Source organism: Gavia stellata, chromosome 3 (genome assembly GCF_030936135.1).
Source record: "Gavia stellata isolate bGavSte3 chromosome 3, bGavSte3.hap2, whole genome shotgun sequence".
Lineage (NCBI taxonomy): Eukaryota > Metazoa > Chordata > Aves > Gaviiformes > Gaviidae > Gavia > Gavia stellata.
In genome coordinates, this window is record NC_082596.1 from 42,192,652 (window position 1) to 42,336,830 (window position 144,179).

A 144,179-nucleotide genomic window follows, 5' to 3' on the forward strand; every position below is an offset into this window, starting at 1 on the left:
GCTATTAAGTTTCAACTCAAAATTCAATTGTAGCCCTATGATAAGAACTGACCTTTTTAAATCTTGTCTTCTGCAGAGGCATTTTTTTCTGATGAAAACTATTCTGTAATGCTTTTAAGCCATCCAGAGGCAGACAAGAAAGCAAGGGAAAGGCTTTCCTCCTGATCTGACTGAAAGCTCTACTTAAACTTTGCAGTGTGATACCTTCTGAGCTTGCAGAGACACACCATGGTCCATCTCCATTTAAAACCCCAACACAACTTCTACCCTGTGAAAATCTCTTAGATATTATACAGATACGGATGGGACTCTGCTAAATCTTCTAAGCACTAATGCAGTTCTGTCATCCTCTGAACACCTCAGCAAATTAATACTACCCTAGCGTCTTACAAGTGAAACATGGTTCTCCCCACTTTAGACATAAAGCACGTAAACGGCTTTACATGCCTAAAATAATGTCCGCAACACATGTGGACTTTGAACCCAAACTGATAGTGTCCCAGATAAGAGTCTCTCCCTGGGCCAACACACTGGTTGAGTGAAAGAGTGCCCGAAAGCCGCATCCTGCACCTGCTGCTGGGCGCTGTGCCATTAACTACAGTACAGCAGCTCGGGCTCCTCACAGGGATGGCAAGGATTGCTGCAGCAGGTGAAAGTAATCCTCTCCTGGAGCTCAGAACAACTGGAGTAATACCTATTATTCGCTACACTAGAGTTGTTAAAGAGTAAAGGACCCAGAGGCCAAACCCATTAAAAACTTGGAAAAAGGACAACAAAGACCAGGGAAGTGCCATTTGCATTCATACTAAATGTCATCAAGGAGTCTGAGATTCTTGGATTTTATACATGCTAAAGAAACTTTGCAGATCTTGCACCCCCTTCCCCTTAGCAGAAGCACAATTTAAAAATACAATTGAAAGATTAAAAAGACCTCACCTTGCACTTTTTCATATATCTGTGTTAGGCACTGAGTAACTTAACCTCTCTCTTAACAAGTATCCTCTTTCCTCCAGCTGATCAGAGGCTTTCTGTGAGCACGTTTGACTGACGGAATGATGCTATTTCTCAAGAACTGAAACTTTTCACAGCAGGGTGCTGGGTTCTGTGTGAAGCCTTTCAAGAAGGTTCACATCTCTGCTATGGCACTTCTGCTTTGAGAGGTTTATGGTAGATAGCCTGGCCTCATTTTACAGCAACCCAGTAGGTTTGGTACCCGTGCTCAAGGCTGACCTCTCTGGGTTTAAGCTGCGACCCATGACTGTTTCAGCTGGCATTGACTGGGGGCCATAGCCACTTGAACATTGTCTGGGAATAAGGCACTATCTATCTTCTGTGTTTTCCTCTCTCAAATAACTTTTTGGGAAAGAAGGACCCATCTACCCTGGGCTTCTTTGGGAATACTAAGGGAGCCGAAGTGCTGATGCTGCTGCATTTCAGCTGCTGCTTTATGTAATCTGCGGTGACCTGAAGGTACCCAATTCCTGGGGTCAGCCGGCAAGTTCTCTCAGTGTGTTTCTTCTTCCATTACCTCTTTTCTTTCCCAAGACAGCTTAGGAGTTTTCTTAGGGCCCAGTTAGGAGTGAGAAGCAGGTAAGGGAATTGGAAGAGGACAGAGCCGTGTCGAGCAGAGCTTAGCAGGGGATGCAGGGCAGAGCACTACGATCTCTCAGTGCGCCTTCTACCCTACTGTCTTCGCAGCAGATTTGGGAAACTTTTCTGGAGGAGGTCAGAAAGTTTCTGCAGGAGAAAAAGAAATGAAAATATTTAGAAATTTTGCTTCAGTCAGATGTACGTTCTTTCTCTTCCTCTCCCTCTCTTTTCTTAATGGAATCTGTTGCCTAAACATTTCCGTGCTTTTGTCTCCAGTTCTATTCTGCTCTTATTGAAGGCAACAATTTCGCTCAAGAGATTCATAGCAATGGAAAATAGAAGACAAAAGTCTCATTGATTATTTCAGACAACAAAGGAAAAACTGAACAAGAAGGTAGTTAAAGTAAAATCCTGAAAGCTCTTCATTCTACAAGGTAAAAAAAAGTGTCTCTAAATCCCAGTTTAATTTTTCTTGTCATGTTGACTATCCAGCTCCAATGAATAGACAAAATGTTCTAGTGTATCATCTCCCTTTGTGTACATATTTTTAATTCTTTTTCCTGCACTTACTTACATTACAAAAGCTTGAGAAGCTGGAAGCGGTTTTGTGCACAAAGGAAGGGTATTTGCTCTGCAGTCTGATGCCTATTAGGTTTTAAACCTGTTTGAAATAATGAATTGCAATCTATTGTCATTAAATATAAACCATTAATTAACTGAGTATTATTAGCAAAGCAAGCCAAGAACAGTTTGTAAAATTTATATTTCCTTTTACAGAAATTTCCCTACATATGAAAACACTGTCTTCTAACCCTTAGTTAAAGACTCCAAGCCAATCAAAAAAGGCATTTTTCAGTTTCAGTTGTGAGAATTGCATTCCTTTATGCAATGTAATATTATATTATTTGAAGTATAGAATCATTGTATTAAAAGCTTATGCAAGAATTCTACCAGTAAAAACCATATTTGTCTCATTGCAGGTATTTTTCTACACATCAGTTCCAGCAGGAAGATGCATAAAAGCAGTACATTGAATTACTGGAATACACAGAACATATTTCACTTGATAATCTGAGTCTGAAAAGCCACACCAGAGACTATAATCTCGAGCACTCTAGCACCAAGACAATTCTTTCTTACAGCAAAATTTCCAGCCAGGAGGCAGCAGTTTAATTTATTAAATGTTTCTTAGATTTTACTACTTAAGAGTTAATTGATTCTGTCCCACATGGCACTTTGAAAGGCAGTTGATGAAATTTCTTTTGGGTCAGAAGGTACTTGTCTCTGGGAGACCTTAATGAACCTAAAGGCTTCTTCAGTTTGGAGAGGCACAACATTGCCCAGGATAGTTATACGGTAGCAGATGATTACCAAGGCAAAACAACGTCTTTGGCTGCATGCCGTTGTGCACCACCTGTTCCCTTCTTTACTATGCCCCTGTTACATGGAACCTGCTCACTGTAACATATCACTGAGCTACAGGATGTGCCTGCCAGGATCCACCAGCCAAGGATGCAAACCCAGGTACAGTTGCGCTTTCCTCTTGCACTCAGACTAAGGGCAGCCAGTTTCCCAGTGCCCCAAAGCAAATACAATAATCCCTTAAAACTCAGTAACTGCTGGGCTTTTGAAAGGAAAAATCTGTGAAGGAAAAGTGTTTGCTTCTAGGCTCTGAGTGGAGCGAGAAGGAACAATGGCTCTGCTGTAAAATGAGGATTTGCCTTGCAGCAGTATCCAAATGCCAGTATTTCACCAGCAATGCAAATATTTTCTGCACCTTGTGTCAAGCCAGAGATTAATTGTTAAAGTAGATATTTGTATGAGGACACATGAGAGCACACCCTACAGAAGTATGTAGCCACCATAGCCTCCACCTTGCTCAGAGGGCAGCATCAGCAGTACTCTACTAAGCTGTACCCAGAATTATGTCATTTACTCCCTCCTAAGGAGGGTTTTTACAGGTTTTCCTCCCTGTGTTAGTGCTATTTCTTCAACATGGATCAGGAATAAAGCCAAAGCTCAGCAATCCCTTTAGCCCATTGCCTCCAAACTTCTCCTGAGCCACTGTCAGGAAAAGATAGATAGGTTTGGGTTTACGTCTTTAGCTCCCCCTCATCCTTAGTGGAGGAGAGTGTTTGCATGGGTTTTGCGTAGCTATCCTTAACCAAACCCCAGTGTTCAACCTGGTTAATCCTCATACTTTGTGCACACATAATCCGAACAGCCGTCTTTCCCAATATCTTACTGTCTTCTGTTTGCATAACCCCTGTGAGGCTTGCAGGCTGCATCTAGTTCCCTCAGGGAGGTGGCAAAATCACAGCAAATCAGGCTCTTTGCTCTGTAATTTCCCAAAGATCAAAGTTTAGTTATCATTAGAATGTAAATGTCACAATATTATGAAACTGGTGCATCAGGACAGAACACATCTTCCTCTTTGAAAGTGTTTCTGTGTGATGTGACATTTTGGTAACATTTCAGGGAGGACTTTTTTTTTCCTCTTTCATGATCTTTCTCAGCTCTTTTGGGCAGTATAAGTATGCTACTCCTATGTGCTAAAATATCATTTAAAACAAAGTATTTTACAAAGTCTTTTTCTTTTACAAACTGGGTCCAACATCCACCTTGTTATTTTATTTAATCTGCTTCTCAGGGCAAGAAAAAAGGGGTTGACTTAATGAATATTAAGAAAGCATGGCTCCTAATTGGTTTAGAAGTATTCTCAAATTGCCAATATATCACAGCAAGAGTTGGGTTGCTGGAGTGTATGGGAACAGGGGATCCACTTGAGAAAAACAAGAAGATAAAATCCAATAAAATAATTATTCCTTTGAACAATAAAATTATGTATCTTAAACTTGCCCCTGTGAATCCACTACAAGTACAGAAATGACAGTCCCTAAAGTATCTCAGCTTGTCCAAGGACACAAACAGCTGGTGATCCTGAAACAGTAGAATTTCTTGGGCTTTGCTTCTGAACTCAGCCCTGGATCACATCAGAAGTTACCATTTTCTAAAGCCCCTCTATAAACAAATTGCCATATATTGTTACAAAATGTAGTGTCAGAGAAGAGCAGCTTGCAATCTGAACTATCATCAAACAAATTTTACCAAAGCTACAATCCCCAGCAAGCGTTCTCAATGTCAGGATTGTTCGCATTTTTCCAAGCCCATCAGGGCAGTGTAGTTCAGCTGAGATGTTTCAGGAGACAACAGAAGGCAGTTTTCACTAATTTAAGCACAAGGGTGGTTTAGTGGGAATTCGTTCCCAGAAATGGCCAGAGCAGAAATGGAAATGTTTCAAAGTGGTCTTCACTTGTCTGCTTCCCTTGCGTTGGTATAATTCACTGAGTGTTTCAAACTCTCTACTAACCAAAATCCCATCTGAAGCACAGAGTGAGGCATGTGTGCCAATGTCGGTTGTCTCTGAAGTCCCACATGGAGGAAAAAGCCCAAGGAAATGTGACAAATGTAAACAGCCAAAAAAAATCCAAGCCCCAAAAAAGAAAAACCAAAGGAGGATATTCTGAAAGATGTTACAGACAATAAAGAGATGGAGGTGAGGGGGAAGAAAACTACTCTTTAGGTTTATTCTTTCTCCATTTGAAAGAAAAGAAAGAATACTGTTTTTGTGAGATGCTTGAATCCTCACCCGCATACACCATCTCCAGTGTGAGATGTAGCACACGTTATCAGCTCATGTTAGTCTGTTTATTCTCCAATAAGTCAATTAAACCAACAGGACCGAGGTTTCCAAAGATGTATTACATAAAGTGCTGACTGCAGGAACCATGTAGTGATTATACCAGGTATTGCCAGTATATTGGACTATTACTTAAATCCAGCAGCCTAGAAACATTCATCCCCTCATCAGCCCAGTTTAATAAATGATTAACGGAGCTAGTCAGTTCAGCCTGAGGTACATGTTTATCTGGGGCCCCGGGGAGGTTGGACAGCCAGTGCTGGGCAGAGGCTGGGCTGCAAACTGGTGTCCTGCCTGCCAGCCCCTTCGTGGTGTCATGGGTGAGCCTCCAAAGCACAGCTAGCTACCTCTCATTTAGTATGGCCTTTGTGTGGCCAGGGAGAGGCAGGAGCAGCTCCTACTGCTTCCTAGCATCCCCAGACAGACATGACCCGGTGATCTTTTAAAAGGTATAGATCTATGTTTAAGTGTGTGTGTGTAGTACTGGCAATTGTACTTAATGGGAGAACATCAGCCCAAGAGGACTGTCAAGGAACACATTAATACCTCTGAAATTAAGTATTTTAAAACTATAAATGATCCCTGTAACCAAGTGATGCTCTTCATTATCAGCCAGGAAAAAGGTGGCATACAAAGTATGCATCTTCTGACAATTGGAAAAAAAAAGAAAAAAAAACCCAAGCAAGAAGTCCCCACATCAGTAAGTTTCACTAAAACCTTCCACGCTCACAAATATCTCTTTTCCAAGAAAGCAGGATCATGCTTGGGATGGAGAAGTATTCCAAACACCTTTGCAATTCATTAAATCCATGTTAAACATTTTCAGCTAGTGCACTTTTCCAGCCATAATAAATATGAAGGCAAAGATGGAGATGGTCAGTGCAGGAAAATAACCTTAGGTGTCAGGAATTTCTAGCTGGAGGTCTTTTTCCATAAGCATTAAAAAAACACCTGTATTTTAAATTATACCTTTTTGAAAATCAAAATTTGCAAGACTGCTGAATCTTGGCCTGGAGATTTTGGTGGCGATATTCCTGCAGGGTCCAGATTCAGGACAAAACTGAAAAGCAACAGCATTTTTTTTAAACATTACCACTTAGAGACTCCTGCAATATTCTGTAGCTGTGAAAACAAAGCATCTGGAAGCTGATAAAAATTAGCAGAGGATGAGGTGCTTATGGGTCATCCTCTCCACGTATAGTGTCTGGGATTGCATGCATAGTAATCAGAGTATTGCTGTAGCCGTGTTAGTCTGGGCATATAGGAGAGACCAGTTTTGTAGAGACTGGTAATAACTTTTCTTAGATCAACATTTTAGCCACTTGTCAGACATCATGAGGGGAAAGTTTTCTCTTCTCCAGTCATGCCACCTGATCTAGCACCTACATGCTAGGGAGAAGGTAAATAATGCAAAAATTACATAGTAAGTGTTACAACATTATAAAATAACATAAGAAGAGTTTTCCCTGCACCTCTGTTGACTATATTACTCCCAACAAACATTTTCTAGACATGCATGAGGTGTGAGTATGGTCCACAAAGGGCAGAGCCTAAGGACATTTGAGAGGGAGAACCTAGGGCAGGGAGACAAGTTACACAGCCGGGTATAAAAATCAACAAGTTAGCAACAAAAAGCAACGCACTGGCTGTAAGATCACTGAAAACTTAAAATTGACAGAGAAATCCCAACTCCACTGAAATGAGTAGCATAATGTCACTGACTTCAGAAGAACCAGTATGTTCCTTGGGATGAGTGAAGGCACCTCGCTGAACTCAGGCTGGTCAAACCGTATTTGAAAGACCCTGCATTTCGTTGTATTTACTGCCACTTAGAAACAGGCATCATGTTGCTCTACAGTGCAAGCTCCCTATAGCAAATGCAATTAGAAGGTCACTGAGGGAAATTTCAAGGCATTGCATGTTGGTAAATTCTACCCTGTTTTAATACTGAAATCTTTAGTCAGAGTGTTAGTGGCCATTAAAGAGAAATTTATTACAGAGAGGTTCTTGTTACAAAGAAAACAAGTCTAGAATGTATTTTTTGCACATTTTGGCTTGGACATCTGCATGGGGTTTGCGTGGCAAGGTTTTGGTAGCAGGGGGGCTACAGGGGTGGCTTCTGTGAGAAGCTGCTAGAAGCTTCCCCTATGTCCAATAGAGCCAATGCCAGCCGGCTCCAAGATGGATCTGCCACTGGCCAAGGCTGAGCTAATCAGAGACAGTGGTAGCACCTCTGGGATAACATACGTAAGAAGGGAAGAAACAACTGCACAATGGCAACTGGAGAAGAGAGGAGTGAGAATATGTGAGAGAAACAACTCTGCAGACACCAAGGTCAGTGAAGAAGGAGGAGGAGGAGGTGCTCCAGGCGCCGGAGCAGAGATTCCCCTGCGGCCTGTGATGAAGACCATGGTGAGGCAGGCTGTCCCCCTGCAGCCCATGGAGGTCCACAGTGGAGCAGATATCCACCTGCAGCCTGTGGAGGACCCCACGCTGGAGCAGGTGGATGCCCAAAGTAGGCTGTGACCCCATGGGAAGCCCGCACTGGAGCAGGTTTGGTGGCAGGACTTGTGACCCCACGGGGGACCCACGCTGGAGCAGTCTGTTCCTGAAGGACTGCACCCCGTGGAAAGGACCCATGCTGGAGCAGTTCGTGAAGAACTGTAGCCCGTGGGAAGGACCCACATTGGAGCAGTTCATGGAGAATTGTCTCCCGTGGGAGGGACCCCACGCTGGAGCAGGGGAAGAGTGTGAAGAGGAAGGAGCGGCAGAAATAACGTGTGATGAACTGACCGCAACCCCCATTCCCCGTCCCCCTGCGCCGCTCAGGGGGAGGAGGTAGAGAAAATCGGGAGTGAAGTTGAGTCTGGGAAGAAGGGAGGGGTGGGGGGAAGGTGTTTTTTAAGATTTAGTTTTTATTTCTCGTTACCCTACTCTGATTCTGATTTGTAATAAATTAAAACTAATTTCCCCAAGTCGAGTCTGTTTTGCCCATGACAGTAATTGCTGAGTGATGTCCCTGTCCTTATCTTGACCCACGAGCCTTTTGTTATATGTTCTCTTCCCCATCCAGCTGAGGAAGGGGAGTGATAGAGTGGCTTTCGTGGGCACCTGGTGTCCAGCCAGGGTCAACCCACTACAGCATCTTAAGGAATAGTTGCAGTCTTAACTAGCTAAGGGGTTGGGTTTTTTGTCCATTATAGTGCAGCCAGAATTATACCCTGTAACAACTCTGATAAGATTTGGAAAGGAAACAAAACTTCAACTGCAGTTTTAACTTGGTTTGCTTTTTTGTTTGTTTGGTTTTTTTTACAAACCATTTTTCAGATTTTGCTCACATTTCTGATTTTTTTTCCTATGTGGATAAATGCTATCAACTTACACCATCATATCATTGTTACCGTGCAGCAGGCAACTTAAGTGAAGTCTGGTTTTCAGCCTCTGTTATTATAAACAAAATTCTGTTTTAATATGACTAAATTGGTATGGAAAGGTAGGAATATTGCCTGTTATTGCAATGCTGTAATACATTGCGTATGGAAAACCTAAGTGATAAAGAGCTTAATTAACTGTGATTTATATTGATCTATATGATCATAAAATCACCAGACTTTGGAATAACCTAATTTGTTTTTAATAAGTGTTGCCTGAAATACTAGTAATTACAGTCATAAACCAATTACTGAATTAAACCATAGTAAATTTAAAAACAAAAGCAGTCACAAGATATTTAATTAGGAATCCCACTAAGTCAAAACAAAGGTTAATTTACATTTATATGACACTGAAACTGCAGTAGCACCTGTGACAGGTGAATTTTCAAGTCTTTTCTCACTCTAAACTCACATTCTTGAGACTTCCAGAAACATTTATGTTTGGTTTAACAGTTGTACGCACGGTCCCAAAGCTGTCTTATTGATTTAAGTGGACAATGTCAGTATTATTTCTGTGCTGTGGGGGGGTGAGTAATCCTGAGCGGACTCAAAAGTTGGTAGGTTATGGTGAGTCCACAGATGAAGAACTCTGGAGAGCAAGTTTGTGAGTTAACAGAGCCAGAATTGTTCTTGGCAAAGTCGACAGCTGTTAACTGATATACGAGCTAGACAGGTAAGAGGAAAAAAAATTAATTCCACTCTTTCAAGTCAAATAAAGTTCAGCAGGAAAAAGCCGACCTGCAGAGGCCAGGCTGTCTGAGAGATGATGGCATCCACAGTAGCTGGACACTGGTACACGTATAACACTAGGTTTTGTCTCCCTTATGCTTTAAATAACTTTTTTTCTTAACATATTCCTAGGGAACCTTGGAGGAAGGGGATGGCAAAAAGACAGTGAAGGCACAACTGTGTTAACATTTCCACTACGACAACACTTTGTGGTGTACTGGAGAGCACCTAACCTCTCCTAAAAGCTTGTGCTCCAGGCACCATGACATTAGGGCTCTCTTTCTCACAGAATTGAAAAGAGAGCTATCAGGAGAAAGTAACTATTCCACTTGGTGAATGAAAAATGTTGAATCCTAGCTTTCTTTAAGTGGTCTCTGAAGACAACATTGGGGGTTACAGATGCAACAGTTCCCACAAACGTACACTAGGGTCCCCCACAAAAATTTGTAAAGGACTTATAAAATAACTCACTGAAAGAGAAACTTGTAAAAAGTTATTAGTAACAGATCATGAATCTTAAGAATGGCAATTGCTCAAGAACTTTGAAGAACCATTTGGGTTTTTTAACAGAGAAAAAAATTAACAAAATCTGAAGATGGAACAAAAATATTTCGGTTCCTCAAGAGCAAGCATAGAGCCTGACAAATGCCACAGACTCTAACACAGCAAGCTGTGTGGGCAGAATGATGTCCGGTGAGATTAACTGTCAACGGATCCAAGGCCGTGCATATTTCAGGGAGGCCTTGAGTAACACGCAGTTAGGTACTCAGTCAGGTGTAAATATTCAGGAAAAAGTGGTTGCTACTAAGGACTGTTCAATGGAAACGTGCTCAACACATAGTCCTCGACAAAGCAAAGAGTAGTTTTGGCTGAGCTTGAATACCATGTCTTGACTACAGGTGACCCACTGTAGCTGCTCACATCACCGCTCTCCAACCCCATTCTGTCATCATGATCTAGATTAGCCTTAACACTCCGAACAATGTGTTGCTGGTTTTCTGTTGTTTTGTGGGTTGTTGTTTTTTTAACGTGGATCACTGCAACTGAAGTGGGTTAGAGTCAGTGTGCTGACAGATCTGGTGACACTCTGCTTCGCGAATGGTGGGAAGGGGCAAGAAGCTGTGGGAAGGCTGCCAGGGGTGACTTTACAGAATCATGGAATCACTACGGTTGGAAAAGACCTATAAGATCATCAGGTCCAACCATCAACCAACACCACCATGCCCATTAAACCATGTCCCACAATGCCGCGTCCACACATTCCTTGAACACCTTGACTTGCTTCAGACATGTCCTGTAAGGCTCGACCATTGCTCCAGCATGTGCAAAGACTGTACAAGGACAAGAAAATATCATTAGTGCTACATCAATGGCGTACGCATGGATAACGGACCTTCTCATTTTGACTATGCTAATCAGTTCTGCTAGGACTCCTTGGATCAGGTAGGATGAAAAACTGTTCATCTGAGGGCTCTTTAGTTTGCCCAAGAAAAAGTTAAGGGCAGTCACAATCATGGTCTCTGCACCTACACAGTGAGCAAAACTGTGGTAGTGGGCTCTTCAGCCTAGCAAACAAATGTACAGCAGTACCTCAGGGCTGCTGTTTGAAGCCGGACAAATTCAGACTGGAAAGGAGATTACAATTTATCTAAGCAGGGGGTTATTAACCACTGAAATGATTGAGTAAATGTTGTTGTGGGTTCTCCATCACTGCCTTTGTTCAAATCAAAATAGGATTTCTCAACTGAAATACAGTTTGTAATTCAAAGGGGAATTAATTCATGCCTGGTTATAATTGATGTAATGGAGAAAGTCAGACAAAACAATTACAGTGATCTCATCTGGCCTAAAAATCGATGAGTCTATTTAAAAGGAAAAAAAAGCCCAACACAACAAAACTCACTCAGGCGGAATTAATTTCTGATGATTGCATTTCACAATGGCATATCACTTTCCACAAATGCAAATTTGTACCTGGGGTGATAGTGCTGCATTTCTCAAAACCACTACTTAAGGAGGAAAACGACTCTTTAATGGAAGTAGTTCTTGTAATTCTTGGGTGAAATCAGAGCCTTGGTGGCAGAAACGACAGGAGTTTCACTTCGACTGGGGCTCAGAACTTTATCTGCTTTTCCCTCTTTTCACAGCTATAAGCATGTCTCATTCTGCAGGATTTTACAGAAGGATACAGGGGATTTTCTGCTCTGCAAGTTGTGGTATTTCTTTTGGAAATGAAAAAAACCCAGCATACACTGGCTGAGTGGTTGGCTTTGATCTGATGATTTCTCGAAGTCGGCGATTAGATGAACAGAGAATTGTCACTGATATTTTTCAGCTACAGAGGGTTGCAGTTAGATCAATGTGGCATCCTCAGCAATAATGATTTGGTGTTTTTTATAGCCTATCACTGAGAAGGACTCAAAATCAAAGTGAAAATACAGAGTACGTGCAAAGTATCACTGCTACCAGTCCAGAAATATAGCTACTAATGGAAAGGAATATGATGAGTTTTTAATACAATGAAAGAAAATAGATTAAGTGAAAAAGACAATGGATAGAGTTTCCAAAGCAAAGGAAAGACAAAAATCCACTTTATAGCAAGGTTGCACTGTGCTTACTGTGCAGAAGTGGTCAGAAAAATATTGGGACCTCAGCAACACAAAGCCTGCTGCATTTTGGTACATTGATATGTCATCTCAGTGCACATACTGAATTGTCAAAGACATTTCGCTCAATATTCAAGCACTCCAAGGAAGTCTCCTGTTCAAATCCTGACCAGGGCTGACTGCCAAGCTGAAATGCAGCATTTCGATGCTCACGTTCACATTTCAAGGTAGCGCATCGTTTGAGAAGGCAGTCAATCCAGTCCCACCCCTCAGCAGTTGCCAACATGCAGTGAGCTGTTCTGCAATCCAAAACCTAATCTGTAAAAAGAAAAATCAGTAGCCTCCCTTTATTTAGACTTTTCAGTGTTTTACATGTGACAAACACGTACATATTTTACAATATTTGGTATAAGCATACACCTTTTTTTTTTTTAGTGTGAGCACTCCTGGAGAGCCAGAGAAAAGGAGAGGGCAAATAGTTACATTTCCTGATTATTATCTGGAGTCTTTATTCCTACATTTTACTATGGAGAACACATCTCTAGGTTTTGCAGATTTTTCTTGGAAAGAACTGAAAAAAGGAGGGGTTGTAACTGCTGTAAATGCCTGCTTGAGCTTACAGATTAGCCTGAAATAACAGCTGGCAGCTGTGCCGACAAAAGCAACACTGTCTCAGGAAAAAAATCCCCTCCAGAATAGATTGAGATCTCAAAATTCAGTTTCCAAAGAATTTTGAAAGCTCCTCCAGAATAGATTGAGATCTCAAAATTCAGTTTCCAAAGAATTTTGAAAGCTCCCACAGAACAGAAAACACCCGCATTTGTGGTGCTGAAGAGCAGGGCCTCGGAGCACAGCGTTTTCCACAAAGGCAACCTAACCATGGGACATGTTGATTTTGATGACCAAGAATTCTCCAGGCTCCAAAGATCTGCCCATTTTAGGCACAAGCCACATCCTTCATGGTAGATGTGAACTGGTACATCACGGGCTACCAGCTGCTTCACCGTCCATCACCGACTGTGACATCTTATTGTGATACGACACCTTCATGCTTTGCAAAGTGTATGCTCTCACCACAGGCCATGTAAGCAATTCATCGTGGTGCAAGGGTTGCCAAGACAGAGTTGCCTAAAGATGACAGGACATAACCACACACCGTGGCGCCAGGAGAGACAACCATGCAACGGCTGCAGTTGCTCATGTTTTCTGAAGGAGAATCGTCTTTTGGAAGCAGGACAAAGAGAACTTGGTAAAGCAGCAGCCTTCTTACAGCAGCAACTTGGACAAAAGCCAAGATGGAGCTAACTTTGCTTGTGAGCAGCAACCCCTGAGTGGTGGGCTGGGACAGCAGTGGGGTGGGCTGGGACAGCAGTGGGGTGGGCTGCAGGCAGGGGCAGGGCCCTTCTGCCCTGGGTTCCTTAGAAACCACAAGCCTCTGGCAGCACTGATTTACTGCTCTTTCACGATGCACTTGTCAATCAAATTCTTTGCTGGAAATAATGCAAAAGTGTTTCAACCGAACTATTTGTTTTGGGGTTCCGCTAACTTGAAAGTGGCTTTTTTTATTTCCCCATTCCACAGAAAATTTTCTCAACGCCAGTTCTATTATGCACTTTTGAAAAATAAACAGGGCTCAAAATGAGTTATTTCTTATGGGAAACCGGTCTGTTGGGAACACATTACACATTCCATTTACTAATCAGAATCTTCTGATAATTTTTACTGTGCATTGCAAATGCAGGCAGCCCGCGTTACATCTGCAGTGCTCAGATAGACTGGAACTTCTCCAAACTGCTTCTCAAAAATTTATTTCTAAAATTTCTCATACATTTATTGTTCCTTCATCCTGGTCACTAATGCATATGTATTCAATGGACTAACTACATGCATATCAATAGTTTAGTAGAGTTACATGTACCAGAGTGTTAACAAATAATAGACTGTCTTTCAAAGTACCTAGAAACTGTTGCCTAAAGAAATAAATCCTTCAACCTGAGGAAACTCAAAGACTAAAAATATCAAGGAAGAATGATAAATGGCCTCAGCTTACAGTAAAAAAAAGCAACAAGAAAACTGAAATTTTAGTGATATGCTTCATGAAACAGCTTCTTATGGCTGGTCATAAATAAAGTGGAGACCCAGGCTGTTGTCAGAAAAATTTCAAGGATGAGCCAAAGTGGCAAACAGCTGCAGCTCATCAGAATGATGAGGTCCAGGAGAAAGGATCTTTGGCTCCTGAGTAGCTGACATGAAAACACGGGTCTGGGAAAGAAACAGCAGTGACCACAGAGGAAATGCAGAGGCAAGAAGCATTGCTCTGCAGAAGTGTACCTTCCTGCAGCACGGTGGGAAGAGACACATGAGGACATGGCTCAGCCAAGGAGCTCCCCACACCTACCAGATCGCTATAGAAATGCTGCTTATTTGCAGCAGCAAAAATGTTTGAGGTGCCATGCAGGGCAGGACTGAAAAAAATGGCAATTTGTTTTCAGCAGAAGCTCTGAGGGAGCCTGGGATTAGCATCTCGTTCAAAGAGGCTGGTAATTCCTTTCCAAAATGTTTAAAGGAGGCAACTCCCACCTCCGCTATTGCACATCAGTGCCTCCCCCAAAGGGGGTGGTTTCTGAAGGGAACAGGCTGAAGACAATTTCCTGCACTCCTGGACCTTTCGTATCGCTCTCATCTCTGCTGTGTTTTGCTGCCGAGAGTACAGAGACCTCCAGTATTCTTATCTTGGCATTGCCCCCTTACAGAGAGAGGCATTACAAATGAGTCTGTAGGGATGTATCGTTGAGAGCAGCAATACAAACTAAGAAGCTGGCACTGGGGGCCACGGCCAGTCAGATCTTTTGGGAGCACTGAGCAGTAAAAATGTTCAACATCTGTGCTCTGAAAAGCTTGTTCATTTAAACACAGCGACTAGCTCTGCTCCTGCAGACAGACTGTTCCTGAGGAAGACCTCATGGTCAGACCATCATGGCTAATGTTATTTTCAGATCACATTTTTGCTCCCCCTTCTGTTCCCCTGCAGAGCATGTACTAAAGCAGCAGTCTGTCCCCTTGCCGTCCCCCCCTCATCACACAGGACATGAGCAGGATATGCTAACATCAAAGTTGCTCTAAAAAAATCATGCTTTCTCTCCTGCTTCCTTGTTTAATGATTTCAAAGACAGCAAGTCTATCACTTATTTTTGGAGCCTAACAATTTACTTGTAGCTGTTGAGAAAGACAAATGTGCCATAGTCAGCATCAGTCAGGAAAAGCTTCTGTATGTTTTGTTTTAATCATTTTTTTTTCTGAAGAGGTTCAACTTATTCATAACCCGGCTAACAACTCCATATTTTTATCTACATGATCTGCTATCAGCTGGCACAGGGAAAAAAAGTGCCAGCTGTCGATAGCAGCCAGGTGTTCATATTGAACTATTTCTCTGGCTTAAAATAACATTAAACAAGTAAAACAAACTGCCACCACTCGCAAACACATTAAGCCAATGGATTAGATTTCCTGTGTATAAATACAAGGCTATAAATGATTCTTAAAAAATGCTGAATTAAAAATATAATTAATCGCCTAGGCTTGCCTGGTGGCATGGCTTTATAGTTAGTCCCTCCTTCCAGTGCACCCAGCCTTCCCCACACCAGGCATGTCGGGCTGCATCCCGGAAAGGGCTAATGGAGCTGCAGGACTTTATTACTCCTTAGGTCACACAGGCTCTCTGCTTCAGTCAGCCCGTCAGACCACTGACTTCTGCCCAGTATCTACTGAATCCCAGTGCTCTGCCATGACTTCAACCATGTGAAATGCCATTTTTTGTTCAATAAACATGTGGCCAGGAAAACCATTTCCATATGCTTTCAAAACATTCCACAATTTCATGGCATTACATATCTGTTCACTCAGCAGCCCCCTGAAAACCCAGCATGACCCCGAGCATCAGCTCTGTACGGTACCTGCATGGGCAGTACTAAGCCCATTAGAAAAATCTTTAACTCCACACTACAGCTGCCTTTGCATATTAAACCATACATGTCCCCGAGCCTCGACAGTGCAGGAGTGTCCTGCCCACGGTGGGGGATTTGCCAGGACAGGGCCCCAAAGTGCTACCCTTGCTCCCTCTTCCATAGCAGGGCTGGAAGGAGGACAACCATGGGAGAAGCGTACGCCTTTGAATGGTGACCTCCAAGGAGCAGGGCCTGCCCCGAACATTTCAGAAATGATGCCTTGAATAAACAACCTCCCATAAAGATTTTTGATATCATAGCTGACTACTTTGCAGTTTATTACTTAAATAGCTTGTGGTAGGACGAGTTTGTTTTAGAATAGCACCAGTCGTACATTGCTCCTGAAACACCCCCTTGGCGTTCCGAGATGAGCGGAAGGGGCACCCCTGAGGCTTGATACAAACGTTCATGATGGCTCATTAGTTCCCAGTTTTTCCATAAGCCCGTCATTAGCAGTCCAGCAAAAATTTAGAGAACATATTATAACATGTGCTACCTATGTGTAAAGAGACACACACTGTCCTGGGAAAGTAGGTCCTGACCTTCTCCTGATACCAGCACTAGTATTTTGTGCTTCACCAAACCTCTTCTTTGCCTCATCTCACAGATTTACATCCTGTAGAAAAAATATTTTTCATTAAGACAGTTCAGTGCAGAACATTATACAATTCTTCTGCGGGTAAAACCAGCAAAAGTAATTGAAAAATTAGTGATAACTAATGACCCAGATGGTCCTCGTCAGGGGCCTGAACGGTACCACTGCGGAGGAGTACAGTACAGGGACAAATTTCTTGGCCCAGTGAGCAGAAGGAGCTGTAGATGGGGAATTTCAACACACCTAGCTAGACCCAGGGTGATTTCTCCTTCCACGCCAAAGGATAAGACGGTGATCTTACAGCTGCTTCCTTGTGTTTAGATCAGCGCCCTATCCTCTGGCACCCATATCAGCTGCATATCAAGGGCCTGAAACAGCCTCTTTGGGTGACTAATTTTACTAGACACCATTTTGGCACCAGTGGGTGCTCCAGCCATGCTGCTGTGGGTCTGTCTGAAAGCAAGGAGGGATCTCTGAACACCGGCGGGAGGTTTCACTGCTCCCAGGGCTCCTACCTGCTGTGCCTGGAGGGATTTCCCCTTGTGCTGCTTGGGGAGACAGAAGAATAGGTGAGGAAATGGTGGAAAACTAATGCACAAGATCTACAATAGGGGGAAAAAACCCACCCCCAAATAGGACAAAATATTAAGCTCTGACAGCTGGTGAAATCCACTTAAAATCAGTGGTAAAATTCCCATTGATTTCAATGGGGCCAGAATTTGGGTATCAGTTTTTTCATGGTCTTCCCAGATGAAGTACTCAGCCATGTTTTAGTTTCCTTATGCCACCATGGGGAAACCCTGTAAAGCGTTATTAGCTTCTTTGGCTCTCTTTCACTGTATGGCATTTCGGGGGGACAAAACCCCAACCCTGCAATTTCATTAGGAAACAACAGCAAAAAAATAATTTTACAATATAACTTCTTGCCTGCTCTCTACCTCCTGAATTCAACACCAGAGCGTATACCAGCATAAAGCTCCTATTTTCGCTCGGTCTGTAGGAGAGGTTTTGAAAGGCCTCGTTTGTCGAACACGGGAAATTGAAAGCACTGACAGCTCTTTGTTCAGAGTTCTTCAACACAAAAGAAAATTCAGCAGATGGACTCAAACCCATAAGCTCACAGAAAGCGTTTTCAGATGCGATGAGTTAGTTTGGTGCCAGATATGTGTAAGCTGATATGCTCCGAGATATGCAAAATATGGATAAAGAAAATCAAGCCTTTGCCAAAACCTAATACTGTAATTTTCATGCAGTCAGACACATTATCTGAACCTGTGCTTCCAACTCTTATTTGCAGGCCAACATTAATAAATAAGACTATGTTAATTTTCTGCTGTCCCCCCAATCTATTTAAAATAAAGAACAAAACCACTATCCCCAAAAACTTTAGTAAAATAGAGTTCACATTCAGCTAAGCACCCTTTTATCCTGCTCCTTAAGCCACTTCAAATCACTGTCAGTGCATTTCTGAATGCTATGTGCTGAGAATAGCAAAGCTTTTACAGTTCAGAATGGCAAGACCGACTATCTGTTGAGGACATGGCAGCTCAACTGCAGCCACAGTTACTCTCTTGGAAACAGGCTGCCATGAATATGGGGGCTGTAAAAGACAGGACTAGTTGTGGAAAAGTTGCTTTGGGATTTTGGGGTCTTAACATAACTGAAGGATGAGACTGGTTAAGAAGAGGCGAGGCAAGAAGATGATGACCTTAGTCATACATTTCAGAGAAGATGAAAACGCCAGACAAGGGACATGCAGAAAGGAAGAAGGGAAGCTGGGAAAACTCAGAAAAGGCAAGACACCGAGATGGTGGAGAAGACTTGCAGTGCCAAAAGCAGGAAACAATAATAGCACAGATACTAGCACTCTCTTACTCTTGTCATAAGACCATCATGAAAATGACTTTAAATTTAGAAGAATGACATTTAAGAGACTACAGTTTTTGTTATATAATTGATTGTTTTTCATGAAAACTTAAAAAAAAAAGTCACCACTTACTGAGTTTTGATGGGCAGCCACAACCAAATTCTTCAGTGATCACATAAAAAATACGCTTGAAGGCTGTTCATACCTACCAGGGCAAGACAGATGGTGTGGTGTAGGTGTCTCCACTTGATTGCGCTGTGCCCCAAATGGGCAACATCTGAGTATTTGACATACCAACTGTAACAAACACTAGGACAAAGGTATTGATCACCGCTTGAGCTTCCAGGGAGAAAAATGAAAGGTGTTCATGGGTTAATACTTTTGACTGAAAATTGCTTATTTGTAGCTTCACTTAAAGGATGCCATCATTAGGAGATAAAGTCCTTGCACTGAACAGACAATTTTAATGGCCTTTCCCATTAAGCTATGGGTGACATATTTCAAAGGGCAGACTATTGGGGTCTTTCTGCTGACAGCAAGGAATGTCACATTAATTCAGGATATCAGTGAACATCTTAGCCTTGGTAACAAGGATTTTAATACAGAGTTGTATTACAATTCAGGACAAAACACCTTGACCAATTTATTCTCTTGTACAGCACAAAGGGACCTTACACTATATCTGCATTTATATTCATTGCCAAAATAGGCAATGGACCCTTACTGTTCATAGGAACAAAGCTCCAGATGCTCTTACATTCTAAGCCTAATGTGCTCAGCTACTGGTGTGGCAACATTAATCACATAAAACATGAGTTTTATAGCCATGGAAAACTGGCACCTCACAGGTTTATTGGTTTGACTGCTCTGCTTAATAAGAAGTTTCTTATGAACAAGTGAGGTCTGAATATAATGTATGAAACATTATCATCCCATAATCGATAGGTATCAGGAAGACTCTTTTTAAGGTTTAGCTCCTTCCCAGTTCTCCTGCAGACTGAAATTATTCAGCTCTATACTGCAGAGCTCCATTAAGCACTTTGTTTTTCATTGAATGACTGGAATCAAACACGCATGGCCTCCATTGATGGATAAACTGCTGTAAAAAGAAGTAAGTCAGCAATGCTGATTGGCTCTGTTGTCTGAGCATGTCTTTTGATTTTTGAATTTCTGCCAAAAGCATCATCATTCTGTGTTTACCCTTCAAAAGCCCTCGGTCACTCAGATGCTGCATACGCTCGCAGCACAGCGATCTCCCTTGCAGAAAGAGAATTCATAAAAAAGAAAATTTCAGTACTTGTATTTGTTGAATGTAAGTTTGTGGCACAGATTCTGTACATCTCATCTTTCACGACATTGTTACTATATAACATGAAGTGATTAAAAGAGCAGTTTCACTTTGCTGCCCATCTCTTTCACTCAGAGAAATGGTTTATCTCTGCACAAAGCTGTACATAGATTTCAAAGTGTACTTTGTCACATCATTTTCCTCTTCCTTTCCCTCCCCAGCAAGCCAAAATAACAGAACCACCATAAACCTCTGTGGTGGTTTCTTTTGCGTGTGTGAGAATTTACACCAACTACTGAAAACATACTGCGTTTTTCTTCACTTCTGGGGCAAGGACCGTCAGCGCTGGGCTCAGTACTGGCTTCCACAGGATGCCACAGACTTGCATCTCCCTCAAGAGCTGCTGCTGCAACAAGAGCTGTTGTTCAACCATGGACGCTTGCTGTGCGCTTTGTACCTGAGTAAGAGCCTGCTGGAGGCAGCAGAAACAAGACCAGAATGGGTCCCCGATGAGGTGTTTTGAGTTGGTTACAACTCTCTGCAAATTCAACGTTCGGCACTCAGGAATCTCCCAAGGCAGAGACAAACAATGGACCCTCTTGACACGTCTGCAATGGCAAAATGGTTATTCCCATTTGAAAACGAAAACAGATCTGACACCAATGATGTGGCTTTTATGCAAACATACAGGTAATAGCAAGATGATAAATAAATAAATCGTATCTGCATAAACTGTAATAAAGTGACAAATGAAGGCAATTGTTACCTGCTTGTGCAAAGCCTCGTGGACATTTTACGATCTTGTGATTTCTATTACTGCAACCTCAGCAGAGTTGCAAGTTCAGCTGACTGTGAAGGTCTGGGTCCCGTAAAATCTTATCCATGTGAATATTGTAAGAAGCAGGGATAGTGGAGTCAGAGCCTGTGTAGTGTCAAAGGTGCTGCTTAAGATCTCGGGTGAGGAAATGCTCTCTTACAGATAGCTCACAAGCCTAAACCTCCTGTGGCATTAAAAGGAAATGAATTTGATTTCTCAAGAGCCTATGACTTCCTAACAAACCCTGGGAAACAAGTTCAGAATACTAGCATATGCTCGAATCCATTTTCTAGTTATAAAGGCTGCTTTATTACTGGTTTTGGCTGACAACAGTTGAGATAGCATGTTTATCATCATTCTTAAAACACTTGAGAGAGAACAATGTGAGTGCATTTTTATTTCTGTTTTAACTTCTTTATTTCATTGCTATACAGCTGCATTACACTTGGCTTTAATCCCTTAAGCATTATTTTCCTTGGCAAAATAGTCACTGAACTGAGTAGAACTTACTATTGGAAAAATATGCTTGAAAAACCAGTCCGATGTCAATGCCAACTGAAACCCATGGAGCTTAAAATGTCACAAATGTGCCTGTAGCTGAAATACACAGCTCCTCATTTTTTTGACCGAACTAGGAATGTTGTAAGTCTTAGGCTGTGAAGCCAACTGTAAAAACCATAGAGTAGTCTCCTGAAACTGAACATGTGCTTTCCCCCGCCCCCCATAAACAATCATTTGGAAAACAATGACATAAAACTTGATGTAGGATAATTCCATAGGCAACAAATGACTGCGTGGCTCCGCTTCTAGGCTTGCCTGCATTAACTGTGGCTATCGGCAAGAAGTTGGGCTACAGACTTCTTAGAGAAAAGATAGAACCCGACTTTGTAAAACACCTTTAATATTCAAATATATAAATAAGCGCTACTGAAGAATAATTCAGAAGACTGTGGTGATTCATTATGAACAGATGCTATAAACAGGAACAGTAACATTGCTAGGTAAGGAAGAAGCAAGCTATTTTAGGAGTCTTGAAAAATCTCTTCTAGTTCTTCGGACAGATCATGCTGCTATAGTTACTTTATAAAAAATTATATTCTGGAAAGCACTTTAGTAAAATAAACCTTTTACTGGAACTATTATTTAACCAAGACCTTCTACAGCACTAAAACACACTGCAATTGAGTTCCTGATATAGTTTTAAGAATGGGAGGGTTAAAAAAAAAGAACAAAAAACCTACCACACCTGCACCAGGAGCTATTTATTAGCATAACACTCTTCCTTTTAAAGATTTCGTAACAACTGAAGTATATACAAAGTCTTACAGCATTTACACAATAAAAAAGTTTCCTATTAGCTGATGAAGTATAAGGTAGTGCTGCAATTTTCTTCAAAGCATGTATACAATAATAGTGAAGCAGACCACTGTACTTTCAACTTCTCTGCTATTACACCACCACTGTCAGTTGAAATGACAGTTAATTAAACCACTGGGAAGACACAGATTGTCAAAAGATTTGTAACAGGTTGACCTGCAGCACTAACCACCATAAAGAGAAAAAAAAAAAAAAAAGAAAAAAAAGGCTACATACTGTCATGTTTCTACACTTTCCTAGAGCTGTAACAAATTTTCACAGCCTTAGATATAACATATGCAAGACAACATAGTCACAATTTTTCAGATATAGTTCAGCTACTGAGTGTATTTACTTCTGAATAGGAGGCGTTATATTGATATGGCTGTGTGTTTCCATTTTTGTTCATTAACTGTTGAAATAGATCTACAAAAAAAAAAAAATAGACAGCATGGAGTTTGTAGTCATGATGTGTTTGACTAATAAAGGCATTCAGTATCAGCTATAGGATCTAGTCACTCCCGTCAAAAGTTTAAGACCAGGAATCTTTGAGCAAAAAAACAAACCTGCAAAATCCTGCACCTACAACATTTCCATCTGTTGACTCCAATCTTGATTAAGCTTTTCCAACAGTATAACACAAAACCATTAAAATGCTTATACCAACCCAAATGCAAGACTCATTTAGTTTATGAGAGGTCAAGCAGATTCATCAGACTACTTCTGCTGTAAAACTGAGGGAGCTTACCTAGAAAAAAGAAACCTTTACTGAACAGTCCCTTACTACAAGCAGGGATATATAGTTTAACAACGATACATAATTTAAGAAGGTAACATTCTTTGCCTTTTAGAAACAGTTTCACATGTGCCAATAATGCACTTTCTACAAGAGATAAGGCTGCTTTGCCTGTCGTCGTATGCCTAAACCTCTTATTTTGGCCAATTTTGCTCTTCTTCCCTCCAAAGGGATTCTGTTTCAACTTAGAAGCTAGTAACGTCAGTTGACAATATCTGTATTAAGACAAAAAGTGACATATAAAATCCACAAGGAACCACATAAATACCAAAGAAGTCATATAACCTTTCCATGTAAACACTTTGATTATACTGAAGCCCTAATTAGATTCTCGTCTTAAACTTTTGGCAGATAATGTGTATGCTCAGCCAGGCTTTGCAGTTAGTTATTGTTCAAGTGGAAGCCAGGGCAGCTCACATGTTGACAAGCATGCAACTTGGAAACATTGCACAACAAGCAACACAAAGAGATTTGAGAAGTGTACAAGACTTCAAGTAGACTTCACAACCCTTCACGACTTAATATTCACAGACAAAGATACAGTCCTTGCTTTTTCTACGGTGGATTTCCTCTCACACATGGGACACTTTCTGTGACTCTCTAGCTTGCTTGATGCTATATAACCACTTGATGATTCTGGCATTCCTTTCAATGGCAGAAATGCCGTATGGCACACGGTCATTGGCACTGTCATCGTTTCTAAGGTCACTGTTGCTGTCCTGAGACTGTTCACAGTCTGAGCTAATCATGCTTGCACTGCGAAAGTTGAGGGATATAATATCAGAGTTAGCCCTTGCAAAGTTTTCCATCCCGAGGTTTTCAAGCTCTTCAGGATCCAGTCCGCAGTAGTTAAAGAACCGCTCAACATCTGCGTCGACACGAAAGTATCTGTCGCTTAAGTCTGATTTTGATCGCTGTAGGGAGGGTCTTCTACTAACTCCACATCCAGACTCGACTGCCTCAATCTCTGGGGATTTCAGGGTGGCGATGGCAGCGATTTTGGGCTTTGGAGGCAGAGGTGGGGCTGAACTACTGCAGGGTATTGCTTTTAAGGGCTTTGCACTAGTTACTTTCCTAATGTCTGAGGAGCTGTGAGAGACATGTAAGAAAGTCTCTGCCGACTGATCTAGGAGCCTTCTGCTGACGTTGGAGCTGCTCTCCTGCGGGCTGCTACGGCCCTGCGTGGGGTAAACCTTCAAAGATTCGGCAAACGAGTGTCGGTTCAACTCCGTTGAATCGGCCCTGTGGGGTGGCCAGTTTCGGGGACCGTGCTTATAACCTGAACCGGAGCTGGAGCCTTCGGAGCTGTTGATAATGTTCTTCAAAATCTCAAGTTTCAGATTTTCTCTCTGGACACCGCTCTCGGTCTTCGCGTTGTTGCTGAAGACCTTCAAGGTGGGGCTTCCCAGTGCTCGCTTGGCCGCGGGACAGACGGGCGGCTTTGCCAGCACTGCTGGCTTCACAGGCTCCTGCTTGGCGTTGATGACCTCCTGGCTCTTGACGTATTTTGCCTTGTCGGCTTCTAGCCTCTCCACTGCGCTCAGTCTTTTTGGATTAGGCTCCGCCTGCCTGCGAAAATAGTCAGGTCCTTTGTTCAGGATGCGGAGAGGAACGGCAGACGTGAAAGTCACGGCAGGGCTGACCGGCTTCACCATGCTACCTGTCGGTAGTGTTTCTGTAGGCATGTTTGGTGGTCTTTCCCCCGCAGCCGTTTTGGATTCTTCTCTGGGATCTCCTAAATGCACGGTGCAGAAACATGTACATTAAGCACAATGAATAGCTGATGAATCCTGGGATCTGAGCGTTAGCAGCAGCGCCTCATCTCACAGCTCATTAAATAATGCTGCGTTTCTCTTTTAAAGGCAGCCTTTGTAGGGCAAGGCCACCCGACACAAGTCCGTATTAGTCTGCTCCGCCGACTCCTTTCTTCTCGCTGAAAGATGCAGGAGTCTCGCCGTTCCCTTTGTGCTCTGCTACCGGCAGCAATCTGAAACGCAGAATAACCAACCACACGTTAGCGAGAGCGCCTGACATCAGAGCGATAGCAACAGCCGCCTCCCGGTCCTCCTCTCCCACTGCCGGACGGGATGCAGCCGCCGGCGCAGGGGAGGCGGTGCTCGGGGCGCCCATGCCCCCCTCTCGCTCTGCACCCCTGGGCATCTCGCAAGAAACATGTTGCTCGTTGCTTACAGTCTAAGCTTGAATTTAACAAAATTACACTGTAAAATAAAAAAATAAAATAAAAAAAATGAAACCCCACCACAACACAGCCATGTATTGCTGGAGGGAAAAAGGGAAGCAAAATGTGTCAATTCAGAGACTTACACCCATCTATCTCCTGAAGATCAATGAAAGAGCACTTTCAAACTAGTATCTTTGGCTTTGATTAGTTCATTTGTGCACACAATTTATCTCTAAAGCCCAAACGTTCTTCTCCTTATACGTAACATACTCTGTAAATCTAAGAAATTAAGCGTATTTTCCTTTTTTATTAAATGCTCCAGAAAACATGGTCTAAAAAGCAGAGACACGTAGCTTTTTTTTTAAGTGCAATGCACACATTTCATTGTTAACCTAATAAAAAAGCAACAATTAAAAAGTAGAAGATCTTGCTAAAGCCACCTATTCCAGTTCAAAATCTGTTTGAACATTAGTCCAGCAGTAAAATAAGGATTTCCAAGTTCTCACGATCACCTTACAGGCTTAACAGAACAAAAAAAGGCTTTGTTTCTTGATGAAAGATTTTGGGAGCATGCAAAAACGTTCTGACTGGGTTTGAAAGAAAAGAACTTGTCTTCACATTTGGATATAATCGTTCAAGTTTTCTACCAAGCGCTAAGTGCAAATGAAGTTTACCTTAATCTAAATTATTTTAAGATCCTATCACTTAGGATTGTCACAACAGTCTGAAATCCAACACCATGGATGATGTTACAAGTGCTGTAACAATTTTTCCCACATGAGGCACTGAAGGGCACTTATCATGGAATCTACTTTTCAAGCAGTGATTTAGCTAATGGGTCTCATTTGTTTTACTACTGCCCCATTAATCTATGCTGCCCTTTTTAATATCCCATTTCTGTTATCGCTGTGTTCTTCAGGGAGAGAAAGTAAAGCAGCTGCTACTTCTTCACTTGTCCTAAGGAACACAGAGCAGCATTCTTCCCAGGGATGACCCGCTTTTGTGCGTACTGCTATGTTGTGCATGCTTATCCATCAATAGCCAACTTACTAATATAGGGCATGCCATCAGTATGTTGTTTAGACCAAAAAATCCCACAAAAATTTAAATTCCAGCTAAAGATACATAAACAGTAAAAAGAAAACAACCTCAAGTACTGATTCCCAGAAATACATGATATATACGTTGAATATTCTCTCTAAATCATCCAAGGTCAAAGCAAGTAAATAAAATATATAAATGCTATAATGAGATTCTAAGAAAAAGCTGAGCTTTCTCCTGAAGGCTCACTGTCACAAGCATTCTTCAAATACAGACTAACATATTTAGGTGGGTGATAAACCAGACATGCATTCAGTGCAATTGAAAGGGGAGTGAAATGTTAATTAAGCTTCCCTTTCAATGTTGTTTTATAAATCCTAGCACTAACTCCTCAGCAGTTTGACTTCCTGAATTTTAACTAAGTCTTTCTGAAAGAGAAAAAGCTCACTTTCCTCATTTGAATCAACATATTTATTGGTACTATTTTGAAATTAAGTCTCAAATTTCCAGATGTTTTGAAGGAAATTCCAACACGCATCTGCACGCACACATTTCTCTTCCGTTCACACAGATCAAATCTTTCCATGTCGCCAGCTCAGAGCTTGATGGCTAAGTGCTTGTAAAAACACCCCATTGGTGTGTGTATTTGATACTTGCGTGCAGAAATCAAATCTATGCGAGAGCAGGGGTCTTGTCAGGAGGAAGAAAATCCCCAAAACAACTAAAACCCCAATTCTCTGTACTAAACAACACTGCCACCCAACTGAGTTAATACCACTTGAATAGGCAAGACCACAACTCTCCATTTCCTCCTCGGTGGCTGTCATTAAAGGCCACCATGGTCCTGCCTCAGAGGACAGCTGCCAACTCCATTCTCCTCCTGGCAAGCGGCTCCGTGCACCACTATGGGTCGGAGCTGTGGGAACCAAGGCATCAAACTCGAGGCTGCTTTTGGAAGTCTTTCCTCAGCACTTAACAGCTTCCTCACTCAGGACAGCCCTGATCAATGCCAGCAAGCATTGCTTAGGAGGCTATGCATCCATGTTGGCTTCAAAACCACACTTAGAAGGTAAAAAGGAGGAGGAGGGGAAAAAAATAAATCCCAGTGTGCATGCATGTTCATCCGAGAGAACAAGAGTGCTTGTTTGCAAGCACATACAGGGCCAAGTGCCCTGAAATCAATGGAACTATGCTGTGACTGGCAATGAGCTTCAGGCATGCCTAGAAAGAAAAGCAAAGTCCTGGTGAAGAGCCAGGGCAGAAATGTCCACCCAGGCCAGCACAGGGAGCCAGAGGACTAACAGCCAGGTGGTTACGTGGCCAGACACAGAGGCTTTGTACCTGTGGGGCTGCTGGCATAAATTATGGTACATGCCGCTACAAAAAAGGATCAACTGAGGCTTTGTGTGTTGTTTAAATTACCCCATTTCACCAAGGTACTGCATTTAAATATCACAGGAAAGTTTATTCAGTACTCTTATCTCAGAGAGCTAAAAATTATTAACCAGACACTGTTAGAAAGGAAAGTGGGATGAAAGAGAGGTGGATGAATGTAAAGTGCTAATGAAATAACTTCTGCCTGTTTTGGTGATGGCTGCAGCCTAATTCTGCTGCTAGCAGGGAAAGTGAGTGCAATTCCTACCAGCGTCTCTGCTGTCCACGGGCACCTGAAACAAAGCAGTGACACTAGAGAGCCTTGCAACTTATTAATTTCATCAGTAATGAAAAAGGCTGAGAGGCAGCAGTACAGCGTAGTCTTGGGAAGACAAAATTATGCCACTTAGTTTCCAATTGTGAAAATCATCGTTGCAGCAACAGGGGTATAGAAATGGCTTTCTTCTGGCTTAAACTCCAAAGAAACCCACTGCTTAGGCATCTGAATTTCCTGTTGTGTACAGCTCTGGTACTGGTTTTGCACTGCAGAAATCCAAAGGCAAATAGGTTTTCTTCACCCACTCCCAGAGCAAATGTGTGAAATATACTTAGGGACCTAAGAAATGTTCCTTTTACTCTGTTTACATCCAAATGCCTACTCCGTAGGTGTAATTCTTCCACGGACTGAATTGTGTTTTTCAGGATTCACTCCAGATTTCCATTATTGCTCTTCCTTATAAAAACTGCTAGACTTAAGAGATTATTTAAAGAAAGACAAAGCTAAAAACTTACGCACAAATTCAAACATAGTTCATTTTAATACTATGCATGCATTAATAAAACCTCTCTTAAAGTTCTTGCTAACTGAGCTCCTCTAACATCCAGCGACTGTTGCAGACCTGCTGAATAGAATACCAAATGTACCAAGAGGTAGAGGGGTTTTGGTTTTTTAAAGCTGTATTTTCAGCCAGACACTTTGATTCAGGATTCCTTTGTGACAGAGGCAGAGATCCAAAGCACTTAGTCATTCTAGGCATTGTGCTCTAATCACTCTTAGGTCTGTAATATGTTTGTCAGATATTCACAATTAAATAACAGAAGCACTATCTGCATGATTTAGGGGAACACAATACAGCCTAGAGCAGCAATAGCTATACAACTAACATTAACTACAAATAAATCCTGTATAAAATATTCTCTCCTTGATTTAAAGCCAAGGCAGTAGGAGGAGATAAACTACGCAGAAACTTTGGAATTACAGTTCCATATATTCTAAATATGCTGTGTTTTGAAATTTAAAAGAAATTTATGAACTGGCCCCACTGGCAAGTATTTATTTCTAGCAGTATTATTAATACAATGTTATTGTACAATACTCAAGTTTATTTTTTCTCTCATACCTAAAGCTATATTCTAAACACAGACTGAATGATGCTAACTGGTTCTGTGTTGCCCTGTAGCTCCTACACCTTGGCCAAGTTTCAGCCAGCCCTTGCCTAAAAGTATCCACAGAAGAGCATTGCATATTTTAACAGTATTCAAGTTGCAACAAAGCAGCAAAAAACAACAATGAAAATGTGGCCCAAATGAAATTAGTGGAATTTCTGCTCTTGATTTCGGCAAGGACAGAGCTTCACCAGACAAAGCTACAATGAAGCTCATGCTCTTAATTCATCCCCCTGGGACAGCAGACGAAGGGATTGTACAGGAGGTAGGATGAAACACAGTGGATAAATATAACGAAGGCCGACAGCCTTTACTCTGCTTTCCTTGATTTTTAAAAGCCCGTGTCAATCTTATTTTCCAGATGACAAAATATAATTACCACAACCTCAAGATGCACCATAAACATCACATAAATTTCAGCCTAAGTAATCAACAAGTGATCTCAATAGGACTCAAAGAGACCACAAAACAAAATTTGCATAGGAACACAGGACACAGATGGATAATGTCATGCTCTGCTAACGACTAGGTGCACTTTAGAACTGCAGGTTCGATTATGAAGATGCTACTTTGCTAACAGTCCCTGAAAAGCCTATAAATGAGGACTTCACTGAGAATGACTTGCTGCAGAACTATGCATTAAGTTATACTAACATGTATGTCTAAAACTGATATAAGTTCTTCTATGGATAATTGTCGTTTTAAAGCTCACATATTTATATTACTAGGTTTAAAAATACAGGCTAAGCCTAAATAAAACAGGCATAAATTGACATAAGATAACACTCATCCAGAATGGCAGCAGTATTTAATTTTTGAAACCAATTTTAGATAAACATATGTATGGGTGTAGACTTGGTCTCAATATTAACTGTCAAGATAAAGCATGAGGAGATGGAATAATCTTTCAGATCTACCATGCCTCAAAGTACTGATGAAAGTGCTGATTTTCAACTCTGCTCCCCCCTAAAATGTGAAACATGAATAGTAAATGAAGAGCAGTATCTGTTCAAGTAGATGTTTAAGCCTTCAAAAGGCCATAGAAATGTGAACTACAGTGACCTAAAACCAAGAGTCGCAGAATTATGTAGACGTGGGAAATCTTCACCAAGTGGGAAGATAACAACTGTGGCAAAGGCGGCCACTTTTCACTGCTGAGGTATTACTTCCAACCAAAAAACCCAAACCACAACTAGCATTCATTTTGTAATAACTTGCATAGATGAATGTACAATGGGCTGATATATTTACGCTAATTCTGCTTTGCTCTTACATCACACTCAAAGACTTTTAAGATAAAACTCTCCATAAACAAAACACTGCCACCACTTAGCACTCTTTCTATTTCACTGTACAGTTGAAAAGATGGTGTTTAAAGCATAATGCTGCCATAACCAGAAATGCTAACACTGTTAGGGGGAAATAGCTTCTGGAAAACCCATGGAGGTACAAATGCCTGGAAAGCAGGAAAGCAACTTAGCAGATATACTTACATACTGCCCCTGTAATGTATGCTTAGTGCTCACTGGAAGCTGGATAGAGATGCCTCTTCAAAAGAAAACCTTCAGAAAGTATTTTGCTTCTTTTTAGTTCTGAAATCCAGCACTGTTACATTTCCTACCCAGTAGCAATAATCCACTCTCAGCGATACTTGCTTCTGGGTGAATACTGCCCTATAGATGCCTCCCAAACATGAAAACTCTATTTTCTTTCAAAAGGCACAGACAGCTGCACAAATACACAAGAAAGCTCAGAAATGAAAGTTCCCTTTCTTCCAACTATATAGTACAACAAAATATAAGTCATCTTATTATTTAGTGATATTACATGCTGTGTTTGTAAAAGCTGTAACGGAAATCAATTCTGTTTTCTTTGGACCCCTGTGTTGCTTACACCATACTGCACCCTTTGGAATAATTTCAGCCTCTCATTAAAAAAATAAAATAAAAAAAAAATCAGGAAAAGGCCTAAAAAGTATAATAAGGAATGTAACTTTTTATTACATTTGTAGCTCTAGCTTTATGCGAATACTTCTATTTCAGTGTGCATTTTATGAGAATGATTCTCTAAACACTTTTCAAAGCTTTAGGAAACACCTTTACTGCTCATTCATCAGCCAGTGTCAATGATCCCAAGTCCAAACCACTTTTATCCTTTTATCCTGCATCTCTCCATAACCATCACGTTCAAATTTACAGCCTCCTCCCTACAACAAGATCACAATTCCCAATTTATCCTGTGGTCTCCTGGGCCTACACAATTTCCACAGGATCCTCTCTGCACTTTTAGAAATCAACACAACCCCCTTCTTCAATACAGGGTACTTGGCCCTGGTGCTCTGTCACATTTCAGAGGTTCATCAGACCCTGAGACAGGTCCCTGCTGCACCAGGTCCCAGCTGTTTGGTCCCTCTTCTCCAGAAAAAGGGGGATTCTTATTTCTCTGCTCCTTCGCCACCTCCTCTTCAAACCGTTTCCTCATTGCCCCATCCCATTTTTGCAAGACACAGTAACTCCTGCTCTGCTGTGGTTGAAGGAGCAGTGCTATCTGGACTGCACTTTTCCTTTCTTCTCCTCTACTGACAGGAAAAGCTAGCACCTCATCTCCTTGCTCCTGGCGGCTGTCCTTCACAGCCATGCTTGGGTTCGGCATCCTGGAAAAGCACTTTTTTCCCTAGTGGTGACATTTTCAATGTGTAAAAAAAAATAATTAATTGGGGGGTCATTGCTGCAGACTGGGAGAAAACAGAGGGAGGCAGAACAACAAAATGGTTTTAATTATGAAGCTCAGCTTAATAACATAATGAACATAATTATGTTTTGAATGCAACACTATTCATTTTAGTTCACATCTCAAATCCGTGGTAATTCTTAACAAGTCCATTTTAAGACTGAGACGTATTTTAAGTTACCCAAATCTTTATGGTAATAAGTTCAGTAGAAATCATATCCACTAGTGAAGAAGGAAATCAAAATCTTCTATTGCAAAAACGCAGAGATACACCTACAAAGCACCCTCCTTCTAGTATTACCACACAGATACGCCGCCTCACTAGTAGGATTTGCAGACTCCACACATCAGTCACCCGCGAGGTCCCTGGCCACAGCAAAGTCTCATCCTCTGCCCCGCAGACAACAACAGAAGCACAAGCGTAATCAGTAATTAGGCAGCTGGGAAACAGCTCAGTAACTTCTGTCGCATCCCTCACCAAAAAATTCATTATCGTTAACTCAGCCATGGAACATACATTGTGGTAGCAGTATTTTCAAAATGCCAATTCTGGGCCATTGACATCCTGAGATAAATTAAACATAGTCCTAAATCCTGTAAATGTTTGAAAACTTGTACGAATGTTAAAGCATTCTACTGCAGCATACTTGTCATCACCAGTGCAACTATGGGATCAGACTTGGTCTTAACTTACACTATGGAGTGAGCCCTAAAACATAAATCACCTTGGATTAGAAGAACTACTTCTGCATGTAAACTTGGAAATACTAATAAATCAAGCCAGATTTAAATTGATAAGTGAATGTGCAGTGTGTCTACCAACACGGCCCTGGTAGTCAAAGACTTGAGGACCTACGACCAGGTGACTTCAGTAGGTTCACCTCCTTTGTAGCTACTGCATTGTCGTGGTTTAACCCCAGCCAGCAACTAAGCACGACACAGCTGCTTGCTCACTCCCCACTCCGCCCCAGTGGGATGGGGGAGAGAATCGGAAAAGTAAAAGTGAGAAAGCTCGTGGGTTGAGATAAGAACAGTTTAATAAATGAAGTAAAATAAAATGATAATAATAAATTGTAATGAAAAGGAAAATAACAAAAAAAAAAAAAAAAGAAATAAAAGCCAAGACAGACAAGTGTTGCAAATGAAAACAATAGCTCATTACCCTCCAACCGATGGCCAGCCTGTCCCCAAGCAGCGGTCTCCCAGCCAGCTTTTCCCCTAGTTTATATGCTGAGTGTGACATGATATGGTATGGAATAACCCTTTGGTCAGTTGTGGTCAGCTGTCCCAGCTGTGTCCCCTCCCAACTTCTTCTGCACCCCCAACCTACTCGCTGGTGGGGCGGTGTGAGAAGCAGAAAAGGCCTTGACTCTGTGTAAGCACTACTCAGCAATTATGAAAACATTTCTGTATGATCAATGCTATTTTCAGCACAAATCCAAAACACAGCCCCATGCTAGCTACTATGAAGAAAATTAACTCTATCACAGCCAAAACCAGCACATTCAGCACGGCAACATGGCTTCCCTTTGAGATATGGCATCTCACTTCAATGCAAACCTATAAAAGCAACCTCAAGCTGAGCAGTCAAAACTAATGAAGACTGAAACACACACACCTCAATTGGCAGATTCTGTAGGGAAACAGAGTCTCTATGTTCACCATTTAAGTGACAGCAGTGTTCATAAAATCTTGGGTAGCTGATGTTAAGGTTTATATCTCGCCTTGAAGCACATGTTCCTCTGCCAGTACTTTTTTGCTTAAACTAATAAATTGAGAATCACTTCTGAACTCTTCTGTCGTGGGTACAACACCCCAGCTATGTCCTGAACACCAAACCAGGTCAAAACCTGGACGCCTTCCCCATATCTCATATTTGACTTCCATGGAAAGGAACTGTGAGAAATCTGGAAGGAACATGAGCATGTAGGACAGGAGGGATGTTCAGAGGAAAAGGCCCATGGGTATACCCTGCACACCCATGCCAACCAGCATAGGTGCAGCCCTGTTGTTTCTACTAACAGGCTTGCACACAACTAAGGCTGATGGCTAATTCCCAAGCTGTAGAGGAACCAGGGATTTCTTTGCCCATCTTGCTTGTTCACACCACCTTATCTAGCAGGTACCTGCTGGCCCTAAAAATGCAGTCAGGGATGACGAAGATGACAAAGAAAACACCTTTTCCTCTGCTTGACTTGGAGTGCAGACTGGAAGCAGCCCTTCAGGGCTGATGCTCACGGTACTAGGCTATACCATATGTAGAGACAGAACCATCTCCAGCACTTCTTTTCAAAGGTTTCCACTTTTAAAAAATAAGTATCTGCAAGTTTTCTTTAAATTAAGGCAAGAGTAAAAAAGCCCATATACTTGGCAAGAAAATCCGGTTACTAACCCTGCTCCAGTGCAATTAAGTAATTTCTAGCAAGTAGGACATTCAGCTGAAATAGAAAGACCCACTCAACATTCTGCCAACCAGGTTCTTCCTCAGGAGGTGGGAAACTTGCCCCAGTTCAGGGACTGCGATTTGATCCTGTCTCCCATTTCTCAGAACAGTGCAGCAACCTCTGATCTCATGGACATAAATGGATACCTGCTGCCGCTGCCAGCTCGTTTTTGTGGGAAAGGAAAAAAGTTACCAGAATCTGTCATAAGAGGCCAAAAGCCCTGAAATCTCAAGTTGCCATGTTTAGACTCTTATTTATTGAGAAAAGTTTTCTAAAACTGTTTACAATGAGAAACATATTAAAGGAACATAGTATCATAGCTATAAACATATTTTATTTGTGAAATAACAATAAACACACAATGAAAATAGCTGCAGTTAGACATTCCCTTGCAGTTACTAACCCTGCAAAACTCCAGAAATGTTCAAATACACAAAGACCCAAAGTAAACAAATATGGCCCAGAAAAGAGAAATAATCCCAACGATTTATGCTGTGAAAAGAACAGAAACCATAAAGAGCTATTATAAATGGAAAAAAAATATATCATACTTAAAATTTCCTTTCCTTTAGTCCGGGATTTAATTAGCAAGAGAAACTTTTTAAAGTATGTATTTTCAAAGTTTCAAAACAAAGCTTAATAGCATCTTTATGAAGTTTCTTACCCTTTCAGAAAATATATTTGAAAAAAAAAGTGCAGAAGTATATGGAATATTTCTTATAATACTTACCAAATTTTTACAAGCAAGAAACCAGAATGCCACATAGATTACATATATTTAACTCTTTTCTCTCTTAGTTTAACAGCTTACTCTTATCTTGTTACATGGAAAATTCTTTTTAATAAACTCTATACATAAACACAACCCTTTCGTCTTTGGAAATAGATATTAAAATACAGCCAATGAATGTCTTTTACTGATATTAAGAACTTACGAGACCACCTTTAATAGGCAGTACAGTAGACACAATTAAAACCAGAGTATGCTAAAACCAGTACCATTAGAAAACTGATCATGCTCAGCCAATGGAGTACAATAGAGTGGCCTAATTCTGACAACTGAGGACTTTGAGCTACTCTTCTGATTAGCTGTGGGGTCTTGGTTGTCAAAACTCCTGGTATTAAACAGCCTTTTCTGTAACATGAGCTATTACTGCAGTAAGGTCAGCATGGCTATTTATTTCTTTCTACACCATAACTGCCCTGAGTTAACCATTTCTAAGCATTGGAACTTTACATATGTGAAATATTGCCCATTTAATTTTTTCTTAAATAAATGCACTATAAAAGTTGTGACTATGTAAAAACAAATCAGTTCTCTTTTAAACAATAATTAAAAAAAACCAAACCAACAAAAACAAACCACACATGATTTACAGCAGTGTTCCAGGGCATTGCAACCTTCAGAGCAACTCCATGAATGGTGTCTTTTATTTTTGACTGGTACAGCTATGGTTTTCTCTAGATAAGAGGACATTTTCCCATACCACAGGAGAGTTCATTCCCCTTTTCTCCAGCCTCAAGTCTAAAGATACATCGTGTTAGAAGTCAAGAAAGAAAATGAAAGGAGTGCATAACACTATGTCTTGAAGACATGTATGTATATTTAAGACTTCTTCAAGCAGATGGTTAAAAATACTAATTTTGGCACTGGAACACAACGCAATTTAGGTCTTCAGTGTTATTATGATGTTGCAATCAATGATATAGCTGTATGGCCCAACACAAGTACTACACTGTATGTGCATGGCTTGATTACACATTTGCATGTGTAACTCCTTAGACTATACCGGATATATTTACTGGAGCTGTTGAGTGTTAGCTGTTAGAATACATGGAGTGTATTTTCTTCTTAATTGCTGTATTGGAAATACGTGCCCACAGAATCCACATGTTAAAACTATAGATCTTCAGAAACTGTTCACAACCTATTTAACTGAAGATGAATATCCAGTTAGCTACTTGTTAATGAGCATCCAAACTTTTGTTTAATATCCAAGTTTGATGCTCAAAGTGTGTTCTCCTATTACTGAAATTTAAAGTAACTACTCTTCACTAAAACAACATTTGTAGAAAGATGCTTCTAAGAAGTCAGACTGTCCAGAGTCTGTGCACTGAATGGTTTTTGCATATCATGCATATCTGATGAAGTTATGATGATGATGGTAATTCTTCCTGGGCACAACTTTTAAGAAACCATAAAAACCTCACCGCTTTAAAGAAAACAAAAGCTGTATCGAGTTGCGACCAGGGTATTTAATCAAGTGGAGAGGGAGGCAGTGCAGGGAGGGTTGAGGCATCCCAGCTCAAAGAAAGAAAAAAAACCCAGACCTGTGGGGGAGTGTGGGGACAGACACAAGAAGAGTGAGAAATGGCAAGACACAGAGAGGTAGAGGAGAAATGCAGTTACCAGGAAAAGGACAGAGAGGAAAAGGTGTTGGGAACAGAGAAGGGGGCACTGAACAGTGGGTTGGGAAGCAAAAATAGAGTACAAGGACAGACAAGGGATTAGAGGAAAAAGGAAGGACACTTCAAGTGCTCTTCCTCATCACCTCCCTCGCAGCTCCTACATCAGAAGAATACCAGCTTTGGAGCCCTGCACGTTTTCAAGCGGAAAACGAACAATGGAGGAAATCCAGTCAACCAGAAACACCGGCCAGTCAATCGAACAAGTGCCAAGGTTTGCTGTAGCCTCATCAGTAAATCCAGTTCTTCCTTTTGGCATGGCTTCAGCTCACTTTCATATGCTGTTTGCGCGCAGAGACGTGCAATAGGCTTGCCCCTGGGGAGTCCTGAACTGGGAATGCTCTCGACCCCGTCCTCACAAGTGCGTCAGACTATTGCTTAGAAAGATTGCTTAAATTGTTTCTCTATTCCTATCCCCCCTTATAGTATCAGACTACCTCACCATTGCTACGTATCTGTTCTCCTCTCAGATCTGTGATACACAGACACATTAATAGGTCCTCCCTCTCCTGTAAACAAAGCAAGATCTCCAAACAGGGAATTAAATACAGGATTGAGTATGATTGCCCAAAGGAACAAAGGAAATTTCTTCCAAACTCAGAAATTAGATACAAGTATCCCAAGCTGGTAGCTACGGCTTTATGCCAATAAATTGTTACTTCTTCAGAGATGACTATCAGCCAACTTTTTACATAGGTGGATCTAGAGAAACTGAACTTGAACATCACAGGGCCAGGCTGCCTAAGCTAGACAAATCATGAGATGCCGGAAACAAGGCGCCGAGCCTCAAGTGAGGGCATATGGTGTCTGTTTTCTCATCCGCCCGTGCCTGCTGTGTAAAGGTAACCTCCCCCAGCCAGCCGCCCTGCCAGCACACCATCCCTGTCATTGCTGGGGAAATGAGTGCCTCCAGTGAAGGAGATGTCCCTCACCCACCAGCACCAGCTCATCACTGATCTGGACTGGTTTCAAGACATTATCTAAAAGCCAATAACGAGGGAAGGCTGGCTGTGTCACTGCAGCCAGGGCCAAATGCTGCTTTCATCATAAATCACAGACCCAATCTTTTCTGTTTGTAAAATGAGCAACATATCTCCAGCAACAAACTACAGACCTCCTAGAGCATCTGTACAAACGCCAAACATTGAATTCCCTTTTTAAGAAGGCAGAAATAAATCCCATACAGTATGACATCAGGAAGGTAAAAATATGAAACGTGACTGTGAAATTAGTGTAGGTTAACTTGTGACCACAAAAACTAACACAGATCACTTACAAGGCTTTGAATGCTGCTGGTGTCAGTCCTTAGCACAGCCAAGACAGTTTTGCTGCCTTTAATTTCATACCACAATGTATCTGGAATTTCAAGCTCCCAATTTCCTCAGCTGACAAAAATGGCTTCTGAGATGACTTCTACATTCTGGGAACAGATTTTGACCCTTAAAGTAGCTATGGATACTCTCAGATTTAACATTTTTGTCTTGAAATAAAACAGCAGCAATAATTGTTAATTTAAGACTCCACATGATGCAAATTTGCATTCTGGAGCCAAATATGGTGATTGGAAACAGATGAACATGAAATGCCTTCTACTGAGCGGAATTAAAACTAAATATTAGTGAAACGTGTTGCTGATTTGATACATGATGCATCAGACATTGATTACTGATCTTTGCTACAGTGAAAAACCAGAAGTGCCCTACTAGTCTTTCAAGAATTGTACAAGCACTAGTACAAAGTGCCCCATGTACAGCTCCTGTCCCCTCCTGCCCTCTTGGGTTTCAGCCGGTTTCCTTGTACTCACCGAGGATGAAGCTACTCGATATATGACATTCTTTCCATTATTCCTGACACTGGATTTCCCCCTTTTGTTTAGGAGCCTTAACAATGAATAAAAGATTTTAAACTTTAATGCTCATCTCCTGCTCAGACCTTGAAATCAGGCTCAGAGTGCTGTGGAGAGACTCAGAGATGTTTAAGCTTTTTTCTGGTTTTGAGCGCATTAGTAATAACCAGATAAATCACAGAAAGCTCTGGAAGACTAAGGCTAGAAGCGCTCACTTGCACTGAAGGTCTCTGTTCTAAAAAGTTAACGCAATCTACTGAATGGAAAGACTACAACTAAAGTACAGACTGGGAATAAAGGATGGGGGAAAAAGCCTGAAACTACTGGACTATTTCCAAAAAGGATTCTGCCACGTTGACACATACATCGCTACGTGATTGAGGTCAGCAAAAGCAAGCCTCAATCTTTCTTAAACAGTACTGAAGTACACATTTGCAACTAATGAATCTGCCAACCCAATCAATTAGAAAGGTCAAGGAAGAGAAATTCATTTCCAGAACATAATTCCGAGGACAGCAGAAGAGGACATGGTAAAGGCCTTCAGGAATTGCCCTCCTTTTATCAAACCCTGGAAAAAAATGTGCATTTTAGTTCAAAAAGGTACCTGTAAAAGCGCAATGCCAAACTCTTGTCCACGCTCTGAACAGGTGAATGTAATGCTCCAGGGGTTTCTGAAAAAAAAGAAGAAAAAATATGAAAAAAGTCATTAAAAAACCACAACAGAGCAGTAATACAGCGGGTGCATAGACGTCAGTGCAGCTGTGACGTTGGAGGTCGTGGAAACCAGACGCCAAGGCTGGCCCATGCCATGAGAAGGGAGGGAAAGAAACGCAAGGCAGCCACAAGAGCAACCACGACTATTTCACATGAAAGACGAGATAAGTGATGAAATCAACATGGCTGCACACTGGAAAAGCTAGGTGCTATGTAATAATAACAACTAATTATAAAGTCATTTGGGAAGCCTCAGAACACAAGCTCACATATGCTGCAGTATCTGAGGTGCGAGACAAGATGCAGCCATGCTGTGGATCAATGTATAATTGCAAACAGGGCCAAATTTCAGAATGAAGTTTTTACTTCGCTGATGAAGGACAACACAAAATTGTGCATTTTAAGTTCTTGTTATAGATAAACAATCCATTTTGTTTTGTTTTGGGCTATTTCCAGATGAAGAAGAGAGAAAATACTGTAAAAAAAAAAAAAAACAAAAAATCAGAAAAACACTATTTCCATGATACAGGTTTAGCAGGGCGTGGAATCAGTGTTAGCTATTTTGCAAGTAACTGAGGAAAAATATCAACATGTAACTGTTAGTATTACTTCAGGGCAGCTGCTAGTTGATTTTGACATGAAAATATGTGATCTACAGTGATGATGTGTATTTAAGTGACCTCCCATATTCAGACTTAAGGTCAAAGAGCAAAAAGTTTGTGTGCTTAAAATCCCCCCCACACCTCCCTGCTGGGAACTAGAGAGAGCCAACAGGGTATTTTTCAAACTAACAACTACTGCATCAAAAAATTACTACTGAATTTTTATATGTCTATTAGGAATTAGTTATCTACTTCTCAACACCTATTTCAAGTGATTATTCATGGAAGGACTATAATGTTCAACTGGTGGCAAAAATTACTAAAAAAGTACGAATTTTGCTTTTTTTTTTTATAAGCCTCTTCCCCTTTTCTAAGGCACTTATTTTAGACAATGCTTTTTTAAACTACAGGGGTATTTACAAAACACTACTCCTGTCTAGCCATCACTGGAGGTGTTCAAGGAACATGTGGACGTGGCATTGTGGGACATGGTTTAATGGGCATGGTGGTGTTGGTTGATGGTTGGACTTGATGATCTTACAGGTCTTTTCCAATCGTAGTGATTCTGTGATACATCTTTCATTTCATATGCAATATCTTCTCCTTTTTGTCTCCAAAATCATTAGGTACTTCTTGGGGCTTTAGACCAGTTATTAAAATCCATACAGAAAAAAATCCAAACCTTTGCATTTTATGTCACCTGATAAAAATATTTTTAAATATCTTCACAATACAATAGGCTGACAGAGAACCATAGAATTTTAAAATTTTGAGTTTATATTCCTGTAATTAAGTACTTGCATATATAATAATTAAGGGAAAAATAAATAGGTGTTTTCATTTAGGAGGGAAACAGCTCTATTGCAGGACGCAGCCCACCTCCGCACACTTTTATGTGCAGGAGGGCACTGATGCAGGAAGGGAAGAAGCAGTTTTCCTAACCCTGTGAGGAGGCTGGTGACGCCCAGCTGAAGGGTAGAAATGCCAAGCTAAGGAAGACTCTCCAGCACAAGTTTTTTTTTTTTTTAAGAGAGCTCCAAAACACAGACACCATGTTAAGGGCATGCACCAAAAAGTTTCCTTCTTCCCATATCAATGTGTATACACTTTTATTTTTTTATTGATACAAGTATATAGACATAAAAAGTCACATATATATGGTTTACTCCAATACTAGTAATTCAAATGGACTTGAAAACTATTCATGAGGTAGTAGCTATACACAAAAATAAATACCTTCAAAATTTTGGCAAGACTAGAAAAGTTTCTATCATTTCCTCAAAATATATAATGCTTATTTTAGATCGTTATTTCAAACAGCAACGGGGATTAACACATTTATGATGTGACTGTCAGTGTGAACTATATAGTAGAATATGTTCTTGTTTAGTGAACAGCAGTGTATACTATTTAAAAACTGTGTAGCCTATTGCATCTTCTAGGTGCTAGAAAGAGGTCACAGTAATTAAAATTGCAAGTATTAATACTGGAGTAGCTCTCATACAGTGGGTTGCCATAATCCTCTGGTTCCACAACAAACATACTGCTCCAGGTCTCAAGGGTTTCTCAAGAGGGTATGCATTAAACTGTGAAATAACTAGGAAGGCGCACACCACATGGGCTTCACTGAGCTTGGATCTGGACCCAGGACAGCAATGACCAAGGAAGATATACAAACAAAACCCAAGCAGATTCATGTTCTGCAGAGCTTTTAAGCACGTGACTGGTTTCAACATTCATGCTAGCAAACAAAATGCCAACAACTCTATTTAGCACCCACAAAAGGAGCGTGCAGTGACTAAAACTATTAATGGATAAGGCTGATCGAGTAATATGGAGTCAGACCAAGTACTATGTTAAGTTCTTCAACATGACAGCACAATATTCTCCAGTCTGTGCATCTCATACATAGATGGGACCAACCATGAAGCACCAGAGCAGACTGTGAGGGCTTAGGTGCCTCCAGCAGCAGGAGAGCAAATCCTCAGGCAGCCAGCACTGAATTTTGTAGGTGCAGAATGAACAGCCCAAGGCAGAACCAGACATTAATTGCACTGTCTTAAGTGGATGAACTGTTCTGGTAACAGATCTCCACTAGCACTTTATCAGTCCAACATAGTGCCCCTCAGTGACACACTTCAGACAAACTTCTTAATTAACACAACACCGTTAACACAGTTGAGAGGGACCAGATACACCACAATGAATATTTTTAAACATAAATATGCAACTGCAACAAAAAGTAAAGGAAAACGTAGAATATAGTGTAAATCTCAGTGGAAAACATGAGTGAGGACTTGTCAGGACAGCTAAAGGCACCAAATCCTCCTTTCCCAATTAATTATACTGACTTAGCGTAAGAGGTGTCGTATGAATATTTCTCAAGTTCTAATTGCTCATGCAGATAGAATTCTAATGTCTTTAGAAAACCTCATCCCTTCTGCACGCACTATGCCAGATCTCTGTCACAAACTTTTGGTTCCTCCATCTATCTACCTATTCTAAAGAAAGGAATGCTTTAAATTTTTGTACTGTGCTGAAAATTCTTTTCCCCCGGGTTTATAAAACATTAATTTGTATTTTTTATTTTACTGTTGTTTTTTAAATTTTAAATCAATAAATAATCTCCAACGCAGAGCAACCCAGAAAGGCCACCACTGAATAACATGCACTTGTCTTCTCCATGAGGCAGAAGGAAGGTGGTGAGGAAACAACTGCTCTTGTCCCACACCCTCTGGGGAATTTGTAGTACAATACGTGGATAGCCTTGGCTTGAAAGAGCCCATGTGCTTGTGACTAAACCACTACACCAAATGCCTGGCCTCCAAGGCAGCAACAGAACTTATGGCTGGCAACTAATATAGTTGACTCTTTCTTGGATTTCTTCCTGGACCTGGAGGTCCAGGATTTCATTTCTCTTGCGGATGTATGATTCAGATGAAAATACAGCTAGGCATATTGCCATACAGTTTCACATCAGACGATCAATAGAGTTTGAAAACGTTTGCTAGCACGTACGACTACCGAGAGGTCAGTGCTTCTTTCTGGTGATGCACAGACCTGCTCCCTGCAGGCAGGGTACAGCAGGGCACCCTCGTCAGCATGGCTGCCACAGCACGCACTGTCAGCTTTGCACAGTTACCACTCCATTTATTTCTCATTGCCGCTCTTTCTTAGTCGTCCCCCCCCCCCCCCCCCCCCTTTAAGTAACCTAACAAGGCCAATGATAGCAGATTGCTATCATCGCAACAGGGAAGACTGGTCTCCACAATACTTTGATTCAGGAACAGTAAGTGATCCCATACTACTTCTCTTAAAATTCAATAACAGATATGCTGATATAGTGCCAAAGACACAGTAGCTGAGATCTGTGCAAAGAACTGATCGCTCACTGGCTCTTCCTAGACAGGTGCATGGGATTTAGTTGAACTCTGGCCTCAACGTGAATCATTAAAGCAACTGTCCTTATCTTTCCAATTCTCTTTTAAAAAAAAAGCGAGAAAAAAAGACAGACATATAAAAATGAAAAAAAAAAGAAATTTTCAAACATCTCAGATCTGAAACAGCTCATGTCAGACTTCTCAAAATCACAAAAATCCATGAAACGGAGCCAAGTACACAAGCCAGTTTACCTCCTGAGCATCAGCTGGAGAATTTAACCTCCTTTGTTAGGGCAGAAAATGCCTAACACCTAGACAGGAAGCGCCGAAACCAAGATAAGAAACTGTGGACTAGAATCAGACTGTAAAAAAATATTAATTTCTTCAATATTTTTCAAATCAACCAATTATATGGGTATGAACTATCACATTCTCCTCTGAACAGATGTTTCTCTATAGCTTTGTTGTCTACAAAATCCCACAGCCTCATTCAAATTTATCTCAAAAAAACCCTTTTGGAATGCCTAATAAAAAACCACTCCACAATGGCTGGGCAGCTGGCATACCACAGTTGCTTGTTACCCTAATTTCAACAATCTCTCTCATCTGCTGGTGAAACGAAGGTCAAGTGAAAAACATTCACAATCACTATAAGGAGATCTGGGGATCTTAAAACTAAATTTGTAGCTAGATAAATTCTAAACATTTCTACCATTTTCAGATATGTATTATTTTGATCATTTGGCAAGCAAAGGATATGCAAACAGTTCAGGAAGGAGTGATGCTCCTTTCCAGGACTGACTAACTTGAGAACATCCACACCCAGGCTGGGTGCCAGCAGGACCAAAGCTCTCCCTCCACCTGTAGTGCTAGGACATTCTAGTAACACACCGTGTTTAGAAGACTTATTAAATAATATATAACTTCGTAATGGGGTTGAGACCTTTAGGACTAAGTGTCATTGAAATGCAAAAGTAACATATGAAAATAAGCATTTTCTTCTCCTTCTGGCTAGCATCCCTACTTCTTTCTGTGGGTCAGCCTTATCTCTAAAGGTACCTGATCCTTCTGAGGTCATGTACACTTCCAGTCAGAGGGGCCATAAAACTCCACTTTGTCCCACCAGTGGTCCCTTTAGTTGGCTGCTTGTCAGCTCAGCATCCTTACAATAAAAAGCACTATGCTATGAGCAAAAACACTGTGGGGCCCAGATCATCAAGTATTCTGACTGATATTGTATACTTGAAATTTCAAAATCTCAAAGGAAGGAATGGCCAATGTCTGCCACGCAAGCGAGATCCCAGTGAAGGTTTTAAAAGGGAGAAAGAGGCCAGCCTAACATCTGGATTACTTATTTGAGATACCTCTGAAGAATGAGAGACATCTGGCCCTGGATACTATCAGCGGAGGGACGTGGCTCATAACCAATTCTCCAAGGACATATCTTCTTCAGCAGCTCTTAACTGAAAAGCATGGTGATCTCTGTGCCTGGGGTAAGCAAACAAGGCACCGTGGTGAGAATTCAGGGAGTGTACCTGATTCTCCCCATTTTTACTTGCTAGAAACCAGGAGTTTGTTTCCCGAGCCAGAACATGGCTTTTCCTTAGATATCCACAACCTGAGAATTGCCAAAACTTATCTCAGTTTAGGCGCAGAGATCTGAATCTTAAAGAAGAACAATTAAAACAAATAAAAGGACTGTTTCCCCTTGCTGATGAAACTGAAGTGAAAGAAAAATGGAATGAAATTACTATAAAACAAGTTTCAGGTATTTTCTTAGGCAACACCATGCCAACTAAAAGCATCTTACTGTTTGCATTCTGTCTTCTTATGAAAAGCTGAAATATTTATACCTAAACATACTTTCCATAGCTGTTCTGCTTTTTGCCTTCATCCAGGCTCAGTGAAGTCTTGACCCCGAACATTAAAACCACAGAAATACCACAAAAGGAAAAGTGAAAACCACACATGCAACTTTATTTGAATTACCTGGATGACAATTGTTAATCAGGATACTACACACTAACGTGCAGACACACAGAGAGGAACGCTGTGTGTCCAGGCTGGCCAACCTGTAAATGAATGGAGAGGGAGCTCAAAGCCGCAGCCCATGCTCCGCTGAGGAGCACATGGTGCATGTAATGCAACACAGAATCACTAAGGTTGGAAAAGACCTGTAAGATCATCAAGTCCAACCATTAGAAAAAAACAAACACCACCTCCACCCCCGCCCCAAAAAAAAAAAAACCAAAAAACCCCCCGCAAACAACCACCCACACCACACAACACCATGCCCATCAAGCCACGTCCCACAATGCCACGTCCACACGCTCCTTGAATACCTCCAGGTGGTTGGAAAGTGCTTGCACAAGTTGCATGACGTAACAGCTTACTTACAACATGTTTCCCATGATTGAAAACAAAAGATGGAAATTGTGTTAAATACCTCCCAACCACCTTTGTAAAAATTTTAATCTCAATGCTTTTTTTGAAAAAATTATCATAACAGCGGGAAACAAAAAGAAAAAACATGAGACGGTTCCAGAGCCACAGAAGCTAAATGGAGAATTTTAAGAGAATGAAATTCAAGTCATCACTGACCTTTGCCTGCATGAATCATGGAGAAACTTTGCTGGCTTTGGTACTGCCAGCAAAAGGTGACTTAAAAAGTTTGATGGTTTATGTGAAATACATCTGGATGTGCCACTTGTTTAATCTCACTCAAAAAGTATACCTGGTGTTTTCCACGATGGAATCCTCCATTTCTCCACTTGCATAGCTGTGTTGGGTTTTAATTACCAAAAAAAAAAAAAAGTCTCATAATAATTATGATTAACAAAAAATTGCAAGTAACCTCTCGTTCTGAGAGTTAACATTGAACAGATGTTTCAGCACATCTAATTGTACTCAGTTTTGCCTAATCTACCACAAAAGAAAATCAATTTTTGAAATTAATTATAGTTGGAGCAGTATAATTGGAGCACATCTGAATCATATTATCTTTCCCAACAGTTACCGTATACGATATAGATATAAAAACATTTTTATAAACAGATACATTTTTGCATAATTTCTACAAAAAGGTAAATTCAGGTACTGAAAAGGTTAGGCCTGTATTTTTCATGGAAATGGTTAATTAAGCCTAATTTAGGAGACTTTATGCATACTTTCAAGAGGTACTTAGCATTTGCAAGTCAAACTCTGATCATGAAGAAGTAGGTGCTTGGTGCCTCTGAAAACCAAGTGTAGCAATACAAACCGGAGCACACAAAATTAAAGTCTACCTTTTGAAAAGTCAGACCTCACGCACCTTTGCTACATGAAGAAGGCACCATGCAATATGTAAGGAATACAGTTCATTCCTCCTAATATCCCTGGTCCATCACCCTTGGCAGCAGATCATACACATCTGGTACTAACACCTCTTTGTGAAGAGGCGGAGATGAAAATAGGACGCAGCTACATATGCGGTCTAGTACCAAAAGGGGATTCTTGCTTCCTCTCTACAAAAAAAACCCCTTTGATTTTTATGCAGTTACCTAATTAAATTTCACTATGCATATTAAGTTTTCTGATGTCTAGCTGTTTTATGTTCAGTCCAAAATCAAAAGAGCACAAACTCATAAATGCCCCTTTCATTAACAGAAACCAATCTGAAAATTAAGGCAAGGTTTGTCGTATGTAAAGATATTCCCTGCTCTACTTTATTTGTTTCCTCAGTTCAACCAAGGAGAAGACATCATGCACATAACTCCTAACTAGGTCACAAACTCTACCTTTCTAATGTTTTATTCAAGTACCTTGTAAAGGGATACACATTATGTCAAGTTCCAAAAGGAACATCATGCTATGAGCAACAGCTCTTCAAGAATGGATCAATATTGTGTTGGTATTACTCTATTTTAGGCAGGGAGAGACAGGTCCAATTTCTTCAGTCAGTGAGAAATAACAACATAAAATCAAGTTGTCAATCTCTTGACATACTATTTGTTTTAACCTACAGTCAACAGTTCCTTGATGAGCCTGTGGATTATTCCAAAGGAATTCTCAAAAATACCTGTAAGAAGAATACGTATTGTCCAAAGTCTAAATTAGCCATATAAAATTCATACATACATTAGACAACATTTAATGGTCAGCACATCAAGAAAAAGTTGAAACCTACTGGTTCATATTCTGTACTCTGAAAACCATAATGTTTTTAGACTATATACCCAGAACAACTGTGTGTGAATTTTCAGCTGGGAGGTAACGGATATCTTAAAAAAATTAGATGAGAATTCATCAGGTGCTGTAGCTCTCAGCTCATTTACTGGATGTTTACAACGTGCCTGATCCTGTTTCTTAGGATCTTCAGAAACTGACACCTTCTTTCAGGCCAGTACTCATAACACGTGATTCATCAAAATTTAGAAATTCTATCTTGAAATTTTCTTTTCTTCTCCCCTGGCTAGAAAATGTTGGATATCTACACCACACTCAGCACTGCTAAGAAAGAGAAGGGCCTTTGCAGAGTTTAAAAGCAGACTCTGGGCACTAAGCCAGTCTCCAACTGTGCTTTGCTCTGCTAAACTGTGTTTGGATTTGCCGCGAGAGTATACAGTATCTGTATAAAGGCTCTTGAAATACCAGGGGCAACTTAATCTAAAAAAAAAAAAAAAAACAACCATATGGAAGCAGCAGAAGACACTATTTAAGCACCATTTTTCCTCTTCAGTCACTAACAGAATATGATTTACACCCGGATCCTGGATCTGGAGTAGCATCGACCTTTTTGGGTTGGATGTTTGTGTCTGACTGCAGAATATTTAATTTTATACTAGCCAACATGTTTTAAGTTCTTAAAGAAAAAAAATCAGGATCAAGACTTGCTGGATGGAGACAGTTGTAAGTATGGACATTGCGAGAGATAAAAATAACTGAGCTAAGAAATAACAGTTGCTTTTTTCTTTACTATTACCATACATAGAATTTGGTGTGACATCATAGTACATGCAGCCATCTGAAAATGTTACTTTTTTGGAGATGTTGCACAAAAAGGTAGAAAAAAAAGGAGAGCTTAAGACCAGTTGATATGAAAAAAGGAACCAGTCTCTGGAATACATTTGGGATGCAGCACAGGAAAAAGAGAGCTTGTCCTGTAGACAAGCTGCCTGAAGCAGTGCTGGCTGCCTGGCGCCAGACCTATGTCAACCCACCGGAGCGAGTTGCGGGGCAGGAGCATAGGAAGAGAGGGCGAGAGCACTGCATTTGTTTAGCCCTGAAAAGAGAGGGCTACAGGGGGACCTACCCACTGTCTGCAACTGCCTGACAGGAGGGGACACAGACTGTCCTCAAAGGTGCACAGAGAGGGAGGGGAGGGAGGGGAGGGAAGGCAGGCATCGGCCAGAGCTGCAACATGGGAAATTCTGGTTCTATACAGGGGAAAAAACCTCTTTTTACTGTCAGGGAGGTGAAACACTGGAACAGGAGCCCAGAAGGTCCGCTGGACCTCCACCCTTGGAGATACTGAAAACTGTCCTGTGCATGGCCCTGAGCAACCTGATTCAATGGCATCCGATTCGGACAGCAGGATGGACCTGGTGACCTCCAGAGGCCCCCTCCAACCTACATGATTCTCTCATCTCATCTTGTTACCTCTGTTTCAGTGGTACTAAAAATCGGTGTCTCTTTGCTTCACCCTATCCTCAGCAGCAAGTAATCCAAACATGGCAGAGACAGTAATAAATATTACAATGTACATGTTAAAATTCATCACCATAGGTATCCATTTCTTTCCATTGCTCCTTTTTTGCATTCTTGAAAGACTAAGATATTTGCTCCTCAGTATGCACTGGGCATTTCCTCTGCTCTTCTGCTTTTTGCCTGTCTCAGTGATTTAGTCGTCAACAGCACACAAAACAGAATCACTTGAGGAAATCAAGAAAATGTGAGGAGGCAGAATAAGAACTACCTAGAAAGAAAAAAAGTATGATCTCTCCTTTTTAGCAGCGGGCACCTGTAACGTATTCAGCAAGGCAATTAGTTAACACACAGTGCTGTGCAGGACTTCTTTGTGTACAGCATTTAGGAATCAGTTCAGTGAAGGGCTGAGAAGGACAAGAAGCTGCTGACGTCAGTGTTTAACTGTCAGTAGAGGCTAAACAGGAGGCTGAGGGGCTGTGCCATTCTGTGCAAGCCTGGCTGGCATGTCGAAATATTCACTATGCTACTGGAGCCCCACATAGACTGTACTGGTGATACAGATATGCAGGAACACGCAGGGTATGTTGGGACAGAACTAAGTGGCGGGTATAACAAATATGGCTATTTAGAAACTGTCTAATCAAAGGAGATTTTCTGATGCTACAGAACACATACTAGGCAGAGAAATCACCGAGGGCCCCACGCAACATTCTGTGGTACGTATCACATCGAGTGAACTAGCCAGCTGATAATAATGATGTGATCTGCTCCTTGCAGCTCATGGAAGATCACGTTTAGGCAGAACCGTGCATTGATTTTGTCAAAAGCAAAGAGAAGATATACGAACAATCTTGAGTTAGGCTAATTGTTCGGCTCTCCCCAATGCTTCTGCCCACAGTATAGTCAGGAACATACAAATATTTGTAGTGATACAACTCTGAGGCAGTATTCCTAGCAGGCCTCGAGGAACAGAGATCACCAAACTGATTTTTTTCTGTTTAGTGGAAATAAATAATAGCATTATTAGAAACTGACAGAGAACAAACAAACTAAAGCAACTCAGCAAACCCACACAGAAACTGGCTAATTAAACAAACTCCCATTTTTCACAGCAAGGATGCCTGGAATCTCAAGACTGTAAAACATGCAACTCTCTCTTCCCCCATTTCATTTTCCTTAAATCGGCTCTTTTTCTTCAGTATCCCAATCAAACACAAACTACATTTTAAAAACATCCATCTTAAGACATGAGCACAACTTAATAATGAAGCTACTGGAAACAAAGCTCAACCCTCTGGTAGTTTGTCGCATGGCTCCTGAGAAACACTGCTGGGAGAAGGGAGCCATTTAAGCAGCAAGTCCTGCTCAGTGGCTGCGCATCTTAAAGATGTTCAGTGCAAGATCTCAGGGTCTGGACTCATGGCTATCTTATTTGCTGATTACTAACGCATATGAAGCGAACTTTGCAATGGTAATATCAACATGCTCATTAATGAACCTCCAAATGGCTTTACGCTGCAGATGTTGTCCACACTATATGTAAGCCACGGTATCACAAACGTGGTTTAAGGCCAGCAAGGTTTCCAACCAGTGTCTCTTCACTGCCAACAATCTCTTCTCCAGTTTATTTTCTCATCATGTTGTCTATGCTGTCATTATCCAATGTGATTATTACAACAGTATACCAGGAATCCACCAAAAAGGACTACTTATGAGGGAGTAACTGGTTTAGCTTTAGTATTTTCTATGAAAGAATAAGTGTATATGGCTCCCACCACTGCATCTTTGTTCTCATGTTCCAAGCATTATTACCAAGTCTTTTGATAAAGAAGTCATTATTATGTTTACACAACAAGAGGTGATGCTAAGGATTAATAACATACATGTAATGTTTATTAATTTCATACTGACAACTTATTTGTATTTATAAGGTACACCTCAGTTACAAAGACAGTGCAGCTGCCCTCCACTAGTCACTGCAGCCACATTGCTTTCATCCTACAGTCCCTCCACTAAAGCTCATGGTAAAAACTAAGCACCACTTAGGTAAAATGCTTCTCTTCTGAATTGCTGTTTTACAAGTTACGGGAATGCTATAGCATCTACAATGTATTCATTGCAAAGCACTAACCTAACTACTGAGTTCTCCTTCAGCAAACTGCATACCTGGTGGGGCCAGCAGCAATAGGTAAGGGGCAGGCAGAAGCAGTGCATGCCCTCCCAGACGTTTCGGCTGGCCGGGATGGGTTGGCAGGTGCACGATGCTGGTGGACGGCTCACCTGTTAGATGAAAGCAGCTTAGGGTAGGATCGCCCCGGGAGGGGGCTGTGTTACGACAGCTCGCAGCACAGCCGAACGCTGGAGCGCTTGCTTTGAGAAGGCGCTCGCTGCTGTGACAAACCCTGGTGCAGCTCCTGGAAAGTGGAAGCAGAGAGAGGCAGGGCAGCACAGCCCAGCCCAGCCGAAACGAAGGCACTGCTTGTGCTGCAGGTCAGCTCCTGTTCCCCTGTCTGACAATGGCAAATCTCTTAGTCACTTCGCAGTTCTGGGAATGGAATATCGTCTTGTGAAACTACAATGCCGTTTTAATGCTACCATTATTAGCATTGTCTTCAGACAATAAAATGTTCTGTCACAGTTGCTGTGGGATGACAGCAGTGAATACACACTGAGTCACCCCACATTAATTTAAATAGCACAACTGTGTGAACACATGTTCTTTAGTTAAATCCACACACACACTCAAAAGTAAAAATAAGCAGATCTCCAAGGAAGAACTCACTTTCTACACAATGCAAAACCAACCCTCATTGCTGTGCTTCTACAGCCTGAAACAAGCATGTGGCAAAGGGCTTAGTAAGACTACGCCTATTTCTGACCTGGTAGTAGACAAGTACACAAAGCCACCCCCAAAGGGTTATGTCATTAAAAATGTATGTGCCTAAACCTGGCTTTATTCGATGACCTCCACAACCCAAGTGGAGACGGTACCCGCAAGCAGGCACTCAGCATCACGATGTTGACACAGAGAAGTTTCAGGTCCCCTCCTCCCCTTTCAAATCTGAACAGTACCTCTCAAGAAGAAAAATCACTCAGATGTTTTCTCACTATATGTAATAACATAACCCCCAGTTATGTTCAATCCCATTCAGAGCAGGAGATATCCAGAAGATTTCAAGTTGGAGCACGGGAAGGGTCTACTGCTCAGACATTCATCCTTATCATAGGACTTGCTGTGCTGCCAATTCACCACGTACCGTTGATATCAATGAACATTAAAAACAAAACAAACAACTGCTCTGTGTTCAAACTGGTCTGTGGTTTCTGCCCCTTAACTAAACTGTCACCAGGAATAGAAACTGGATAAAGTACAACTTCCGTATTTTGAAATCCAACTACAGAAGGCACAGAGGGTTAAAACAAGCATGCATTCTTTCATATTATACCTGTGAAACCATCCTCCACAGTCTTCCTCACACCAAAGCTGCAGAGCTGCCTGAAAGCAGATTACTTTACGCTTCCTAAAACAAAACGTCCTACATCTAATGCTTCTAACATGCAACCAGATACACTCCAACCAGGTATTGTCATTATGAAAGGATTTTGCTATCATGCACGCTCCCGATATTGGACACTTGAACAACTACCCTGCCTGATAGAGCATGACTTCAGTACAACATGGATTCAAAGCACGTAAATTGAAGCCAGTAGAATATTAATCCCACCAAACTTAAGATACCTTAATTCCCTTCCTCTAGAAGGAGCCCTGATGTGCCTACCTTGAGCTCCTGTCCTTGCCTTGCTTCTTGGGGGAACTCTTCCTCTCCAGTAATTTCTCATGGACAAGAGCTAGGGAAACAAGTCCCCAGCTGCCTGGTAGTTCTAAGCTCAAGTTAGACAACATGAGTAAACAATACAGCATGCAAAAGGGTTCAAGGGTAGATCTGGCTACAGTAAAAATAATACTAATAAAAAGCCTTGTTTTCTTCCACAGAGGATATCTGAAGGGGACTAAATTTCACAGGCAAATCCCTCCCTCTCTTGAAACAAGCGTCTAATGGAAAGAAAAGGTATTTTCTTGCCTAACTGAGAAAAACTGTGGACCATAGCTTCTTAAATATCCAGAATGTAGGCAATACCTAAAAATCTGAAAAAACCCCGAATTCCCCCCCCCCATTTGGATCCTTACACAAGTTTCTGCAATTGCCTACACAGAACAACATTAGACGAACAGCCAGCGCATCTTAAACCACGCTTAAGGCTGTGTGGGAGCTGGACAGGAAGAGCTGGCAGTTGGCCACCTCGCCAGGGTCCAAGGTGACAGGACACGCTATCCTTAGGAGTTGCTTTCATCCTACGCTAATTTCCCCTTCTTCTCCTGGGAGATCTCTTGTGCACCTGTGCAACGCAAGCCTAGTTATCTCTGCTGGCTCAAATAAGCACAGCACAGCACACAGTGTCCCTCCCGGCGGCGGAGTTACATACAAACTCAAAATAATGGTGTGCCACTGTCCAAAACGTACTTTGCGTGCCACAGATTTCATGACTGCTGGGGCTCCCTCGGGTCCACACGCTGTGGTTCGCGTGACAGGCAGAGACAACAGCTTCCCCAATTCTCTCTTCTTTGCCCTACAGCAACCAAATGCCAGGCAACGTGCCCTGTGCATGGAAATGGCCAGGAACAGCTCTGTCAGAGATGCTCGTGAAACCCCAACCTGGTAAAGAAGGATAGCGTGCTACTGTCACCAATCCCTTGCCCTCTGAAAGCTTATTACACCTCTCTAAGGATATTAACGCGACTTCAAGCCCACGGAAACAGGGAAAGGAGCATGGCAGAGAGAAATTTGTAAGTCTTTGCTCCAGGGTCCCTCTCACCCTTATATTTATTGCTCTTAACTTTATTTCCTTCCCCCAGAGAAAGCCATTGAAAGCCCTGCTGGCAGGTCACAGGTGGGCTGGCTGTCACCCTTGCACGTGGCACCCCACTCTTTTCAGATTAGACAACTGAGCCAGAAACAACTATTCTAGCAGTGAACAAGACTAGTGTAAATTACAAAGGGAAGCAGCATGGGGATCGAGGGCAATTTTAATACGGTCTTCCTGAGCCAAACTTTTAACTGGTCTTGCATCACCACTACAAAGTGAAGGGAACAAAGTTTCTGAGAAGGGTGTTACAGCAGCCCTGCACAGCCTCACATCAAAATCACTCAAGCGGCAAAGTGCAGCACGCTGACGAATGGCTAACTTGAGTGCTACTCACTCCTGCTTATGTGTAGTCAAGATGTATATTTTTAATCACATTGCCTAACTGTTTGCATTTTCGTTTTATGTTGCTAAGCAGGTGAATCCTTCAAACAATACTATGCAAAAACTACGTGACAACTCAAAATTTCAGGTCAGACCACTTCCTCTCCTGGTTAACCTGACTTTTCAAACAAGGAGAGACATGCAGTGCAGAAAGGCAGTCCTCCAGAAAAACTAACTTTCAGGGACTTACAGCTTATCCTTTGTAGCTCATAGGGAGGCTTGTGCTCTAACCATGTGAAAAAATTATTAGTCATTATTACAATATGTTTCATGCTAAATATTTATGTCCTTTACTCCTGTGCCAAAAGCTCATGTTGATACTTTAAGCTTTACTGTGCAGTTGTGAACTTTGAATTTCTAGGTTGTCTTTTTTTTTCTTCTCTTTTTTCCTCCTCTTCCCTCAGACATGAATGTAAGCCTTAATATTTATTCCAAAATCAACAAACAATGAAATTTTGGTGAAAAAACATCTAAGATGACAAAATGCCCTAAGCATTAAAATATATTAAAAACACCGAATTTTTTATTTCACACATTCAATCCTAGAGTGATTTTTAGTAGGCTGTAGGCTACTAAACATTAAACATTAAAGCCTCGTAAAATCAGATTTACAACAGAACTTGAAACAGCCCCATCTATAGCCTATGAAGTGCTGTTATAATACAAACTTTAAAAGTGTCAAACTACAGTGAATTATGAAACTCAGCACTTCCCCTCTTTTTTAGCTGTAATTTTATATGGAAAGCAGGTATCACAAAAACTACCTGCCCTTGTGCTGTAAACATTATTTTATTTATTTATCTTACAGCTGTTATGAAATTGAAAGTGACAAACCATGCACTAAAAATCACTGATTCTGTGAGCTTTTTTTAAAAGCCTGAATATCATTATGAGTTCTGGATTAAAATATGCGGATAAAAACAAAAGGGACAAGATAAAACAGGAATAAGCAGGTATATCAAAAAATCAGGTTTATAAGTTGCATATTTTAAAATGTATGGGAGGCAAAAGACAGAACAAGAAAAATCTGGCAATAACAGAAATTTAGGCAGTAATGATATAAAACTTAAAATTGAACAAATGTTTACTGTTTTTTATTCCTTCTTCCTGGTTTCTCTTAGGTTTCTGTACTTGCTACAGGACTTCAGCAAAAACACATAGTATTCTGGTTTTTTGGGCATGGTCTTTGGGTAAATCTGTTCATTTTCTCAGTGGATTAAAATAAAATGTAACAAGTATTAATTTATATCTATTTTCCACGGTGCACAAAAGTGAACAACTGCTGGTATTTCTGAAGAAATTCATGTCAGTAGATGTGCAAGACCTAAAAACATATGTGCATTTCTCTAAGTATACAGAAGCACAATAACTTGGCGGGGGAAAACACCAAACTGCTAAATAAATCTGTATGTACTACATTTTCACAGTGAAGGGCGAAATTACAATGTAGCATACACCACCCACCTTTTTTATGTGACACTATGCATGCACTGGAGTGAAAATTTCTCTAAAAGGTCTTAAATTTTTTTTATAGTATCATACTATTCCTTACCAAATAGCTTTTTTTCCTGCACTTGAATTCATTTATCTTCTTTCATTCATCATCAGTAGCTACAGCAGAAAATGAATAATTGAAATGTCAAATGTTGCCATTAATTTCAGTATTGTGTGAGAAAAGTAACTTAAATTGGAAATACAAACTTTTTTTATATTACATATTTTTATATATCTATATAAAATGCATTTACAGTATTTATTGATATATTTTACCCTGAACTCCAGAAAAATCACTGCTTTCCTCCCCAGCATACTTTCCAATTCCTGCAAAGGAGGATGAAGGTCCTAAGTAAAATGTCAATGTTTATGATGTAAAACATTTTATAAAGAGTAAACAGAATTTACCTGATGGCAGTGGAAGATAAGTGAGAAATGTCAGAAATGCTGCCAGAGTTAGAAAGTGAACCCATTTATTAAAGAAGTTATTTAGCTCCTAGATTAAGATACCAAAGAATAAAATTAAGAGAGGACCAGCATCCCCACAGATTACTAGGACTTGAAGAGAGTGGAACAAAACACTTCTAGACTGACTAAAACTATAAGATATCCAATGTGGCCATCAAATTTTGTGAAATCTTTCAATTTTTCCTCTGTGATGCAAATCAAATCTCCTTTCCCCCAAAAACCCCTTCTCTTTCAAGGCCGTTTCTGGATCTGCTCCCAGGGAAGGGAGAAGTGCAGATAAGCTAAAACAAGTAACTCAACTTATTAAACCCACTGCAAGACCGGATACATATGGAAATGAAATCTCTATTCCAAAGCAGATAGACTAGATATGTCAGTATGTTTTTGCCATCTCTGATATAAAAATAGGTGTCAGCAAAACCCAGTATAAATTCTTGCAAGCCCCTGCAGGAATGCTGCTGTTTTCCTCTAGACTGTTCAACCAGCACAACCACCCAGAAACTTCTTATAATCAAGGAAAAGAGGAAGGGGGGAACAACCCACCCCAAACCCTCACTCGTGTTGTGTTCAAAACGCCTACCAAAACAACCAAAACAATTTTTCTTATTGGTTAGACAGACATTACAAAAAATATTCCTGGGTCACCACTGCTGGCCCAAGGTTTGTCCCTTGTCGAGGGAATGACAGGATCCCTTCCCTGAGATACTGGTACCATCCCTGGGGGTCAGGAAAGAAGTCAGGAGCATTTGTGGCCTGGAAGTAAACCAAAACATACCTGCTTTTAACAGCAAAAGCAAAACGAGGCGTGCTTCTACAAGCTGCATCTTACTATTCCTAAGGAAAACCTCCCTGGCTTTTTCTGTTCTGTATTTTTCTGTGAGCAGGCATCACAACCGGCATGTGCGGGGGCTGTTGCCAAGTGCTCCTAAAACTTGTACTCCTACACCTCGTACGTGTGTGCCCGTGCTCATGCATGCATAAAAAACAGCGACAAACTGTGGCAGCCGTGACCTGGAAGAAGCACCAAGCACAGCTGGCCACCCGCTGAATCAATTAATGCAGACTGCAAAGGTGCTTTCCATTATCAGTGTGGGCAACAGCAAAATATACAATAAAAAATGAGCTCTTTCAAAAAAAAAAAAAAGTTTTGCCTTCAGGCAGCTCTTGGTTTCTCCTCCCACCCAAAAAAACTAATGTGTTGCATTTGGAACCCATTATTATCGTCCATATACACAAATACAGTGATTTCATGCCTGTTCTAGAAAGTGAACAAATTGAACTGCCGAAACACACCCCAGCATATGACCAAAATGCAAGCTCTTGTGCTTCGGTCAAACTTCTCAAGTAGAGCTTCTCTTTTTTTCGCATTTCTTTCTCTTGCTTTCTCTAGTTCCCTCCGTTTTGTTCCAGATTTCCAATGTCCAAATTTCAGTAGGTTAAACTGGCAGAGATCTGGCTCCTCAGTAAAAGCACTTCTCAGTCTGCAACTGCAGCAGACGGACAGGCTCAGCCCGAGGACACTGGATCAGCCAAAGAGTACAGAGCATTTCAAATTTAGGTCACTTGTACCGCTCCAATCCCAGGGAATGGCAATGGTGTGTTTTTCCACACTTGGCTGTTTTCCTGCTGACCTGCGTCTCAAATGAGACAACAGTCCCAATGCAATTTAAAGAACAAAGTCAGCACAGAAGATGTTTAATGCTGAAGATGTCAGGAAAGGGCTGAGATGATCAGGAAGAAGAATTAACTTTCCCAAATTTTGCAGCTGGAGGCTGAAGGCGCAAACGCTAAGACTGCATGAACACGCATCCTTCGGCTGGGTTCACTGCCTGCACAACTGGGATGCAACGGGGGGACCGATGGCAGGCAGAAATTGTTACCATGTGAGGAAAAGCAGAGCTGAACCAGCAGCACACACGATAAGAGTTATCTCTGCTGGAGGCTGCTCGCTGCCGCGCCAGCACCTCGGCTCAGCACTGACAAACGCCGGGGGGGAGCCGGCGCAGAGGCCGGACCTCGTTAATGATATATACCATGCTTCAGACATTGAGGCTGTCAAACTGGCAGCCTACTCACATTTCAGCAAATAAGCCAACCCAGCCACGTTTGAGAGAGTAAAACTCCTTGAGAAAGTAACTGCTTGCTGCAGGAAGGTGAGAAACGTAGCCAGGTCCCGTGCTAGTAGAAGGTGAAAGGGGGAAAACCCCAACCCTCTTCCCTTGGCGATTCCCCAGAGGGCTGGAGGTGGAGCAGTCCCCAGCACCCAGCCTCCTGCGACAGCTGAAGCCATCCCAGGACAGTGTGGCAGGGCAAGCTCCGATGGCTCCTCCGCACCCACGCCTACTCAAACTGCTTTCTAGTTGTTGGATTCAACATGTGGGTTTTTTCCCCCCTGTAGTTCTGTAAAATAAAAAAATATAAAAAAAAAGGATTATATGCTCAGCACAACACAGCAACTAGCATGTTTTTACAGAAGAACAGTTCCTACACGACTGCAGTGTTCAACTACACATGAATCCAGAGGGGAAAAGCTTAATGGATAGCGATACAAGGTATTTTAGCTCGCCCTGTAATTCTTATCCTACAGGTTCAAAGCTGCGTTGCTCCCCTGTGGGCATTCCCAAGCACAGGCGGCACGGGCAATACAAGGGAAGATGGCTTGCAAGGATTTATGCCCACTGGCTGTAGGCTTAGCCAAAGGTTAACAGAGGAATCACCGGAGAAGCTACACCTACTGAATATTCACTAGCAACTAAAGCAGCTGAGGTTGTCATTGGAGACTGCAAACGATTCACAAATGGGAAAAACAATTTGGATGGGTCATAGTATGAGAAGAAACTTTATTTTAAGGAGTTTGGGATAAATCCACAGATTAGTACACGTTTTATCCGGAGAATGATTTTCAATTTTAGAAAAGATAGTAAGGAGATGTATCAGAAAAGATCCAACTTGGGGGGAAAAAAACCCACTCTATGTAAATGGAGATAGGTTACATGAAAGAGCTGAGAATGAAACTAGAAATGGAAGAAAACTCAGTACCATCTCTATATCATGACAACAGAAACCAGACCTGTCATAGTAAGTAGAGTTCATATCATTTAATTTAGTTAATAGGTTTTTAGAGAAACAGCAAAGTTCATTCATGGGATACATTTTTTTTCTCTGATGAGAGATTTGCAGGAGAATCAGTGTGACAGGCAGTCTTATTATAACTTTCACACATATAAAAGGCTAATAAGCAATTAGGAATTACAGACATTAGGAAAAAGAGCTGATCCCTTCTCCAGTCCATTACCCTGCCAACTGAAGATTCTCTACCATCTCTTAGCTAATGAATTGCTAGGTCTAGTACTAGAGACCACAAGCGCTAGAGCCTCTTCCCAGTTTCTGTAGAAGACCATTCCCTGGGTTTACGCCCCTACACAATGAATATTAAAGAAATTTTGTTTATATTTTTCTCTGTTAATCCCTGATTCTTGTTACAATCACCTATGTTGAAAATGTCTTTTGCACTTCAAGTTTATTTCTTTTGTTTGTGCTCTTCTTTCCTGATATCTTTCCAGTATTGTTGATTTCCTCCAAGGGATAAAGCATCTGCAACTGACTGCCCATTCGAGCTGTCCACACAAGAGAAACACAGAGCTTGTTGCGATGCCAACCAACATCAATAGGGATCCTCCACCAACTTCAGTGGGGTCAGGATCAGGCCTTCAGAGCTGCTACTCCCCCTGCAGCACGCTCAGTTGGGCATCTTTATATAGCCAATAGCTGTAATATCCCCCCCATTATGTTTCAGACCCTTGCTGGTATTATTCCCAAGTTTTTTCCAGCATTAGCCTTTTTGAAGTTGCTCCATTACTTGCCATAGTTTTATTTGGGATTATCTTTTGTAAAGTTAATTACAGTTTTGCATTTTGTTTTATGTTCCTGACCTCTTTAGATTCTTTTGAACTTTAAATATTTGTCCAGACTTGTATTTTCAGCTCTTCCTAATTTGAATGTCGTTCATAGAGCATCTGAATTCCCTCCATATCATCAGTTTAGTTTAGAAAGGACAAAACTAAAGTCTTTTGGCAAGGCAAAGCAGGACAAAGCTTTTGAAGAAAGGTGCAACAGTTAAATCATGTTTTACCACACGTTACTTTTGCTGAAGCAATTTTGACTTAAAGTCCTAAAATACTGTCACAAATTAAATATAACCTATTTTGAAGAAAAAAACCCCAACAACCCAGAATTGAAGTTATATAAGCTTAGACTGACTTCTTTAATAAAGCAATAGGAAGCAGCACACTGAGGAGAAACAAGAGAAAACATCAGCAATGGGCCCATGAATCAGAAATTTGAGAAAAATAGACACTTCAAGCAATGCCAACCTACTGGGAATACTAAACAACATTGCAGCTTAAAATGTAAGAAGTAGTAGAAAATAATTCTTTATAGAGTTACAGTTAGGTTATCTTTAGCACCTGAGGAGTCATTTTTTTATGTGCCAGTCTAAAAACAACACGGCCTCGCACGCAATATGCAGGAACCTGGGGAAGAAAGAGAAACAATTTGCACTGAAGACTTGAATTTGGATATAAAAGACGTTTTCCCATAATTTTTCCACAGTAAACAATGATGCAAGACAAAGGTGATGTAGACACCATATGGTATGTTAATTCCAGTCCTGACAACAGCTCTGTTCTCTGTCTATTCCTTCGTTAGATTGCGATAAAACATGCAACTTGTGTCACTGACACCAACGGCAAAACCCAGCCTCATCAAGCACAGCAAATGTTAATGTGTAGGTAAATAAAAGCTTGGGACACCAGGAACAAATATTGTGAACGAGCAGCCCTGCAAGCCATCTCTCTCCCGATGAGGAGCATTGCTGGGAGGATGAAGTACCACAGTAACTCTTCTTAGGCATTCAGGGAAGCTAGGATAAACCAGACACAAATACACCCTGGAGAAAGGAGGGTGCATGCTGCCTTTACAGAAAAACATACAACAAAAAACCTATCCAAATAACATGCTTGGAAAAGGAGCTGGGGTCATTTTTCTATAAATCCAACCAGCCTGTACTGCACCAGTGCATAAAACCAAACCTTAAGTGCTGAACAGGTCAGTGACACAGGGGCTGTGGGTAAGAGCACCCCACCTTTGTGGGAAAGGACAACCCCAACACCCCGGTGGTGATGCACCCAAATCTTCCTTCCAGATTAAGGGATGGGGAAAGGACAGGGCTGAGCTGCCTGTATCGGCAGCTCACAAACTGGCCCACAAACAGCCTTCAGCAGGAGGGCTGAAGGAGGCCGTGAGCAGGCATTTGGATTTGGGGTGTGGAAAGAAACAAAACAGCCTCTGCTTTCACATTCTGCGCTGCAGCGAGCGGTTGCTTCTGTCGGAGGCCAGCCTCGGCTTTTTCTTTATGCATCAGTCTCTTTAACTGGCAGGCATGCAAACAGTACACTTAAAGAAAATAAAACCACAAAAACAAAATTAAAAAAGGAAAAAAAATCCCCCAAAACCCTCTGAAATCAATTAGACTAGGGTACCTGCTCCCAGCATCACCCTCATACCATTTCAAGCTCAGACCTCAAAAAAATTACAATTAGTAGCAAAGGGAGGTGGAACTGGGAAAACTAAGCAGGGTGCTCAGGTAGGACTTCAACTAAAATGTATTCTGACAACATTGATTTCAGTAGGTAAAACCAGATAGCAATTACTATTTTCTTTTCTCTCCAGATAATGCCAAAATGCCATTGCTGCTGTTACTGAATTATAAGGAGCAGAGCATGTGGAAATATGAAATTTTTCTTGCTAGATAATGTAATTCCAACTCTAAATATTTATTTACTTTTGCAGGGGGAAGGGAGCAGTGGGCAGCTGAAACACAGCTGGGATGGCTCAGCAGCATTTGTCACCATGTGCTCCCCTGCACCACAGTGTCCGTCTGGGATGGCACGCTGGAGGGAAAGGGGGTGCGGAGCCAAACTGGAAAACACAACAGCTGCGGTCCCAGCAGCTTTTGCCACCAAGCACGGAAACACAGCCATTAAAACATGGTCCGCATTTCACCCATACTGATGAGATGAGGCTGGGCTCCTACCTGCTCCATCCCTGTCCCCACCAGTGCTTCCCTCTGCACTACTTCCAGCATCAAAGTGCCCCTGGAAGTGGCCCATGGGTGTGCGCCCCAACCTCACCCTGAGATCTGGTTGGAGCCCATCCCATTCTGAGACCAGCTTCCATAGGTACTGTTCTGGCACTGATTCGTTACCTCTCTGACCTAAAATGAGGCCGTTTTGGCCCAGCAGCACATCACCATGACATTGTAGATCAAGCGGCTGGGCAGGGTCAGGCTGCCAAGAGAAGAGGCACGGTGATGAGGACAGGTCGCTGCAGGCACCCTCTGCACTTGAATAAGGCTGCGGGGAGCTGTACTCCAGTGGGAACATGGCTTTGCGTGCCTCCCATGTGGCAGTGAGACCTTTCTCTCTCCTCCAAAACATCCCTCGGGTTACACTGCTGCAACTGCTTGTAGGGGCGTAGCAAAATGAGGATAGAGAATTGATCCAGGATAAAAATAATGTCCTCCCCCCAAAAGGAGTGGGGGAGGACAAGGAAAAGAAGCACCATTTATAGCCTGGCTCAGAATCACAGAATCACAGAATCATTAAGGTTGGAAAAGACCTTTAAGATCATCAAGTGGATGCTTTCCTGTAGGTTTGTTCAGTTTTTCTTTAAAAATCTTAATGTTAACTACTTTATTTAATATAAGTATCTGCATCTGACATGATGTGCTCACAGCACTGGCTTCTCCTTATAAATTCATACCTGCATAGCATGGTTATGAGAAAGCTTGAAATTCTGGCATGAACGTGGCATCGTGCTGTTTTGGTTTAGGGTTTTTTCCCCCCTCAACCTGCAGAGGAGCGCTGCACACAGGCACACTCGCCGCACGTTCAGATGAGAAGATACAGCAGCCTTCAGACACAGGCTGCAGTTGTTCTGCTTCAGAGTCAACACTCTCTAAGGCTGGTACGGTAGATGAAACATCTCTGAGCTCTGCGTAGTACACAGACATGTGACGACATGACTGCTTCAGCTGCATTTTGCTCACAGGTTTAACAGTAATCTTCATGACCAAAAGAGCTGGAAATGCCTTTATCTTTCTTTTTTTAACAAAAGCTCAGAATCTAGAACAGCCTAGATTTTGGCCAAGCTGGTGTTGCAATCTAATCCTAGCTGTTGACTTCCAGATCTATCAATTTGGTACCACTTAAAAAAAATAAGATTAAAACCTACCTCTGCCCCCAAAAAAGGATTTAAGAAATTATCATGAAACAAGAAGCAGACCACATCACTACAAAGCAGATTTGGTTAAATATACTTCTGCAAAGGAGGTTACTGTTCAGTCAACTCTGTTTTAACTGTATTTCTTGATATTCCAATCTTCTTGTCACTTCGTTTCTGGCAAAAGTCTTCTTTAGTTAGACTGCAGAATCAGTTCAACTGAGATCTAATAAATACTGCTTATTTCCCATGCTACGATTGGCTTTGCATGCCACTGCAACCATAACTGAGTTAGGTAAAGAAGTGACAAATCCAGTTGTGTGCACATACATTGATATGCAACAGAAAACCATATGGTATTTTCTACTGTGAGTGAAGAAACATTGCCAAAAATCCCCCATGATGAGATCTGGTGAAAAGGCCATAACTTACCAGCACCCCAGGCATGCACACATCTTGCTAGTCCCACACAACCACAGTTCTCGCCCACCTCAGCAAGAAATAAGGGCTCACAGCAGCCTTAGAGGGTGTTATGAGAACAGGTTCAAGGAGCTGAGCCTACCAACTACTCCACTGTACAGGAAGCTACCCATGACAGGGAGTATAACAGGTGATTTTGTTTGTTTATTTTTTTTTTTTTTAACAGTAAGATAATGGAAATGATCGACATAGTAAGAAAAAGTGACACTGACATATCGCATGGAAACAGGCTCTTGCACTCCCAGAGAATATTAGCATTTCATCCTCCCTATTGCTGGCAATTTTAATTAATATTTTTTTGCTTTATTAATTGAGAATAAGTATAATACTAGTTGTGTAGCATTTCAGTAGGACATTTGAATCACTAGTTTTGGGATTTTTTTTTTTTTCAAATATGCAGTAAATAAATGGTAGTAAAACTCCCCAATATAAGTACAGTGATATAAATCAATACTGTTGGGAAAAACCTGTGATCACATGCCAATAAGATGACGCAGAACCTGTTAATATCCAGGACTTGGAGGGTGATATACAGTCCACATATTGGGAGCAGGAAGCATGTACCCCTAATAACAGCCCCCTGTAGTCAGGGGGCTAAGCAGTCACATCTACCGTGGCTCCCATAATGGGACCCCAAAGCTCCAATTCCAAGAAGGAAATAAAACAAATTAATAAGAAAAACAGTGCAACCATTAAGATAAATTAATATGAATTTGTTTCTGATCACAGGTCTTTTTATAATATAAACTATGTGATAGAAACTAATAGAAATTGGGGGGGGGGAAGTCCACATGTATCTACAGGGCTCGTCCTAAACATTTAGCAGTTACTTTGACAGTAAGTCTTTTCATGTTTTGGTATAATAGTGCAATGTTAGTGTTCTCAAAACTAGCCTGAAGGGTTTCTAAATTAGTAAGTCAATGTTACCATGGTAACATAATGTTCTACCAAAATGGACCACTTTGTATACATCCACTATAATCAAGTTAGTGACCAAGCAAGTTATAAAAATTCTTGCTTTTCCAGTTTTGGGGTTTGGGTTTTTGTTGGTTTTTTTTCTAACTATTTCTACAGCTTTTTTTAAATTATTATTAAGATACACACAGAATTTGTTTTGTTTATCATGCAGGAATAGATCCTGTGTAAGCAAAAAAAGAATCACCATCACCAAAAAAGCAGTTCTTAGGACTTGCTAAGGGCCCCTGTAGTTTCAGTTCCCAGGCATACAGGTTTTAACATCTCATCTCTGGTTTTACTTTTACAGACTGCTCGCAAGCAGAAGACGCTCTTTCCTTGTCACTATACTATTTAAAATACATTGACACCTCACTCTCAGAGCTTCTTATACACTAGGATCCTGCCCACCATGCTGTCTCAGATACCCCAGGGCACGTTAAAGAGCACTAGATGCCCTAAAAGTCAGCCTGCCATCCTTGATCAGACAATCTTCAAACTGAGAATATTCAAGTTAAAAACATTCTCATATAAAGTTCAATGTTCAAAAGACATCATCTTCATGGTCATCACATCCATACATACCAGAGTATCTGCCCTACATTCATGCAAATTCGATAAAAATATGAGTTTCTTTGTATCTAAAAAAAAAATAAAAATCATCACCCTGAGAATAAATGCTCTCAGTACAGCCAACCCTCACCAACAAGCTACACCACGTAGCACACACCTTCGTACAAGGGCTACCACAGGATCCCGTGAGGACAAGGAGCCCTGCCCTGTCAATCCCAGCAAGTTTTCACGCAATGGTCTTCATTCAAATAGCATCAAGTATTTGAACTAAAATCTCGAAGACTTGTATTTGGATATTTTCTATTAGAAGATAGCATCTCATTGTATATAGATATTTTTTTGTCATAAGCTCACTGTAACAATCTCCTTGGGGTATTCCTGTGGTTTTATCATTCATAAAAATCTTTGGAAAAATACTGAAATTATATGAACCTTTTCTGACTCTTGCTGTGTTGAAATAAAAGAGAAACAACTCATTGGTTTATGGTTTTGTCAATAAGAGCTAGATGAATTGGTTTATAATATTGCTTGCCAAGAGCACTAACATTCTAAGCTGATCACTGAGTTCAATGATTTGTGAAATTAGAGGGGGTTTTATTATGAAAATTAATAGGAATTTTTGCTCGCTTTTATTAGTGGGACAATATGTCAAATATTCAACTTCTCTACTTTTGACCTGGCTGACTAGTTTTTATTCTTTTAGATGATGCTATCATTTATAGTTGAAAGGTAATGCCAAAGCATTTTTGATTAATTTACTAAAACAACTGGCTATAATTTATATTCCTTTCAGAAAGCTGGAGGGAAAGGAGGAAACAGTGTCCAAAAGCACTATGCAAATCCCTCCAGAAAGACTTATAAGAGCACAGGATTGCTCCTTGCCTTCCTTTGCCACACAAAGCAGCAGTAAGTGAGCCAGGAACCTGGGATCCCTGTCCCACTCCACCCCTAGCTTTCCAAAAATCACATCCAGAAGATATAAAGGAGAAGCTGCTCTCCTGTTCAAACAATCTTCCACTTGGGAAAATACATCAGTCAAAATATTCTATATATATTTGTAGTGGCATATATATGTACAGACACACACACACACTCACTCACTCTCCCTATATATGTATATATGGCACTAGAGTTTAACTCCTGTGATTTCCAATGTGGAGGCACTTATCTAGGTATGAGTGACTTTCTACTGTATGGGTGGAGTTTGGGGAAAGAGTACCTGATACTCTTTTCAAAATGCATATGCATGAATGGTCCAAAGTGAAATCACACGTAAAGCTCAAATCTAGCACTGACCATCTTCAGCCTGCTCGACTTCCTAACTTTAAATAGCTTTAAATTAGCATAGTTGTACACTCTGCAATACACTGCAATGATTCCCTGTGTGTGGCTTTCTCTCCTGCTGCTTACCGTTTATAGGCTATAACTTCAAAAAAAAAAAAAGCGGCCCAAGGATTTTTCACATACAGCATTGAACACATACCTGAAGAAAAAAAAAGTTAAAAACTCCACAAACTTATCTGTTCACCAAAACATAAAAGTGCCCTGTATCGGCGAGCGCTCCAAATGTCACAAGAAAACTGTAAGTTCAAAGGTATTAGCAAATGTACATTCCCCTATTATGTCATAAAAGATGCAGTGTGAAAAATCCTTTAGCATAATCTTCTCCAAATCATTAATTCTCTTCCATTTACATGAGAAAAGAAACACCAGATCTTTTTACGCAGATTGTCACAAAAATCACAGCCTGGGGTACTTCCCAGTAAACTTTGAGGTCTCACAACCTGGTCTTTTCCTGGCTGTTTTAAAGGACAGATCCTTACTTTAGGATTATTCCATTTACATCATTATGTAAAATAATCCCCCCGGACTCCCAAAGTCCCAACAGCTGCATCTTAATTAGAAAGAACAACTGATAAGGATGAGAACCAACAGTTGTTACTGCAAACTAATGGCTCCGGATCATCAAACCCCATGCAGCTGCCTTTCTGCCAAACAACAATACATGAGTTGTAGAACTGAGGTGCTTGAAAATAAATCAAACGCCAAAACTAAATTACTGCCGAGGACATAGTATTTTAATCATAAAAAATGCACAAAGCACCATCCAATTTCAAGCTGCACTAATTTGAACATAATCCTTACATGTAAATCATAATTTATGGAAAATAAGATATAAATTCTACTGTCAGTATTTCAAATTATTAATAGCTGGCATGCCAACTGCTAAAATAATTCACACACCTGGCTGTTTTTATACTGTGTGAACTGCTGGGGTAGTGCAAAAATGAAAGTTATTTTCATTGATGCGCACGCCAAAAGCACATCCGTCCTCCAAGGGCAAAGAGCACCAGCGGGTCAGCAGCAGCAGAGCTCTCATTTTACGTCCCTTTGCTGCACGTCTGATCGCCTGCCTTAAAATACTAAAGCTTTACTGGAGAATTTCACTCCTTGTCAGAGGAACGTTTAAAATACAGCGTCTTCCCTTGTCAAGGGTAATATTTATGCACATGAAAAAAAGAAATTGCTGTGACACTGTAAGAGAGTTGTGAATTTGCGAGGGGAGCGTAGTGCGAGTCTGGGCGCTTCTCCATCACCTTGGCAGCGACGCGTGGAAGGAAGGACAGCGGCTGCTGGGCAGCCACCCCACCACGCCGTCCCACCGTGCTCCTCACTCCCCCTCTCCTGTCCCTGCTGAAAGGACAGTCCCAGGGTAAGGAAGAAAAATACCGTTTTGAAGTGGTTTGCAGTTGCTTAGCAACTGCTACAAAAACCCATGAAATTCAGTCAATAAACTGGCACATACACCTCTAAGCATGTCAACGGTGCCATGAGGAGTGCCACCACGTTGTCAGACATCTCAGCCCCAACACCAGCATGTCCCTCCTCACCTTTCAAACCTGCTTCCAGCCTCCGCTTCTCATCCACCCCAAAACTCCCAGAACCACAGAGAGGCACAGCAAAGCACCTGTGTGCTGGTAATGAGATTATTTTTAATCGCAAAGAGGCCAGCTACACCCTTCCCTTGGTTACCACACACCTACAAACCACGAATGCTTTAAAAAGCAATTGAGATTGAAAAGCTGCTCCTGAACTAGCCCTTCTGTGGTAGAGACTGGTTTTCTTCCCAAGCCATGCAATGTATAGGCAGTGACCATTACCGGCAATTCCCATGCCTGTTACCAGTTTCAGTGGGAAGCAGTGGCCAAACTGCATAAAATTTTCAGCCTCCATGATCACACACCATTGTCAAGCCAAGTGTTTTCAGATTTTCAAACCCGATATATATGTGTATGCACAGATTTTGACAGGGAACAAAGACTCTTTTGCCACTCCTCCGTAAACTGCCACTAGGTCCACATAATTTATATAAACTTGAAGAGATGACACAAGGAAGCTACGCTTGAAAACATCTTTTCTGTTTTACAGATGCTTCACTCCACAGAAGAGTACATAATGGGGGGGGGGGGGGGCGACCACATCACAGTGCAACAAGTTTTAAGTTATCAGTATAGAATATTATGCTAAGGAAATGTAAAAATTTACGCTGGAAATTAAACTGTTTCTAACCACTGCAGCAGTTAGGTTCATAAACAGCTTTCCAAGAGCAGCAACATGGCCAAGAAACTGCAGCCACATCTGAGCCCGTCTTATCTGCTCTAAGTTATCACCAGTGAGTTTTATTTATGACAGTGTTGTGATACCAAGTAGACCTCTGTGACAGTGTTTCACAAACATCTCACTTGGCACCTCCAAGGGACCCATTACATTCTTTATCATCGTAATTCTTACTATACTGAAAAGAAACAATACAAATTCTTGAGAAAGCTACCGTTTGCAGATCTCTTCTAAATATCTAATACCAGCTAATGTTCAGAAGTTTTTTGTTTCTTTTAACACTGTCCTAATGATTTTAATAGCCATGCACTCTCAAGTGTTTTTACGTGAACACTGGAAATATAGATAAAGCCCTCAGTAAATAAGTTTCATGTTGTTTGGTTTTTTGGCGTTTTTTGTTTTTTAATGAAGTGACCACACAGTAGCATTGCCAACTGCCTTCAGTGGGAGCTAGTGAATGTAGCACAGTTTTGAATAATCTGGCAAACAAAACTGGACTTAAGACTTTCAGGCATCTGTTAAAAAAAACCCCTTGGCTTTCCAGAATGGTATTAAACAGAGTTCCTAATGCTTGGACCTACAATGTGGGTTGGACTGCGTCACTCCTGTTTCATACATGAAGAAAAGCACTTGGTCAGTAGAAGAGAAGTGCAATTCTTATTGCAATTCCTGGCTCCTGAAGGAAGGCTGCTTCCCCTCTGCAAGGCCACAACTCAATGCTTCAAGTCTTCCAAAATGACACAGCTACCTTTGCTCCCACAGCCACTGCACCTGTACAAATTATTTTGTGAAGCACCAGAAAATACATACCGAGTTTGTTTAGGACCTTCAATATCAAATAGCACTGTAAGAAGTTTTACTTCATTTCAGCATTCTTTAAGCTGTCCTTTATCTTGTATTAACATTATTCTTTATCTTCTTTCACAGGACAATTTGCTTTTCCAACTGATCGTAATTCTCATTGCATACAAATCCACTCATCTAGAAATGCCACTGGACTAGACTTGTTCTCTGCAATCAGTGAAGACTTCGCAGCAAGTTTCTGTTGTGTTACAAGCTTTTGCCTACCATTTGCACAGAAAAGTCTTCCCAGCAGATACGATTCTCCAGATGCACTGTTGTAAGTACAAATGCAGGTCCTTCTGAAAAGACCTTTTTCCTAGGTCTTCATTGAAAAGTTACTAATATTCTTTTTGCAAGACTGCGTGATGATCCAAGGTAAATTAAAAGAAGACCGTAACACAGTGGAGCACACTGAATTGATTTAACAGTATTAGCTCTTCCCAGGTGGAAAGGATGTAAAACAAAGCAAAAAGATAACTGTTTGAAAGCATAATGACAAGGTGACTTAGGATGGCATTATGGAGACAGGAAACGAACATTGTGATAATAAATGAGAGATGATAGATAATGCTAGGATATCTTATCAAGAGTTTCAGTACTGGGTACAACAGGGAAGAAGGACCCAACAGAAAGAAGTAAAGAGGGGTGATATGATCAAAGCCACACGCTTGGGAAATGCTCTTTCAAGCAATATTCAGAAATGATATAAGTGGGACAAGGCTGCTTTCATCCAGGCTAGAAAAGCAACGCCGCAGTACTTCAGTAGTAGGATGAGTGACAGGGATGGAAGATTTCACAGTGCAGGCAGACAGGGAAGGCTGCATCTTAGACTTGCTACACTGGGAAAAACTTCAAGATACGGGCTTCCCCTGTTTGTGAGGACCTTGGGAGAAATAAAGCGAGGATAGGAAGGACTGGTCAGTTTTTATTCCACTGATACTGTATTTGATGACTGCCTTTTTTATGTGTCCATTTTTCCTTATTATTTTAAAAGATTAACAGGTTTAAGGCAGGAAGAGAAAGATATTTTCTGATTCAAGTGGACTGCAGAATTTTTACCTTAGGGAGAAATTATGAAACTGGTATAAGTGCTACTTTGTCTGGAAAGATCATCATAAAGGCTCCTTAAGACATAAGGTTCTCAGTAGGCTAACTTAATAGCAATTGCACTAGCTACACAAGAAAGTGACCTTTATTGATAAGAAATATTGGGACACTTCAGGGGTTTAAAAGACCCTGAAAGCAAATTCAAGATTCCAGCTGAGCAGAGGACAACTTACAGGAGAGACTAACATTAACCCTGTTTTTTAAGTACTTAAAAATTATACAGACAAAAATCACATGTATACAGAAATAAAGGTTGTAATGTAACCGTATCAGAGGCAACTCAAGCATTCAAAACTTATGCAGACTATTTAAGGACTTACTTTCAAGGGAGAGTACATTTTAAGAAGCACAAATCACCTCAGGTGACAGCTTATGTGAAATAGGGATGTTAAGGAAATCCCCCTGGATGCCAAAACTATGCTAAAATCATGCTAGATATAATGGGGACTGAAACAGAATTACACCTAGTACGGTTTTGCTCTTTGAGAGAGAAAAAAAATCAATTATTTTTTGGAGGCTGTATCAGTTCTGCATTCATAACTGGGCCATCTGACTTCCCCCCCAAGCGCAAAAAATTGAAATGAACCAGTAGTAAAAATTAACCTCATCAGCCTGTTTCTCAGTATTAGCAACTTATTTTCTAAATGTGATAAACAACTCCATTTTGAAGACAAAACTGCAAATGGAGTCCCCATAAGCATCACTGTAGCTGGGTTTCTGTTCTCTCTATAAAAATGCACAGAGCTTCCAAATTTTTCCATAGCAGAGCAAGAGCGCTGTCGTAGTGGCACAAGGTACAGGGTTGTGCTTTGGTTGGTACTTCTGGCTGAAAGAAACTAAATGTGGTAATCATCTCAAGCTGTTATAACAATCTCAAGAAGTCACACCTCTGTCCCAGTGTTCTTCTCAAAAGGACCTGGTCCGGATCTGCCTTTGTGCAACTTGCAATTGTTGTTCCAACACTACTGGGCTTGGTGTTATGGGATCCCTCCAACTGGCAGGTTTCAGAAGAAAACATCCTACACAAAAGGAGCCCATCCAACACCTTCATGCTTAATGAAAGCTCCTTTCCAGCTGTGAGGAAAAGCAAGAAACTCGCACCCTGGTATACGTTGCTTCCAGGAGCAGCAAATTGCTAAAACAATTTTGAAGATCTGACATCAAGTCTCTACAAGTAGTAAATTCTTCCTTGGGGAGCACCATATAAACACTACAAGTAGCTGAACAGGAACTCCTGCCACTTTTGTTTCCTCATCCCTGTGGAGTTTGGAAGGACAGGACCATGCGACAAAGCGACAGTCACAACGGTAGCAACCGACCACTTGCTGCTGGCAGTGCCAAGCCCGTCTCAGACTTGTGGAGCAGCTTGATTTACAGGCAGGTCCCACTTCTACTGAAGAATTTCATATCAAACGTTTGCAATGTTTCCAGATATATCATAAAAAGGAAATGAAAAGCAAGTTTTACACTTTAAAATATGGAACAGGCCTTTTTCTTCTTGCTTCAGAGAGCCAAACAGTCCTTGACATTGAAATTCACAGCACATGTGAGCATTATAGACTTGGGAAGAAAAGGGGCTGGAGGACAGAGGAAGAGACACTTTAAAAACACACATGCAGGAAGGGAAAGAAGAGCAGGGAAGGGAGACTCAAGCCATCAGTACAAACCCATTCCTTCTTCACGCATGTTTGTGATACCCGACAAGACAACTTCTCCACTACTACAGGTTACCTCTAAAGGATTTTCAGAAGACGTTTGCACGGACTAAAGAAAGTAATCTATTCAAGTATAAAAGGCCTAACTGCTAAACTAAAATGAAACAAACAGGGAAAAAAATGGTACAGTTCATAAGGATTAAAGGATTTATCCGATTAATTTTTGAAAATTCAACAACCAAAAAAAAGTTCAAAACTTCCTAGTGGCTGTGATTGAAACTGATGTGTTAAGCATGGAACTAAGCAAGCTCTCATAAATAGAGACTGGTTTCTTTCATCTTCAAACCAGATTTTATTATTATTATTTTTCTGCAAGTGCTTCACCGTCTTAGAAATCTTTAAGTAGCATTTCTAAGATGTTATGTCAAGATGTGTGAACAAGCAGGAAAAAGTAAGTCACACACCATATTTGAACACAGAGCATCAGAAGAGAAAACATGGCATTGCCATGTATTTAAACAGTAAAAATCCAAATGCTTAGGGGAACAAAGATAATGGTTTCTGCAACTTCAAATATAAAACCTCAGGTCTGCATGCTTTGTCACTGATCTTGGCCAGGATGTGAACAAAGACAACCTCTTTAACCCCAAACAATATAATGCTAATGATGATAATCATTTAAACAAGGGGAAAATTGCCTATAAGGCAAGATTCATGACTTTGAAGGGACATGATGATGAACTTCGCAAGTATCCCTTCTTCCCCACAAAGATACCCAATTCATGCTACAAAGGATACTCACAGACAGCTTCCTCCTACACCACCCCTAAGGGTCACCTCGTGCTTCATTTGTATATTCCAAAGAGACTAAATGTGATTTTAGTAGTCAGCCTTGTTCAGCTTCCTAGTTTTCAGCAATGCTGTCAGACCTACACAGCTACCGTGGGCTGCAGAAACAAGGCTGAATACCAGCAGAGCAGTAATTATGCGTACGTAGGACTCCAAAACGTATATGCGTAAATACAAAGTGCTTGTAGAGAGTTCTCAATTCAGGCCAGTTTTTCAATGTTTACTACTTAATTTGGAGCTATGTTTTTGAGGGAGGGAGCTCAGCTGAAGGTGCACCTCCCTATTCTGACCCAGAGCTTTTTGGTCTCCTCTCATGCAGATCTCCTTCTCAGTGCTTTGTGCCCATTTAAATTTAAACACAGTCCCTAACAAAGAAGTAATTATGTACAAGTAGTGCTCGACAGAAATCATCTAAGAAGACTCAAGCTTTCTTTAAATCAATTTTATCTAGCATTTTTGACTATACAGACTTAGCATATTATTGTGGGAGGGAAAACTATCTAAGCGAGATTTTACAAAGGCTACATAAAACATAGAAATCCAGTGTGGCCTGTATGAAATGGCTTTTATATATTTCAGAAAAATATAAAAACAATCTCCTTCTCCCTCTTACATCTCTGATATTCTTCAGTTTGTCCTAGCCTCCAGGTATGTTTATACAGCAGCCAGAAATAGGTAGATGCACATTCAGGTGCATGTGCACATTCATAACTAAGGTATAAAATGTGAAGTAGTTTTGGATAGCAGAACTAATACATAAAAAATAACTTGCCTAGAGTTGCAAGGCCTGCTTGGTCTGCTGTTTGGAGACCTCTAGTTACAGAATCACAGAACAGCTGAGGCTAGAAGGCACCTCTGGAGATTGTCTAGTCCAACCCCTTTGTGAAAGCAGGGCCACCTAGAGCAGGTTGCCCAGGACCATGTCCCAGTTGGGTTTTGAGTATCTCCAAGGATGAAGACTCCACAACCTCTCTGGGCCACCTGTGCCAGTGTTTGGCCATCCTCAGAGTAAAAAAAAAAAAAAGTGTTTTCTTATGTTTAAATTGAATTGTCTGTATTTCAGTTTGTGCCCATTGCCTCTTGTCCTGTCATAGGATTTCACTGAGAAGAGCCTGGCTCCATGTTCTTTGCTCCTCCCTGTTAGGTATTTATATGCACTGATAACTCCATACTTAATTTTAGTAAGCAGCAGACAAAAAGCTCTGCATAGGATCCTAATCCTTCCACTACTGTGTTCTGCAAAAGCCAGAAGAGTCTCTATAAACGGCAGATGCACACATTTCTTGGAGATGAGGGAAGCATCAATCCAGTTTCGGGAAGCTTGCAAAAAAAAAAAAAATCAATGGTAATTCAACACCAGATGGATTTAGTATTTGTAGATGTCTTCTAAGAATAGATTTGTTTTAAGAGTTAGTTGCAGACATGCTTTTGATGCAAATTTAGGCTTCAGAGTCATGCTGAAGTAAAATAAGAAAGTATAAGTTGCTTTGTAACATGAGGAAAGAGAAAATACTTGCAGAAACTCTGGCTCTTTAGAGAGCTAAAAATCACAGTCGATAGTAAAGAAGCATCCCAGTTTTTCCACATGTACAACAGGAAAAACTCCTCATTGAGCCACACTACAGATGAAGAATCCAAATCCTGTATTCATTAGCACAGGATGGTAGCATGATCTGCTTGGCTGTTGCTCTGTGAGGATTTAATGAAGGCACTCCGCAAACTCCCCTCTCAGCGCAGATCCTCCAGCAGGATCCTTTAGGCACCCAGTCCAGCAAATGTGCCAAGTAGGCAGCACAAAAAAGAGCAAAATAAATGTGACTTTAAGGCAGTAAGCACCCACGCGGCTCAGAGCCCTGCAGGCAGCAGTGAAGCTGTCAAGATTCAGGTCAGTAACGTGCCACCGCTGCCTGAGACACCCACGAAGAACAGGAGGGGCAGAAGCAACTCCGCGGGTCAACCTCTTATAGAAGCACGGCTGGTGTGGGGTACCTGCATGGCGGCATGATGGAAGGGAGCCCCATTTGCAGAAACAACCAGCAAAGCTCATTAATCACTTTGGAAAGGCCTGATCTAGAAATGACAGGAGGATGACAGGAAGATGAACAGAGATGCCTGCTTTCAGTTAAGAGGTAACAGGCTGAGAGAAAAAAAGCAGATATGTCAGACTTGGAAAGGTCAGGGGTAAGATCTGTATTTGTCAGAATGAGCTTTCCAAGCAGGAGCCAAGGACATCTTCCTCCAGCAAATAAATAAATAATATTTTAAAAAAATCAAGCACCTTTGGTAAGAGAACTTAAATTCTTCACCTGCGTGCTGTCCTTGGACACCTCTGCCTACAAAGTATTTTTGGATATGCCCCCCAAGAAGGGAGCAGTGGCTGCAAAGATGTCAAAGAGCACATGGTTGAATGGCAGATAGAAGCTGAAAGGCAGAGAGACAGATTGGAGAAAGTGAAAAAAAAAGAGAAGATAGATTTGAATGTGAAAATGGGGCAGACAAATTTAGAAAGGAGGTGGCAGCAAGGCAAGAAGAGCAGCACTGTGGGGAAGAGAGAACAAGAGGCACCAAAACACTGAAGGACAATGACACCATTTATTTGTTTATTTTGAGGTCCTGTTCTGCCACACCCAACATAGTACCTGCCTTCCACATAAAACAAACAGCAATCATACTGCCTCTGCTGGGCTTCACCGAGTCCTTGGGGAGGTAGGGGCCAAAATAGGAATCTCTGCACTCCACAATATGCTAAAGGAAAATGGTGGGGTTGGGGGCGGAACGGGACACAAGGACAGGACCAGACCATGGATTGCAGTAGGGTTGATGTAACAGTAATGGAAGAGGAAAGGATGTAATTTATCAAATCCCTCATACATCTTGTGACTAGACTGCTGTTGTAATGTCATGGTAGAAATACAAAGCTGCATACTCATTTCCAGATGACTGCAATGCCCAAAATACCCAATGCCAATTATGACACCGAGACAGAAGGAAATCATCCTTACCCTGGGACGTTTGTACCCTAAGTGCTTACACAGCCAGGAATAGTTAAATGGATATTATAATATTTTTCACTCTTTTTAAAGACATTTGCAGTGATGGTTTATGATTCTAAAGCACAGACTGTTCAGCCTACCTTGCAAGCCCACAGTCTGTGGTCACATAAACGATACTTCACCTTTATTGTCTCTGTTTCTCCCTTCCTCTTTAGCCTTTTGCTGCCTAGATTATACAGGCAGGAAACGCTTTGGAACAGGGACTGTATCATACTATGCATTTGCATTATAGGCGAACGCACCACATTGTATTAACATCTCTCCTTCAGTATCATTACCTACAAAACCAGTACACAGACCTTTAAAGAATTAATTATAACCGTGGACCCTAAACAGATGCAAGAGCCAAATATTCCCAAGCCTGTGAAAATGCGCAAATCACTGCAAACTTGGATATTCACATTTCTCTCCAGTTAAATGGGACAAAAAACCTATACAAGGTGCATTACACATTGCATAACTTTGATACAGAATGTGTTTCTACAGACTTCCTAATTCGGGAGCAGAACAGTCTAATCTTTGGACTACTCTACCAACTTCCAAAACGCTAAGTGCCCTTAAAAGAGAGGCAAGAATTTAATATCCTCCTTTGCCATTAATTGGGATTTTGTAGTACACGCATTCATATTAGGAAGGTATGAATGGATGCAGTAAAATCACTCTACAAGACCTAACAGATACACAGCCAAAAAAAAATAAAAATAGATGGCCATATAATCATCAGCTGTATAAATAATATACTGTTTCAATTAATAAACCAATATACCACAAAAGTATGAGACAACTGCATGACAGGACATAAAACCAAATACTGTCTGTTATGGAATGGAATGGACAATTCATGTTTAAAAATGACATATTTACAAAGTGAGAATCTGGGTGGAAACTTCAGCTCCTTCATGGAGAGGCTGTAGCAAGTAGTTGTGCCTACAGGTGGCTGAAGCACCGACATCCATGAAAGACAATGTGAAATTGAGACAGGAATCTTGTTACAAGGATTATGCAGACAATAGCATCCAGACTTACCATTTGCTGATTGTATTCTACATTAAATCTATCAAGCCACACTTAATACCACAGGTAATACATTTAAGAACAAATAAAATCAATCATAACAGGAGATAAAGTGTAAAAAAAACCTAACAATATGCATTTTGTTTTCAATTCACCATACCACTGCAGCTGTGAGAACATCAAGAAAAAGACATTGCTGCTTCCATTCCCTGCTCTGTAAAACAGGACCTTCCTCTAAACATTGCAAATGTTTGACATGCAGATGCCTAGAGCTAGGCATATTGCATTGCTGTTTAAGTTTCTGACTCCACATAGTTAGTCCCCAGAATAACTTGTGTCAGGCGGGTGAGAGCCCCGTGGGAGGGGAGGGGCAGGGCAGACCTTCCCCACCACCAGCCCTTGCCTGTGCCTAGTCCCTGGGCATGGGAGCACCTGTGCCCCTGAACTGGGGCAGCAGCCATCTGCATACAGAGAACATGGTCACGTTTCTGACCCTGTTAATTAGAGCTGCTGCATGGGTGTGGGAAGAGTGTCATGACAATAAGGCCTTCCCAACTTAACATACACCTTGCCGAGCCTTCAGAGAGAATCTCCACCAAGACGGCTCATCCTGTGCCTCCCCACCACCCAGCCCCAACGTTTTATGGTTTAAAGAATAAAAACACCCAACAAAACACAGAGAAAAGGCTATGGATTTCCCACGAAATCTCTAAGTGTTATAATAAACATTTATATATAGGCTCTTGAATGTCTTGAGCATTCAGACAGACATTTCAAAGTAATAATTGGAGTTGGTTCCAAAAACAGAGGAAAAGGAAAAAGGAGCTTTAGGGCACAATGTCACTTTCCTCATTTTAATGTAAACCTTTACACACATATCATCACTGCTACTTGACTTAAAAACTGTAAGGCTAGTAAGTGCAAATCCTGCAAAATAAACATTGTGGTAATACTTTAAATCCCTACGACTGTTTTTCAGTAGTATCTCTTTCATTGCTAACAGACTACAAAAAAAAGCATTAACCTTAAGCATCATCTTTTCCCTTTAGACTTGCTATGGTTTTAAGTAATGCAGAATTCATTTACACACGCAGCAGTAGAAACACATAATAACTTAATAAACCAGAGCTAGTGTAGCACTGTTTATTACAGGCACTCAGTTTACTGCATATATTCACCTCCAGCTAGCAGCCAAAGCTAGTGTTTCTGAAAACACTACTCTTCAAGGAGTATTTATATTTCTATTGGATTATAATGCGTATGGTATGACACAAAGTGTTAACAACATATTAATTTCTACACAAACATATATTAGTGTTAGATGGTATAAGTGATTCTCCCCCAGCTATATAAGTACATATATGAAACACTTCAGACCTTGATTTTTGTGACATACTTTTGTGCCCTTACCATACATACGTGCACACGCACACACACACTCTGCATTCCTGGTTGGAAAGAAAAGTTTCCCTTTCACATAACAAAGGAGATTTATCTACAGAGCAACATACCAGAAACAAGAACAGTTCACAGAGGTGCAGAGGAAACAGGCTATGCATGCGCCTCTTAACAAAGAGTAATTAAAAACTTTTACATCAAGAAACTCACTGGCGAAACCTGAATATAAAATCTCATTGAGAATAATCTGAAGTGTACTACATTTCCTTTAGCAATGTGCTGATTATAGCTAAAATATGTTTATAGCAACAAAGATGACAACTATTTTAGAGAGTAATCCACACAAACTGTTGCTTCAATTTGTTTTCTTTGATTACCCAGAAGAAAAATGAGGTTATAACAGAAAGAGAAGCAATAACAAAGTAGCTTATTCCTTGCTGTTAAGGCATTGCAAGTTTAAATTACACTGTCACCAGTTCTAGTTTCATGACTGTCATTTTTTCTGGTGATACTTCCATAGATCATCACGGCTCTTTTTGGAGGTAGAGATGTCCAAACCTAAATAGCTGCTTGTGCAGCATTTCAGTTCCAGTGGGTGGTGGTATTACCTGTATCCGCCACCAAAAATATGCTAACTTTTACAGCATTTTTCCAGCTGTTACTTACAAATAATGATAGCTCAATACATGAAACAGAAAATATCAGCCTCTCCTCTCTTGAAAATAAACTGTCTGGATATGGTAGATATAAAATTCAGCTGGGGATATTACTTTCTACGTTTCTTTATTACTAACATCGACGTTATTTACTCCTTCATAGGATGCTGTTGTAAAGGTCATAAAGATGTAGATAAATTACTTCAGGTAAGCTACTGTTAAAAAAGGCAAAAGACATAGATAAACTTAAAACCTCTTTAAGACACTTTTGGTTGGTAATTTGGAGCAACAAGGGAATATGAAACAGCCTGAGAACAACAGGCCTTCACATCCCGAGTCCTCCCTGTCCAGGCTTAACTGTTACTATGCAAAAATGCCATTTTCCAAGTCTGCATTGAAGAAAACAACTTTGGAAATAAAACCCAGGTGAATGTAGACACCAAGGTAACTGTTTTAGTCAACAGCAAAAATTCAGAGAAACTGGTATGTACCAGCTAAGATCAAACCTCCCAAATACTTTTCCTTTTGAATACGCTATCACAAATAATAAAGCATGCACATCTGTTGTACCCACAGTCATATAGTTAGCAACCAAATAAGCGTCCACTTTTAAGAGTATCTACTCAGGAGGCAACACAGTTTCACACTATATAGTTTAAGAGTGAACAACTTAAATTTTGCTTTGGTTTATACAGTAGGAAAAACATCTTCATGAATAGGCGCTGAGGGAAGAGTGATGACTAATACCAAAATAGCTCCTGTTCCTAACACCTTTCTGATCCTGGCTGAGACAATCTACTCGTACTTCAGACGCATGGTGGCAGCCAGCCAGCCAGATGACTGGTGACTTAATATACAAGTTCATGTGGGCTCTGGAGTCTGACACAGACAAGAGCATTAACTTTGAAGTCTCACCAGTCAGACTCAATATTCAAAAGTCATCAAATAAGGCATGACTACACTGAGAGACTTTTTTTTTTATATATATATATACTTCATGCTTGCTTCCTTCTGTTCTGAACAGCTTTCACTGTAAAATGTGCTCATTAAATATGCATGCTTTTTATAGGAAAAGTTGTGATCAATTGATGCATAAGTCAAGTATGAAAAGAACTTAAATGAGTATGATGCTATGATTACTGTAATAGCCTCAGAATCACAGATTAAAAGATTGGCATATATATCTTGTTTCATCCTACTGCTGAAAGCAGTTCTGACAATAAACAAGGCTTTGGGCCAAAATTCAGCCTTTGAGAACAATACAGATAGATATATATATATATATATAAATACATGTGCATGCAAGCAAAAGATATACTGCAATCTATCAGGCAGGGTGGCTTTAGTTTCATTTTAAAGGCCACTTAAAATAAAACCCTGTGGACGAAACAAAGAATCCACCCAAACATGAAGGCTCGAGCATCTTTGTTGAAAGAACAATAGCATATTACTCCTCACCCCTCTATCACGTTGCAAGAGAACCATCAAGATAGTTATTGCTGTCATCAAATTAAAGAACATTTCACAGAATTTTTCTTTAAACTAATCACTATTTATATTTATCTTCATGTGCCAATAGTTACAAATGCTCTAATTCAATTGCTCTGCAGAAAACATCCCAATAAAAGAAATATTTCCATTAGCATAAAAAAAGACAACCAGTAAAATTACTCACATGCACAGGCTCAAAATTTCAAATGAAAGCAATATTCCTCTATAAATACACTCTATTTTTATACTACATCCACTCTAATGATATGTTTTGTAATCAGATGGCTCTCCTGCTGGAGTACACATGATATTAATGAAAGCAAGATCAAATTAAACAGATGACATGATTAACAGTATTTATTTCATGCATGACTTTTACCAGAGAGATAAAGACCTGAAAGTAATGACCACCAAGCAAAACTCCTTCACTGACCTCTCCCCTTGCAGCTAGCAGTCCTTAAGTACTGATGTTTTGCAACAAAGACCAGCGCCTTTCATCTGTGGGCTTTCCTTTACGCTACAAGCTGAGCACCTCTCCCGTCGCATGCACACAGTACCTCTGTATCTATGTCTGTAATGCAGCATAAAGATTACTGGGGAAACCTATCAAACCGGCAGGCAGCAACCTCGCCCGCCAATAAGCGCGAGGCACATGCAGAATCCAGCACATGCTCGCTGGGGCTCGCAGGCTGTCACCGCTGCTTAGCGGGCTGCTAATCTAATTATAGCCGTTTGCCATAGCACAGGGCTGCTGAGACATCGCACACTGGGAAATGAGAGCTGAACATATTACACCTTTTAGCCAAAAGCATCAACGTCGGGGATTGTTATCAGTCTGGGTGCATAAAGATAAAATTCCTGTTTGGGATTTTTTGTTGTTGTTTTTCCAAATGACTCGCCTACAAGGGGGTTTGTCTCCGTTGCTGAAAAAAAGGATTATTTAAGAGCACTCTTTCAGAAGCTGACCACTTGTAGTTTGCTACGTTTGTTAGAAGGAGACAATAAAATGCAGCAGTTTATTCTGCCAGTAGGCATTCTTCTTTTGAATGTACACATTACCAGCGTCACATACACAGTAGATCTCAGATCAGTTTATGTACAGTACTTCACAATCTACAACGTAGACCTCAGATCAGCAAGGCACCACACGCATGCTTTCAGTGCACAGTAGCCCCACAGAAGTCAACAGGACCCCCTCTGTCCTTTACATTTACATGTGGGCAGACACTCAGATGACCTAAGGGCTTCTGTGTGCATTGGCACATAAAGTCCTAACCAAGCTTTCACGAGGCTATGGTGGAAATGCCAAGGAAATTTTTGCCATTATGCAAAACAACTGAATTCATTTGGAAAATACTTACCATGAGCAAATACTCCTTAGAAGTATGGGGAACTAACTCAAAGTAACCCTTACATGCATCTTATAAATATGTAAGTCCACAAAACTAAGGAATGTTATGATCTCAGAGATCACTGTGTATTTGAAAGATGCTGAGAGCTTCTACAATATCAGGTAAATAATCATGAAAAAAAGATACAGGCACCTGTAGTTTAGTCTTCCTTGATAGCATGTTTCAATTAATCTTCACTCTGATTAGCACAAATCAGAAAACAACCTTCTGAAGTTTCCCGTTCCCACACGGTTCATATAATCACCTAAGCTCTACACTGACCAAAAGGTTTTCAAACGTCAGTGGCAATGTGGAAGTACACAGACCATTTCTCAGAAGTGTCACTGCCAGCTGTCTCTCATGAGATACAGTACATTTTTCATGACCAATATTGCCAAAATATCATAATGCTACAGCATTATGCATATACCAACTTCAGTGGAACATCTTAAAAATGTGTTTTAAGTTACACATAAAACACATTGATAAACATTATACTTACAAGACGCCGAACCCCACTGCTATAATGAGTTCCTATGTGCCCATACTGGCATTTTTCCTAATTCTTTACTCTTATCACCAGCACCATACAGCATCAGGCACAGTCCAAGTACATGATATTAAAGGTTGTTTATAAACATTTTTATCTGTCATACATACTTCAGTACAAAAATTGTATTTGCTACTACATAAAATGTTACTAATGGAACAAAACTTCCATGTGGTAACAGTGCAAGAACATATTTATTGACAATATGTAAATAGCTGTCACAGCTTGCTTAATCTGCCAGTGAAAATTGCTCATAATGAGTCGTTCTGTGCTAGAAACAGACTTCATCTCTGTAAGAAAAATATTCTCAAAGCTATATATGGCTAGAAATAAAAATGAAATGCAGAAGAGTGACATTTTACCCCTTGATTCAACTTGCACTCAACACTAAGTTTTGTGTTGCAATAAGTGAAGGAGGCTATTTTATTAAGTCTTCCTTTTCAGATTACATCATCTAAGGACCTCATCAATTTTTATAAACTGTGCTTCTTTAAAATACTACAAGAATATTACAAGTTACTCAGAAGTACTGCTTGAAGCCAGAAAACTATGTATTTCATGAACAAAGGCAGGAGGGGCAGTTATACAAAGGTTAAAAACTTAGTTTAAATAGAGTTCAAGAGAATGGGAAGAAAAGGTGCCCAACTATTTGACGATCAGATCCATAATGATTTTTTCTAACAACATTTTGCCAAAGGTAGCAACAGGGGAACATGACTGCTAGTCTTGACCCTAAATCCTCTGATCCAGCTATTGGGAATGTTCAGTTTGCTAAGCAAAGGAAAAGATACACGCACAAACAAAATAAAGAGAATCAAAGAGACATAAATCATTCCTTTAATCTAATTCACCCTCACAGACCACAAAGGCACCTACAACAGGTGACAAAATGACCAAGAATCCTGACACAGGAATTAAACAGGCTTTAGCTGACATGGGACTCTCAGTTTTGGTTCCCCACCATGCAAGCTGCTATGCCTGCACATCCCCTGTCTCTGCCCAGCAGCTCCCCAAGCCCTCGCTGCTCCCTCCTGGGTGGGTCCAGCACCGCTCCCCAGTGGTTCAGGTCCTCCATTAGGATGTTTCCCCATCGACAGCTGCAAAGTTGCATTTCAAGAGACACCTACTTGTCTCTGCAACATAATCAACATTCACTAAACCTCCATGCTTAGCTTAGGAAACCAGTCAGAATTCTGAGTCCAAATGTCAGTCATGATTTTAACAGTCACTTTGATGGTTGGAATGATGATCTTACATGATCTTTCCAACCTTAATGATTCTGTGATTCACATGGACCAGTTCTTGCATGTGTGTTCTGGTGTTGTTCAATTTTTCTCATGTAAAGAATGCCTACAGGGACTAGAAATGTGCTCAGGTTTGCAAATGTATTAAAGCACATTGTATTTCAAATGTAAAAGTAGTGGCTGGCAGTGCTATGCTTCTGATTAGGCATGTGCCCAGCGTGTTCAGGGCCAGAAAATCTCTCTTACCAATGTACGGTATGAACCATTCAAAAAATCGCCCCAAAACTGGGCAATGATGTTATGTGTTTAATAAGTTTCTAACATTCTGTATAAGATTTTCTTCTGGTCCATGTCACTGCTGATGAGAAAAATGTCCTGCAAGTCATTGTTATATTCCTGCTGTCAGTCTGATTTTCCAGGGAGAAGGGCTACTTTTGGTGACCTCCTTTTCACAGGGATTTCAGTGGAGAGCATGGTGATTCTGAATTGAAACGATATAACTTAGGCATGTAGCGCACTATAGTGTTGCAGAATTTCTCCTCATGGGGTTGAACTGAGTGCCAACAATATATTTAAGGTTGATCTTCAGATGAATTCACCCTCACTGGAGGTGTTCAAGAAATGTGTGGACGTGGCACTGAGGGACATGGTTTAGTGGGTATGGTGGTGTTGGGTTACGGTTGGACTTGATGATCTTGCACGTCTTTTCCAACCTTAATGATTCTGTGACTCTAAACATCGTGATAATGTGCTGGGCAAGGAAGGCGTGGGGAACAGCACCGCAGGTCTGATGTTTAGAGCCAGCGATGGCTCATGAGGGTCCACATTCAGCAAGTGGCTAAAACTCCAGCTGAGAACAATGCAAAGCTCTACCAGCCTGCCCCACTGCCTGTGGTGACCACACGCGAGTGCCTGGACCATGCATCAGACCTGGGACAGGATACAGCCACATATAGGTGTGCCAGCAAGAGGGGCCAAGAGAGGTTTCATGAGGACACAGTCAAAAGAGATTCCTCAGCTCCAGCAAGTCTCCGTCGGAAGCGAACAAATTGTGAAAGGTATGCTAGTTGGCCAATATTTGGCAGACTTTCATCGAAAGCAAAAGCCTGTCCCTGGCACAAGTTATTTGCCTGTGCTAAGCTTCAAGTTCCTGCTCCTGTGCATGGAAACAGAAGGTCTGTACAATGTTTTCAGAAATTAAAAGCAAGCTGGGTTTTCTCTAGCTCTGTTCCTTGACAGAACAGTTTCGATCAAAGTTTTCAAAACCATATGGTCTGAGGCAGATGCCCGTCACAGAGGGGAGGAGAGAGTAAGACCTATGGCGGTATGATAAATTAATCATATGACGCTGAAACCAGCATCTTACAGTGAAAACTGCCTAGCTAGAACATTAATGAAGTTTACACTTCATTTAGACATATCTAAGTGAATTAACAGACAGATGACTGTTTTGGGAACAAATAACTTTTTACAATGTTATGATCACTTTTATAAGTACTTCTATATCGAATTATTTCAATACAAAAACATTTAAAATAAAGACAATTTCTGATGTGTCTTGCAACTAAACAGGTTTCATTCTGGATACCACTTAACCTTTGACTTAAAAATATACCAAATATTGCTTGGAAACTGCTACCTCAGTTACTTAATTAGATTTTGCAAAGTATAGTAAACATATGGAATGAAAATGAGTTGAACAAAAAGGCTGACGAATCAACATACTACATTTCTAAAGGCAATAGTGTGTATATTTCCAAGATGTAGCCTTGAGAGGTTGAACTGAACTGATTACTCTAATGAATATTTTACTTGGCTTGATGCATTCATTAGACTTTTAGAAGTAAGCTAAACCATCCCATATATACACAACAACAAAATTCCAAGATATTTGTATGGCACCTTTTACATTTACAGATATTAAAAGATGAGAGGACAATTTTCTCTTCCACAAATTTTTCTACATTTCAATTTTCCTTCCTAAATAAATTTATCTAGCATTATTTTCTTTTTTGTGTGAAAATTGCCTTTGATTTTACAAGAGTTATTTGTTGGGCTCTATCCTTTCTTAGCAAGTACTTGGTAGAGTTTGGGAAGTCTGCAGATTGGTGGTAAACTCATCACAAGACACATCATCACTCATGGAGGAAAATAAAACATAAGCCTACTGTTTGCCGTATAAACTTTTCTCAGGAAGTCACAAGTGCCAGACTTCAAGGTTAGCACGCAGCATGGAAAAACCTATGTTCATTTTATGAAGCACAGGGACATTTCTTGGCTTGATCCCGATTTCAGTCTGGTAAGACAGCAGTTACCTGTACATGTGAACATACATGTGTGTACATATCAACGCTATCGATCATGTTTTGAAGTTGGTCAGCTAACCTGCAACTTCAGGACTTTTTTTCAAATATGCTAATTATATCTCTAAACACCCCAGATAGTGCTTCCTCTGGATGCTTAATAACATGCAGAGACATCTCAATATTCAAGCCAGAGATTCTCTGCAGGACGGCACTGATTCCTACAGAGTATTTTTTTATAGCATTCATATTCACTTTTTTCTCAGAATCGTAAAAACCAAAAAAACCCACACACCCACATTCCAAAGGACATTACCATCCCTCGCCTCCAGAGACCTACACGTTGGCTGTATCTTCATTGAAGACCCAACTGTCTGAAATGAAGATACCAGTCCATCACTGCCACCTCGGAGAAGCCGGGGAGGAGCAGTTAAGTGGTCAGTGAGGTGGTTTCATCCTACCACTGATGGATGCAGTAAAGGAAGATCTGAAGTGAGGCCTGCAGAAGGTTTACTATGCTGAGCACTCGCACTTTTCCCACACAAACAGACGTGGAAGAAAGCAGTATTATTCTGTTCGCATCCTTAAGACCATAGAAATCCCAAATTCAAATGACAAGTCATTGTAAAGACTTCGCATCACCCTGAAACTTGCTTCCTGCCACATATCACTCCAACACATCTCCATCCCAATGTCAGCCTTCCATTTCTCCTCAACTTCCTTCCATTTTCCTTCAGTGCAATGTTTTCTTCCACCTCTATACCATATTTCAGCCATCACCTCAAACTATATGAATATGCTTCATGCCCTCTTGCCTTTCCACCCTACTTATTTTTCCCTCCACTACCTTTCCTGGCAGCAGAGGTGCAGTCCCTTTCAGAAGGCAACACACCTGTGAGCCAAAGACTGTCAGCCTGTGAGCCAAAGACTGCAAAATATAGTATAGAAAAAGCAGCCTCTGCTTCCAAAGACTCAAGCGAGAAGGACACGTTAGCAGACTGTAACAAACAGGTTTAAAGAGAGAGAGCAATAAAAAAACCTGGAACATGATGGATGCAATATGCTGAAGTCCTAACACAAGGTATAATGGTAGCAAAAGTCAACTGCCCACAGGGACATGCGAGGTTAAATCTACATTGGAACAAGCCACAAGAGGGCTTCGTAAGCACTTGATGTGGTGGAAAACAGGGATCCCAAGAGCATGGCTTAAGCCAGAAAGCTGACAGACAAGTACATATTTTCCTCAGCGGAAGAGCAGAAAACAGAGCTTGCAATATAATAAGTATACTACCAGTACCTCCACATAATTAATCTTCATCACCACTGCTGGCATTTTCTCTTCCTTCTCTATTTAGTATCATTTTCACTATGACCACCTTACTGCAATGGGCGACACAATCTGATGCTGAGTATATGTAACTGCGATATCTATAGATTGGCCCGGGAAAACTTTAAATGCAAGTCTTCTGTTAGATGACAGGTGTAATTTTTCAAAAATGCCATGCTGCAAAGGGTGCAAAAGCTGAAGGATGAAGTGCAGCATTCCTCCCTTTGAAGGAGAAACTCTGTTAGACTTGCTCACTTCTGTAATTAAGAATGTTATTTCCAATTCTGAGTAGAAAGCGCAGCTCCAAGGCTTTCTTTGATCCTGTGTGACGACAATGAAGACCCATCAAGCTTTCTAAAGCCCATTGTTTTTTTATTCTTCAAAGACTGTTTTCTGCTCTGTTTCGTCTCTCTATGTGAGAAGGTGTTTATGTGCAGCTGCAAGACAGAATTAGAAAGCAAGTTAAGGTGCAACTATTGGAATATGAAGTGGTTCCTCACAGATGCTAATGCGTATAGGCATTCGCTCAAAAATCGCCCTGCTGCCAGCCAGCTCACCGGGAGCTCAGAGACTGCAAATCTTCGAGACTTCAAGTCTCCAGTCCACACCCATATTTCAGAGTTTCAGAGCAACTCTCAGATCTTGTTGCTTTACACAAGAGTTGAAGATACTCAGCACAATAAATCCCAGAAGAAAACTACCTTTGAATGCAATGGCTTTGGTTATCATTTCAAGGCTAACAAGTTTGAAAACAGCCTACTAAACTTCAAGTCCTTTTAGCCAAATGTAAAATAAATTTAGATTTTAATCTTAGAAAGATTGTTAATTGAATGACTAGAAATTATCTCCATATAAAACCATCAACTGTGACTCAATATATCAGAACCCAGTCTCCCAGTCTTCTTAAAGAAACCAGAAGCATTTTGCTGGCACAGATGAAAAGCCTCTCCAGGCTCCAGGAAGAGAAGCTTAATTATTTAATAGAGCAAGCCAAAAGCCCTTTTATGAAAGGGTCTTCAGGATTCTCATTCCGTATAATGTTCCTGAAGAAGAGCGTACTTACATTTCGGGCAGCTTGTAGACCTAGCAGTTAAAGTTTGCAGAGCAGAAAAAAATCTCAGGCTCTGCTTCCAGGACTGCTTGTGGCTTTTAGCCAATCCTCTAATGCAAAATGAGCACACAAGTCACATAACCAGGTCTATGAAAAATTAGTATAAATGAGGACAGATGAGTGCCCACCCCTCAAGCCTAGAGACTCCCCACTCCTTGTTTTCCACCCTTTCCTGACCATTTGAGCAGACACTCGCCTCCCTGCATAGTGCTCCAGCCAAGGTGAGGGGTAGAGTGATGATTCTACCAAAACTAGCAGGGGAGCTAGGGAGTGCTCTGAAGATGGGAAACATGCACCAGGGGAACTCTGTCACATCCTGGGGATAAGTTACTTACTGGTCTGCCTTCCCAAACCTTTCTTCGGCAAAACAGCAGGCATTTTCTTCACCTTCCCTTCCTAGGCCTGGGGGCAAAAAAATGTTACCCAATTTCTCCACAGCACATGTCTGCATGGCACAGTAGCCTCACACAAGTCACCACTTGTAATACTATTCTGTCAAAAACCAGAATTTCTTCAGGTGGCCATCCTTATGAAGTGCTTGCTGCCCAGAGGATCAATCCCAAATCAGATGGAGCCTTTTACCCCTTTGTTCCAGCTGCAAATCCCCAGTGCTTCCAGAATAGGGTTCTAAAAGCACAGGCATCAGGATCTTCAGTTTTACATTAAAAAAAAAATGCAAGTATGTAACAACCTTCATTTCACTGTCACTGTAATTTAACACTGCTGACACACACATCATTTTAGTAGGCATTTATTATTTTGGCAATAATTTATATCAACATAATATTAGGAATAAAGCAGGCTAATGGTTTTAAGTCTGAACCTAGTCTTCACTGCGAACTGAAATACATTTTGTGAGCACAAGTATGCAGCAAGTATGCCTCATCATTTCTAATACTGTACTGTCCCATAAAGAACAGCACATTCTTGAGATCATTGGTTTCCCATTACCTCAAGCAGGTGATGTCTCAGTGATGAGTCTAAAAGTCCCAAACATGTCAGAAGCGGAAAGGGAAATCAGTAATCCCATAACGACATAACCTTAATGGCATAACAATAATCCTTTTTTGTCCCTATAGAAATTAGGTACAAACATGAGAAAATAAGGTCAAAAAGTGAGTACTCAAAATTAAGTGAAGTCAGAACTGGAGCTTTCAGCCTGTCTCAAACATGTACCTCCTGCATGGTCTACAACATTGTAGTCTTTAGGAAGTCTCTCCTTGCTCCCCGAACTTCTGCCTTAATCAGAGTCTAAAGAAGCCGCCGCTCTAAAGCTAATCAGCACATAAACCAGACACTGATATTTTCAAAGCAAATTCCAGCAGTCTGTAGTCAAAACATAAGCAGCATAACCACAGTAAAAGGGCTGCTAGAGATGGGAAACACGAGCAAGTTTCAAAGTTGCGTAAGTGTTTAACACTGACTTCACTGTACGTATTATTTGTATTTTATAACAGAAACCACATAACTATGAAAAACACTGCATAACTTAAAAACCAGCATAATTTCTACACTCAGTTGGACTGCCACATGCAATCCCACCCATCAGCTTAAATATTCCTATTTGGAAGGACCAAGGGTAAGCAATGTAAATAACCCTGCATATAGTACTGAGTTTTCACACTGATCAGTTCAGCACATAAAGCTACAGCATGCACATGGCTAACCTGCAAAATCTAACCATTTATCTCACTTAAAGTATTCAAGCTATTCTGGGTACTTACAACTGCCCCATTTATATAAGTCTGTATCTGTTTCTTTAAAAACAAATTGAAACAGCTTTGAAATATTGATGTTGAGAAGAAGGCTCGTTTTCTCTTTGGATACTTGGAATATAATCATCCCTTGTAGTAAATTAGTACACTGCATCAGGAAACAGTAGCTTCTACTGTTGTTTTGCATCTCATCAATACAATGAGACAAAACCCAAACAAACTGATCTATAAATACTTTTTTTAAAGTATCTAAAGTTAGGGTAAAGGTTTAACTATATTTAGCAGCATCTGCTCATTCCGAACATGGAATTTAAACTGACATTTACAGATCTGAGATTGCATAAAGGAAAAGTCTGAAAATTATCTTTCACCTTTTGCAGTAGTCACAATTTTTTTTTAGGCCTCTCTATACACATTTCTTCAACTCCCAATGAAAGGGGAGATTTGGAGTAAAACCAGAGACTCCTTCAAGTCTTCTCAATGATATTGTATACTAGAATATCTCATGTCTCCCATCCCATGACATCTCCCCAGCCTTCCTGCAGCTGAAGTCCAAGTTAATGTTTGGCAGAACTTAAAGATAACTTTCTCAAGTAAATAAAAATACAAGAGGAAAAAGTATCAAGCCAAACTAACCGGGGATATGCAAGATGGACTGGAAATAAAAAAAAAGCCTAAAATCTGTAGAAGCTGATGGTGGTGAAAGAGATGTACGCCTGCACTTCAGAAGTTCTCTATGTCAAAAAAAGCCCAAAAGAACAAAATCAAGAGGAAAATGAAAAAATCACATGCCCAAAACAAAGGGGCAACAGAATCCACACCTAACAGATATCAACAGGCAGAGAAGTCCAGACAACAAAGTATGCCTTCTAGGTGGCAGTACATCTTCGCTCACCTCATCAGCTTTCAATGCCTGCCAGAGGCAGATCTATAAAACTTGTGAGGAAAAAAGTAGAACTATCATTGTTGTATACTTTATTTGCATCTCACTACTACAAATCTCAGGGGAACTTACCCGTAACTACTTTAAAAACAAAATTATCCAGGCAAGCAGCCTGGATCCTTCCCAGCAGCAACACAAGCAGCAGCTCATACTTACTAATTGTACTTCTTGCAGTGTGGACATAAATCTATTTATCTGTAAAAAAAGTTAATTTACATAGTCTTCAAGGCAGCCAGATAGAAAAAACAGTACTGATTTCATGTCTGACCCCCTGCAATTCAGCACTTCAATCTAGTGAGCTAAAAAGGCAGACATCCCTGTGTCTGCAGCACACATTTTCTCAATGGAGGAGGAAGGTAGTTGAGGCTGGGGTCATGCCTTGGCAAACACCAACCACAAAAATGAAGGTACTGCTGGAGCTGGTCGCTATCAGGGACACAACCAGCAGGGCAAACCCCACAGCAAGTAGCAGAGACAATTAAAAAAGATACCACCTCCAACTGAAAAGTGTAGCCTGTTGGCAGGTGGGCTTACGTGTTTTGTGTTTGAAGGTACTGTGAAAGATGACAGAGGACTTACCCTACACAAGCCCTGACCATCAGAAGAAAGAACCTGTGAGGCTGTACTAGTGAGAACACTTGGGAACACTTCCCACATTGTTTTGGGTTTTTGTTTTTCTAAACATTAATGAAACTCACTGTAGCTTAGAACTGAGAAAATGAAGATAGAAACACGGATAAGAAGATAGAACAAAGCTAAATATAGGTATAGTTACCTGATGCTTTAGATAACTGGTGAGTCATTTGAGTACTTGCACTAGAATTAAACCATTTGAAAATTAAAGGCTGCTGGTGTGCAATCTATAAAAGAATGGAAGGCTACATTACATGCATATCCAGGCTATATCTCATAGATCCTTTTTTCCCCCCTCCTCCTCAAGATTACCTGTATTTTATGATACAGGATGAATCAATCCATTTTGTTCTTTATACAAAGTTCTTTAACACAAGGAATACCATTAATTTGAAGAGACTCAAAATATTAAGCTAACAAGATATGAAGCTATCATCATTCAGGACTCTATATACACAACTTCTGCTTCCCTTAACCCTGAAATTTAAAATGTTGACTGTGACTAAAATAGATGAGTGCGTGCAGTAACTTGGCATAGTCATAAGCAATCATTCAAGAAAAATGTGATCTAATGCTTGTAATTTAAAATTATCTTGCAATCTGACTTACAAAATAAAGCAAACAAAGATATCATTCAGGTGAGTCAACATTTTCATTACAGGCTGCCTATCACAGTGAAAACTCAAGCATTTATCACAGTGAAAACCTCAAGCATTGCAAAAGAACATGTTCTTGTAGAAGTAAGTTATCAAGATGTAACTCGAAACAGTCACAAAGTAAGCGCGGTGTATATAGATTTATTAATTTCTTCGAACCTGTTCTTATTAGTAGAACACAGAAAGAGAAGACAGACAACAAATAGAAAGATCTACAGAAGACAAAACCCTGCTGGAATAATCCACAGGTAACAGAAAACTTCATTTAGAATTGATGCAAATATATCAGGCTTGGGTATCAGAATGATTACGTTTTTAATTCCAAGCAATTCTGGATAGAGATAACTTAAATCACAATGAAATGCCTGACTAATTTTTGGCTGAGGTCATGTATCTGACTTAGTCTTGTTTTGCTCAAGCAGTCCACTCAGAGTGCTTCTGATCAAATACTGTTTATATGACACCTGAGAAAATACTTCTCTCCTCTGAAAGTTTACAGCACCTAACCTAATACACATTACAAATTTTGGCTGCAACAAGCAGCAGCAATGAAAAAGACAAAGCTAATTTTTTTTTTTAATTTTATTTTTTAAACAATATTAAACAGATCTATGCATAAACATATCTCTTTCTGGAAAATACCTTATAGATCAGAAAACTATTTTTAAGATGTTGGCACATACAAATCAGGGAAGGCTGATTTAGTTTCCAGACTGTGCATTTATCTAGCATAAGTATTTATGCTTATTAAGTCTATTAAGAATCCTATTATTAAGGTTTAGGTTGGATATTATGAAAAATTTCTTTACTGAGAGAGTGGTCAAACACTGGAATAAGCTGCCCAGGGAAGTGGTGGAGTCACCCTGGAGGTGTTCAAGGAACATGTGGATGAGGCATTGTGGGACATGATTTAATGGGCATGGTGGTGTTAGTTGATGGTTGGACTTGATGATCTTACAGGTCTTTTCCAACCTTAGTGATTCTGTGAAGAAGCTTGTTAATTGTTGGGGGTAACAAGCTCTTCTCATGCCATGGTGCCACCACAGGAAGACTCAGGGACAATGGTGAAAACATAAAATCAGCTATGAATGAGTTCACTGAAAAAATATTTTCTATTCTTTGTACTCTTCAGACTTAAATGAATCAGGAAGCCTAGTACTAGTTCCTGGGGAAAAACTAAACAGGGATTCTTCTCATTCAACACACACTCTAAGAAACTAACAAACAGGCCTGAGTGGAAACATTTAATTTTATCACGTAGCAGGTAATTCTGGATGACCTACCATGATAACCACCATGACATCCATGGAAGGATAAGGGCTATCTTGAAAAGCTACATTTGGTGGAATGATGAAACTTCTGGTAAGCTGGGAAACAACCCCAGAACTGGCAACAACAGTGGTAAAGTTTCAGGAGGACTGAAGTCCTCCACTGGAAGTCCACCTGAGGCTCACCACGTTGCATGTAAAGAGAGCTGCTTCCCTCCACGAAGAGCTCGTTTCACTGCAGAAAACATGCAGCCTCTGCCTTCTGAACAGCTCAGTGCTCCATATTGCTACTAGTCAGCACTAACCAGGGTTAAGTGAAAAAGCCATGGCAAGCATTTAATGCTCAAGATTAGCAGTCAATTGTTTAATGTGACCTACTGGCACCATTTTGTACACCAAGACCCTTATGCAACCATATCTGGTAGACACAACAGGAGGGTTATGCCACCTAATGCCTTAATTCTGTAAACTTTCCCACTCAGACAGGGCCCCAAAAAACTTTGTGTTAAACAAAAATTAGATTCACCACAGGAGTTAAATTCCTTTACAACAGGGAGAAGATTCAACATGATCAGAACAGAGAATACAATCTCTGTCCTGTATTACAAGTTTTCGGAATATCCTTCTTCATAAATTTAAGTTAGTCTTCCTTTTAAAAATTTTTACGAAGTCCAGAATTTGGTTGTTGTTGGGTTTTATGGCTCTTTCAGGGAAGTAATAAAATCACATACATAGTATTTTGACAGTGTACTTCTGGTAATTAATGTACCTGAAAATTTCATCATCGTCTCTGAAAATGTATAGCCTGAAGAAATAGCAGGAACACCTAGTTTGTTTAATTATTAGCAGGTGGGGGTGGAAGATCTGTGCATCTAAACTTTACATGTGTCACAACTGAAAGAAAAGCTTCCAAAAAGAACAATGCTTGTAACTCATCCTGAGTCATTTCTGCATATCAACACCGAGTAGTAGCTGGGAGCTTATCAAATTGTTGGTTGTTGTTTTGGGGGTTTTTTTGGTTTTTTTTAGAGTTCAACTATAAAAAACAAATCGGGAGAAAAAGTAGAGGCAATCCACACACCTCTGCCCCTCAAGTCATCTCCTCTAGAGAAACTGACTGCAGAAATTCAGGTCAACATGAGACGATCCAAAGCCACAAAACTCCTTTACATATCTGTATGGCTTCCAGCAGTGAGTGCCCAGAGCCAGCTGGGAGACAAGGACAGCTCAAGACAGCAAGGGTCACGACGAGTACTTCACTGGATACTGTACTCCAGTGTGAATGCAGCTCTCTTCTCCAGCTGGCAGCCATACAAAACATTGTCTTTGATCCCTGGACACTCACATATGTGCTCAAAGATTTTTCCCTCCCATCACCATTTTCTTCACCACCTCGGTTTGGAGACAACTAGTGAAGGGTGGGACCTGACTACTTTTTTATCCCAATGAATGCTCATTTCCTTCCTTTTACTAGGTCAGAACTTCAACATGACATGATGGAAAAGGCTAAGACCTCAAGGTGATCATCCTAGCACTGTGGGGCACCTTAAGGTTTGAAAGCCACATACAATGCAGGCAAAACAGTGCTGGAAAAGAATTTATTTCTCCTTCTGCAGTTGATGACCTTCACGTGACTACTAGTCTGAGAAAATACAAAGCACTGAATACAGGAATTCCAGCAAGGACCTAAAGTCCAGATATATCTGGCGAAGAAACAAGAAACGGTGAATTGATGTTTACAAGTTTGTGTAAACTGAATAGAAGTCTGAGACTTAAGATGAGCAGAGTTCCCTGGGTATGACTTCACGGCTAAGAGACTTTCTTGTAGTTTTACGAGTGCCATTGTACATAGCTATACATAGAGATATGATTGTCTTCATACTATTCACTGACCTCTCTCAGTATCACAGCAAGCTTTGCAGTTCTCTTTCCCCCCATCATCAACTTCAGATACAGTTGACCAGTATCACAATAATATGGCTGGGTCTGAAATCCCTCTGAGAAGTGTAAAATGAGCAGACACCAAACAAAAAACAGGAGGAGATGGCTCTAGCAGTGAAAGAAGGATTAATCTTACAAGATCTTGTCCCTTCTCCTCCCTGCTTCTTGCAACTTTCCATTTCTTCACATGCTGGCCCACCCATTGTCAGGAAGGGCCGATGATTTTGGCTCATTCTTTAACCTGACAGAAATCCCCTGCCAGACTCTGTCGTCTCACCATTTCTCTCACAAGCCCTCAACAGACCTGTATCCCTCTTCTTTTCTGTCCTTTCTGAAACACTAACCACGCTCCAGAGCCACAGCTCAGAAAGCCTCATCTCCCTCAACTGCTTTACTTTCACACGCTGTCCGAGCCTGGCCCTCTCTAGTTTTGCCTCTCCACCAGTGTCTCTGCAATCCTCTCTCCTGAGCAAGCTTTGGTGTCCATCCTTCCTTCCCATGACACCACTCACCCCTACAGGGATCCGCTCCCTCCCCTCCTGCCCCATGCCTGTTCCTCCTTCCCCCATGTCCTAAGGTGCCAACTGACCCACTTGCCCCACCCCTTTGACCAACTCAAATTCTGTCATTAAGGAAGGAAAAAACACAGCTTCCAAACACAGCTCAGCAGTGCTGCTGAGCAGAACAGCAACTTTAGTCTTGCCACCAGCCACTTTCTACCACCACTTTCCCTCTTCCAGGGCGACATGTTTCCTCTGCTGGCCTCCCTCCTCAACATGCACAACTGCTTTGCTCCTGCTTGATGGCCACTGAATAGGAACGTTGGATAATTTTGTGTTGGGTATATTAATGTGTGCCTAAGGAACAGTAAGCCCTTTATTCTCACCTCAGGTATAAGGTTTTAGAACAATTTGGAAGACAAGAATAATGAAGGACACATCAAAAACTGGGAAGTAGGGTGCACTGCAACATACATTTGCCAAAAGTATATTGGGCTAGACTAGCCCAGCACCTTTCCTTAGCACTGATTTTTATAGATAATGGTAGTGCGTCTATTTAATCAGAAATGGAAGGAATAGCAGCAGCATAAAGTGCAAGTTCAGTAATCAAAAACTGCTAAAAATGGCAATCATCAGCTGGAAACAAGAAAAGAATAACAACAATGTGCATGTCAGTCTCGACTATGAGCTGCTGTTTTGAAGCCATTTGTGATGGGGGTCCTGGGCAAAGGCTATCCCAGGAAGAGAAAAACATATTATAAATTATGAACTTTCAGTAAGCTGGAGATGTGCAACCTTTTCCTCTGAGAAACAGAGTTAAAAGAACAGCAGAACATATAAACCAGCTGAAGACAGGAAACCACTAAAAATTTTAAGCCACATTTTCAACTACTCCAATACCTTCAGCAGAGATACTTCAGCAGACAGTCAAGATGAAAGCTTGCACCTTTCAGAGGTGCACACTTGGTGAAAAACATATTATCAAGAAAATGCAGTTTATTCACCAACATTTCTCCTTTGAATCAGCAGGGACACAACTGTTCAAAATACCGATTAAAGGAAACAACCATTCATTTTGAGGAACAAGATTTCTACAGCTCACAGAAAACAGACGTCAAGCCTATCACATGTAACACGTAATGTAGTGTGCGTTACCTGCAGTATAATCAGTAAGATGAGTATACACCAATGAATTCATGCATCAGTATTCTTTTGAATAGGAGTACAGTCATATTTTTATATCATATAGTAGAGCTGCAGCACAGTGTAAGAAAAGTTGATGCCAGCAGAGGGAGGCAGTTGCTCTCCAGGACGTGCATCTCCACATTCCCCGATGCACAGTAGGAAGCCAAGGAGTTTGTTTTTGTGGAAGTGAACTCACCCCTCAGCCATTGTGTAAATGTGGCTTTAAATCAAGCTGTAATTAGATTTTGCTGTATTTAACAAAACGCCTCTTGTTGCTCCTCTTTTCCAGCTCTAGACAGGAAATAAATGTATTCGTGAAAGAAAAAAGGAAAAAAGTTTATGCCTCTTCCCGGAGCATGTCCTGGCACGCATGCAAAAGTAAGTACAAAACACAAAACAATAAGCTTACGGGACACTCAGTCTTCACATTACATAGGAACACAAAGATCTCTCAGCTGGTCCCCTGATAAATGTCACCTCACTTTTATCAACGTGCTGCTTCACCACATTAACCTTGTTAAAAGATACTAAGAGTCCAACACTTGGAGTCTAGCTTTTCTCCATAAATTTAACTTACTTGGCAGAAAACACAAGTGGAAATCTTCTGCTAAAGACTCAGGCAAACTAAGACTGCCACGTATTCATTTTAGGACAGATCTGTTCTCAGCCTCTTATTTTAACTATTATGGTCATAGCATTCCCATTTTCAACCAAATAGCTTTATCCCCCCTCACAGTCTTTATACAGACTAGCACCCCTAAAATAAAACTGTGTGTGTTTTTTTCAAATCCGCTTTACTGTAATACATCTTGCACAGGGTGGTTTTATTTTGTTGAAGTTCTTTATGGACTAAACTGCATATTTCCACTGCACTTTACATTGCCATATGAGGAACTGCATAGCAAATGAAGTTGAGTCCCCTCAATAATGAACAGGTTTGATTGTATTTTTACTCCAAAGCTTACAAAGAACTTTATGGTGGTGGTGACAAGAGTGGATACAATGGTAAACTGGTGCAAGGAAATAAAGAGGACATGCCCAAGGCCACACAGCAAGTTAGCTACTGATCTAAGAACAAAAAGTTTCTGTTCTTAATCTAGACCTTCTTCCCGGTGAGTCAAAACCTACTGATAGCTATCTGGTCTCATAAAAGTTTCAGGTTCTTTAAAAGAAAGGAAAAGAGACCAACTGCTAATTAATTACTTACATACATGCAACCATTGCTTAGGATTCATTAAGTTATTTACAAGTTACTCATTTTTAGGAAAGTCTGAAAAGCATGCCTTTTCAAAACAAACTTATTTCAAGAACATATGCTTTAATACCCTAATTCCCTACAAATCTTCTATTATGTTGCAAGTTTTAAGAAACCTAAGGCTGGTTTAAATGACTCAAAAGATAACCTCATTCTGAGGTTGGCTTGCAGTTTAATCTCTAAATGGGAAAGATCAAGGTAAAAAGAAATGTTGTGAGTAGATTATCGTCCTGCACCTGTAGGAGATTTCTTACATTTGTTTTTTTGTAATAGCCAAGACTAGCTCTTTCTGAAGGCAGAATAAAAAGTTTGGTTCAGTATTGATCCAAAATAACAATTCAAAAATTCTTATTATGTGCACAGAGTTTCTGCTTCTGAAACTGTAAACTGCCTGAACAAAAGCTCACAAGTATTCAACATTCTAATTCTTACTGTATCTCTACTGATACGAAAAAAGTTGAAAATTACACATCCTGCATAAAAAACCCCCTAAATTTGCCATAACCAAAGAGACTATAGGTACACTTATTTTCGCTCACCTTCTTTGACCCACAGAAAACAAGAGCTTCCCCCTCCTCCCTGGAAGTCTGGAAATTGGTACAGCATAGTGCCATGATCCACAACTGTGGGCAACATTATGAATATTAATGCCTAACCAAGCCAACAACGCAGGAAAAAAAAAAAATGGGGAAGAAAACCCCTAAGGCATGTAGCCATAGGGGTTGTATGGTGCCATAACTAGGAAAGGGAAGTTTCTACACTAACTCCTAATGTGGAAGCATACAATAGGATTAGCCTTATCTTATTTAAGTTTCTTAACAGCAAGACTGCATTCTCCTGACAACGTTCAGTTTCCAGCAGGACTCAAACTCCAAGTAAGAGTCAGTCTTAAAATAAAGTAGCAATAGCTATGTTTGGCAGAGCTGGAACCATGAGGACAACAAAAACAGCCAAAACAGTTTATTCAGGTTTGACTCAAGAGGAAAAACTAAGTTTCAGGCAAGATAAAAATAAGACACAACATACTCAAAGAAGCTTCAAAACTACCATTTTTAGGTCATGCCCTGTACTTTTTCCTGCTTTTCAATTCATATGTAGGAAGGTCAGATCATAAAGTGGCAGTTCAATTCAGATTATTCTCTACATAATAATTAGTGCCTTCCTTCTCATCACTTACGTACTGTTTTGCCAGTCTGAGAATGTTATTTGTATGTATTTATTTCTGAGAAGTTTTTTTTAATCCCTTCAAAGTACCAGCGTCCTAAGCATAGCTATCTCATGCTCCATGAACTTTAGTGCAAATGCTCTAAGTGTTTCTTTTCTTAACAACTTCATTACAGTGTTTATACGGGAATACAGTGCTAGTACTGTAACTGTGCAAAGCAAATATGCTGTAGTAAATGTAAGCTTTATTCAAACTGTAGCTTTAAAAGTGTTTATGGCATACTCCAGCCCGGACTACCAGTGCCAGCGTAGGGAAAAAGGCAAAAGGAAAACTAAATGACAGACCTTTCATGCTAACAATAAATTTTTAACAGTCAAAATGAAAACCTATGGGCTACACGTATTGCCAAAATGCATCAACCTGTCTGTTGAAGTCAGCTGCATATCAGTTCCGGACAGATAGTCTGAGTAGAAATGGCTGAATATTGGAAAAATCTTAGCAAAAAAAAAAAAAAGGGGGGGGGGGGAGTATGCCTCTTTCTTCCTCTAAAGATTTGTGTGTTGTTCCTTATAACACCCTTCCTTGAAAGAGTATTGGGGGGCAGTACCTCTGCTAATTTGATATTCTGCAACACAAGACAAAATTTGCAAAATAGCGGCCAGGGAGAAATTCATGACTATACAAACACTAAAGATCCAGATTTATCACTGACTACATGATGCTAATGCTGAAACATTTTGTCTGTCTTCAGGAAGCATTTCAGAAAATAAATTTAAGCTGTTCAAAATTTCTTGGCAATATCTAATATCCAAGATCTCTATTATGTCTAAGTTAGGAGCTACTGGACATAAGCTGTCCTTATGTTTATAGGAAACATAATAATCACACTGTCCATGTATGATCTCCCATACTATTATAAAAAAAGATTTTATAGAAAAATATACATTCAATACATCTTAAAAATTCAGTATGTACACTATGAATAAAACTATTCAGTAGTTTGAAAATCTACAAAATTGTTTTAAAGAATGTTTGAAACGGTACTGAAATTCAGGCCTGTAAATCTGATGTTTTCACTGGTTTTCCTCCAGATAAGCAAAAATTGTTAATATTTGGAATTTGGATTCACATACTTCTCTATCAAGTCTCACACAGTAGCCTTTTCAAAGAAAATAATGCAGCTGTGAGCAACACTGCTCTCCATCTTAATTGTATTCATTACCACCTTCTCCATCCTCTTAAGAAAAAAAAAAAATACAAAAACCCCTCAGCCCCAGACTCTTATACAACTCAAATCCTCAAATCCCCATCTTTCTCTTTGCTAACCCACCGCATCCCAAGCTACCCCTGCAAAAAGGACCTCAATTCCCCTACAACATCTTCTCAAGCTGTTTATTTACCATGAGATTGTTAAATATATGGGAGAGAAAAATGGTTAGAGAATAAAGAAACCTGGATCAAAGTTACTTGAGAATTGGAAGTAGAAATTCTCTTTTTTAAAAAAGATGAAATGTACTTCTGGCAAGTTAGCGTGCAAGTACCAAGTTATGATTTTCCTTCTGGTAGAAGTTAGCACAACCAGCACACAGACCACCAGCAAGTGACTTCCCAAGGAAATAGAGCAGTTGGGGAGAAAAGCAGCGTCAGGGACCCCATCCTAAGGGCTATTTTAGAAAAGAATTTCTGTCAGAAGTAAAGCACTTAAGCAAGGGTGAAATCCCATTAAGGAAGAAAATAAGAAGGAGAGAAACACCAACAGACTCTTGTAGTAGAAAGTTTAAATAAAGTCAAAGCGATTAGCAGGGGCAGAGGTGAATAGGAAACAAAGGCATAAAAGTTGCTGTACTATGAAAATCTGCACTGTTGGTTTCACTTATTAAGAAAAATTATAGTTCTATTTAAGAACCTTTTTTTGACTGAGCCAAAACAACGCTGTTGCATTTTACCTCCTCTAGCAGAAGAAAATGGAAGAACATTTATTGTTCAGAGCTTCTTCTGTACAAAGCGGAAAATTATTATGCTAGTCCTTAACACCCCTGTTGAATGAAAGCCTGTTTTTTGGTTTTGCCTTTTTTTTGTTTGTTTTTGAGGAAAAAAAGACTCCACTGAAAGGCATACATGGCATGTACATAGACCTGCTTTTGCTGATATCACTACCACAGAGCTAAGTACTTTAATTCAGGAAATGCAGAAAATAACTGAACAATTTGAGAAAAAAAAATCATAAGCAGACTGAACTTGCTATTTTGAAATTCCAATCTAGTATTAATGGCAATAAAGCAGAGAAAAGGCATGAATAAAATCCAACACCATACTATCTCAGAGATACAGCGACGCCTGAACAAATCAAAATCATCAGTTTTGGTTTGCGGTACAGAAGTTTACATTTGAACGCAGCTGGATTGCAGTCAACTAGCCAGCTCCCATAGCAGCACCTTCAAGCTGTATTGATTTCTGCGGAAGAAAGGCATCGTAAATCTGCTTGAGTAGCATTGCGTCATTCTTTTGGTTGACTTGAAGTAGTAAATTAAATGTTTTCCATTAGTATGGTAAAGAAGCTATACAATTTTGTTTTTATTTCGAATACAGTCTCAAGTTACGGAACACTTTAGCTAACTCTGCGGCAAGGACTACATGTTTCATGTTTGTAAAGCCAGCAATTCAAGCTTATGTGAAACCAGATGTGTACGCTGCATAGTTCCCAGGGCTGTGGAGTTTTTTTTAAATGTGTTGCTGTCGATTAAAAAAAGACCCTGCTTTTCAGTTAAATCATAGAATACACTGAAGCAAAAACACCACACTCTTGTGGGGAGGAGAGGAGATGCGGAGAGCAAAGGGGGTGGGAACAGAAGAAAACTTTAAGGGAATAAAAACCACACACACAGAGCAGTGTATGAGCAACACTGTAGTACAACAAAGAGCAGCACAGTTCTGAGAAGCAATAAGCATAACATTACTTGAGGTAACAAGAACTCCTTGATCAATTATTCATATAATTTACAACAACAATTACAGCTGCATCAATGAAAAAAAAGAATCTAGGGCAAATATAAAATCTTCACAGCTATGAAGTGCCCTTGATTTTCACCAGAACATTTGGCTGTCTGATATCATGTGTTTCTGGTTAGCAACACACCCCTCCAATAAAAGGAAACAAGAGACAAAAAGGCACAGAACAAACTGCCTTGCTGGAAGTAGCAACAGTGTTCAAGGCTGCCTTTCAGTCCCGGACACTGTGCATCACCAAAAGCTGACAGTACGTTACACTTCCGTACATGAATCCTAACCACCACCACCCCACTTAGGTACATGCATGCACCCCGTGGGATTATGCAAATACCTTCTATGAAGTCTTTACTCTCTCAATGTGTAAAATTGTGCCTTTTAAATAACATTCAGAAGAAATGCTCTATTTTTTTAGTGCATGGTTATCTCAAATTTTATTGTTTCAGGTACTCCTAAGGTAAATGTAACAAAAGGGAAACAGTAAGGAGAGAATTAATTCTGGGTTGTTTTTTTTCTTCCAGTTTGAAATCACTGTATAATTATCATCAGGTTTTCTGCTCTGCCAAGTTTTCAATACAGTATCCTCAGTTGTTCAAGACAACCTTGCTAGTGGCCTGGAGAAACACAGCTGAAACTGAATTCAGAGAAGTGAGAAGCAGAGAGAAAGGGGTAAGAGGGCCTAACGGTGCTTCGTGGTCTTACTCCCAGGCGCATACAACAAATCATAAGGGAAGGTTATGGGGTGGAACTCTGACCATGCTAATGGGAAAACTCATGCTGATTTTGATTTTACTCTACTGATATCAGGACAATGAACTTTGGTCTAGTTCAGAGCCCTAATTCCAGTCTAAATTAGAAAGATCAATAAAGGATTAACAAGAAAAACATGCAATTCTTCTCTGATGAATCAAGGAATATTTATGTAAGGAACCTTCCAACAATGAAGTTAACACCTTGCAACAGCTATTTTAAAAAAAACGCAGAAGCTGGCAGACTTTAGAAAGATCTATGTTTAATCTTGAAGAAATCTGTGGAAAACGTTTCTACTACTACTCATTTTTTCAGCCAACTCTCTACACAAAGTTCAATTAATCTTGTCAGTATGAAGGAAAGAGTCTGCATATATATCATCACTACATTCAAAATCCTGGCTATCTAACAAAACCATAGCATAGTCAAATCTCCCAAAGTGCCTGGGTCTGCAGCGCTGATAGGTTCAACAAAGTTCTTGGGGTCACATTTTTTTCATCCATCAGCATTTGTCCTTTACAAGTAAGACTGAGTTCTGGATTACCATACTAAGAAATAATGATAGTGCTGGTAAACAGAAATTCATCACATGCAAACCTCATTCTCATCCCATTGCTGAAGATGTCCAAGAGTGCTTCCATATTTTTGTGGCCACTTGAAGCAAGCTCTGAATGCGGCAATTAAAGTGGGATATGTTTCTAAAAACAGAGCATACTGTAGAGCTCTGAAACAGCCTGTTCCCTTGTCAACAAAGAACTGCAGATATATCTTCCTACTAATACTATAAGGAATTACTTCTGGCTCTAGCCTATAATGCACTGTGTGGTTTCTTCCCCCCTCCCCCAGCATTTGCTATGACAACATTTGCACCAGGTAGCGAGCAGCAACACACACAAAAGAAGGAGAAAGCTCAGAGGTGCATTTGTGTGATTATATAGTAAGAAAGTCCTTATTTTGAAAATTGTATCAGTTACTTCAAGTCGCTTGAAAAAATTAATCTCTTTACCTTGATGTAAGATTTCTGAGCTCCTGCAAAGGCTGCCTGGCCTGTTTGGAGGTCTTCACCTTTAGCAGAGGTTTCCAGATGGAGGCAGGTCTTGTCACCCTGGAACTCCCAGAGGCTCCTTGCAGCAGTGCCTGAAGACACAGCAACATGGAAGGCATTTAGCTTCATCATCATGTGTCAAAGACAGGGGTTTAAGTCAGGCAACAAGCGCCCTTCTAGGTTGAATGTTTTGGCTTAAACAACCTAAATTTCAGAAATCAGAAACGTATTTGGAGACTGAAAAGCTGCAAAGAGGTCGTTAGTGATACCAAACAAGCACTCAGTCAGCTGTAGATGTTCTCTAGCATTTATTTTGCTAGTCCTAAGAGCATAATCTCCAAGCTCCGAAATTTAACAGGTGACCTACAGATATCAATTCTGAGTTTCTCTCATGTCATTATTTTCCCCATACTGAAACTTCTCAGAGACACGCTTTGGGAATGCTTCAGAGCAAAGAGCACAAGTAGTGAGACATCAGCTTCTCAGGGGAGTTAGAGTGCTGTGCCACTGCAGGCAAGAAAAGCAGCCTGCAAACCACCTTACCTCCCTGGGCATGACCTCCACCCAGCTGACAAAGCAGCCCTGGTTAAATATGCATTCCAGAACACTGTCTTTTGCTCAGAAAAATTCAGAATAAAAATCCTTCAACTCCACCATCAGAAGGGAAGGATTAACAACGAGACTGCCTTCCTGAAATGAACTCCATTCACCGCTGCTTCTTACATGCAAAACAGCCATACAGAATTTAGTAGGTTACAAGATGTGACCTAAATCCCTGTTTAGGTTTATGCTCTTTTTCTCAACATGCCACCTGAAGTAAACTCAGCTCTAATCATAATACTCTAAAAAGAAAAGTACTCGCATACCTGAGATTTCTGGGGTTTGGTTTTATTTGACAGTATGTGCTCAAGCACCCTCACTGGCACAAGCAGATGGCACAGCAGCTTCTTTTAAGCAAACATTTGTGAGCAGTTTCAAATGATTTTAATTTTCTAATCAGTTATCCACTCTAGAAACAGGACTGCAATCAGATTACAGGCCATGTGATGAAACATAGGGTTCCTTTAACAAAAATCTCAAAAATATTTGCAGAAACTGTTTAAGCACAAATTCAAGAAAACAGTTGTCTCATACAGTTAACACACCAACTGGGCAACAATATTTGTCAGATATCAATTACTTCACGTTTCCCCACTCCCAATCTTTGGGGAACCTGCCTGAGTTTGGGTCTTGACATTAGTACACCTAAGAGGAGGGTTCATTTGTTTTGGGTGGGTGGACGGAGCTTCGCCTTGGAGACTGCTGCCTTTGAAACAGCGGTACAACAGAAATGAGCAACAATGGAGGGTTTTCAGAGACAGACAGGCACCTTCATGTAAGCGCTTATAAATTAGAAAAAAAACAAGAGAAAGATGAAGGCATAAGCATATTCAGAGTGACGTAGCATTACAGCTACTCAGTTATTATGGTACTGTTGTTATACTGTTGTTCTGGTATTTGGTAAAAGAAGAAAAAGTAAACAGCATTTTAAAAACATGGAAAAAAAAAAAAAAGAGATGTTTTCCAACCTTGCTTTGTTTAGTACAACAACAAAGCCCAACAACAGATTACCAACCAAAAACACACTCTTGTATTATTACAAATTATTCTGATATTCCAAATTACTGTATTTTAAGCAGTAATTCTGAACTGACACTCATTTCAGTCTCAAAACTAAAGCAACTTTGCAAGCAAAAGGATGGCAGCAATTCATAGTTTAAGATCCCTACAAGTTCATATTTCACAAGTCAGAGGGGAAAAAAGGGAACACGTCCATTAATTGCAGTTAGTAAATCTGTTCCAGCCATTTTTCTTGGCCAACAGCTTGAGCAAGTTCAAGTACAGGCACTTTTATCTCCAAGCTGAGTGACAATTTTTACAGCTATCAACTGGCCAGGACAAAAGACACTCCCTAAAATCCCTAGAAGGCTGCAAGATGTACTGCTTAAAAAGAAAGACATGTGACAAAATACTGCTGACAAAAAACTTTGTGTCTTTTTGTGCAGGAAAATATTCAGCTTCAAATTCCTCCCCTTCTGCCTGTTGAAATTGGAGTCTTTTGCTTTCTGCTTCGCCATTAAGTTGCTGGTTTAGGGTCTGCAAAGAATACGGGTTGTAGCTTCCAAATTTACATCTGGCGCTGGTAATGTTACCAGTCTCCTATGGGAAATCGTATCACTGAGTTGAATATATTCATGTTTAAAGATGAGAGTATGGTATGAGTGTATGCATATGCACAAATAAAAATATGTATGTTAAAGCAGCTGCACAGTTATCAGTCAGCTTCTCTGAGGCACTCAGAACTGCACTTTAAAAATATTTTTATGAAACTGTTTTGTATTTATAGACTACATCCTGAGTTTCAGCCTTTATCCAACCAGTTGGAGCCTTTTATGACACATGTAGTTTCCTGCTTCGCTGTCCATTATCAAGTCTTTGGACTCTCTTTCTAAAAAGAGTTTTCATCCTCACTTACTATATTCTTCCTCTCTTTCATTCTCTTGCTAAGTCTGAAATCAAAGTTTTAGTACTTACAAAAATACACATCTCAAGGAAGAGAGGGCAAACCTAATTTGGAAGGATCCATGAATGAATGAATGGGCTTCTTATTCTAACAATCCCAAAGGCACCGATTTAAACCTTAAAACCTCACTCGAGTCTACTCTGAGGTTTCCATAATCCAAACTGCAGTATTTAAAAACGTAGGATTTCTTCACAAAGAAATAAGCTGATAGGGAAACTCAGCAGCAGACGATTAAGCATTTGATAACTTGATGCTTTGATAAGGCGTTACCTTAATCGCTGTCACTGGGGAGCAACTGAAGTCAGGAAACTGAAAGTAGGCAGCTGGAAGAATCTAGCTACTCCAATAAATAAGCCATACTTTCTGCGCCAGAAGAGATATGAATGCTTTCTGCAGCCAAGCAGAGCACAGATCTTGAGAGAAAATAAAGTTATTTAACAAAGCAGATGAAGTATAGGAGATCACAGCCATACATATAACTAGAAACCAAGGAAATATTTACCAACAGATATTCTGCCAAAAAATTCAGTCTATTTAATGCAGACCCTAAGTTTTCACAGGCAGGAGGTGCTGAGTCACTACTCTCACATCTCTATAGCTTTCAGGTAAAAAGCTCACATCAAAAAGTGGAAGGTGTAGTCAATTTAGAGAACATGATTTTCAGAAACGTTGATTAGTGGAGTTTTGTTAGGAAGGGGCCATATCCACTAATTCCAGCAGTTTCTTCTCCTGTAGACAGACATGTTTTCATTAAAAACAACAATAAAACTAAGCTGTAATCGGCTCACTTACTCAGCATTACCCACTGAAAAGGTGGAGGAATCAAATTAAAGAAATACAAAAAAACCAGAAGTCAGGCTTCCCACAATTAATGTTGACATGTTCATATTTCACACAATGTTACAGTAAGCATTACTCTATATTACCTTTGCTGGCAAATAAATGCATAAGTATACTCAGTATTGGAGGTTTTACTTCTGAGCTGGAAACCTTAACTTTCACATTTTCTGACTTTATACACAGCTGTTAAAAAAAATTCACCCCAACTTAGACCAAGAATAATAAATTTCATCACAAAGTAAGACACCTATAAGAAACTAAGACGACCCTTACTCACCACAAAGTTTGATGAAAATACCGCTAATTTTCCCAAGCAGGAGTTACATCAACTGGCCAACTGAAAGATAGCAACGTCTCTACAAGTCTCACAGTTTCACTACCACTATTCTTGCAGCTGTGAGCATCTCACTAGAAGACTCTGGATCAGCATAGCTATCCAGTCACTATATACTGTCAGGGAAAGTTACAGTACATTTACAGAAGCAGAAGGTAATCTCCTAAATGTTAATTATACCGACAGAAAGCTTCAATTAGAATCAGATTACCAAGTCCACCACACTAATTTTTTTGTTTGCTGGTTTGCACATATGCATGTTTGAAAAACATATCTAAGAGAAAAGACAGAAAGCAGAGTTTCATTTTACCCTCATTAGTTTTCTGCCCACATTCTCAGATACTCTCTTTTCTAGTCTCCAAGACTGAGGGTTTCATTTAAGGTTTGTATCAGTTATGTATTAAGCACTCTGTGTCCATGGAAATACACATATTAGGTACAAACAAGCTGTCATTTTATGATCCACATGCACTGTTGCACCATTTATCAGGAAAATAAAAACAGAGTCCTTAATGCAATCATATGATTACTTACAAAATCAGAGCTTCTGTCCTTTCAACCTTCCTCACTGGACTTTATAAAGTTTATAAAGGTAAATGATAAAATATGCATTTATTCTAGGAACTTTTTAATGGAAGTCTAGCACTTTCCTGGAATGAATCACAAACAGTCATAAAAGCATAACAGGGAAAAAAAAAGGAACACAGAAAAACAGGTTTTCTGACCAGCGTGGTACCTGGTTCTGCAGGATGGGTTTTCTTTTTCTAGAACTAAGAAATGAATGAAAATAAGTATAGACATTATGATGGAAATAATTAGGGTTCTTAAGCATTAGTGGGCAGCCCAATAAAACAGGACTCCAAAGATGAGTAAAAAGAGATGGCATGTCTCTTGATGAAGAAATTGTCTTGGAGGGCAATGGAAGGCAGGGAAATTACGGTACTTGAACAAAGCAGCAGTATGGATGGACCTGATGGGTTTCCATCCTGCCACTCTCTTTGCTTGGCATATGACTGTTCCTCAGGTGTACAAATTAACGACAACAAAAAAGCAGTCAGCCGTTTGTCTTACCAGACCTAAATCTAAGATAACTACCTATCAAAGAGGATGGACACACCTGTCATGGGGAACCATTCCTTCAAGAAAGTCCACTCAGAAGCAGCAGATGATTGAAAGTACTCCCAAGCTGAAAGCACAAACACAGTTCAAGAGGTACCAACTACCTCGGGAATTTATGAATGGAGTTTATATGCTAATGTACAATCTCCTACCATCTTCAGTCTCTGCAAATATACACTTCTTGACAAGGAACTTGAAAGAAGAAAGCCTGTATACTTGTGAACATTCCTGGGTTTAGTGATGACGACCGAGCTAAGAGTTGAAAAAAAGGCTGTGAAACAGTAAGGAAAACAAGGTATATGACAAAAAGCAAGTATAATGATTCAAGCGACAAGATAAGATAGGCTTAAGAAGGGGCCTGGTACCATAAGTAAATATGACTAGGAAATTCAATCAGAACATCAAGTTTCTTAAGTTTTCCCTGTGAAAGGGAATAGAAAAATACCATGCTGCCTTATTACTATAAACATTAGAGAAAACCATAAAATAGGGAATGGAATTTGAAATTAAGGTAAAAGAGATCCATTGTTAAGAGTTTCTGAGGACTCCTCTAGCAGTTAAAAAAAGTCAATTAAGCTCCAAAAAAGGGCATCATTAAAGTAATTAAGAATCAGTCATTAAGGGATACCAATATATGTATGGCAATGAGATTCATGGCTTGGAGGTCTTGAAAATGGTTTAAGACTTGGACACAGCCCTGGAGATTTCCGTTTATAAAAAACGGCATACTTTCTGAGTCTTTATTGATGATCCAGGGAACATGTCAGCATACACTATCTTAAAGAATTATGTCTAAAGTATAAACAACAGCTTGGGTATAACACCTGACATAAAAATTTCTGAACTGTCCTTTTTTGAGTTTGCAATTTAGCTTTATTCATTTTCCATAGTCCCCATGAAAGCATAACCACTTTGTAGTTAGTTCATGAGATGCAAGCTAAGTAATTGGTTTGACTTTAGGACAGACATTAGAAGCAACCATATGCTATCACCATCCTTGCCTGCTATTTGGGAGAAATCTTAAAGACAAGACATTAATGAAAATATACATGAGAGTAATTATATGCAGCTGAAGAGCGAATCACATATGTTACACTACCCTGTCTGCATTCTCACAACAAACTTTCAAAAATTAGCAGCACTTAATGGGTAGAGCTAGAACTCTACTAAGCATAAGAAAAGCATGGAACTAAAAGTGTTAACTATGCATGAGAGATTTTAGACCTGACAAGGCTGACACCTCTCTCTGGCTTTTAATAGTGACGCCATTATAATTTTAAGACAGATACTCTGGAATGTATAGACACTTTCAAATGCTTTGCAACATCAAAGCTAGACAAATCTTACTCAATGCCTTCAACAGATTTGGACTCACGATTGGTTTTGTTGCAAATCCAGCCACAGTTGGAGAAGTAGGGTTTTTATGCATATTATAAAACAAATTTGCTGTAGCCTCTCATGTTCCCCTGATCTTGCCATATCCACATAAGACAAGCTGTGCAAGAGACATGGGAGTCCTAAGCCTTCTATCCTGGTACCGAACCACACATGAGATGTGTTAGTTCTCCCTTAGGTACGACCAAGGGACAATGACCCACATTCAAAACAATATAAGTGACACTCAATCCCATTAAATGATCAGATCAAGACAGCTCTCGTGTTTTCAGGACACAGTTAGATGGTGAGGTAAAACTTGCCCAAGCATTTTTGCCAGGGAACGATGCTAGGAAACTGCAAGAGTGGTTCTCCAAAGTGCCTGAAGACTACAGGCATTATAGCACTTTCATCAGAACTGTGGGAAGTCTGGTAAGTATGAAAGTGCCAGATGATGACTGAATACTGAGCCATGCACACATTTTTGAGGAGATTCAGATCTTGCTCACTGCCCAACACAACAAGAACTAGACTTAACAATATGAGCTTGAGAACTAGAATAAGTACAAATAATTAATAATGAGACATTTGAAAACACAGAGAACAAAAAAAGTTATGCACTTCATAAAAAATAAGAAGCAATTGGCAAGAGGAATCAGCTGACAGAAACAGTCATCGATTTATCATTTCATTAGGCGTGACTGGAATACAGATGAACATTACAGCCTGTAAAGGCAAATTTTGCTCTGGTCTGAAAGACTCTCCAGCTCACACTTCTACATGCAAGTTTCCAGGTAAAGACTTTTCATCAGCAAGTTATTAAAACCCCAAAGCAGCAAGAATTTAGTTTAACCTATATTCACTTGAGGACAGCCACTTGCTTACCCTGTGTCACACCCAGACCATGCAGTACAACTAGGAAGACTAACCTGGTTCCTGGTTATCCAACTGTAATTGTTTCTCTTTGGATGTTTTACAGCTGGAAAAGGAAATGATACAGACAGATGAACTCAGTTTTGGACTTTACATCAGTCAACAGATGAAACGTTAGTAATAACAGACATGAAACAGATACATTGCCCATGATAGGAAATTCTAATCCTACAGCTGGGCTTCAAAAAACCCCACAGTCCACTTTGCTGGGAATAAGACGACACACAAAGCTTTGACTTGGGGTCAGGCCACAGGGTCAAACATACATAGAGGACATAAATCAGAGATTATTTCTAAAACTTACTTTCCAAAGCACAAGAGAGCAAGTGCCAAAGTATTTATAAAACACACCAACACTTAAAAAAGCCAGGTACAAAGGCAATATGTAGTAGCATACAGACCTCAGCCAGGCACAGATGTGCTGCCTGCTACAGTGGTCAGTCCTACTCCCTGTCACCAGCCAAGCTTGGGGACCCGGCTCAAATCTTCTGGCTCTCACACCCAGGTTTCACCCACATCGGACCCTAAGGCAGGGGAACTCCCTGGGACAGTACGTAACTGGGGATTACCCCAGGACCCCACACCAATCTGGGGAGTCAGGGAGGGTCAGGTCAACACACTTCAGAGTACACACACTACAAGCTTTTCCTAGAAACTATATTAAAGTATGACTGTTGTTTATTAAATATACCTAATATTGGACTACAAAAGACTACAAGCAGTTTAATGCTTCCCTTCATAACCTGTTTCAATACTTTACTATCATCATTGATAGGAAAAGTAAAACGGTATCACAAAGAGCAGGAAAAAGAGCGCTGGGTATAGGATATCAATGACCCAACTTTAATGAGGCAGTAGAAGGAGCCCTTGCACACCCAGCGATGGATGGAGATGGGACGTCTTACGAAAAGCCTTCCTCCCTAGACCACAAGAAGTGGAGCCCACCCCTAGGCCATGGGCTCAGTGCTTAGGACAACCCAGTAGGTATTTATAAAAGCAAGGATTAAGCACAACATGTGAGCTCTGTAAAATCTACCTTCATCAGAGGCATTTAATGAGGTTCTTGTGCTGCACACAATGATTTTGAAAAGCAGAGCAGGAAACAGCTTCATATACTGATGCAACTTTAGCTTAGAAACAGGCATTTAAAGCATTTTGGTACAGAGGTAAAAAAATAAGTAAGATCCCACAATTGTTTACTTTTCTTTGTTTAAAGCTAGTTATCAAAATCTGGTTATTGGTTAAAAGATTTTAATGAAAATACGAATTATTACTACCCAGAATTTCAGTGTAGTGCTACAGCACTTCCATACCCCAGAGGAAGCAAAACCAGGCAACTGCTCTGCTCCAAGTAGCGGGAAGCTGGCAAACACAGGCAAGGGGCAAGCAGCCAAACCAACTACTAATGCTAAGAGCAGTATAAATCAACAGTTTGAATCAGAAGGTTTTACACTTCCTTTCTGAGGACTTAACCCACTTATTGCTTCTTTTATAAACATTTATCAACCTTGTATCAGGTCACTATGATAAGGCATGAAAGTGGAAACAGTTGCAGAATACCTCCATCAGTTTGACCTTGATTTGGGTCACTTTTTTTTGTCAAATGACAAATCAGGAGCAAAGTTTAAGAGACTATATTCTCATACTGTTCTGACAACTCATAAACCTAAACTTTTGACACTTTTTTTACTCCTTATAAATAAAAATATCAATCAGGACTTTCCTCTGCAGTTGCATCGTATCAACAGATGCAGCATGAAAAGCCACAGACAGCTGATAGGGCTTTTCCATGGGTTGCCATGCGCATAGTCTTCCTTTGATAAATCTTACCCTCATTTAACAGCACTGAGGTCAGGGAAGAAGGAAAGAGCATACAGTATTTTCAAAAAGCTTTCAAAACAGGAACAGAATTCATAAAAGTAGATAGTTATTTCACAGCCTCAGTCAGAAAGGAATAGTAAGGACACACACGAGGTTGCAACTTGCCAGTTGCACATCATCCGTCCATAAAGCAAGGTCTCTTTTCTACCCTGAAGCTAAAGGGCAACTGAGTGCTCATCCTACCTGTCACTCATTCTGCAACTACCTAGCAATTCTTTAAATAATAGAGATGGACTGCTAACACTTGCACTGGATAATCTTTGGAATTTCAAATGATCCCACAGCTAAGAAAATAATGCTGGTCATTTGGGTTACAAAAAGATCTCCAATAACACGTGCAACCATTTCGTATATCAAAATACGTATTTTTCACTAGAGGCGCTCACATATCCCTAATGATGCATATTTTGATGATTTCACCAGACTAACAAAGGTCAATATGGCATTCTCCCTTGTAAAGTTGATAACATTTGCTATATCAGAAATGCTGATGTTCCTGCAGAAAATTCTGTGCAAGTTATCTACAAAGATAGGCACCCAAACAAATATTAAAACCCAAACATTGAATTTGAACATTCTGAATTGTAAACTCAAATATATGAGGCATCCAAGAAGGTGCTTGTGTAACATACAAAATTAAGTATCAAAAGCACTAGAGACAAAGGAACAAACTTTAAAATGAAGTCCAACATCTAAAAAGTTTTCTACCTTGATCTTTATTGCAGTGCTATCATTTCTACTGCTACATTTTCATACTGTACAAACAATGCATTTAAGTTTCCAGTTATTATGTTTCTGTGCTAATAAAAAAGGGGATACATTTTCAGAGGTGTGCCTCCTCAGACCCTACTGAAGGGTTTCATATGATGCAATTCAAGACAGAATATGTTTCAATTTGCTTGCCACAAAATATGGAATGATTATTTTATTACACTTTAAAGAAAAAGTAGTATACCAAAAGTCACCATTTGGTCACTAACTATAAAAGTTACAATAAAATATGTGGGGTGTGAACAAAATTTTATAGGTATACTTAAAATACATTTGACATTTTTCTCTCCTTTATGTTTTTAATGATCTTGATAATCTTTGCTCATTTTATATGCAAATAACCTAACTACACAAGTTAATTTTAATCCAGCAAATTTCAAGTGATTTTCAACATACAAAGAATTGTTGGGAACAAACTTTCTTTGTATTGATACTACTGTAGCACTTACACTGCATAGCAATTTATTCAGGATGTTATAATTTAGTCCTGCGTGGGTGTCAACTGACTTGCTTCACAGTCTGCTTCACATCTACAGTAGTTATTCAAGAAGAAGATGCAATTATATTAGTCACATGGGCTGACTACAATGTCTAAGGCTTCTGCACATCTCACTTTGGGAAGTTAGGACTTGCAACTCCACACATCGGAAGACTTTCCCTAAAAACGATAAATACAATGTTTCTTGTATTCTGTCAGCACAAAACCAAGTTTTGCAGGGCAGACAGGTGTCATCGGCAGTTCCTCTAGCAGCAGACAGGCAGGCTTTCTGCCCTCCTCCCACATCCACAAGGATCTTGGGCAGGAACAGGAGAAAAGGAAAGTGTCAATACAGGAGCCCTGAACACAAACTTTTTAACTTAAAATGACTTTTTCTCCCTCAAGTTTGCACTCCCTGATACAGTGTTAGACATGGAAATACAGACTAGTTCTCTAAACCTTCACGTTTGAAGGAACTACTCCAGAAACAACTTCAAGATGCCAACACAGATGGCATCTAACTTACTTAACCTAATTTTTTTTGTCAAGTACAGCAGCCATAGCTTATAAACAGCATATTTTAGAGATGCCTCTTACCTTGATTTACAGAGCTTGCAAACTGATGGAAAATTCGTTACATCCCCTGTGTAAGTTGTTCCATGATTAATTATCCTAATTTAACTACCTTTGCTTTTGGTTCTAGAATGACACAGAAGCTTGAGGGAAAATTAAAGGCTTCACAACAACTGTTTTCCCTGAGTTTGTTTAAACTCCTAATACAGTAGATTACTGTAGGTGAAAGAGCCAAGAATTCCCCTATTCTTCAAGTTTATATATTTAACAGCACTTTTCCCAATTTCTCCGGTTTACATATTTAACACCGGACCTAGGCACTGATGCTGCGGAGCTAAACACACAGGGCAATGACTGCCGAGGAAGAGGAATAGGGAAGCCAGACAAGGCCAAGGGAGAGGTTTCATGGTTTAGTATCTCCTAATGAATTAACACAAGAATTGGCAAGCTTTCAAATTTGTTTATTTTGCTGACATGGGTGTTCTCACAAAAGAAAAAAAATAATTTGGTCCTGTGGCCAGAGCTTGTTTTAGCAGCACCACGAGACCTGTTTTGGGTGGAAGGCGATCAGCCGTGGTCAGGAGGCTGCGGCAGCGCTGGAAGGCCGGGGCCATGGCGCGGGGCCTAGCCTGGACAGTGGGAACACGCAGCGGGGAAATGTTGAAGGTCCCCAACCCCAAGCACAGCCCCGCACCAAGAAACACACGAAACCATTCCCACATCAGCTCTGAAGCAGACCAGGAGAGCCTGCACCTGTGAGCTTTTATGGTGGTGATCAAAAACACATGGGGGAAGGAAAGCATTTTAATGCCCCGATGGAAAGGGAAACACTCCCATCCATGTCTGAGGGCAGTGGGTTCCTCCCCCACCACTGCTTCCCCAGTCAGGAAGCTTTCTAGCCATGGAGGATAATTTTTGTTGAATAAAGCCTTAAGTTATTAATAAGAATGAAATCTCTTGACCTAGATTTTCTCCTAGCTTAAAAAAAAAATATCCGTATACACACACAACACAGCCTTCCTCTACAAACACTATCATTTTATACTTATCATACACCAGAGCACTTCAAAACAGATATTTCACAACGAAAACAAAGGCTTTTCTTGCCCCTCCCTTACCCAGCTTTGTGTAAGAACATGAATACAGATAACGTTTGATTAGAACAGAAACCTGAACCCCAGGTTGAATGTACTTACTTTTCAAAAGCATTTTACAATTTGATTTTCTTTTTGCCTGCTGTGATAATTGATGAAAACTACACAGGGATTAAAATAAGCACAGGTGTGTGTCTACACAGTTCAAAGAGATTTGATCTCAAATGAAAATAATAATAAAAAAACTTGAGTATTTTTAGGAATGGATTTAAAACAGCCTAACCAAATAAGCCTAGATTAAAAGTAGGATTTTACAGTCCAGATTTCATGTTACTGAAATTTGAAAATCATATTTCAAAATGTATCAGAAACCTTTGCGAGCAATACCTGATTTAAGCTGGTATTAACAGCCCTCCATATCATAAGTGTCAGAGTGGATCCAGAGGAAAAATAAAGGCACTAAAAAGCAGTAAAGAGCACTAAAATACAAACAGGCCTGTATAACAACAGACACTTGGCGCTAAATCAACATTATTTTTAAATATGTGAGAGGTAAATGGAAAGCCCATGAGCTGAGAATATTTTACTGCCAATATACAAATCTGCACAAAACCCATGCTTATTTTCTTTGCCAAATTTATACTGCTACAGCTGGATCACAACTTCCTTACACCCGTGAGGTCAGGAACCATTTGAAAAGACATGCATGAGACAGCTAATCTTTGTGCCAGCTAATCATACCTAATGCAAAAAATGTGAATTTCCCCATTTTTCTGTTCCAGTCTCCTTCAGCAAAGCTAACTAGCATGTGCAACAAATTTGGGATTAGCAACTACTTTGTTAAACAGATTTAAAAGACAAATACACACAAATCACACAGGATAAAGAATTTATTCTGTGCTCAAGGCATATCGCTGAGCTTCTATGAGAATCGAAAAAAACAGCACTCAATTGTATAGAAAAAAATTAATTTGTCTCAAAGGCATCTCTACACTTATGTAGACATTTTTATATAACAGCTATTTTCTTCCCTGATCTACCTAAAACACTGTTCCTACAGTTCCTACAGTAACATATAGTCAATCTTTTTTTTGAAACAGAATCCAGTATATTTTTAGGCCTCTCAATAATAAATAGATAGATCACAGATGGAAGAATCCCCTTCCTTTCCGCCCCACCCCTTCCAGGGGGGCAGCTCGTGGCTCCCTCAATGTGGGACACGAGCTAATTAGCAGTACCTCCAAACAGGCTTAATTTTCATTTAAGCATCTTTTTGATTAGTGAGAATGAGGGAATGCGGGCAATCATTTTGCAGAAACACATCAGTGAAATTGCCAACATCTGAAATTTTCCAAGCAGCCCTGTAACTACCCTTACCTCCATGCATTTTCATGTATGTCTTACCACAGATTTGTTTTTTTGTAGCATCCACTACAGTGGGTGTTATTACAAATCTAAATTAACTACATCTCCACGTCAAAAAATCTTACTGACTTAGAGCTTTTGAAACCTCTCAAGTTTTGACTTCAGATTTTCACATCAACCCTCAGAGGTCTCACCAGGCCACCAAGCCCCATCTTTCAACAGACTAGTAAAGAAACTGAAATTAAGACATGAAAACCTGGCAAAAAATTAACATCACCAACATGTGCTTCTAGTATTTTTTAATTTAAGCAAAAAGCCATCAGTTACTATTACTACACAATTCAAAAACATTTCCTTTAAATTTCTTAGGACACTAAGAAACTAATTTTCCTATTGCTTAAACCAGCTTGTATGCTAGATACTGTTTTAATTAATGATGATAGATGATTTAAATAGCTCCCTAAATACAAAAATTCTGAGGATAAACAAAAGGAACTGTGTAAGGAGAAAAGAGTCTTTTACAAACTTCTTGATCAATTAAACACATTGGTGAACAAATTTAGTTGCATGTTTTCATCCTGGCCGATATTAATTTTAGATGCAGTTCAATTTGTGCACAACCACATTTAAAACTGCAGGGATCACTAAAAAAGCGATCAAATGATTTTTCACATTTCACAAAATTCTGAAGATCAGTTCAAGCCCTGAGGAAGACAAAAACTGTGGCTTTAGTAATAAAGGATATCATTCTGTACATAAGAAACCATATATATTTACCGTAGAGTTAAAAATTAACAAAAAGTAGACTAAAGCATTCATTGAAAAAAAAAAATTAAGACTTCAGATCCTAAATAATTTACATACTTTGAAATAACCTAAATCTAAAATTGCTATCATTTAGTTTTAATTAACAGATAACTAATTCCTTTTACTGCAAGAATTTGCACAGCACATGGCTAATTACTACCCTGAGAAGAGTCCAGGGAGGGGAAAAAATAAAAAAAAGGCATCAATCTTAACATAGTCCATCAATACAATAAAAATCAAAACACCGTTGTTAATGCCCTTTTTTTTTTGAGAGCAAGTATAAATAAAAGTATAAATAAAAACATGCTCTTTAACACATAGGCCACTAAACAGGAATAAGACTGTAAAGTGAATCTGCACGGGAAACCCAGAGATTAGGGCTGAAACTCTACTCTAATCCTTCTGTCCACAGAGGGAGCGGTCACCCGGCAGCATGTGGTCTGGGCATGCACCTGCAATACACAGGCAGGATTTATCATACAAAAAGATCAAGCTTTGTGTACGAAAAGTTTCTTTTTGGCTTAGGAAGTGGAATATGTGCCTCAAAAACAAACAATAAACACACATATCAGCTTGTCAGTTATTTTGCCAGAATGATACCTGGATGTGACACATGTACACTCAACCCATCATTCCTCAGAATGGACTTGATAGTGAGAAAAAAGCTCAAGAAAACAGAAAAACACTCTTGTTGCGAGCATACTAAACAATTCAAGTTGACACAGTCATACCACACCGCTAGTCTGTGAACTTTGCATTACTTTTCTGTAAATTCGTGGATTAACTGATGAAGTCTAAGCAGTTGGTAAAGGTCTTCACGAACTGAGGAGGGGAGGAGCAATCCTTCAAACACAATGGAATTGCCCTAAGGATGAAATAATCTTAAAAGATAGTATCATTGATCTGGTGCTGCAAAATGACTAGTAAAAGGGCAAGGTTCATCATTAAATACCATTTCCTTTTGCCTCACACAATCTTTCCTGATACTTTTATACTGCAACGTGAAGTGAAGTCATGGAAGGTGCTACAGCAGGAAACTTCCAGCTGGGCTCGGGACCTCAGGAATTCCTGCTGTCGCTAACTGGGAGCTCTTCGAGTGCACCTGGGAGTTAAGTGAATGTCAGCCATTCAGAAGTCCATGGACCCATTTTGTTTCATGGAAAGATCGGTCCACTATTAAAAAGTGCATGGGGAGGGGTTTCTAAATCCTGTGATTATAGGTTTGGCAAAGAGTGCAATAAAAAAAAGGAGAACCACAGAGAACGATATACTTTCCAGTGCAGCAGCTTTGAGAAGTCTCCATTTTCCACTGAGACTGAAACTACTGCTTTCAGGCCTAAGCCATTTTGTCATAAAAGTTTAAATACCAAAGCAGCAAGAGACATTTTGCTTGCATTTGGTGCTGCTTCTCTTAAAGTGGAGTAGAATTTAATTTGGCAAGATTTACCCATAAACTGGGTTCAACTCCTACCCTATTTGTAGCCAACACTGACAATAAAACCACCATTTAACACCGGGAAGTGGAAACATTTGCAGGCTATTTTCTGAGCCTTCCCCCTCAAGTGTACATGCAAGCTGACTGTCATCGGGACTGGTTTAATACCACGTCATATTTTACCATCAGGTATTTTTCTTGCCTGAAGAAGTCAGCTGCAGTCCACCAGCAGATATCAAAGAGCAAGGGAGAACTTATTTGTTTCCATACACCATACGCATGCTTGTTTGTTTGAAATGAAGCTACAGGATCATGTTACTAAGTATATAAAGAATTTTACGGTGTTCATTATTATGTTAAAGCAGTCAGACATCAGCTGCCATATTTGAGCTTTGAAGAAACTGTCACAGGCAAGTTAACACGCTCCTAAAAACTGGCGCTCCCTGCGCTGATACTAAAAGATACTTGGAGAAATAGAATAGCACTTCACCGTCCAAACTGAAGACTTTTACATAATTAAGATATGCAAATGGAGGGGAAATAAAAAGCAAAACAAAGTCTTTAAATGAGCTGACTATACCTGTGACCACTTTCCTACTTATAAAGCCACATCCTTGATTTTCAGCTTAGTAAGAAAAAAGGCTCAGATTGTTATTTTGAATCTGTAATTTCTGAATATTATTACAGTGTACTGTTACTGACAATCAAGTACTAACACCAATGGTTACTTAAAACTTCGTGGTAATTATATAACTTATCCTTTTTAAACAGTTTACTGTATTAAATGCTAAATAGCTTTATCCTGCATAAAATTAAGCCAAAAATGCAACAGAGCATCTTCACTGCAATTCTCAGTTTTTCCTTTGAAAAGCAAACTCATTATGCTCTATAAAGAGAATAAAGCCTCTAAAAGACGACTAAATTCTTTCTTTCTCAAAGCCAGGCTCTGAAGAGACTGCATAAAAAAAAGATTTTATTCTTGGCTCAGATACAAACATTTGGGAATCACTACTTTTGAGCAAGGACTCACCCACTTAAAGGCAGAAGAATTTATTATGAAAACCGGTGTGAAATTTCAGGGGGAAAAAAAACCCCACACATTTTGCACTTCCCAGCTTTTGGTAGTTCTCCAGATAAGACAAAAAAAAAAATCTCAAAATAACCTCTTCCCCATATAACTGTTTTCTCATAGATGTTGCCAAGTTATCTTATACCACCAGCGAGAACTTCTTGTAGAAGTAATTACTTCCAGACAAAGCAACTCAGAGTACAGTCATTAAGTGAAAATTAAAAGCATTTGAGGTATTTTAGAAGAGATACCTAAAAGTGGAGCCTGGGGAATACATTTCATGAGGTGCCCACCACAGGCTGCCTTGCCACTCGTTTGTTCAGTGCCCTTCAGATGCCATCGGGGAGCAACACTGTAGCTCAGGGATTGAGGGCCACCTCTTCCAGACCCAGGACAAGAGATGAGTTTGAGTCCAGCCCCACCGCTAAGGACTATGTTCCTATCATAGCTAATGGCCCTCAGAGGAGCAACGCTTCTCCTCTGGATGCAGACCATGTACCATAACTGTTTCCCCGGATTCGGTCCAAACCAGGTGCAAAAAAGGAACGCTCATCTAGAAAATTTTATCAGGTCCCTACAGAAATATTAAGGACTTTTAAACAAAGGGTATCATTTGTGCGTGTACACATGTGGACACCATTGTGTTATGGCAAAAATACCAAGGGATGGGGAGGAGGATTCAGTCCTTTGTCTCCAAGATGACTCAAGATTACCTGGAGACATCCACATAATGTTTCTTGAATGCTGAGGAATGCTGCAGGTCCCATGGTCAGTGGTGCGAGTCATAAACCAGGGCTCCCCTGACAACTCCTTTTCCCTGCTTCATGCATGTGCGTTTTCCTGGGAACATTGTTTTGTATATTCTCCTGGCATTTTATGTGAAGGGATTGCTACTTTCTCTCTATGATGCAAAGACTTGACTGTGACCTTTGAGTGCTCTGCACAGTCGGGCTTCTGGCACATCAGCCCTTGAAGTCAGCTGCGTCTCTCCCGTTGAGCATCCCTCACAGAGCCAAAGGTAGGGGACACCAAAGACTCCAGGACAGATGGCTAGGTAGATTCTATGATCCAGCCTGGAGGCCAGCCAAGCCCTGATCCCCAGGGAATGGCAGACCAGGCCACGTACCGCAGGGTCCTGCAGGAGACCCGGACCTCCAGCACAATGGGGAGCCGCAGCACTTTCCAGAGGCTGCCTCTTCTCAAAAGCATCGGGAAGCACTGCCACAAGGCACGCCCCACCGCATGGACACATCAAGCGCATGTGTCTTGCCATCAAGACTGAACGGAGGACTGCAGAAAGACTCTGCCCGGAGCAGACACTCAGCCTCTGCCTCGCTGCTGGTATGTCTTTACAAGCCACCTTTACAGCAGAGTCACAAGAAAACTGGCATCAGATGGCAGCTATTTTGACAACTGCACTCCCTTCACAAATGTTAGTCTCCAGCTACAATTACTGCACCAGGTACCAGCTCATCTTTTTCTCCCCTTTTTATTTAAATACCCACACCCTGGAATGTACCTAGGAGTAAATTAAGGCACTTCTATTATATAGGTCAAGTCCTGACCTGTTCATCTACATACATTAGCATAAAGGTAAAAGTAGTACAGACATCAAAAACGAAGCATTAATGGTTAGTTTAAATAGATGTCCTAGAGATTGTTAGAAGGAAAAAAATTCTAAATGAAAATGAAAAACATTTAAGACAACAGAAAAGTAATAACTGAGAAAGTGAGGCACTACTTAATTTGAATCTTTTCCCCAAGAGGATTTTCCCTTGTGACTAGTTAGCTGTATTTTACGAGGAGACAACATAATAAAACAGACATCTTCATTTTTCATCACTGTACATTTCATATGTACTCAGGCTGAAGACCAACTATATAATTCAAGATAATTCAGATCAGTTTTGAAACACACTTTTAAGTTATCTGGAAAAGCTGTACACAGGTTTCCATGTAGAACACATCCCTTTTTTTCCCCAAGTCAGAAAAGAATTGGTTAAAACAAAAACCATCGTGTAATTGAGAACTATTAAGCAGGTATGTTCTGTAATTTCTCAGCAGAGGAAAGAAGCTCTCCTACATTTCAAGCTGCCAAAGGCTGTGAAGCTATGATCAAAGACATGATAATATTTAAAAAAAAAAGAAAGAGACGCTGGACAGCAACCCAATGGCACACTCCCATCTTTCTCAGGAGCCTTCAGAGGTACAAAGCCCAGCATCCAGAACTAACCCAGCCATACTCTAGCACTTGTAATTGCCTCCTCCATATCCTTACCAACCTATCCCTCTTCCTTATGCTTGGAGAACACTCACTAGAGGTGCCAGTGAACTTTGTAGGGCGGCAACCACAGAGTTTCTAACATTCTCATTTATACTTTGATTAATTGTCATGCCAATGAGCTAGTTGATCATGGATAATAATTGCAAGAGCTGTTTGACTCGATGAACAAGATAAACAGAAATAAGGTGAAGTATATCTCATTGTTAGAGACCATAACCTTCTCAAGTATGAAAAAGTAAGTTCTGACATTGACTTTAGAAAAATCCCAGCCTAGGAAGATCTGCACAAGTCTAACTCTGCAAAACAGCTTCAAATAAAGAAAAAAAAAAGTTGTATCCATGTGACTGCTCTACAGAAGAGCAATAGCATATTTTCTCCACTCCAACATACCAGTTATTAGAATAACATTTGAAGTGGATTTTAATAATTCAGTGTTCTATATATTGCCTAGTAAGAAGAGAAAGGTATTAAGGAAACAATGGTAAATCCACTGTTGCAACCCCAGGATTGTAATGTAAAAAGAACTAAGCGCAGAACTATTTTATTGCTTCTTTCAGTTCAGTATATTATGGTACCAAATCACACTTCACTGAAGGAGGATTTCATGCTAGCACTCTTCAGTCTGGTTCAACATCGAAAACAGCTGACCTTATTTTCAAATACTACATGGCTTTCACAATTTGCACAAAGTTGAATGAAGTGTTCCATGAAAGCAAATCACACTGATTAAGGAACAGGTTTTGTTTCTCATTAGAAATTCAGCTTTAAATTAGTGGAAGTTCTAAGCATGGGAAAGATGTAGCAGAAAGACCGGAACCTCACAGCCGCCAGCTTTGCATTAGACAGTATCTGGATCACAACTGCCATAACACAAACTGCCTCCTTGCCTTCCTGCCCAACTCACACTGCAATTCCTTCACGCTTAAACTGCAGCAATAGGCGACATGCCACCAGCCTGCAGCACTGCAATATTAACCACGTCCACTCCTAAGCCACAGCACAATTATCAGGTACAAATACTACCAGGGCTTTTCTGATACCAATCTTTGTCCCTCCAGTCTCCACCTCGTCCCACCTCAGCTGCAACACCTACAGGAAACACGGTTTTCAGGGAAAATGTTTCAGCCCTGCAGCAAAATGGGAATGAAGGGTGCTGGGAGAGTGAGCATGGGTCTACAGGGTGGGCAGCTCTTCCATTCCACAGCTCCACCAATCCCCTCTGACCAAAATATATAATAATATCCTGCTATTCTGCAGTAAAGCAAGCGTACAGTCACTAATAGCATTTGATTAGTATTGACCATAATGATAGCACAGGAGGCAAATATCCCTCTCTACTCTCTGGCTGAGCAGTGCAGCCCACACAATGCGGTAAAATGTATGTAGGAGGTGGAGTGTGAGGGTCTGATTTCATATTGGGGCAGGGCACCTTATAAAAAGTCTTTTCAGTAACAATCATCCAGAAGTAATATGGAAATCAAATTAGTTGATTGCAACAATCTAAACAGCATCATTTGATACCTTCACAGCAGTTCTTGGATAACGAGAGTTTAGAAGGAGAAATCCTATCTTTTATTAAACTCAACATAGCTGGAGAACAGGGCCTCTCCCTACAGCTTTTGCCTATTCCATTTTAGGCCAAGTAATGAAAACATTAATGCTGCTTAGCCAGCAAAGCACAAGTTAATTCAGCTTCTATCTCCCCAAAGCCTATAATTCTCCAGTCTAGTCTTCATGAAGAGCACTTAAAAATGTTTCAAATATAAGATGAACATCCATGTAATCATCTCTGCATATGCCTCTTTATGAGTGGTAAGAACACTACTCCACAAGGCACTGCACAGTGCACAGTTCCCCTCCCAGGCACTGGAAGGACAAGCAGGTGTACCTACGAGGTTAGGGTATAAAAATGAGTCCGGGAAGCGACATGCGGGTTCACTATCACACTATGGACAAGCCAGTCATGAAGACACAGCTGTTTCATAGAATATCTCAAGTTGGAAGGGACCCATAAGAATCATCAAGTCCAAGTCCCTGCTCCTTGCAGCACTACCCAAAACTAAACCGTGACTCCGAACGTCATCCAGACGCTCCTTGACCTCTGACAGACTTGGTGCTGTAACCACTTCTCTGGGGAGCCTGTTCCAGTGACCAACCATCCTCTCAGTGAAGAGCCTTTTCCTAATGTCCAACCTCAACTTCCCCTGACACAGCTTCATACCATTTTCTCATGTCCTATTGCTGGTCACCACAGAGATGAGATCAGCACCTCCCCCTCTGCTGCCCACCTTGAGGAAGCTGTAGATTGCAATGAGGTCACCCCTCAGCCTTCTCTTATCCAAACTGAACAAACCAAAGTGACCTCAGCCGCTCCTCATAAGCCACGAGTGCACAGTATCAAAGTTACAGCGATTGCACAGGTTGTGAACACACCAAAGCCCAGCACATGCGGTAAATGTTCATGCAGCACGGGCTTCAGACACAGAAGGGGGACAGCAGCAATGCAGGGCACAAACAGAGGGAACATCCAGCTAAGTCCAGGAGCTGCCCGAGACATGAGGAGATGACATGAGGATGATGACATGTGAGGTGCCACTGGATCCCAGGGAGACCACCATACTCCAAATTCTCAGTATAATGCTTACAAAGGTGTCCTCTAGGATGGTTCTACACAACTGCTTTCCTACTGTACAAAAAATAAGCCCCTACCTCCTGGCGTTAAGGGAAGCCTTCTTATTTTTTCATTCACATTCAGCATTTACTTGGATAATTCTCCTTCATCCTTGATCCCTCCAGCCCACATAGTAATACAGATGATTGTGAATAGCAGGCCACTGGCTCAATTTTGCATTTTTATTACATTTGGGAGAAAGTATGCTGCAATAATTTTGTTCTAACTCATCAGCACTCCTGTTCTTTAGTATATTTTCTGGATAAAGCCCATGCAGACAAATTAGCAGGGTGACAGTTCACATAGTTCTTGGTCTTTATGGTTCATTCTCTCACTTAGCTCATGTTTGCTGTCAATTGCCAGGTTCCTAGATCAGGAAAGGGTAATTCGCATGTCTGCCTACTGTAACAAAAAACAGAAAGGCCAGAAGGGATCAGATGACTTTCCTGTCTCGCAGAGCTTTGAAATATCCTATTTAAAGTTCCACTCCCAACAGTGATAGCCCAAAGAAGCTCCAAGAAAGGCAGGCAGCAAATTTTTGTCCTGAATGCTACCAATTTTACATTTGCTGAGTGAAAACCATATGTCTATTTGTCTGCATTTCTGCAATTGCACTTTTTCATTCATTAAGATGAGAAATTGTTTCTTTTATGCAATCTGCTACTATTCAGATAGCAAAACATTGTGATGTCTGGTAGCAGGCTTGCTGGTTTTGGCTTTAGGAGGGTTCTCCCCCCCGCCCCCCTTCCTGTGAGAGGAAAGCTTTTCCCGAAGGATTTAAGTGATTTCATAAAACAAATGTAAAAACAAAGACACTTTTGTTTAAGGACTGAAGGTTTTGTTTTGTTTTAAGGGGGATGGAGAGGGAAGGAAGAGAGAAATGACACTGATCATCTTTCAATTAAACAGGAAAAAAGCTTATAACTCATTCCTAAAATAGAAACTTTGTGATAGCACAAAATTGCTATAATAAAAAGGTCATCAGAAAAAAAAAATTTTTTTTTTCTGACTATACAAATTTTGGTTTTTGTAGTCACAAGTGAACACCTCAAACCATTATAGCAAAGACCAGAGGAGAACAACATTTTCTCTCTAAATTCAAGTGCTTACACGGTGCATTCCTATATGCTCTGCTTCATTAAAGTCAGTTTCTCCTTTGCCTCACAATCTATCAAACAGGAAGAAAGAGGGGAAAAAAAAAAAAAAGACCTGAAATGCACGGCTTTAAATACAGAAAGATTTGGGAGATTCACTTCAGCTAGAGCTTCTGAAGCTTAACCTAATATGCAACATTTCATTTATTGAAATAGGACCCAATACTACAACAGGAATGTGCACAGCAAACACTGCAAGATGGGGACAACACAATAACAATAAAAAAAGGAAAAACTAATTCAAACATCTGAAATCCTCCAGCAAAGCACGTGGGGAGGTCTTGCAGGAAATCTGAGTGAGCAGACCTTCACATCTGCAGATGTTCCCCAAGCATTTATACAAACACAATGCAGAAATCTCACGTGTTGCAGAACTGGGATTCTAGTTTCTGATTAGCAGATACTAATTAATGGAGTTAACGGAATTATCAGTAAGTCCCTACATATTGTATCAAGTTTTATTATGTAGAGAGAAGTCCGACAGCCACAAGTGATCTTCAGTGAGAAAATAACATCTGTCCAAACAGAGTGAAAGCAATCCATGAAGTCCCATTCACACGGCCTAGCATTTAAATTCATTCTGGATTGTCGCTCACTGCAATTATCATTCAACATCCAAAACTAACATACTGGGAGAACTAAACAGCAATATACTTCAGTAATATCACAGCTCATAAAGGCAAAACAACATACATAATAAGAATCTTGCAACTAAATACAGCATGCAAGTGAAATCTATCACATTTTAACTCCTTGTACTTACATGACTAATTTACAAATGTTAGTATTAAATTCGATTTTTTCGGCTGGATATTAGGAAAAATTTCTTTATGGAGAGAGTGGTGAAGCATTGGAACAGGCTGCCCAGGGAGGTGGTGGAGTCACCCTCACTGGAGGTGTTCAAGGAACGTGTGGACATGGCATTGTGGGACATGGTTTAGTGGGCATGGTGGTGTTGGGTTGATGGTTGGACTTGATGATCTTACAGGTCTTTTCCAACTTCAATGATTCTGTGTGATTCTGTAAATGTAGTCTTTAAGTATGTGCATGCATGGGAAGCGACAAGATGTTCTTTAATTAAGAGCTTAAAAAACAGGTCTAAAACCATTGGGGGTGGACAGGACGAGAAACAACATTCTGTCAAATAGATCACAGCAACATTACTTTTTATATATATAAAAATAAAGTATATATAAAATGTATTTTATCATCATGTCAAAAGTGCTTTACCCAACCATTACTTAAATGACTCTCCTCCATCCTAGTTTAAGCTGCATATATATATATATATGCACATGCACACACAAGAAACAGTTTCATTTCTAAGGGCCCCCTGACCTCCCAAATGGTAACATGCACAGATTAACTTGTCAAATAGAGAAAGACAACATACAAAGGTCATTACAAATCCAAAGGTCTGGGTCCACTCATGAATTTGTGTAGTTATTTAAAACAAGCTTGTCTAATGCTGTGTAGAGGTACTGGGCAAAGAGGAAGACACTGCTACCAATGGCTCTTTCACAACAGGAGGACACTCCTTCAGCTCCCATTTGCACAAAAAACCACCATGTGAAAACCTGAAATTTAAACCACTGTGAGGCTGCAGAACAACCTTTCTTTCCCCATTCTTCTGCCCACAATTTTTCTTTTCCTTTGCTTTGTTTTTGAACTATGCGAGACACCATGTAATTTACAGATGCTCACACCTAAAAGGTTCTCCTGCAGTTTCCTCTAAGGTTCTGCTTTGTTCCTTCCCCGTTGTAATGTCTCTTCATTCAAAATGTGCTTTTCTCAACAGTGCAACCCCAACTAGCTAATAGATATCCCACAGTTACATCACAGCAATGAATAAAACATGAGCTTTCCAATTTAATTTGGACAGGAGTTAACGTGCATACTGAGTTCAGGGGTAATATATAAGCATTTCTCCTTCATTTCCCTGTTCACCAGCTTGTTCATTCAGAGTCTTTCCATAATTCTCATTTTCTCAATCATATTTTCTCTCTTGTATTCGTTCACATGTGCATGTTCCAGGTTTTACCTCCATCTCTTATACCACTTGCTCCTTGCTCCAATCCATTTCTCTGCTTCCCAGTCTGACCACGAACACACAGTTCCTTGACCTGAAGGATATATCAATATCCTTGAACAAGAAGGATATTCCTTTCCACTTGCTTGACCTGCAGACAATACTGGATGCTGCTGTTATCTTCCCTGTCCAATAAAGTCTTAAAACATTTCCTCCTGTTTCTTAATACAGACTTTTCCAAGACCTCAAATTGTAACAGGAAATTGAGTGATTTTGTTTTTAAAGAACACAGCAAAGCATCAGGAGACAAGTGCTCTGCTCTCTGATTTGCCAGAGACTGTTTGAATTTAGGTTCAATCTCTCCTTTGTAAATCTGAAATAACTCTTCCATGTCATCCATTAATATTTAGAACTTTAAGGCTGCCAACTGAAAGACAGTATACAAATGCAAAGCATAGCCCTAGTCTCATCTTTTTTAATGACAGACCCAACACTCAGATAAAAGAGCAACAGGAGTAAATGAAATATCACAATAAGTGAATAGCCTAATAATACATGCTAAAAGCTACCAAGACAATAAATTCAATTGTCCCTGGGACTGTTAAATTATTCTTTTGATGGCTGAACACAATCTCTTCACGATTATTTCCTATGGGGGATGCTGACATATTGAGCTCATTACACACCGCCTTTTTGAAGAAAAGACACACATGCATTTAAAGCAAACACCTAAAATTTAATAGTTCAGATTTCTAATAAACTATGCTGGAAAGGAGTTTGCAGCTGGATTATTTTTAAGGAAGTTAGACACCTGCCTTATAAATTCAAAGCAAACAGACATAAAGCAACATCAAGACACTGATCTTGCTTTGATGTACCAACACACTCAAAGCATCTTACTTTTTTAATGATTCTTCTCAAGATACGTCCACACAGATGACATACATTCTTCCTCCTTTTTGAAGAGTCATCTTGAGACTTCCAGAAGTTTGACCACGCATAAAAAGCCCAGCTACAGGAGAGCTTATAAATGGATAGACCCAGATCAAAGATCAAATTAATTCAACATAGTGAAGCCTTCAAACCACATACACCATCATTATGCTTTCTATGAGGCACAAGCCTCTTCGTTGTGTATGGGACAAGTTACTAGAGAAAGTGTCTGAACTGGCATATCTCTTACCTCAATTTGTTCCCAGCGATTAGCTTGTGTTAGCCTTTGTATAGCTCAGCACCAGTGTCTAGGTCAGGTACTACACCTGCAAAATGAAGCCGTAGACAAGTGCACATCCTCCCAGCTGGAAGCCCCCACCCTGGGTCTTCAGCAGTCCTGCACGTCACCTATTATGCAAGGCTCTGCCTGTGTCCCTTCCCAGGTGAAGCCTCCCTGACCTGTTCCCAGGAGCACAGTCCTCAAACAAGAAGATGCAGCCAGTGCCACAGAGCACTCCTAAAGCCAGAGAGCATGAAATCAGGCAGAGGATAGATATGGGCACAAACTCAACAGGAAAGCATAATCCTTTTATTTATTTATGTGTTCAAGTCAGCCATTCTGACCTCCAGCCTGCACGTCCATTTATGCATTTTCTGTCCCACGCATATTAATTTGTGGTTATCCTTAATATTTTATGAGTTATACTTGATTCCACTCCATTATACACTGAAAAGAGAAGAAAAAGCAGCAGCTACTAATGCCATAGATGAGGGGTTTTACTTGTTATAAATTCCATTCACCATCAAGTGACTCGACAACACATACTCCCCAAAAATAAGTATTTCTGCTTATAACCTCCTTCACTGAAGTGTTTTCTATTTAGGTTGATTAGCAGTGAAGATCAAAGCATAAAAGTTATGGTAGCTTGAGTTACCTGAACTGTCCGTTTGCTTAAGTCACATGCAAACTTAAACACAAACTGGGACTTAAGAGAAGTACAGTTGGGAGGTCATCCAAAATCTGACAGTTAGGAAACTCGTTTTGATTTCCCATGTACAATATTCTGACACTCATTCAACAAGTCACCAAATCATCCTCCTGTACGTCAAGTTTTTAATTCAAAATTACAGATGAGCCTTCAGTTTACGACCCTTCCTCTTCTCCAAGAATTTGCCTGAGGGAACATATAAGCAGCTGCTATCTCCCCCTCTGCTGTTACTAAGCTACAAAAGCCAGCATAGCTTAAGTTTTGGTCTCCCGTCTAATTCCAGACTGTTCACGCCCCATCACCCCTGTAGCCTGGATGTCCCTGTACATTTTCCATTAGAATTTAGCATTTTCTGTACACAAGTGACTATAACTACGTACAGCATTTGACATGAAGTCTCCCTAATGCCTTGCATAATAACTTGTCTATCTCCACTGAAGAGCTCTCACTGAGGATCACATTTGCTTTCATTTCATGCCCACCATCAAACAGAGTCATCCCTGTTTGACTACGGCATTCAGACCTTTTCCTCCAGGCCTGTTTTAAGGGATGACCTGCCAACTGATAGCAGATGTGTTGCTCATAATCACTCAGTAGATGACTTTGCTTTTAGAGCTATTTAACTTCCTCTCATTCCTATTGCTTCAGTCATCACAGACATTGTTCTTCCTGTGCAATAATCCAAACCCGCTCAATGCTGACTATGTTTCCTAACTTTGCCTGATCAGCAATCGTCCTTTGCATATAGTGATCTCAGCCAGTATGGTGAAGTAAAAAGACCAGCCCTGATCCAGAGCAATAATTCCTTTATTCATGCAGACAGAGTCACAATTTCTCCTTCAGGTTGCTCTTCCAAGCCACCTCATCATTCTTTAGCCAAGACCCATGCCTCCAATTTACTTATTTTCGGTGTCACGCCACGGTGTACTCACATCGAACTAAACACCTGCTACTTTCGTCTAGATCACTCAGTATTTAACCAGTAATAACATGACTTTAGTCTTCCATGACCCAATTGTGGCAAATCCATGATGCATTTTATCCTGTTTTCCACTTATCTTGGTATACTTGATTACTTTTACCATTCCAAATTTTTTCTAAATCCTTGAATACTATTAAGACCAAAGTAAAATCTGTGGAGATTTCATTCTCTTCTCCTTTTAAAATAAATACAAGTATACTTCTTTTGCTATATTGCCATCACAACTGCTACATTCAACTTGACAGATAACAACCAATCCTTTTTTTAACCTGACTCTCGTGTCCTGCGCAAGACTCTTTCAGACCCCTAAAGCAGAGACCCGTTGCTTCCTTAGTTTGACTGTGTTAAATCTGGAAGCAGGCACAAGACATTTATTCTGGTCATGTCTGTTTAGCACCCTATCTTTCTCCCCTGTTCAAATCCTCGTCGCTATCTAAAACTGGTTATAACTGCTAATATGGAGGCATTAGACATATTTGTCAACTACAGTTTGGTCCTCACAACATTATAGCCAAGTTCTCCTCGCCTCTTCTTTGTATTTTTTTCCTTTTCATCTTACATTTCTTCATGCTCTAGCATTTGGCAATTCATGTGCTATCCCTGCAGTTTCTGCTCTCCAGTGATCAATCCCCTCCTTTGCTTTATTCCTTACAGGTTTTCCAGTAACTTGCAGTATCTTACTCTCTCAGCAAGGTCCGCAGCCCCACTTGGCAAGCTTTTCCTCCTCCTTAAAATGCAGTTTCCAAGCAGCTGTTGTACCTTCCATTTAAGACAGTCCAAGCCTTTTGTTTTTTATAACCTCCAACTCCTACAGGTCTTCAGCCATGCGGACTTCACAAACTAGTTCCTCTAATTTCTCAGAGCTTGCCCTGCTAAAATAAAACTTCCGTGAAATAAAAGCACTTTGTAGTTGACATATGCTTACCCTTCAGTTTAATTTAAAATAATTAACTTGTGGCTAATCAACACATGTGCTTAAGGCCTTGTGGAACGGAGCCGTATTCTAGCAGCAGAAAGCAAGACCCAGTGTCAGCCACAGAGAGACCAGAGACATTCCTTACCCAGAGTTCAAAGATATGCCCTCTAGTTCTGGGCAGGCTATAAACATGAGCCTTCATTTACTCTGCATTCCACTACAATTAATGGCCAAAATCTACCCTATGATACGTCAGCGTACTGATTTCCAATCTAACTACGTCACCACTGGGAAACATACTTACAAAAGCATATCCGAGAAACATCTTTCTTTTATACACTAGCACGGTATCTCAAAAGTGCTCTGTAGCTCTGAGCAACCAGAACACGTTTGTAAGGCTATGTTCTATAATTTGACTCAGTTTTGCCTCCCTAAATCAGCATTAGCCCTCCAGATTTTGGAGCATAACATGAACCTTTAACAGAAAACCATCTCCCGTCCACTGGAAGACTGCACCGATATTAAGTGCCTCCAGCAACAATCTGAGATCTGACGTCTCCAGCATGCACACCACAAGCCTACAAGGAGCAGGGAAGAAGGGCACTCATGGCCAAGTGCTATAGCAAGACACGGAAAGAACCACTCTGGCAAAGTGACAGCAAACGATCTCCAGATGAATCTTGAAAACACCATTTCCGTCTTAACTTTAGCTTGTGATACAGTTTTCTTAACATGGATGCACTGGCATGAGGGCAGCCTAGGCCTTCCGTGCAACAGAGTGAACTTGCTGACATAGACTACCAGTTCCATCGAGGCAGACTATCAGTTCCATCGAGGCAGTAAATCACACTAACCACCACATTCCTGGTATACCTGCACCTACACTGAGACGCACAGGCACCTGCCTGCTACCTCCTGCACACAGAGGCTGAAACCCACAGAGGGGAAACTCAGTACCGCCTCATGAAATTATCAACTGACATGGTAAGCTATTAACCCACATAAACCCACATGCCCTGGCAGGGCATGCAGCTCTGTCAGCTCTAACAGCCCCACATCATGGCAAGGGCTGCCCACCATCTCTGAAGGACTGATGGCGGTCTCTGCACCTACCTCCCGTGGCCACCGTCACCAACAGGTACATCTCCCCAGGGAGCACATTCACACCGCTAGGTACCTTCTGCTCTCACGATCAGTCTCGTTAGCTCGAGCCAAACCTTTGCAAAAGTGGGGTGTTCAGCCACCCTCTAAACTGAGGAGCACGGCACTGGACACTTCATAAAAGCAGTTAATTGTATTAGTCGCATACAAGGAAATAACATACCACCTTTTACTCCAGAAGCGCTTAAAAGTGTTTTATCTTGTTAATTCTAGGTCAGTTGAGTGCACGTCTGGTATGGATTACATTGACCCTTTTAGAACTCTCAGGATTTTTAGAAAAGTAGGACACTTAACATTAGACACAAGCCAAGCTGTGCACACCCCCTGTACACCCCGCACCAAGATCAACCAGCAGGCTTTATGGGCAGAACCAAGGACAAACTGCTTTATAAAGCATGGCTCTTATGGCACATAAGTACAAATGTAAAATAAATTGTAACTACCAAATCTGACCCAGTATCGTATTAAATCAATATCGGCATTTTACAGAAACAGGAAGTTGAACTGAAGTAACCTTTGCAAAGCCACCCAACAAATCAGTGGCAGATTCACAAACAGAGCAAGTATTTACAGCTAAGTGATAAAAAGGTCTACATTAAAGATAGAAGTTGTCTTGCTGCTTACAAAACACAATAGTGTTGTCATTTTAAGCACAAAGGAGACGTTTCATCCTTAAATATCTGAACACAGTAACTGCAGACTTTAAATACAAGCAAGGATCAACACGCAAACGACCGTAAAATTCAAGTTTAAAGAAGTTAACACTATGATTCACTGGAGATGTTAATTTGCCAGTGCCAGGTCTTTGAAAGTTTTAACCTTCTCCTCTGCCCTATGAGCTGCCATATATATTAGACCCTAGGACACAAGTAATTCCATTGCTTTCCCTTCTTTTCACATATGCCTTGTATGAATAAGGGAAGAAGGAGGAAAAAAAAAGCCATTTAAGTAAGTTACCTTTTGGATAAGCCTCCTCCCTTCTCCCAGCTAAAGTTTTCTTTAGGTCAGATTCGCACTTTGAAATGAAACCAGGCGGCGGCAGGAGCAGTTTCAGGCGGTGTTGTGACAGATGTAAGGCAGACCCCGAGCAGGGCGAGCGCCGACCCCGGGGAGGCGGCCATGTGCTCAGCCCCACATCCCCCCGAAAGGGCATCCCGGGGAGGAAGTTCACACTTCGCACCGACCCGGGGACATAACTCGGGGGAGTTCAACAGCTATCACTTCCCCCGGCTTTCTCCTGGGCCATATGTTTTCCCCTGACATTAGCGAGGCGTTTCAGAGGAGCCAAACCGCTTCGCCCGCCCCACCGCGGACCCGCTCGGGGCCGGAACCGCCGCCCCCCGGGGCAGGGGACGAAGCCGGCTCGGCCCCGCTTCCGCGCGGGGCACCTACCCCACGCGGGTTGTCCTCTGTCACTGGAAGGAGCCGCCCGCCCCGCCGACCCCCGGCGGCCGGGCAGGGCAGGGCTAGGCAAGGCGGCTCCTGCCGCAGCGCCCGGCGGGGGCGAGCCCCCCGCCCGTCCCCGGGGCAGCGCGGCGCCGCCAGCCCCGCACCCCGCCCGCGCTGCCGGCCCCCTCGCCAGACGCCTGCCGGGGCTGGTGGGGAGGGGTCCCTCTCGCTGCCGCTTCCCCGGGGCCACCCCCAGCAAGCGGGGGAACCGCTGCGGGACGGCGCCGCCTTCAGCCCCGGAGCAGCGGGCCAGCCCGGCGCCCCACCGCCGCCCTTACCGTCCTCGCCAGCGCGGCGCGGGAGCCTCCCGAAGAGGAGCGAGGCGAAGCCGCGGTGAAGAGGAGGGAGCCGGGGCCGAGAAAGACGCCGCCGCGAGGAGGAAGGGGGGGAGCGGGGGGGGCGGAGGATCGGCGGCGAGGGGAGGAGACGGGGGGCGGGGGAGCTGAGCGGCTGGCAGCCGCCCGCCCGCCGCGCAGCCGGCGCTTCCTCCCGACACGCCGCCGAGCCGGGCCGGCCGCGGGGGCCGGAGCGTGGGGCCCGCCCAGCGCCGCCGGGCCCGGCTGGCGGGGCGGGGAGCCCCGGGCGGGCGGGATCGCCCCATCCCCTGCGCGCGCTGCACAAAGGGGACCCGCCGCTGCCGCCTTTGTTCGGCCGAGTGGCGCCCGGGAGGCGGTGTGACAAGTTGGGCGCTTCTCCCACCCGAAGATTGTTCCTGCGGCCCTGGCAGACACGGGGTAACTTCACTGAAGTTAATTTGGGTCTGTGATGAAAACCCCCTCCACCTGTGCCAAACGCTGCTCGGCATCCAGCATTGAAGTCAGCCTACACGCAGAGCTTCGGCTGCCTGTTTACGCCTCAGGAGCTGACTGGTGACTCCTGTTAAATTAAGTTGGGTTTTTTTATTGCAGAGGGTAGATGGGATCGCAAAGACTGGTTTCTTAGCATTCTGCACTTGGCAGTCACCAAGAACTAGTGAAAAATGAATTTCAGATGGAGCTTTAGCCCAGTGTCTGTGATAGTTCACAGGTTTTCTTTCAAACGTTGCCACTCATTTACCTATTGATCTACACAGCCAGTTGCTCGCTGATCATTGAGGTCCCTTTTAAAAGCACATTTTTTGCCACAGTACTCCATTGCTCATCCTACAAACCTCATGCAACCTTCCCCATTTCAGTCCTTCGGTTCAGGTGTTTAGGTCAACACGTGCAGTCCTGTCACTCTAGTTAAAACAGTAGAAAGGGGAGAATTCCCCCTCATTCACTTCTCGCTTAGAAGACACTAACAGACTTACAAATGCTCTTGTATGAGGCCTTCTCTGAAAGGTAGTTAGACTTCAGTCATTTGTATAGAGGTGGAATGAGCAAAATAACTCAACCTACAGGACCATCTACCTACAAGTGACCTTTTAAGAAGGCAGTAACAAAACTAGACTATCCTAGGGTTGTCAAGATGGAGCATAAACAGAGAAGCTCCTTAGCTAGGCAGCCTCCCCTAAAAGGCCTTTCCCCTAATGTTCATTAATCCCCCAGCAGTTAAAAGATCCCACCTGGGAGTCCTCACCGTTTGCCTGGAGCTCTGCTCCTCAGGCTGCCAGGGGCAGGGTAGCACAAGGCTTTTGGTGCCAAGCCAGCTCCTTGAGTTTAGTAGTAGACCAAGTCGCTTCGGTGTGCTACAGGCTCTTAAGAAACAGGTACTTTATCAGTTCCTCTAGCTATTGCCTAGAAATTATCTGTGAGGCCCATGAAGTGCCTGCTGCAAGGCATAGGTCTGTGAGGAAAGAGGGGAAGCTGCAGCACTTGGGCTCTTCCACCATAACAAGGACTTTCTGCTTCCTGCACATGTTAGCGTGGCTACATTAGAGAACGGGAAATAAAAATATGTGACTTGAGCCTCGACTCCTGTAACTGTGTTGTGGGGGGGAATAATTTTTTGGTTTATCCTCAAATGAAAAAAAGGAAGTGGAATTGATATCTTCCTGAGTGTTGGGGGAAAAAAGTCTGAAAATATAAAGTAATGTAATAAATGTGCAGAAGCCTGCCTAAGCCATCAGGCAGCCTCAGGTAAAGCCAATGTGCTAGAGGCATAAGCTACATCATATATCCTAGGTACTGCCAAGACCTGCTTGCTGTGTTATTCACTGGGCACGGAAGCCAACCATCAACCCCGTAGCCTGTGCTACAGGGAGCTGCTGTCACACAACGGTGTGCTCGTTTGTCACGTGTTCAATGCACAGGCACCCTACCTCATGTGAACACCTTTTACAGGAGGTGCATTTTGCCCTTCATTCTTTAGGCTGGATGTCTGTAATAGGGGGAGGAATAGGCAAATGGAGCTCATCTCCTTTTACGTGACCTGTTCTGGCCAGAAGATTTCCCCATTCCTGGTCAAAACAGAGGCTTACCAATATTTTAACTCCAGGTTAATACACAAACATTTGTTAAAGCCTACGCATGTGTATAGCACTTCTATTGCGCCCTTACTGATGAAACAAGAGCTATGGAGTTGTTTCTTACGCTACTAACTGTTAAGTTTTTCTCACCCAGGCATCACATGATGAATAGCTTTATTAAATTGTGCCACACTGTGCAGCTGCTGCCTCTGGGAAGAAGTATGGAATAATACAATTAATGTCTCACCTTTTAATTTTAATATAGCTACTAAAATATGATCTTCATTCTTACTATCAAGACTAGTGACAGCCTAGCCTCTGCCTCAGACAGATGACCAAGCCGTTGAAATAGTGTGGCCAGCAGGAGTAGGGAGGTGATCGTGCCCCTGTACTCGGCACTGGTGAGGCCGCATCTCCAATACTGTGTTCAGTTTTGGGCCCCTCACCACAAGAAGGACATTGAGGTGCTGGACCATGTCCAGAGAAGGGCGACGAAGCTGGTGAGGGGTCTGGAGCACAAGTCTTATGAGGAGCGGCTGAGGGAACTGGGATTGTTTACTCTGGAGAAGAGGAGGCTGAGGGGAGACCTTATCGCTCTCTACAACTACCTGAAAGGGGGTTGCAGAGAGGTGGGTGTTGGTCTCTTCTCCCAAGTGACTAGCGACAGGACAAGAGGAAATGGCCTCAAGTTGTGCGAGGGGAGGTTCAGGCTGGATATTAGGAAAAATTTCTTTACTGAGAGAGTAGTGAAGCATTGGAACAGGCTGCCCAGGGAAGTGGTGGAGTCACCATCACTGGAGGTGTCCAAGGAACGTGTGGACGAGGCATTGTGGGACATGGTTTAGTGGGCATGGTGGTGTTGGGTTGATGGTTGGACTTGATGATCTTACAGGTCTTTTCCAACCTTAATAATAATGATTCTGTGAAGCAGTGGCTAGATATCCCCCAGCTGCAAGGCAAGCTGCAGACCTGAGTTGATCATGAACACCCATGGACTTCATAATTTTCCAAATCCCTTTAATGAAACCAGCACCCTGGCCCCAGGATTATGTTTAAGGGCACCTTAAATGATTATCCTGGTACACAGATCTTTGCATTTTGAGACGCCATAACCCCTGATTTATAAATAATATCTAAGGCAAGAAACTAATTCTATAAACAGGCACATACCTGACTAAGTCATCTAATTAAATAAGACTACTTAATAGAGTAAAATAAAACATGTGCATAAGAAAATGTGTTGTCTGGAACTAAGCTAGGAAGCTCTGGAGATAAACATAAAATTACCTGGTTTCAGACTTACTTCTTTACACTTTCCTAAGAACAGATTATAAAATGCATTAATATTGTCAGTCCATTGAAATATTTCACAACTTTCAAAAGGTTTTGAGATATAAAAATTTAAAAACCCAGCTATTGATCATAACTGTCTTCCTAAATCCATATTCTTACAAGACTGAGAATAAAGCATTTGTTGCTCTAATCAGTAGGTTTACTGAGAAACAGCTGACACTACTTAAAATTGTGTTAAATAACACAGGTTCTCAAGGTTGTGTTCTAATACAGCACAACACACGGGTGAAGACAAGCCCTGTCCACCTTAAAAAATTTGTTGTTATTGTTCACACTACTTGAATCTGCCATTAACAGTAAGCGTCCATCTCACAGCTGCTTCTAAACCTAAGGCCTGCTTGCATTTAGAGAGAATTTCAATTGTATTTTGGCATTGCATATGCTATTCACAAAGTCACCTGTAACTGCACGTAAGAACAACTGAGAACAAAGCAGCTCGTTTCCCTCTGTTTAGCTCTAGAGGTCTGGCTGCGGGATGCTTGGGTTTTGGATCTGTCCTGCGTGTGTAAACCTACGTGTAATGATCAAAATACATTTCAAAATGCAGATGCTGCCTGAGTTACTGCGACACTCAGGCTGAATTAGCCACAGCAACTCAAGCACTGAACAGTGTATCTTCCCTCCCTGCCCCTACATCTGTAGGATGTATTTACTCTCAAGTCCCTCCAAGTCTATTGACCAGGAGGTGTGAACTGAGGTCAGCAACAGCCTGCACTAATGGGCTAAGCTGTAACCTGCAGCAGCTACACCACCACCAAGTATTTTAGTGTACTCATCCTTGGTTAAATCCATGAGTGAGGCATACGCATGATTTCTGATGGTCAGCCTTGTCTGCCTGCTCAGCCCATCCAGCCATCACCTCAGCTATGCGAGGTGGGGGCGAGATGGCCAGAGAAAAGCACCACTTCAGCCATCACAGCTGGATCAGCCTATGCCTGCACATCACTGAGCTGCATGTGCACATTCAACAAAGCTCACTGAGCAGTATTTCACAAAAAAGGCTGAGTTCTCCATTCCCACCACCAAGTACATCCAGCTGCTCACACAAACAAGGTGGTGCAGGACACTCTAGTCCTGTGTTTGTGCACTGGGAAGTAATTTTTTTTTTTTCTTTAATAATAAGCTCTGTAGAAAACGTGTGAGCAACATGTTAGTGGGGGCTGTAAATGGTGCAGGTAATTAGGAGTGCTGGGAAATGTGTTTTCTCAGTATCATTTGAAGCAGGGGGCTAATGACAAAGGGGAGGTTGAGAGTCATGCTGACCCGTTCTTCTGGTGGTGAAGAAACAAGCCAGAAACCCCCTTCTCAGCTGCCTGAAGGTCTCAGCACTACATAGGAGGACTTGCTGTTGTCTTCCCTCAGTCACTGCATTCTCCCCATCAGCTTGAGTTTGGCTGTATTTAGTATCCAGCACAAGGCATTAGTTTTGTTCCTGTTTTTCTCTACTATCACCTTGGGCTTTACTTACAAGGTCGTTACAGTTGTGTTTACTTTCCAGTTTCAGAAGGCGTGTGCTGGTAACCCCAGCCGAAAGAGAGGAACTGAAAGGCGTGAGGCCACGACTATGTCGTTTGACATCCTGCCTCAACCCATGCAAGCAGAGAAATAAAGATGCGTCTGCTCCTTTTCCCTACATGCACCTACTTAAAGAACATAGACCCATTAAAGCTGCGCCAGACAGATATCAGTTCTTTAATTAGGCTTGTCCTTTTAAGTGCCCCAGAAAAATTATTATAAGAAATACCATATGATTGCCCAAGAACAAACGAGATACGCTTTTAAACACCCTTTATTACTAACGTTGCATAAGCATTCCAACAATCAAATCTAACAGTTTGTTATCATAGTTGCAATCCCTTTGGCTTAGTAGCAGCAAGATGAATAGCATGTCATATCTGTTCTCAGCAAATAGCTGCCTGCCCTTGTAAACAAAGCTGTCAAGACTGATTCTCCATATATATTTGCAAATTATATCCATTGGTTATGTGTCTTGCGGCATATTTAGTATGCTGCCAGCAGAATATTACCCTCACATCACTTTTATATGTGATTGTCAGGGAACAGGTACCTTGAGAACTATGGCTTAAATTCACTAATGTCTCCTACAGACCCCTGATGAAAAACACCCTCATTATCTCGTTTACAAACATTTGAACCTAGCATGTAAATGCACTCCAAGAGTGATTTCTTGATTACTCAAATAAACAAGAATCACACAACCTTATAGGAAGTGATTATACACTTATTTTAGCCCTAAACCTGTTATAGATTTAGGTAACTTCTAATTACACCTCTGAACTTCCTATTTACTTTCTATGTGTGTACCTATCATTGCAAAACACCTTTCCACTAACAACAGGTAGTTTACTGTCCTTGTCCTCAGTTAAATCCATGAGTGAGAAGTGTATGTGATATCCTGATATTCAGCACGCTCTGCAGTACAGAGCTCTGTGTCCTCGTCCCAGCACCAGCATTTTACTTACTGGCTGGCCAGGAGGAATTCACTTCAGTTCCTTGTCTCAGTTTAACTGCATGTAATATGATAATAATATTACTTACTTCACAGGGGAGGAGGGTAAATTAGTTAATGTGTGCCCTGTGCTCTAAGAATATAGAGTGAAATATGAGCTTAGTACTGTAATTTCAGCCCCCCCCTTTGGCATTTAATGTTTTTTAAAATTTTATTTAATCTGCATAATACATGCAGAGGACAAAATCAATAATCACTGGCATTTTTAAAAGGAAGAATTCCCGTTTTATGTTTTTTATATGGCAAAGCCGGTGTCTATATCTCTTTAACAATAATATAAAATATCTTAAAATCCTGATATTTAAAGTGCTGTAGTTTTTTTGATTTCACTTACAAAAGTAGGCCCATTTTTCATATAAAAACATCTATCATGCTAAGTTTGACATTTTACGTTAATGATATGTAATAAAGTAATGTCATTTCAACAGAGAGTTCTAATTAGTTGCCAGTAACACAATATAGTCTTGTATAATTACAAATTTTGTGTGTGAGGAGAACTGCCTTGTTCTCATTACAGGGACTAAAACCACAGAGCATCACATTTCTTGTTACTGTACCAGAGGAATGTAGAAACACACTCATGACTGCATTAGGGAATGGCACATAATAACAGAATCAATAACAGATAGAAAATGTGATGACACTAAACTGCAAAGCAAAATTTATCCATGGAAAAAGCCCCCACCCTACTTATGTGTTCACATCACCCTGCAGCTCTCTGGCTGTTGCACAGCTCTTGAACACCAGGGCAGGCGTTTCTTCTCCTCCGCTAAACATGCCAGCATGGGGGGTGATGCTATCGGGGAAGGCTGGATCAGAAGGGGAGATGAGAAAGATCTAGCAGTTCCTATAACACACAGTAAACACTAGGAGAGAGGCACTACGGGAGTCATTTATTGCCTGTTGCACGGCTTTCTCCTTTAATTACCAGGAGCTAGAAAATTCAAGATCAACAGAGATGGGTCAATATTGCCAAGAGTGACTGAGTACCATTCAAGCCAGCTGAGTTACAGCGTGGATGTCAGAGTGCGAATAAAACCAGAAGCTGTGAGTTCTGATTTCAGGGTCTCACTGTTATTAAAGCGGATCTATTTTAATTTCAGGTGTTGTGTGAAGTGCAGAACTAGCTCAGAAACACATGGGGAAAAGGACAGAACAACACACCTAGTTCTCAAGAACTAAAAATGTTTTGGATCGGTAAAGCATTAATCTGGACAGCAGTGTTTGCTTGTCTGAAAGAAAGCTTGCTATAGCCCTTTCCAAAGATGTATTTACTTAATTTTTCTCAGAAAAGAGGGTCAAATTTATGAGGATCTCAGGAATGGTTAAGGAAAAGGGAAGAGTATTAAAAGATAAGCGTGAAGTCAGTTATATGTAGAAATGAATAATTTGTTATTTAAACAACTATGATATATCAAAATAAAGATAAATTAACCATAATGTTTATTTCATGGTATCTGTAGTATTTGTACAATTTTCTAAGTATGAGAAAGGACAGTTATACAGAATCACAGAATCACAGAATCACTAAGGTTGGAAAAGACCTGTAAGATCATCAAGTCCAACCATCAATCCAACACCACCATGCCCACTAAACCATGTCCCACAATGCCATGTCCACACGTTCCTTGAACACCTCCAGTGAGGGTGACTCCACCACCTCCCTGGGCAGCCTGTTCCAGTGTGTCACCACTCTCTCAGCAAAGAAATTTTTCCTAATATCCAGCCTGAACCTCCCCTGGCGCAACTTGAGGCCATTTTCTCTAGTCCTGTCACTCGTCA

General features: G+C 40.8%; 1 protein-coding gene across 2 annotated transcripts; it reads right to left on the bottom strand.

Annotated features, from left to right (window-relative positions):
- Nucleotides 1-22,195: 22,195 nt before the first annotated feature.
- On the bottom strand, nt 22,196-104,906 carry FAM110B (family with sequence similarity 110 member B). Of its 2 annotated transcripts, none has more exons than XM_059815289.1 (3): nt 104,883-104,906; nt 38,916-38,982; nt 22,196-24,769 (listed from the first exon to the last, which is right to left on the bottom strand). In XM_059815289.1, the coding sequence occupies exon 3, from the start codon at nt 24,465-24,467 to the stop codon at nt 23,355-23,357; it is 1,113 nt and encodes a 370-aa protein (XP_059671272.1). In that variant the 5' UTR covers nt 24,468-24,769; nt 38,916-38,982; nt 104,883-104,906; the 3' UTR covers nt 22,196-23,354. The 2 variants fall into 2 exon arrangements, with proteins under 2 accessions (XP_059671272.1, XP_009807690.2); XM_009809388.2 differs by lacking the exon at nt 104,883-104,906 and adding an exon at nt 81,367-81,456.
- Nucleotides 104,907-144,179: the final 39,273 nt, after the last annotated feature.

What these genes read in the sequence shown, in the direction of transcription:
- FAM110B (XM_059815289.1), bottom strand. Translation starts at nt 24,467, where the DNA reads ATGCCTACAGAAACACTACCGACAGGTAGCATGGTGAAGCCGGTCAGC.